At 40.4% G+C, this 139,073-nt stretch overlaps 1 protein-coding gene, 3 long non-coding RNA genes and 2 other non-coding genes across 6 annotated transcripts; 3 read left to right on the top strand and 3 right to left on the bottom strand.

The window, feature by feature from the left end:
• Positions 1-10,103: 10,103 nt before the first annotated feature.
• On the bottom strand, positions 10,104-11,108 carry LOC143178358 (uncharacterized). Its single transcript, XM_076376959.1, has 3 exons — positions 11,028-11,108; positions 10,402-10,773; positions 10,104-10,311 (listed from the first exon to the last, which is right to left on the bottom strand). The coding sequence occupies exons 2-3, from the start codon at positions 10,617-10,619 to the stop codon at positions 10,218-10,220; spliced, it is 312 nt and encodes a 103-aa protein (XP_076233074.1). The 5' UTR covers positions 10,620-10,773; positions 11,028-11,108; the 3' UTR covers positions 10,104-10,217.
• Positions 11,109-21,960: 10,852 nt separating this feature from the next.
• Positions 21,961-22,033, top strand: Trnav-aac (transfer RNA valine (anticodon AAC)). Its single transcript has one exon. It is a non-coding gene; the product is annotated as a tRNA-Val (tRNA).
• Positions 22,034-22,800: 767 nt separating this feature from the next.
• On the top strand, positions 22,801-22,873 carry Trnav-aac (transfer RNA valine (anticodon AAC)). The gene has a single exon. It is a non-coding gene; the product is annotated as a tRNA-Val (tRNA).
• Positions 22,874-33,796: 10,923 nt separating this feature from the next.
• On the top strand, positions 33,797-106,103 carry LOC143178512 (uncharacterized). Its single transcript, XR_013001798.1, has 2 exons — positions 33,797-33,912; positions 105,541-106,103. It is a non-coding gene; the product is annotated as an uncharacterized LOC143178512 (long non-coding RNA).
• LOC143178218 (uncharacterized) lies at positions 99,301-138,697 on the bottom strand. Its single transcript, XR_013001740.1, has 3 exons — positions 138,636-138,697; positions 99,353-99,870; positions 99,301-99,307 (listed from the first exon to the last, which is right to left on the bottom strand). It is a non-coding gene; the product is annotated as an uncharacterized LOC143178218 (long non-coding RNA).
• LOC143177811 (uncharacterized) lies at positions 106,611-107,179 on the bottom strand. Its single transcript, XR_013001658.1, has 2 exons — positions 106,885-107,179; positions 106,611-106,781 (listed from the first exon to the last, which is right to left on the bottom strand). It is a non-coding gene; the product is annotated as an uncharacterized LOC143177811 (long non-coding RNA).
• Positions 138,698-139,073: the final 376 nt, after the last annotated feature.

The following is a 139,073-nucleotide window of genomic DNA, read 5'->3' as shown; positions in this document are numbered from 1 at the left end:
CTATCGTTATCCATACATATTCCATTGGGTTTTATAATACTAGATACTGTATAACAAGATGTTGCGATAATTCCAGACACCCAATTGCACAGTTTCAATTCCAGGCAAATACTTTTAAAACACTTAAAAGTTAAATTATATACAGCCAAATATCTACTAGAATAATAATAATAATCTATTAATTCTACAAGAATACTTCAATTTAAAAACCACGTACATAAACTATATTCTATCTAGCCCCTGTATAAGTATATAAAAGCTTGATGAAATTTAAACTGTATTTATATCTACAAAACATCCCTTGTAATCTAATTTAATCCTAAAACAAAAGCTTTACAGAAGAATGACATCCACATAAAACCTCGAAGACTTTCCATAACACCCTCCACAGTATCAAGAACAAATCCCCTATACCCTGCAGACTACTTCAACGAAGTATCAAATTAAATAAAACTCGAACCACCCCAATTTCCCTCCCCCAAGCGAGCAGTGCCACCACGATTCGCGTGATTTTCCGCAAGTTGCTGGTTATTTCGCCGCCAGCCGATAAAATCGCAACCCCCAGGCCAGAATTACCAACCCCTCGGCAGGGAAGCTGGGGAGGAAAAAGCTCGTCGTCGCGAGAACAACGCGGTGGTTCCACGCACTCGAAGGGGTGGTGGTCGTCCAGTGAATAGAGGTGAATTGGGGAGCGACTGCGCACTGAGGGGGAAGCTTTTCCTACCGAGGTTCGAAAGCTCGCCACAGGATGGCGACGCTTCTCGAGGAAGCGAGAACCCGCGTTCGACCCCTGCGAAAGCCAAGGGCGAATCGGCCAATCGGGGATGGAGCGAGAGTCCGTAGTTTCTGCAATTCGGCGAGGAGACCGCCATTTTCGGCCCGGCCCTCCTCGATCGCCGACCCTGCTGCCGATGATTAATGACCCCTGAGTTCCCTTCGATCCTCCTCAGCGGGAGATCGCGCGTGAATCTTGGGAAGAGGGTTGATTTAAACGAAAGATGGTTTTCAAAATTGACTGGGTTCTTCGAGATGTTAGGTACTCAAACGAGGAGTTGGTTTATTGGGTGGTGATGCGAGCTTGGACGTGGAGGCACAAATTTTGTGACTTTGGATATTGCGGAGCTATTTTAGATTTCAGGGAAAGGTGTTTGTAGGATTCACTGTGTTTTTTTAGATGTTACTTGAGAGATGAATCGGGTCATTGATTGACAATGAAAGCTTTAAAGTAGAGACTTAAGTTTTGAGATATTAGAAATCTAAAAGAATCCTACAGTACCTGTTTTTCGAATCTACAGTGGATTTTGAGATGAGACTTAAGTAGGGAGTTAGAGTTCTTGCTTAGTGATAAAGATGAATATGGGGATCAAAATTTCTGAATATTGTAGATACACTTAGATTTTATTTTATCTTATTTTCAGTTTAAAAATGACCATTTAGAGCACAGAATCTTCTTACACAATTTTACAAAAGTTTCCGAAATAAAGTACAGTATTATGTACCTAATATCTCTCAAAAACATCGTAGGCACTATACCTATTCAATGCCTACCATACAAATTACCACGAACACAGTGATTATACTTGAGACTCTCACACATAGAGAAAAAATGTATTCCATGCTAAAACGAATATAAAAAACTTACTTATCAATATCCAGGGAGAACATTTCTTATTACAAACTCATCCCATACTGTATCTCTGTCACAAAATGCTTTCATAAAAACCAGTAAAAAATTCTCCTCAAATTTACATGTTCCAATTTTGTGCAACCCCTCCCAGCGACCTCTATCTTCACAGTACCTGCGTACATCAGTATTCCCAATACTCCCGAAGTCCATGTAGTTTTTCGAGAAAACGCCGACGGTGGAACGCCTCTCATTAAGAAATCAAATTACACCCGAATTACCGGCATTATAACGTCGTACATCATAAAAACTTAACAGCTTTGCCGTAAAACGTGCTCAAACATGCAGATCTCCTGCCAATTTTATCGTGGCAGGACAACTCGAACCATCCTCGCTATAATTGTCCGCTGAAAGTATCACGCGGGCCGGACACTACACTGCAACATGTTAATTATCGGTCGTGTCAGTAGCAAATTATTACTTGCCGCAACGTCGCGCTGCTTTCCTGCGAAGATTTCGCAAGCAACATCTGCCAGCGTCGATGTCTTTCGTTGAACGATGAAAAGATAGGTATCGATTGCTGGAGTTATCAGTTTATCGAGATCATCGATTTGAATTTTCGAATCAAATCGTCCATTAGGGGAAATTAAGTGTTTCGTTATTTTTGATATTATTATGGAGGAGCATCTGGCAAATGGAGCAGGTTCTGGGTCCAGTAGGTTAATAGAGGTGTATTTGGTCGAATTTGTAGCACAGGTAATTTTGGTATCGGAAGTGAGTTTGGAAATGTGGTTTTGATAAAGGATTACAAATTTCGTAATAATTGTTACTTGTAGCGTGGGTTTGATCTTAACTTGTATTTTATACAATACTAAACCTTATTATAATTCAGTAGGTATTACAGAAAATTTGAAATATCAACTGTGGCTAAAAAGTTCCAATTTGAAATTTCACTCTGAAGTTCCCAAATATTAATCGATTTGAATAGCTAGCTTTCTTTCCTATATAGAAAGTTTACATTGTTCTTCTGAAATAACTTATTATCAACTCTATCAAAGTATTTACAGAGCAAGCCAATTATAGCAACAATATCTGTCACAAACTCCCCTTTCTTACCCCTGTTACAGAATCTTACTTTCATTCACATAGCTTCTAGTCTAAAATCAGATATATCAAATTGCTATTTTTCGTATTGCTTCATAATCCAGTCGTTTAGAAGATATTTATCTAGACAATAACCAAGGGTTAAGAGAAATCCTCAATCGAAGCCTCCCCCAGCATCCCCTCGTTCCTCTTCCGCGCGCCCCAGCGTCTCAACGACATCAATGAATCGAAGCACCGTCAGCGTACGCTGCTCGCTGGAAAAGACGCGACGCCAATTACATCGTTGCACGGTTCCGCCGTTCCAATTATGCAAATCGCGTCTGGTGGTCGACGAAGTCGCGACGCGAGAGACGGTCGTTTGCATACCCGGCGATATTCATACGTACTTGAGAAATGTAAATGCAGCGGCGAAAACGGGCGACCCCGACCCGCCAACGCCACGGACTCGCGAGCCAGAAACCGTGAACGGGAACAAAGGAAACGTTTGTTTTAACGGAGGACGTGAAGGAGGGCGAGCCACGACTCTGGCGGCGTGGGGGGGAAGCATTGGAGAAAAATGAAACGGGAAATTCGCGAGGGCCGTTAAAGCCTGAAGAATCACCAATTAAAGCGTTTAAGCGCGGCGATGCAGTTCCTCGCGAAACCGGGACTAAAATCGAGCCGCGGTTTTGTGCGGGCCCTTCGAGGTTCGTAATTGCAAGGTTAAGTCCATTGATCTTAAGGAGAATGGCGGAATATGGCTGTTCGTTTATCCGTGGCAATGCAAGAGATTCTCTGAACGCGTTTGTTGGCGAAGTTGAATCGACCATGGACTTGTTAACCTTTTTAGAGGGAAGGTGAGGGGTTATTGTGGAGCATCATGGGCGCAACTTGTGATTCTGTCGGTTTAGTAAGTAATCTCGTGTGTTCTTCGAATATATTCGATGATCAGAAATGAATAGAATGGCTGTTTTTGTTGAGTTTCTGATTCTCTTTGCTAATTGATTGGTAGAAGAGAACTTGTTACGTAAAGACATAGATAGAGCTTTCCAAAATAGGTTTATGAAGGATATTCAAAGTGCAAGCCTTAAAACACTAGTATAGAGAGCTAAATCTACTTTGCAAAAAGCTACATTGAGTTTACCTATTTCTATTCCAAAATCATATTTACGATATAAAAAATTTGCACATTTTTACCCATACAATAGTAACAATTTTTAATCAATTACATGCATCACCAAATTAAAAAGTAGATATTATTTTACTAATCCTAAGCCAATAGAGAAAGGCGAACCAATTTGCTCTAAAAATTCAATAAGAGAATCAAGAGAAATAGAATCCAGATTACTTTTGAAGGTTTAACGACAAATAAAGGAAGAAAAATGTTCCATGTACGAGAAAAATTTCATACTGCGAGTAACAATAAGCGTCTTTTTTCCGCGACAAAGGGCGCGTTCCGTTGCAGCGCGACTCAAAGGGACGCAGAATTTGCGCACAGTGCAAGCTGGCATTCATCGGCTGAATCGCCAGCAAATCAGCTTTGCAGTCTGCGTTAATCCGTTCGCGTAATCACGCAGCGATTCAACCGCGGCGAAACAATCAGCAATATCAGCGCTGCGTTGTCATTATCATCACCGGCCGGCATTCAATTCGCGCTGTTGCACGTCCGTTGGTTATTTTTAGCGACGCTCGATATGTTATCAAGAAGTCAACCAATGATGATTTACGCGTTGAAGCAGCTGAAACAGGAAAAGGAATTGAATTCGCAAAAATGGGAGGAATTGGCAAGAGTATATTTATCATTTTATTGACGATATTCATAAATATACGCTGTAGTATCTATGTCTATTTAAGTAGATACTTTGACAAGTTTGTTATCTTGTAAGGGAAACTTGAATCGTTTGCGTAATAGGGTGGCTATTGCGAAAATTGTTTTGAAGAATTAAGTTAATTGTAAGCTTATCCCTTATGCGTTGTTCAAATAAGGAAGCTCTTCTTCCATTACCATCTGCGACTTGGAACAAAGCTACTGTTACACTTCTATGTGGACACCTTGTTGCTAGTAACATCTGTTGCCTTGACATTAAAACAAAATCCAAATTTCCCTAGGATTATATTTAATGCTTCAGTCTGGACGAAATATTTCAACAAGTTAATACTTGATGGACACCTTCTATAGCAACAACAGGAAACAAAAAGTTCCTCATTGCATCGTAAAAACAGAACTTGAGACCTATCTCAAGTGGAGTGGATATTAACGCAATTTTGTGAGCGAGTTTAAAAAACAATCTAACAGAAATACAGTATCTCTTATATCGACTTTATGATTAGTACATCCATAACTACAAGGCAGAACTATACAAACATCATTCTCAAGAAACTGAGCCTCCTTCTCGGTCAAAGTGTACAAGATATAATGCACGCTTCTCACGCGTGCACATTGAATCAAAGAAGTCTCCTCCAAGCTTGCAATAGGCTGCAAGTCCACGCGGAACCAAAATCCAAGCCTCCAGTATCTCGAAAACAGAAATACGACCGTGACTCGTATCGCAAAGTCGGCGACACGCGTCCGCCTCCGCACCTCGACGCACCTCCGCGCACACACGCATGTCGCATGCGATCCTGTTTCCGCGTCGGCCGCCAGCGACGACGGCGTCTGCGTAGCGACAGCTGGGCGTGCCATCTTGCACGTCTGCGTCCGGCTGCCCATGGTATCAGGCCAGTATCAGGAGTCAGGAGGTCTGGCGACCCGAGTCGCGGGAACGGGACAGCGAGCGACGGGAACAGGAGCAAGGGAAGGGCGAGAGAGGGCTTCTCGCGCGACACCGTCGGCCGAGAGCGCGAACGAGGAACGCCAGACGAGGGAGGAGGTGGTCTGGAATGCGGGACGGAGAAGGAGGTGGCTGGGAACGCGAAACCGAGCAAGAGGTGGCCGAGGACTACGGAACGAAGGGGTGGAAATGGGGATTCGAGGGGGAGATCGGAGCTGAATCAGCGGTTCGGCGGGACCAGACCGGTGCTGCCGCGACGAGGAGAGAGCCACGCTCTCTTTGCTGCGCCGCGTCGCGCTGTGGAAGAAACGAGGAGAGGGTCGCGATTCTAGCAAGGCGACAGGAACGCCAAGAAGTGGCAGCTGATGCTGGGGGGACGAACGAAACGTTGGGAGCTCTTTTCGGGTCGCTACTGGGAGACTGGGCTTGGGAAACTGGAGAGGAGGTGGCACTGGGATCATAGATCGGGGGATATGTATTGGTTGTACGTATGGAGCAGAGTTGGAAAAATGAGTGGAATGACACAGGGACAAGAGGGCACTCCGTGATTCTGCGTGGCCCTGTTTGTCTTTTGTCTACGAATTAATGACGAGTACCTGCATAATTTCGTGCAGTCTTTACTGTTGTGATTTTAGGGAGTAAGTGTCCTGTTGGATAAATGTTCCCGACGTTTCGCCAATATTGCAGTTAGCTTCCTCAGTGGATTGAATGATCATTGAATTTCCAACAGGACACGGCTTACTTCCTAAAACCACAATAGGGAAAACTGTGTGTCTTTGAGCCGTGAAAGCGTCAAATCCCTAATTTCGGAGTACTGACACTCGCTTGGCTGTCAGAACAAAAGAACATGCTGCAGTAGCCGATGCCAGGAAAGGTGGATTATAGATCTGGACTAAATTTCTATCATTCTCGCAAGCTGATAGACTACATGCTCCATTATGAACTGCTGAGGTTAAATTTTGCTTCGAAGAATTGACTTCTGAATGGTTTCAACCCATCTTGGATAACCACTGTAACCGCTGTCAGTTAAGGGCTAAAAGGAAAAGCATCTCGATTCCAACGTCCCCTTGCTCGCAACGTCCAGCGGACAGCAGCCGTCTCAATTAAGGCGGAATCAATCCACGAAGTTCGTCGAAACCAATAGCGTGCAAGGAAGGCAGCAGAAACTAGGTCAGCACAATTTCATAAAACCCCTTCCTGAAACAGCAAACAACGCTACATAGTCACTTTCATAACGTAGCATCGACCCGCGTCCTATCGCTTTTTTCGCGCGGCTGCGCCAAAAACGCGCGATTGTGAACCAGAAAAGAACACCTGAAGGTTTCGACATAATCAAGAAGAATGGGATCAAGTTCCATATGTATATCTACCTAAACCTTGATTGGCTCTATTTCTTTACTATTTCAGATTAAGTTAATCAGTATACACTGAAGTAATACGCTTCATCCCATCTCTACCAATCAAAAGACTCAAGAAATCTAAGAAACCATAAAGACCCAATAAGCTCCTCAATAGTGTTATCAAACAAACTTCCAAGAACACCTCTGCCATTTCCTCATCATCAAATGGGTTTCAAAAGACCTCAAGATCTGATGATTTCTCAACTCTAGCATCTCTGAAATCCCATCCCCAAAAGCTACCACACAGAGATAGAGTCATTAGTCCTTCGAAGACCATCAGCTTCGATACCATCGATCCCTTCTTCGATCCATCTAACACGACAACGATCAACCATCGCAGGCGCAGTGGTTTCAGTACTGTTCCCTGAAAAATCTCCGACAGGCACGAAGCCGAAGCTCGCTGTTTCATCAGACAACGACACGAGGGGGTGTCAGTGACCCTGCGGTCGAGGCTGCTGCTGCAGCAGCAGGAAAACGTTGGAACCGCTGCGCGCGAGTAGATATCGATTTGTCTGTGTTCGCTAGGAAAAAAGTTGGCCGGCCTTCTGACGTTCACCGCCGATATTGCCCGCAGTCCACGCTGACGTGCCATTTACTCGCCTCGGCGACTCGCTCCTGACTCGCTCCTTCCGCCTCCTGCAGTTCCACGCACGAGGCGGTCGAGGGCGCAGCTTTTCGAAGGGCTTTTGGATCCCTCGATTCAATTATGACCCCCTGCGCTGATTAATCGAGGCTCGCGTGGGACATATGTGTCACGTTGCCTTTGATTTAAATTAAGTAGTAGGTACTGAAATTGGTATTCCGTCAGGTCCTTAATTTAAGAAAGCAATTATTCTTCCTTAAAAAGGATTCATTTTTAAAACTGAAGAAGTAATAAGAAACATTGTGGATCTTCTAGGTGACCTAGTGCCATTTTTTATCCTCCTTCCCAAGTACTGAAATCTGAATACAGACTCAACACACGTGTCCCGAGGTGACTACCCAAGTTGTCAATCTAAAACAGAAACATCAGAATCCTAGATAAAACTGAAATAATAAGGAACATTGTGGATCTTCTAGGTGACCTAGTGCCATTTTTTATCCTCCTTCCCAAGTACTGAAATCTGAATATAGACTCAACACACGTGTCCCGAGGTGACTACCCAAGTTGTCAACCTAAATCAGAAACATCAGAATCCTAGATAGCAACGTGTACCCTCGTGCAACGCACCAAGAAGGCTCCAACCTCAGTCTCATTATCAGTTATCAATTTTCTCAGAATCCTATCCCTTCGAAAAGGTGTTGCAATATGCTGCAAACAGCCACACGCGTTCAGTGGCCACGTTAAGCAAATGGGACGACGATCGCGCCGCGTGGAGTGCCCGGGACGTTCCGTCCCAGCTCCAAAGGGTCAGGATGAATGAGAGGTGGAGGATGAGCGGGCGGCGCGGTGCAAAGGGACGATGGAAAAAAGAGGAGTCTTCGGTGGCAGCCGGTCCAGCGAGTTTTTGACCGTCTGGCGCTAACTGTTGGCCCCCGTACCACCTTGTCGGGTACCACGGTGCCGTCCCACACGCGGTCCCACTCCAACCGCGGGGCCCTTCCGACAGAGAACCCTTCCTCCCGAGCACACTGGACGCCCACAACTCGCAACCACGGCCCTCGTGATTTATGGGTCGCGCGCGTCTCCTCGCCAGGCGGAACCTGGCGATGTTAGTCGCTCTCTATTGGAAAAATGGTAACGGGGGAGCTGGGATGATTGGTGCTTTGAGGATTTCGCTGATTTTGGGAAGTAAATGGTTATACAGGTCTTGCAAACGTCTCCTAAGTAGATTTAAAGACGATATACGTTTGTAAGATTTGTTATAGATTTTTGTAACATTAACGAAGACAGCTTGACTACAGTGAGAGACAATAGTAAGAACATTGTTAAACCTAGGTCTACTATTACTGATTCTATTAAATTCGGGCCTGTTAAAGTATTGTTGTAAATTCTGCAGGAGACTTCAATAACTTCGGCTGAACATTTGTTCGGTGTGGGGTATAGGAATTGATGTCTTTTAATGTATTATGAATGGGGATTTAGTCTGAGGAAAAACATCATTCCTGGTCAAAAGGAAGTGGTCATAATTTTCGCCAGAGACAAACTATTCAGCTTATCAATCCAACTTTATAACTCATTGCTGTCACTCGTTATAGTAACTAAAAAGAAAATGATGAAACTAGTGAGAATCTTTAAAAGTAGAAAACCTGCTACACGGAAAAAAATGATCATACAGATTTTGCAAAAGTCTCTTAAATAGATTTAAACAGATTAGACTTTTATAGGATCTGAAATAAACCCTTATAAAATTAACAGAGGTAACCTGACTACAGTAATAACAGCTCCTTCAAATCTACAAAATTCACTCTTACTGATTCCATTAAACTCAGACCAGTTAGAGTTCTTTTGTAAATTGTAAAAGAGACTTCAATAACATTAGCTTAACATCTTGTTCCTGTAATCTTAGAGAAGAAGATTGAATTGACCCAAGTCATAAGCTTCTAACGAGACAATACTGTCCTCCAACCACCCATCGAGACATCGTCTGCTCGATGACCTTGCTCCCATCCTCTGTTCGCCGACGCGCGAGGGAAGACGATCCGTGAAAAAGGAGGCGAAAGAAGGAAGCCGGGAGCGAGGGGTGGCGATAAAAGGCGACGCGACAGGAAGAAAGAAGCAGGGCTGTCCTTCCTCCCATGATTCCCTCGAATTTGCATGCGAGCCGCCTTGGACCGGTCGCGATATCGATTCGCAGGTGGCTACCCAAGGGGATTGCTTACAATACGATTTATTACGGGGGACCACCTGCTCGCAGAAATCTCAATCGTGCCGACTCGATGCCGCCATAGACAGGAATGATGGAAGCGCTTCCGCCGCGCTTCCCACGGATCTTCATTAGGATCTCTCTCTCTCGACCGACTGTTCGGGCATCAAGCTTGCCCCTTGCTCCCCTCTCGCCTCGATTACCCGTCGATTGTCAGAGCTTTAAGCAGCGGACCTTTGGGGACGCTGCTACCGCGAAATCCAGTTTTGAGAGGCGAGTCTGCTTTTTGGGAGAACGTTTGGTAAGTGATGCTGATTCAATTAACTGAGTCCTGGTTCGAGCTGTCTTTAAAGTGTAGGTGTTTATTGAGGATTGTACATTTTTATAGACGTAGTGATTAGAGGAGTGAAACCTAAGTAAGGGTTGAGGTATTGCACGTTGTATTAGGATCATGTGCTGTGCAATGATTGTAAGCTGAGACCTGGGACGGCACAGGGCCAAGAAGGGCACACGCGATGATACAGGCAGGGATTAGTAGTTGTGGCCAATTCGGCTAATAGCGAAAATGTGTGTGACCCTGTTCAAGGATTTGATCAGACCCACATTCCTTCCAAATATCAACGTTTACAGTACATTGTTTTAGGTAGCTGTGGGGTGGATGTCATTAAGCGTTTTCTGTGCTTTCTGAATTCTACTTAAAGTTCAGAATTTATTATTTCTCAGAGTATGTAACTTACTAGGAAAGAAGGTAAATTCGCGCAAAGGTACATTGAACAGTTGCTAATGGATGAATCGAAGTTATAGATAGTCTAAGTAACAGTCGTCTATGTTTTTCCCTCTCTCCATTCAATCCAGGCGTCGCGTCGTTCCACTTGTTGATATTAGGCTTCGTGCACATTTGGAAGCTAGCTGTGAGAACATTAGCGACTCCATTTAATTGTGTTGCCATTAGCATTATGCTTAAAATGGAAGCTACTGTTCACGATAATTCTAATTTGAAGAAATCCTTTTGCTACAACATTTTACTGTACGTTACTGAAAATATGGCAAGGCAGAATATTCCTTGAAAACACTGTTCCATTAACTACCGTGATTTGTTTCTTTCCATCCTAAAAAATGGTAAGAAATAGTGATCAATGAAAGGCTGATCAGACCTCTGAATTATTAAAAAAATTAGAAGCTCATTAGACTGTCTACTGTATGTATATATTTCTATCAAAACAGACATTCGCAATGCAGGCAATCATTTCTTTTCATTCCTCTCCGCGTGCACAAGGCTCTCATGGCGATCAGTATCCCATAACAATTTTACTAACATCATTATCAATATTACTACATAATGTTTCGTGTTTACAATACCTACACAAGTGTTTCTCGATCCCCCTCACAAGACATAGCAACACTCTACCAAAGAACCACGACCTTATCACAATCCACACAGCCGAAGAGCCCAAGCCTCCGCGTACCCACCCAATTACCAGCAACACGTCTCACCCTGATTACCAGCGCAGCAAGAACTTCTTTCAACCGAAGACTCGATTCCCGACCGTATTAATAGCCGCGCGTTAATCGAGCATGCATCACGCCCGCAAATTGCCCCCGCCGCCTCGACGCGGCCGAAGCGATACGATCGCATTAAGGCGTAATTTCTATACAATTAATCGTTGATTAACCATCAATCGAACTCCCACGAGGCGGCCGGTTCGCCTACGCGGCCGACACCGCAATTAATTACCAATAAACGCGTCGGTGCGCGTGCATAAGCTCGGCCAGTTGATTACACCTGCGAACGGAAATTGATTCCTAACGGCGGGACCTCGATTACTTTTATCGCGACAAATTGCTCGTCAGTGGCGAGGGGAGGGGGACAGACTCGAGGAATTTCAGATTGCCACATGAACGCCGCGGTTCCAGCATCGCGGCGATCCTCTCGTTTGCGCGACCGTCCTCGCGGTATTAAAAGTCAAAGCGACCAGTGAATTATCGTTATATAGATGGCTGCGGGGGAATCGCGACTCGGGCTATTAACGGAGCACCAGCGAAAGAACGCGGACTTAAAAATAACGTGTGAGGTGTCGTGCGTGGGGCTATTCTCGTCTGTCCCCCTGCGTGACCCCTCAACATTTTCGTCGAATTTGTGGGAGGTACGCTCGATGAAGATTGGAGAGGGCTCTGCCGCGTTTGCACGTGAGCGATCGATGGGATCTAGGAGGAAGGGATTTAGGGGGAGGATTATTTCTGTGGTTGTAAGGCGGAATTACTTGAATCGTATGTTTTGGTTTTCTAGATATCGAATACTGTGTTATGGACTTCTGCCTTCTTGAACATCAAGCGAAAAAATTGTTTTAATATCCTGTCTTTTTTCTATAGATATAAATTGTGTATTTTAGATCTCAATTAAGGCTTTAGCTTAAATTTTTTGAAAATGTGACGTGAGTTGTTTTACCTTACTGCTACAGATTTGTGTGGTGGACAGACGTGGATGAAGTTTCTCCATAGTTGAGCAGTATAGGTCCCCATTTAATATACCTGCGTATATATTTACTTGGTAGTTATATATTCTCACAGAAATAATTGAATAACCAAGAAACGAAACTATTAACACTTTCTCGCATTATCGAGAAGGTAACTCGCATTTTCACGATTTTTCCCCTCATTACAAATCCAAATAAGTTGCCAAATGGCAAAGGCGACGGCCAGAATCAATGAATCGATACCTAGGCCACGGCGAGGAGGCATGCGATGCGACTCGCCGATTCATTATTTAAGCAGAAGACGGAGTTTCGGAACGGCGACGACTGAATTATTAGGTTTATCGGAAAATTTCATCGGGATGTTTTAATCGAAAGTCGATTTCGTAATATTTACAGTGAATGTAGTTTTAATGTGTTGCTCACGGTTTTCCCATGACCGTCAGACAGTCGTGCATTTTTAACTTCTGTAGTAAAAATTGATTATTTTAATTTTTCAATATTACATGCTATTGTATGATACATATATTGAGTAATATTCTTTTTAATATCTTTTTTCCCCGTGTTTTAAGTCGCATCTATTTCTTGGTCATTAGTGGTTAAACTGATTTAGACTACTTTGAATAATAATTTGACTTGTTTTAAAAACTTGATGAGAATTTCTGTGTTCTCTTTTTGTAGATTGCCCTTCAGTCGTGATTAAATTTTCCTTTCAATATTATAATATCTATTATTACGTTATATTATATCGCACATATAATATTAGAAAAATGATACAACTCGAAGAAATATGTTTTTGAGGGGAAGCAAAGAACTATTTATGAGCTTAAGAGAAAATTATTTATTAAATACATAATACTGGCATAAAAAGTAGTTTGAAAATTTTTAATGAAAGTTATCTTACTTGAATAACTAATCTAAAAAATACTTATGTGTTACTTGCATTCAATAATTTTCTTCTTATTTAAATAATTTATAATTTACATTCGAAGAGTTCTTTGAATAAATTCTACAATTTCGATCGTTAACCAGTAAACTTTTTATAACCAACAGAGATGCATTTACCCAATGATTTATAGCTATAATTCAGAAATCGCGTTTTTTGAGCTGTACTTATTACTTTTGAAGCACCTTCATATGCTGGGATATATTTCATACAGTATTACTAATGATGTCCGCCAAATGAGGCCCCATAATTCCATTTCGGTAACTTCCTTAGGCTCATTACTGCGCCCGCCATTATCGAAGGGACGAATTAACATTGAACCTCGCTCGAGAGCCTCGGGAATCGCTCTCGCGTCTTCGTGCCCATAGAAATATTCATTTCCACTGTCGTCGCGCGACAACACAATGCGCATTCAGGCCTCGGATAGCCTCCTCGTGTGCTATTGCGATCGTTTCCTTGCGGTCCCGTGAAATTATGCGCTCGATCACAGAATTATGGGGTCCGCTCGACGATAAATCAGTCCCATATGCGGCACGCACGTGGGCAACGCGAAACGAACGGGTGGCTGCCTGTTAGAAGAGGCCACTTGAGCCTTTCTCGTCCGATTCGATCGGTTCTCCTGTTTTATGGAGAACCGCGTCGTTACTGCCTCTTCTGATCACTGTAATCGCTCGACGACGAGTGTTCCTTGCTGTGAGAGGCCCGAGACGCGAGGGTTTAAATTCACTGAATCTGTACTGATGGAGGGAACGAGAATTTGTTCAGAAATTACGAGCTTCGAGGCAATCACTTTTGGATTCGTGCAAAGTGATTCGAGTTTCTTAGTTTTAGGGTGTATGATCGTGAAATAACTGTTGCAATCATTTTAGTGGGTTTAATCATTTTTCGAGTTTCTGAGCAATAAGCGACATCCCTCGATTTTCATTCGATTCGACTCTTTTAAGTACGGAATTGTAGAGAAGAAAAATTCATGTTTCACGGAAGCTTTATTCCTATAAAATTTGACGAAGTAGATTTACTTTAATTATTAGGAAATTGCTGCGCTTCAAGTACTGGTATAAAAACTGTCACTCTATGTACATTTAGGTATCAAAAAGGTGGGACACTTGTGACTCTACCATGCTTCAAAGAGTTAAGATATCCACTGTCTATTTTATCCTATCGAAATTATAACTGAAAGCAAAATAATATTCTTTTTTCTCTTCTTGTGTGATGACCAAAAAGATGTCTGACCCTTTGGGACTTTCTTTAAGGTTCATCCTAAACTGTAAACTGATCATGAAACTTCAGGGATTTCATAGAATTTGCTACTTGATTTCTCTGGCACTTTCCTCGCTCTCCAACAAACAGGAAATTACATTCCTGGATCAGAAAAATATGTACCCATTCAGAGACTCTCGTGACTGATCGATATAACAGCTCCATACACGGAACACTCGCGGCTAGGGGCGCATTTGCATACCACAAATACTAGTGTATCCTTATCATATTACTGCTTCCAGGTTGGACTTCATACAAAGGTAGAATATCATTGGCAAGGAGTCTGCTGTAAACCAAAAATATTGATTCACATAAAATTTTCTTGCCATCTTTTGCGCATAAAGAAGAGTTACTGACTTAAATATTGATTGCTGGACTAGGATATCTATGCACATTCCGATTTTCATAAATAGAATTAACCTGGTTAGAGATTTGTTTCTCCCTCCAAATACTACATAGATTTAACCTTCAATACTTGGTAGAATTTTATACACTATTTGAATTCTGTACGTTTTTCATATTGAAATTGGCCACAAATGCATAAAAATACACAGTCTACTGAATACAAATTTTCGTGACAAGTCTCCCCAGAGTGTCAATTATGCTACATTCCAACAATCATAGCATTGAACTCGTTAGACACGATAATCAATGATCCATGTTGAATCACAAGTGTTCAGGGTGACGCGTGAACGGCGTCAAGTCAGCGATGCATGGGTGCGCTGCTTAACAGGATTTAGCGGACCCTCGCGAAATAAATCTCGGTTATTTCGGTCCTGCTACGACCCCGTCGCCTTTCTGCTTAGGGAAACTCGCATAAATTCCCTCGTTAGCTCTCCAGCGACGTGCCGTTCTCGCTCGTCACTATCACTTTTGGATCAACCTGATTCTGAATTATGAATTGTTTGTACCGAAGCGAGCAGCTACTCTTACATTCATTTTAAGTAATGAGATGGCTTCTATCCAGGAATGATAGAATAAAGTTCAAAGGAAATTGTTTTTTCTTAAATTCGTTAATTGTATTTTTTGAGGAATTTTTTTAGGAATTTAATTCTTGAAACTAGTAGATAATAGATGGTAGGTGTTGGAGTAAGCAATTTAATGTAAATCATTAGTAATCAAAATATTAGGTAATTAAATTTCGTTCATTAAACAGAAAAACAATTTAATACTCGATTATTGATGTCCTTCTTTAGGATTATTCCTCTGTATAATTCTCATTATTAGACACCAGCTCTAACACAAAGTTTTCGATCAAACGCAACAATACGCAGTTGTTAAAATATATTGTACTTTTTGGAATGTAAAATGTTATTATATGAATATAGGACCTAAGTTGCTGATTACCCAGGTGTAAAAACTTCTGTCGCCGTTCCTATTCATTTAATATTATTCAATTAAGGCAAGAGTTTAATTTGATTAAATTCTGTTTGTCTGAAAAATTAATAATTATAAATGTAGTTATTATTATATTGTTACTTTTGCTAATAAAAATTTTAAAATTAATAATAAAATTTTAATATGCTAATAAAATTTAAAATGATTGTATTTGATCGCGAACTTTCTTGCCAGGGGTAATATTAAGTATTAGAACCATTTTTCAACATCTAATAATTTAGTTAGCATCAATTAAAAAAAGGTTCCTCAAGTCTTTCAAAGCAGTTCAAATTCAAAATTTAAAAAAGCATATTACGTGTCTATGTAAAGTATATTCGTCCTCCGCAGCAGACATTCATACTTCAGGGATATCATAGGGGCTGTCATTATAGACAGACAGGATCATCAATAATTTCTACTCACTGTGCGCGCACGAACACGAGCAGATTAGGGAAACGAGAAAGAGCAAAGGCATGAGCGACCTGTGGCAGAGCAAAGTGGAAACGCAGAGGCCTTAGATGGCAGAACGAACGATTCAGGTGGAAGAGGCTAAGGCAATTGTGCCGCGTATACAGCGAACACGGCAGCCAAATTGCTCGGTTTACTGGCGAGCATGCTTTGAATCTTAAATGAATGCTCCTCTAATCGAAATGTGAGGCATACGCGTTTTGCCAGTCGTTAGCGCGCTGTATCGTTAACGCTGGTCGAATTAGGTCTGTCGTTGAATTCGGTGGTCCCTTGGACATTAGCGATATTGGCTAATTGATAAATAAGTATCTGCTGAATTTATTAATATTATAATGTTCTTTTTTCAAGTTAAAATTGCCATAGTAGCATTTTTGTGTAGTCAACCAGTATTACTGTTGATCATTTTTCAGCAGTAGGAATTGCTAGCGTGACACCAGCTCCCATTGCAGAGGGTTATGAATATAGCGCAGCGGATGTTAGGTCAAAGGGGACACCATTCCTCATCGTAGAATTAAATTATGTCATTCAATTTAATATTCGCGTGCGCGTTGATCTCGTATCGTTAAATAAAATTTAGCCTACATATTGCAGTTAGATATTACAGCTTCTCTTTACATTTCAAATTTTCAAGTATTCAAAAATTCAAAAATTCAAAATATTCAAATATTTAAAAATCCAAGTTTTCAAATATATATTGAATTTTAAGAATGTTTGAATTATCAAACATACAGATTGTTCAACTTTCACTTCAGAAACTTTGATAATAGTAAGATACATGATTGACAATTTGCATGGAGCATAAAAAGATTCTCAGTTCAATCACCAATCCAAAGTTGCGCGATTTAAACACTTCCAGAAGACGAAGTCAGGTCCCAAAGGTGCCAAGAGTCCAAGTTCCGCATTCGATCCCGATAATTAAGGAATTCCCCGAAAATTAAGGGTTAACGAGCTGCTAACGAGCAACCACTCATCACCGTCGTCAGGATTAATACCTCCACTCCTGCAATCGCTCAAAATCAATCCTCATCCTGCAATCTTCGGGAAAGCTGAAAGGTTTAAATAATCAAAAGCAACTAATAATAAGTATATCAATCGTAGGAGAAAGTATCGTCACAAATATGTCTTGATTTAATGATTAGCTGGGATGCAGCTATTCTTCTTCTCAGAGTTCCTTATATTCTTCCTTCTCTCGTTTTTATCCTCCTCGAGTGCAGATCTTCCTTAGTTCACCGACCACGTCTTTCCTTTTGCCTTGTTTTCTCTCCTTTTTTTGTGAGATGCGCCTCGGTGTATTCGGTTTTAATGAGTCGTCTTGCAACCTCGCCCTTCAGACAGTGACGCGACACTTCCGACGACCGTGACTTTTCCGACTTCGGCCTCTGGCTATCCTGTTTCAGGTCCTTCTGATCTCTGCACGCGATTCTACCGCTGATAATTAAATCTTTCTGCAATGCACAGCAATATTCGAGCGTAAGCGTATATTCTTTTTTCTTTGTTTAGAAACTGAAATTGAGTCTTCTGGTCTGTGGAACAGTGTTGTGAAGGTGGTTTAAATTCAGTGCTAGAATTTTTTAAGGTACTAAAACAGTGATAGATCTGTAAGTTAGAGGTTGGGTCCATAATGCATTATACAAAGGATATAATATTTGTGATGTATTTATAGACTCTAGATTTTTATGCATTTATGGAAATTTGAAGCATGTAAAAATTATAGAATATATATAATATTAAAAATGTCACTTACACTACCGGTTAAAAGTATTTGATCACACATTTAGAGGAACATGTATTTCGTATAACTTAATAGTAATACACATACGCGTAAATTAAAATTACAAAACTGAAAATATAATAAAAAAAAAATGTGTTAAATCAATATAGACAAGAAAAAATTAACTATGTATTTTGTGCTGTACTATATTTTTTGTTTCATCGAGCCCACATGTGATAGGTGATCGAATACTTTTTAATAATAGTGTATGTAAGCAGACAAGCGAATGAGGAATAAGTTTGATAGAGTACATCATCACAACTGTACTCTGTATTCCCCATGTTTTCTATTGTCAACCCACTCCCACCTCCCTCGAGCTTTCAATATTTACGTAGACCCCCCAGTCCCGAAGAAAGACTACGGTCACGCAAGAACAAAGTAGCTTCGTTAGATGCAAATCACTTCTGGAACCGATCCAAGGAGAGGCGTATAAAGGGAGGATGAACGCGGGAACAAAAGGCCCCGCCGTTCGCGTTGGTATTTCTGCTTGACAAATTCGAGCGACTGGCGCGCGGAATCGACGAATGCCAGGAACGTTTGGTCGATACCTCCTGTGGATCTTGATCTCTTGGATCATTTGGAAGCTTACATTTAAGCACGACGTTTATATTCATTTCTGTCTTTCTTTTAATTGTCGATGATATTTTAATGTTTGAGTTAAATCAATTCTATTTAAAGCCTGGTGATGATCTTAAATCCTTTCTTTGAATCTTGATCTCTTAGATCGTTTAATATTCAGGGAGCTTGGAGTTGAATACATGGACACTGTTTACTTTGAGTTATTGTTAATGATCATAAAGTCCTGTGAATCTTGACTTCTCAAAAGATTCTAAGAGATTTTATTAGATCATTCATGATCACTTTTCAACGCTCAAATATTTTCTCCCTAATTTGAGCTCATAGTTTCCACAAGTTTTAGATTCTTATCATTTATTCTATTACCTCGAATCGACCAAACTCAGACTCGTTCAAACGTGGGAAGCTTCCACATCGCGAGCAATTTTCATCGTAAAATTTTGCAATTACATAAAGCTGTACCTCCGCGAGACATCGATGTAATAACGAGACGTAGCACACGTTTCACAATTACTTGATTGCGGTCGGAGTTTCAAAGGCAATGCAGTGGAAAGAGCAAGGGTGCAGGGAAATGAAAAAGCGCGAGCAGCGGGGGTGGAATAAGCGCCGGCGCCAAACGACTCAGTCGATAAACACCCTGACGGACCACCCTCTCGGCCACCGTGAAACACCCGTAAAGCCCAATGACATAAAACGCAACAGGGGTGGCGAGCTAGAGCTGTGGGGGTTGGATGCACGGGATTTCATTAGCAAAATCGAAAATCGTATTTATATACGCTCCAAATAACAATATCAATTTGAGAACTTATTGGATTGTTGGGAGATTTAACGATTTTTTATGAAAACTAATTATGTTTTGGTCTTCTATATTGTAGATAAGGGTAGGTACACATTACAGTATTCTCTTATGATTAATTATAGGCGAGAGACATGCTTTAGCAATTTCATAAAAAATAATTCAAAAATAATTCATACCATTTCCATGCAACCAAATGAAAATTAAAAATCTTTGACTAGATGGAACTTTTTTCACAAGAATGTGATACATTACTTATATAATACATATATGAAAAATTAGCAATAAACACTGCTCTCTGTGGCTCACTTTTTTTCAAGAATTGAAAACTTTGATATTTCATAAATTTGAAATTTTTTAATTCAAAAATCCTAAAATTCTATTGAAAATTATATTTAATCTCTCTGATAAGTTGAAGCCTCCACTTGGAAATCGTCCTAAGTGGCAAGTCAAGAACTAAAGTAACATTGGAAGATTTCCCTAGCAAAATCGAAAGTCGTATTTAAATACACTCCAAAGATTTAACGTTTCCATAAAAAGCAATTTTTTTCTTAGTCTTCATTAATATGAAAGTAAACCTTCTTTAAATACTCTAAATAATTCGAAGACTTAATGAATGCAGCAATAATTTTATAATGAAAGAATACTATGAAGGCACTCCTAAATAAATAATAAAATTCTGAAGTCCTCAGATTTCAAGACCTCCAAATTTCGAGTTCCCAAAACTGAGCAGACTCACTAACCCATTTGCATCACGAAGCGGAATATTCCGCAAAAACTGTGTGGTCTGTATTACTAAACACAGAATAACCCGCGTATAGGCACCTAAAGAAATTGTCGTCAGTGATAAGGGTCAGGTCGTGCAATAAGAGCTGCGATACAAATGGGCTAAACAGCCAGCGTTATACTCTGGAAATGTTCCTCGCGCGTACTGAAACCTAAAACTAGACCAACAAAAGCAAACATCCAGGTGCACATAATCCCTCTTATCGACCATGATAGATCTCTCTCTCGAGCGCATCGAGATTCTTCCGGCTGGTCGAGCAATATCGATCCCCCGCGTAGACGAGCATCCTCGCAGAGGATGATTCCCCCACCCAGAGGAAACCCCATCGTGTCCTCGACCTTCCCATCGAGCCTCTCGCGGTTGGGAGTCTCAGGTCGTCGGGGCACGAGCCAATATTTACCAGGAGAGCACGAGCCAGGAAACTTCTGCTCGAGCGAGAGATCCTTTCTCGCCGTGAAGGATCCCGAGGTTCGCGAGCGTGGAGGGGCGAAAGGAGCGGAGGGGGCAGAGGATAGGGTTTTCGGGACGAAGGCGTGGGAGTCGAGGAGCGTCAAGGACAATAGACGGCTCGTGAAAGGATCAGAGAAGCAGGACCAGACTGCTGGTCCACCGACTGGCGATTTCGTGGCGCGACGCTGATTGGTCGACCGGCGGGTGGATCTTCGATTTACGATGCTGCCGTGCCGCGAATGACACGCGGCTTCCTCGCCACGCGGAGGATTTAATTAATTGCCCCACGCGTCGGGTCACGGAGTACTCGACGCTTTTTCGTGATGGTACGCCGCTGGCGGAGAGAAAGTTTAACGCGTTCCTGGGTCCGATTGCTTTCGAGAGAGATTGGGAAAGGGTAATCTGATTAATGGGGAAAGATTGTGGCTGAGGTGAAATGGAGCAGGTGATCGTGATTAATGAATAATCTGTTTTAGAAAATGGTATATGATATGAGTATGTGTTAACTTTTAGGTGGTATTCATGAAGAAGATTTAATGACGCGAATGGTGTTTCAAAGTGTTGAACGACGACTTCTTCATAACTTTTATGTAGATAATTTGTGCAAGCAAAGTTGCTACTCAAGCATTAGTATTGTAAAGATAACAAATTTGTAAAAGTAAATCGGTGTGTGTAAAAATATGGAACCAACATCAGTTCTCAAAAGCTTCTAAATGATTACATATCTCAGAAATCTATAGTCTTTCTTCACTAAACTTTTTTCTAAGTATTGAGTCTACTATTTAGATTACTAAGATCCTCAAATAGAGACCCATACATGCTTCAATCGCAATATGACAACTGTAAGCATAGGTTCCTACATAAATTCCTAAAATCAACTGTCTCACATATTAAGAAACCTTAACATCCTTGTGGTACCTCTATCAATATCGCAATAATAATTTACAAAATTAAGTAGAGAACTAATTTAGACTCTTACATCCCAAATTTTGAAATATCTTTGAAACTTTAGTCACTGTGACATTCAGCTCATATCGATGGCTTAATGCGCAAACGTTGTCCACTTTTAGTGAAATTTCAAATTATGTTACAAATAGACTTTATATTATAAAATCTTAAACTTGAGCAAAACTGGACAACGTTTATGCATTAAGCCATCGATATATGAAAGATTGACCCTTTTAGTGCCAACGGAAGTACTTTACCTTTGCCTTAAAAAAACGACGATGTATCGTTGTTCGATACTAAAAGGGTTAAGATACAAGTGAAAAATTGGCCAGGTATAGTTAAAAGAAATGTCTGATCGTTTATTGGAGAGTATCATAATCATGATAATTACATCAGCCTACGTAGTTACTGGGCCCGAGACACTGTTAGGAAACTGCAATCACTGCGTTTCCGTGGTGTAGTGGTTATCACATCCGCCTAACACGCGGAAGGTCCCCGGTTCGATCCCGGGCGGAAACATTTATTTTTCCCTTTCGATTTATTTTTGTCTTCTAGCGTATGCAAACATCAAAAACAAAATAAGAAATCATCGACGAGTCGATTTTACAAGACACTATTTTTATTCTTGCCTCCATATGACATTCTTTTTCTTCAGTTTCAGATAGATGCACATATTGCGTTCATATTAGGTCATTCTATAAACAGTCACGTCCTGTGTTTCAGATCTGGGATAAAAAAATTGACCTGAACCTTACCTGAATATTAAAACTCGTATGAAGCATAAGGGCCAATGCACACGAGCAATATTTTAATGCACGATCTCGTTGCGATCGTGTGTCTGTCTTCGTTGTTTGTAATTAGGAAAATAAAGAGAAACATATGATCGCAGCGAGATCGTGTGTAAAAATATCGTTCATGTGCATTGGCCCTTATACTTGAGGCATCAGTAATTAAAATTTAATTACGAATATTAATGTCCTTATAAGTAAAATAACATTGAGAGCCAGTGCTTATAAGACAATCTAATATTTTTCCACATATTGGAGGTTTCAGTTAAAGAAACAGAAATATATTTTACGATGTCATGGTGCATTTTTGGAGTAATACTTGAAGATTTGAATTTCCCAAAAATCATACTTCATTTTTTTTAATTTTCCTTACTTTTACGAGATGAATCTTCTAGTATTTATCCTTTAATTTAGAAACTATATTGAAAATACAATGTATGTATATTTATCTCATTATCGTGATCCAATTACTATATCTAGAATTTAACCTTTCACCACGTTTCCGTGGTGTAGTGGTTATCACATCCGCCTAACACGCGGAAGGTCCCCGGTTCGATCCCGGGCGGAAACATTCTTTTTTACCTTCAGTTTTTTCGCAAACATAACATTGAAGCCTTTCAAAGTTCATCAACAATAATTTTTTAACACAAAAAACTGAAATCCACCGAGTAAGAATCGAATACATATTTTTAACTCTGACTTTATCGAGCCTTCTCGTTTTCTATTGTCCCAAAAATGACTGCAAAATGGAATTCTGAACATTCTGAAACAAAAGCTGCAGCAAGCCCTTCAATAAAATAATTAAAAAAGCCTAAGTAGGTATCTTTAAAAAATAATACCAAATTAAAAGAAAAAGTTAGCTACCCTAATAATCTCTTAGCTAATCTAGCTAACTCCTTTAGCTAATCTCTATATTCTAAGTATATAATATGTATAAAACTATCGTCCAGTTAGCACCAAAATTCACGACTCACGAGTCTCCTCTGATAAACGAAGATTTGGCAGTGATTCCCCTCTCGCGACAATGAATTCCACACAAACGCTCGAGAGACTGGGCTACGTGAAACGCGAGGTGCAAGTGGGTTAATTATCGCGCCGTTTCATTGCAGCCCGTTGTCTTTTCGCAACTTCGCTCCCTTGTTCCTCTTTTTTCGGTTACGGTTAATCATCGCGGCTCTGTATCGTCGGCAACGAGGCGAAAGAGGCCTCGGAATACATAACGCGATGACCTCGATATGCCAGCCAGTCGTGGCCCGTTGATTCGCTGGTTGGCTCGCGGCCCGATTTTTCTTTCCGATATCTTCCTGCTGCACCCTCGAAAACCCACCCTCTCTATGCATTCATCAAAAAATGAAGACTCGCGATTTTAACTTCTATGGTGGGTACGCAAAATTGTCGACGTCGATTATGACGATTTCACTAATAACAGAATTGAATAAGAAAATTTGAAATGAAGTAGAATACTTACTTAGGTAGGCTTGCTTAGACACCTAGACAGAAAATGGACCAAATAATGACAGTCTGAAGGGATTTTACTCCTCAGTGATGAGATTCGTAGGGGCTCGTATTTTTCCTAAATCATTTTCATACTAGGCGTCCATCTTGTATATTTGGTTAAAATTACGTAAACTACATGCATGTAATATACTGAAAGAGTACACTCGTTATATTAATTAAATTAAATTAAATTCTCCAAGAAACTTCAATAATAACTTCAGCTTAAGTGTGAGCCTACACTATATATTATATAACACAGTTAGAAAAGAAGTTTCATATATAACAAACACAGAAAACAGAGATATTACACATATGTCTTTTTCTGTTTTCTAAAAAGTTATATAACTTTGTTACATAATATGTAATATAGATCCACCTTAACATTTTCCCTCAAAACAATCGCAAGAATAACAGGAAAGGGTAACCCAAGCGGCGCACAATGAAAGCCTAAATCATTTTCAAATACATATAAAATGCATTATGCTAGGCGTCCATCTTGTATATTTGGTTAAAATTACGTAAACTACATGCATGTAATATACTGAAAGGGTATACTCGTTATATTAATTAAATTAAATTAAATTCTCCAAGAATCTTCAACAATAACTTCAGCTTAAGGGTGGGTCTACACTGTATATTATATAACACAGTTAGAAAAGAAGTTTCATATATAACAAACACAGAAAACAGATATTACACATATGTCTTTTTTCTGTTTTCTAAAAAGTTATATAACTTTGTTACATAACATGTAGCATAGACCATTAACATTTTCCCTCAAAATAATCGCAAGAATAACAGGAAAGGGTAACCCAAGCGGCGCACAATGAAAGCAAGATGCACCCATCGCCTATCGATTTTCTCGCCGCAGAAACCTCGTGGTTTCTTCCCTTATTCGAGAAGTAACGCGCTCCTCGGCGAGACGCGATTACGAAGGGATCGAAAAGCGCGGAAGAGGCGAAGAAGGCGAGAAACGGTGCACAGGGTGGATGCGATCGATATCATCCCCCCTTGACGTGTCCTGGCCCACGCGTGAAATCAATGCCCGTTGGCGCCGCGAAGGGCCGGTCACCATATTGCAGCCGCTCGACACGAGCCCCAAGGAGCTCTGATAATAAAAGAGGCTGGTAGGCGCGGCTGCTCTGAACCGGTAGTCGCTGCTCAGGGCGAGGATTAGGATTAGGCCTCCCTTTCGGCGAGATCATTCGTCGAGGCGACGAGGTCCTGACGTTTGACGAGTCGACGAGAGGTAAATGTCCCAATACCTAAATGCTTAGGATGTCGAATGTCCCAGTGAGTAAACAGTCTACTATTGTACGTCGTGATATTTTAACTATGGGGTTCCAAAAACTGTAGATTTACTTTGACAGGTTGGAATTGCTTAAATAACATCTGAAAATAGCTGAAAAATATGTTACAAGAGTAATATTTGTTACCATTATGGAGAATTATGGGCAGAGTAGTAACGTTGGAAGTCGAGGCGCAAACACCAGGCGTAGACCGATTTCCTTGGACGGCCGCCAGAGCATAATGTATTCCTTCTTTTGATGTTGTCGACGTCTTTTCTGATCTTCATGCATCAAGCAAACGAGGAATGGGAAAAAATCCGCGATTCGAATACCCACGAAAGGACTAAATGATTCCTACGCAAGCTTGTTGTTGAAAGGGAGCAAGTGAGGAAGGAGAGCTCCATTTTGGAGATTGAAGTTAACCCTTCCCACGAAATCTAATTCTCTGATCGAAATAATCTTTTGCAATAGATTCCTCGTTTTATTACTTAAATAAAGCAGCCAGGAGGCAACGAAATTAAGAACAATACTTAAGAAGCAAAGTTACTAAGAGTTCTCTGTTCTCTGACGAATAGACCGACTTAAGTTCACAAAAATGGAAGATTTCTCATAGAAATAAATTATACTTACAAATTGATAAATGAATATTTCGGAATACTTAATACTCTGTCATCAAAGTTGCTTCTTTTCTATTTTGCAACGAAATTTATTCACTTAGCTGGATATAGATAAAATTTATAGGACACAGACTGGAGATTAATCACTCGATTTACAGAATTCTATTCTTTGGTAGCTCAATAGGATCGCAATAGAAAACTGCAGGAAGCTACATTGCAATGTACCTACTATATTTTATACATTAACTTGTTGGGTCTCAGATATATATCAGCAAGCAGAGAGAGAATCTCAAAGCTATGTGAAAATACTCATCGTCAGTGAATGGGCCAACGAAACCGAGTGTCGGTGGTTCACTCGGCCGCGTTCTACAGTCGCCATGTTGACGGAATGCGGCCGAGATTCCTGCATAAATTTTCGAACATCCTCCGACAGCTATCAAACGATTCATCGCTGCGTCGATGCAATGAGACAATCTGAATATTCTCCTTGCATTACATACTTGAATACATAAAATCGAACTGTATCTAGTAAAGAAAAGACTTGAAACCTTTAGCTAGCATTTCTATCGTACAAATCTCAATACAGTGAGTCTCGAAAAAATTCACTGTTAATGTCAGTTGTTACATGAGATATTTAATTAACTGATCTCGAATTTTATTAGCAGCTAAAAGCAAATATTAAAAGGGGAGGAAATTGAGGAAGAATAATAGTGCTCCGAAATGAAACGTAATGGGTACATAGTGAAATTAAATAATGAAGTATTCTTAATGCTCTACTGCCACTAAAATAAATGTTGATTTTAGCATAGAAAAAAGTATTTTCTTTTACAGTGTCTATAGGTTGGTGATATCTATTAAGAGTAAAATTATTAATATTAGAGCAAACTTTAACCCTCTGACAGTTTATCCCGAGCGAGACTCGAGCATAAGACGCTGACAAAACTAAAATAAAAAGCAAACCACGTTTGCTTTCCCATTTGTTTCAATCTATAGAAGTATTTACCCTATTTTGTCCCAAAATTTGCAATTTTAATAAACTGTTACAAGGTTACAAACACTTGAAGTGATCAACTCTTAGAGTTTTCATTTCACAATCAGAAATAGTGGATTCAACCTGTACACATAGTATAAGTCTGTCTCAAAATACAATACAAAATCATTAGTTATTAACTGTGCAACAAAATTATAAATTCTACTATTTAAACTCGCGTTGCTTATTCCAAAACAAAGTAAGCCATAACCTCGAGATATCACAGTATTCCCAAAACCGTCGAGAAATCCCGTGGACCCGAGGGAACGAAACACGCGGGCAGAATCGAGGGAATCGCTTCGAAGCGCGAGGATCAACGACGGGTACGCGTATCTCGAATCGCCGATATTTTTCACGGCGCGGCTCTGACTTTCGAGCCACGCTGGAACCGGTTTTTTATCCGCTCTAAAGGCGCGCGAGAGGACGAGCAGAGACGCTGGAAATTCTCGGCGTAATGGCGAACGCGCGTCGCGTGACGAGATACGGCTGGCCGCGCGCGGAATCGCGTCTCTCGGGCAAGGACACCGCGCGTAATCGCGATTACGTAAACGACGAGGCGTCGAGGCTCGCGGAATCGCCGCGCGATAGGGGCCCATACGTGACTTTGTTAAGCCACGTTCACACGTGACGAAGTCGCTGCGGGGACGTTGTATTATGTAGACTGCAGATGTTTATGCAAAGTCGTATGAAGATCCATTTAGGCAACGAACCGAGCCAAATGGTTACAGCGACGAAATATGTATTGATAGTGGTTTATCATTTCTAGTTGTGTGTTTGTGATTTTTTGATAGGATTTATGATATTTGATTGACTTGTGCTCAGCTCGTTGGTTGCATAAATGGGCTGAGCATGGGCAGAGCTGATCGCTTACAGCGATGAAATATGTATTGATAGTGTTTTATCATTTGTAGTTGTGTGTTTGTGATTTTTTGATAGGATGTATGATATTTGATTGACTTGTGCTCGACCCTCTGGTTGCATAAATGGACCTTAAGCCCATTTTATACTACCGACGAGCCGAGGACGAGCAGAGCTGATCGCTGACAGCGACGAAATGTGTATTGATAGTGCTTTATCATTTGTAATTATGTGTTTGTGATTTTTCGCTAGTATTTATATTTGATCGGCTCGTGTTCGATTCTTTGGTTGCATAAATGGACCTTAAAGCCCATTTTATACTACCGATGAGCCGAGCACGAGCAGAGCTGATCGCTGACAGCGATGAGATATGTATGGATAGTGTTTTATTATTTCTAGTTGTGTGTTTGTGATTTTTTGATAGTATGTATATTTGATCGGCTTGTTAGTTGCATAAATGGACCTTAAAGCCCATTTTATACTACCGACGAGCTGAGCACGAGCAGAGTTGGTCGCTTAGAGCGACGAAATGTGTATTGATAGTGTTTTATCATTTGTAATTGTGTATTTGTGATTTTTTGATAGTATGTAATTTGATTGACTTGTGCTCGACTCGTTGGTTGCATAAATGGACCTTAAAGACGATTTTATACTACCGACGAGCCGAGCACGAGCAGAGCTGATCTCTGACAGCGACGAAACGCGTATTGATAGTGTTTTATCATTTATAATTGTGTATTTGTGATTGTTCGCTAGTATGTATATTTGATTGGCTCGTGCTCGGTTCTTTGGTTGCATAAATGAAGATTGAATCGTACTAGAACTCCATTTATCTGAACTCCGTTATACCTGTTGCAGCACCCGATTTATTGAATATGTTCTGCAAAATCCAGTTATGTGAAACTTAGCTGTAATTATATGAGCGAATAAAGAGCGTGGTAGGAGATCCGTGGACTCCTATTATCCGACAAATCCAGTTATTCGAACAGCCATGTCTTCCGATCATGTCGGATAAATGGAGTTCTAGTGTATATTACATGTCAACAAATACTGTAAAGCAATTGACTTATTTAGTTGCGAGTCTAGTTGCAGATGTAACATTCTTAATGTCCTCTCTAGCTAGTAATTTGTATTTTTAATTTGTTATTATATACTAAGAGGACATACCCGAAAATAAAGAAGTAATAATAAGAAAAAGAAATTCTGATTTTCGTAAATGGAATTGGAGAAGTACAATCTAATTAGAGATTTGTTTCTGTCTCTAAATACTATAAAGTTTATTCAACTTTCGATATTTGGTGGAACATTATATGACTCTAATGTAATTATGATTATCATATTTACATTATGGTGATGGTACATTATATGGATTGTGTATGTTTTCGCATATGTAATGAAATTTACCATGAATGCATGAAGATGTGCAGTCTATTATGAGTATTATGCAAAGTTCCAGGTAGCAGCTGTATCTTTTAGAATCTTGTATTCAAGGTTTCGCTAACATTGCAGCTAACGATCCATTTGGGTCCTTGAGCAAACTTGAAAGTTTTTAATTGACCAGCTGGCCAATTAAAATTAGAATGATCGATGGCCACTGAACTACGATCTAGACACAGATAACGTACACATTAGTAGACTACGAATCTTCATGCATTTATGGCAAATTTCGATATGCAAAAACTTCTAAAATCAATATAATATCAAAAGCTAATATCCTAAGCTAAATAGAAAAGTTAAATCTTAAGGCAAAGTTAAATAGAATTCATAGTAGTTATTTGCAGGATGAAACAAATCTCTAAGCCCACTTAGATGTCTTAAGCCTACTTAGATTAACCTATTTACATATCTACTTAGAGAAGTACAGCCTACTGTACTTCTAATTGCATTTAGAATTATGGAAATTTGCATAAACATCTACAATCTACTTATAAGCACCAACACTGGAGGTTCTACAAACATCATTAGTAGGTCTATGAACCCGTGATGAAAATAGCTGCAATGTTAGTGAAATATAGGACACAAATTCTTGAAAAACACGGCTTACACTTCGAAACTTTCAAAAATAGCAAACCAGGTCTTAAAATTCTCAAATGCATTACTATTACGAGTAATTGATCTAGAACACTTAGTCACCACAGAATTTTCTTATTTCCTAAACTTCTATATAGGTTCAATTTCATTGGTAGAGTTTCTGAAACTATGACTGTGCATAAACTTCTGTAACCTAGTTACATACGTTGCCATGGGAGTAAAATTTCAGGCTGCTCCAATAATGGCATCGCAGACATATCACCTTAATTTTATCACATAGAAGTGTCCCCATTAAATTCTCGACTTAGACTAGGAAAACGAGGAAAGACGTACGATCGTTCGTCAAAAGTCCCTAGCTAGCTTAGATTAAATATCTTAATGTATATGTATACATAGATAGCATAGGACTTCCAAAAAGCTGACATTCAGTTTGACTAAGTGATCTGCTAAGTTCCGTATTTATCACGTAGCCTAAGTTCAGAGGACTTTCTTATGGTCACTGTATAGTAACTGTAGTATTACAGTAACTAGCATTTCAAGAAGAATTGCAGTTTTTGCATATCCCTCCAAATATGCTTTTTTTAATTATAGCTTATTTCATGTTAACCCTATTTAGAATTTTTACATTTTTCGTATTAGGTGTTGTACCTCTTTTTATTTATGGGTGTTCATTATTATGTGAACATTTCTCGCTTCACATATCTTTTACGAGCGTTCAAGACTGTAAAACGGAGCGTGGTTAGTGAGACGTTGCGTAGGTTGTAAAAGGTCTATAATCCAGAAGATATCTTATGACGACCCTCCTAATTTCAGGGGCCAAATATTCTGCCTATGATAAAGCGTCACCATAATCGGTTCCATCTATTTCACGTCGACCTACGTCTTCATCGACCAATGGCACCGATACCGATTCCTCTAGAACCAATTAAGTCGCAACTCCTCGGCATTATATAAAGGAACTCGAAAGAAATTCGATCGTCTCGAAGGGGATTCGACTATCTCGAATCTTATCGCATCTACAGCGCATCTGGGAGCCATTCAACGTCGCTCACCGTTGAATTCCAGCGCAATTGAGGACAGCTGAATAAATTCCGCGACGATACAGCCGTTCGCACGCCCACTTGCCGACGATGCGTCGACTGTGCCGATTATCTTTCACCAGTCGATAACAGTATCGACGTGGACATGAGAACGTGGATCTACTGGGTGACCCACGGCCACCGTGTGACACGACGAAACGAACGATCGGGTCGCGGGCACGAGCGAAATAATGGCCCTCGTGCCGCTCCCGCGATCTTCCTCAAGGTTTCACGACCGCTGGGACCTCTCGGTCTGCAGAAGGCGAGAACTCCGATGACCAGCTCGCCTCGATTCAATTGAACGCGAGCAGAACGCGGTGGAGGCTCGTTTCGTTCAATTAAGCCGAGTGGTTCGGCTTTTGAGTCTGTTTCGATGTACACTCGTGGCGAGAATTTGGACACGTTTCATGTGGAGCGTGGCTGTGGAGTTGTGAGCAGAGGTGGGCATTGTTTAAACGGTTTTGGGTGAATATTTGTCTGAAATGGTTACTGGGGTATAATTCATTTTAGTTACATGTTGCTTCTCTATACTAGGATTGTTCATTAATAACACGTTATGGCGCGTTGAAGCCAAGTGAACGAGTGCTCGTTCATCCTCCAGTTTAAAAAAATTCAAGGGACACAAGCATTCTTTCCCTCAATAAAATCACTATTGTAATCTACAGCAAATGTAGGTTTTATTAGATTCTAAGAATTAGGACTTCCAACAGGTTCTGACATCTTGCTTCTAGAGTACCATTTTTCTAAATCAGGAACAGATTCGAGCCTCTGTAATAAAATTTTAAAAAAGCACGCGTGTCAGTCGACTCCCCCGTCTCGAAATCACGTCGATCGACGCCCGAACACTAGTCATTCTAAATGGCAATGCCACCAACCCTCGGGACACCCTCGACGCCGACAAATAAATACAAACTGTGGAAAGTACCCGCCCTCATTCTGCCATTATCAGCCGACAGTCTGTAACCAGACCGTGAACCGTAAACGAGAATTCAGGACGAGAGTTTCCCCCTGTTAATCCCATCAATTAGATCGTCGTTACGAAAATTTGTATCGAGATCAAGCAGATAATTCTCTTTTTGCAATTTATGTCCAGGGTTTTTGAAATCTTTTTGGAGAACACTGAGGGAGATCGTTCTTTTTGTTTATCTATCCTTCTTTTTGGTACGATATGAAGACAGTGTTTAGTTTCCAATGAGTAATCTATACTTCTATATAAAGAGTAAAGGGATAAAGTTGCTTTTAATAGGTATTTATACTCTACACTAATATATAAAGAGGTAAACTTGCTTTGGTTTTTCAGGGCAAACTCTGAAACTACTAAACCGATTTGGAAAATTCTTTCACTGTTTGAAAGGTTATTTCTTCCTGAGTAGTATAGGCTATATTTTATATTGTTTCAATATTCTGTATCTTGGTATAGTTTCAATCAATATACAACATCCACGAAAGCAAAGCTACAAGCAAAGACTGGTCTTTAATCATTGGTCTTTAAAACACATTTATTTCAATCATATTGTAGATCTTAGAAGAGAATTATATCCTCTTTTAAACATATACATTTTAGTTAACAAATCCACAATGAAATAAGTATAAATGAGTGGTACGTAAGTATTTCAAAGCTAACTTTGAACTCTCTACTGTCCATCGTGGTGTTCCTAAACACTATTCCAAGTGTTTACAAATACATGTTCCTTTCGTGAGAAACTAAAGAAACAACTGCATAGAAAAATTCACCTACCCCTTATCTCTGGAACCAGTTGCCCAATGATTCGCTAAATTCGCCTGTGACTGACATGTGTCACAAGGTGTGTCGAACCCTTATTCAGAGACACGTCAAAAGTTAGCTACGTTCCAGTCGCGCACGACCGTATAAGTAACAGCAGACACCCTTCTCTCCATTGTAGTCTTCTAATACGGAAGCGCGTTACGATCGAATTTTTTTGCCCTTCGTTCTTCCTCTTCTTTTACTTTTCCTTTTTTTTTTTTTCTCTTCGGCGCTCTGAAAACGGGAACGAAGAGGATTCCGTGGACACAATGCGACGTAATTGGAAGTCGCCGGATGCTGAGAATTGGCCGTTTCCCATGATTCTGTGGATTTATAGGGCGAGCGATGTCGAGGGACGACTTCCTGTTCGTGATCACTTCATGACTTTAGCACGCGAAAATTAATTTATGGGAATATTTCTTCTTTTTTAATCTTCTCGCGAATCTTTGGGAAAATCAGGCTCTGTTATAAAGACGTCGATCATTTCTTAATTTCTTTTTCTTACGAATTGTAGTTTCTCGGTATAAGCTCATGGGTTACTGATGAGAGGAATGTTCGCTTAGAAAAGGGACATGTCTTTGAAATTGCTTCATGTGTTGCAAGCTTTGTTTGGAGTTGGATTAGTTAAGTTGGATTCACATTTGTTTATTTTTTCAAGATACTGTGATTATATAGAACATATTTCTATATGTATATATTAATTTTATTCAGATTATGGAATTTCGGTTGAGATCCTACTGTACTTATTTTCTTCGCTAAAATAATTCACAACTTCACAATATTTAGGCTATTGACTAAAGTAAGTGCCTGCCCAGATACTCGATAAATGTGGACTAACAGTGTATTTAAGAGTTATGGTTACTGAAAAGAATTTTCATCCACATTTTCCTGACATTCTAAGAGATTAAATTAAATCCTGAATACTGGAGTCATTGAAGTATTTTTAGAGGCTTGCAATAGGAGAATGTTCAGGCTACTATTATAAATGACGATGGGTACATTATTGTGTGAAAGTGTACTGTGTACAATGTCATTAGGAATATGTAGGTATTGCATTTATTACAGAAATGCAATAAGAACACTAAAGGCCAAACACATTCACTCGATATTAATGCAACATAAGCACAAAAAATTGAAATATTGATGAAAGGATTTTCTTACCTTCTTTTATAACTCATCATCTTCTTATGCATAATCACTAGATACGTAAGAAATTGCATCTAAAAATACCTACATACTTTCTTCACTCACAAATTATCATTATTCTTACTTTGTTTTCTTATTGCAGAATACCTACCAAGTTTCTTAGATAAGAACATTATCCTGTAATGCAAGACTTCATTCAAACGACGCAGTCTCTTAATAGGGTTAATACCCTAGAACTCCTAACGGAGGGGTTTCTCGAACTCACCAATCGAAAAACATTAAAACAGACTTTTTCCAAGTAAGTCAAAAATTCTCTAAAATCTATTTATTATCGTGTACACATTTTGAGTACAATACTCTGAAGTCCACGTTGTCATGTGTTAAAAACACTGTGCACAGAAACAAAAAACATTCTCCGTGTTAACAGCTCAGAAGTTCTAAGATTAATTTACTTTCTACTCTTCTATTATTACATGTAACCAGTGTGTACAACAAATATCTGTGATTACAAGGCAAAATGACCTAAGTCACGTATTTATGTTATCGACAAATTGACGTTTGAAGTTTTCAACTTCAATATTGTCTCATGGACCAGGATACTTGTCCATATGTCTGTACTTATACCTATTTCTGTGCTTTCGGAATGAAATCACTTTCAAACAAAATTTTTATTGAAAGTATAGTACTTTTTTTTAATCTTACATGTTAGTAAGTAAACTTGAATAAAAGTACAAAATTGGGTATGAGAACAGAAATATAGATAAGTACCCTAGGGTCTTCTCAAACCCTTGATTTAGGTGAAAAAATCTTTTAATGATAATTGTTTCTAAAAACATAAATTCCATATTCTAAATGGAAATTAAGGCCTTAACTCGTATTTTTTGAAAATATGACATAGGTCGTTTTGCCTTATAATCATACTATTAAAGCCTCAACTGAAATTTCTTAAAAACGTCAGTGACACAGGTCGTTTCAGCTCGCATTTATATTTTACAAATATATATTCATATTATCTAAAAATACAAATTCTATATTCTAGATGTGAATTCGAAATTTCCGAAAAACGTCACCTCGTGACACAAGTCGTTTCAGCTCGCATTTATATTTTACAAATATATATTCATATTACCTAAAAATACAAATTCTATATTCTAGATGTGAATTCGAAATTTCCGAAAAACGTCAGCTCGCGACACAGGTCGTCTCAGGTTGCAGCCGCAGATATTTCCTCGACTCGCGGTATTTCTGTCTCCTCACGAAGGAAACCATAAAACAATCGCTATGCTCGGAGCGCACGTGAACGGAGGTCGATATCTCTGAGCCGTGGCGACGTCCACGCGCGTCAGGCTCCTACCATTAAAATTACCAGGGACGTTAATGAACCGATCGGGCAAAAGCAAACGACGCCGGCCGTTTCGCGCGCCCTTCGTGTGCGGCGAGCGACGGTCAAGCCTCGCCGCGCTCGTTTCTTCCTCCCGAGTTGCTCCTTTTTCTCTGGACGTCCTCTCCTCCTCGCCGTGGCGGCTCTCTCGGCGAGATTTATTAACGCGCGGTGCTCGCCTCGCGGGGCTACACACGCGTTGCGAATTACGGACGTCTCTCGCTCGAGCGAGCGCCGCCTAGCGAGAACCCGTCACCCAGATCGCCTATTTGCACACAATGCGACTTATGAAAAATATCTGTATTAAATAACCGCGGTTTCGACGGGGCGCGTCTCATTGTTCGCCAACCTGGCCGCGTTAAATCAACCGAGCGATGGCTAGTGACGGCGACCGAGTCGCTTCGAATTTGTACTGTACGGAGCTGGTGACGTTGCAGCTGGAGAAAACGTGGATCCATGTGGTCACTGAAGGTTGGATCGCCTGATTTCACGTGTACTTTCAGATTTAACGTATTATTGGTCTAACTAATGGTTACTAATGCCGAGTCGACACTTGTTGGTGAACAGCTCGTGAATAGCTCGTGAACAGCTCGCGAACAGCTCGCGAACAGCTCGCGAACAGCTCGCGAACAGCTCGCGAACTGTGTTCATCAGTAGTATAGACGTTTTTGCAACCAGCGAACAGTAAAAGGACCTCTTCCTGAGCTCACAGTCTGCAACTGTTCGAAACCAGCTCACAAGCTGTTCACGAGCTTCAAACTGGTCACCCTGCAGTTTTCGTTCGTAAACTGCTTGCGAGCTGCTCGCGAACTGCGTTCGTCAGTAGTATAGACATTTTTGCGACCAGTGAACAGTAAATAGCGAGCTCCTCAGCAAACAGCGAGCACTGTTCGCTCAGGAAGCGGAACATCAAAGGACCTCTTCCTGAGCTCACAGTCTGCAACTGTTCGAAAACAGCTCACGAGCTTTAAACTGGTCACTCTGCTGTTTTCGTTCGTAAACTGCTTGCGAGCTGCTCGCGAACTGCGTTCGTCAGTAGCATAGACATTTTTGCGACCAGCGAACAGTAAATAGCGAGCTCCTCAGCAAACAGCGAGCACTGTTCGCTCAGGAAGCGGAACATCAAAGGACCTCTTCCTGAGCTCACAGTCTGCAACTGTTCGAAAACAGCTCACGAGCTTTAAACTGGTCACTCTGCTGTTTTCGTTCGTAAACTGCTTGCGAGCTGCTCGCGAGGAGTTTGCGAACAGTTCTCTGCGATATGGACCCAGCATAACTGAATCTACGTATCCTCTATAGAGACAGAGTCAAAATTAAAATTCTCATCAGACGCCTGCATAGTGAATTTCTGAACGAAACAGCCTTAATTCTATAGCTACACCATGGACAAACGTTCCTAAGTAGCTTCTCCAGCTCCTAGAACGAGATGGCCCCTTTCATTGTGGTTGGGACATTGTCGCGCAATTAGAAATTCCCACAGCAGAAATGGGGCTGGGTTCTCCCCTTGTCACTCTCTCGATCTCCTTTCGATTTCCTTCAATGGGAGCATCCTCTCATTTTCCCCTCCAAAGTAGACACTTCTTTTCAGTGTTGCGATAAAAAGGAGGGTCCACGAGGGACAGGCTTGTTAAGCGCTTTTAAAGATTGTTAATATTGATGAGCGCATTTTGATGCACTACGATGCCCTGAAATCTTTAAAACAAAAGATTCAAGATTTCGAGGAAAATGAAGCAGAATCTTAAAAAATCTGAAGGGATAGAAAAAAATGAAAACACAATTTTTCTATAGTTTCATTTTTATTAGTAACCCCTCTTTTCCCTTTTTTTAAATCAAATTTAATATCTGGAATTCGCTAGCTCCTCGATGAATTATGAGCTTATAGTTAGAGAATACAGTGACTTAAACTTCGTGACTTGAATTCACTCACACTTAGAACCCTAGAAAATATAAGACACTTCGAGATCAATCTTTGCACCCATGACTTCGATTTAAATCCTCAAAAGACAAGGACCACGTAAAATAAAAGAATTCCTAAAAAAGTCCCAAGGAAACCCAACTTTACTATCGAGCTTTTATTGAGATTACAGGATGACACTGCATCTAACAATATTCACTAACGACTCAATGCTCAATCTCGAATCTCCTCTCCGTATTTCTATAAACAGTCTCGCCTCGAGCCTGCTTCGCGATTCTCCCAGCGTTCAATTCCAGTTTGCGAGAACATCAACGCGACGAGCGACGGGGAAACGTGTCGGTTGTGCATTTAGCGCGGTGAAACCTCCAGCGGCGAACACCGTTAAACGTTCATCCTCGTCTGGCGAACGCCAGAGTTCCGTTAGCTTCTTTTGTGATAGGCTTCTTTCGCCTTTTTGTCAGCGAAAGACGGATTCCAGGATTCTCCACGGTGCAGTTCGATTCCTGGACTCGCGTGGAGAAACGCCAGCGCGTCTGGCGTTCGCGGAAACGACGTTTCCACATTTGCAAGCAGAGCAAACACCGAGCCTCTCTGCGGGCACCGTTTACGACGAGGCGTTATTAAAAAATTAGGAAAAAGAAGTGGCTGGGGTTAATGAAGGGGTTCAGGTAACGCGGACACCGACTCGGGGGCCCGTCAATAAAACTCCTTTTAATTTAGTAGCGGGGCCGCTTTAATTGAGCGCATTCGTTTTAATTCGACGTAAAAGCCGCTGTTTAATTCGATTTTTCTGCGTCCACGCCGGGATCCCAGACGCTGCACGCGATCGCGTCCCTCTTAATTCACTTGGCCTTGATTTGCCTGAGCAATTCAGCGGTGGCGTTCGCTGTCATCCCTGCGTTAAAAGGGGAGGAGAGGTACGCGAGTGGTGGATTTTTTGACGCATGTTTGCGAAACGTTGGAATCAAGTTTTAATAAAGCAGTGTCTTGCTAATGGGAGATGGTTAATTGAATTCGAAGGCCACGGAGGGATTAAGCTGCTTAGTGGGCTGAAGAGGGAGGTTCCTTGGGCAAAATTAATGGACATCTCTATGTCGAATATTTTGGAAGTGAATTTAGTTTTAACGATGGATTTGCACTAATTGCATTGAATTATTACAAAAAAAACAAGTATTCCGATTAAATAATGAGTAATATAAAGGTATCGAAATGGTCTTTTCACATTGGACGTAAAAAAAGCGAATCTAAATTTTCTGTGTACCTAATCAGTCATCGGTTCTCTTTTCTCTTTCTTATATTCTTCGTCATCACCATCAACCTCCATCGTGGCTCAGTCCTGTGCAGAATTAATAGTATCAGAAATGGCGTGAAATAGAGACTGCGCCATCGAATTATGAAATTCTTTTTACAATATTTGTGTATCTATATGAAGAAGGTTTAAAAAAAAAAATGAAAAAGCTGCGTGGCAGTAAACGTGTCGGAAGTGTATTTCAAGTTCCATGTATCTGTGCGTCTATACATAAAATTTATTTAACAACTGACATGGTCAGGTACTTTTACGATCAGCAGTATATGGTATCTCATCGCGTGGAGTTATTCAGCAAATGATTCGCGAACCGACGAGCGCGCAAATATTTGCAAGTCGCGCGGCGCACGAACTTCACCGTCGAACGCTCGTAAATTCAGAATTAATGCGGGAAAGTGGAGCAGCGGTGAAAAAGTACAGCGGCGCGAAGTAGAACGCTTTGGGTGAAAAATTCGCGACTACGGGTAGTAAACGCGAACGCTCGAGCAGAATGTTGCAATATGGAGACAAAGGAATGCTTGAAATAATTATCGAAAAAGTCCGTTGCGAAGGCAAAAGGCGGAAAAGTTGCGGGGAAAACGTTGACTGAAGTTTTTAAAGGAATAGAAATATTGAATCCCCTGGATGGAAGGTGAGAGAAAAGGTGGAAGAATCTGAGGGGAGCAACAAGTTTGTGATTTTTAAATCGCTGCAAAGGGGAATTCTAATTTTGGGAATTTAATTTTCTTCCACTGTCGAAGTTTCAACTATTCGCTACATTTCATTACATTTCTGAAGATATTATATATTATATATTATATATCAATTTTGACTCAAGAAAAACTGAAAACAGTAGCTAAAATTGAAGACCCAAAAATAAAGACTTCCCCATAATTCATAATATTAATATCCTCCCTAAAAATAGAGGAAAATTCTAAGTATCAAATTTCAAAACTTTTAAGCCCTCCTCTTTCTCCCCAGAAATTTCACAGACTTCACCACCCAAATTCGATCACTTACACCCCAATTTACGATCGATCCCCCCCAACGGGATCCAGTAGAAAAATTCCACTAGAAGAAGACTCGGATAATCCCCCTAATGAGAGAAGGGATTAAAAGAAATCCAGAAAAGTATACAGTGGATAATAGCAGAAGGGTAAAGGGGGGGGATGAAAGGAGGCACGAAGCGAGCAGAAGCAAACGATAGAAGAGGCAAACGAGCGAAAAAAGAGTAAAAAGACGGGAAAGGCTGGCAGGAAGAAAGGAAGGAAGGTAAAACGAGAGAAAGCGAGGGGAGAGAAGGGAAAACGGGAAGAAAAGCTATGGGGGAATGTAGAAGAGAGAGGGAAGTTCCAGTTAGAGCGAGAGGGGGAGACAAATAGAAGAGGAAAGCTAGAGAAGACACGAAGGGGGATAGGAGAGAGAGAAATCACGGTCTCTCCCACTTTAACACGTGGTCCTTATGAATCGAGGGGAGGGCGTAACCCAGATTACTGCTCACCGGACTATAATATTACGCGAACAGATCGGTCTGAGCGTATAACGGGTGATTCACGAGAAACTGTTTCATTTCATCCTTTGTGACTGATCTTAGGGATTCTTTGTTTCACGATTGACTGGTGATTTAAAATGAAGAAACCTGGAACGAAATTCGAGAGAAAATTTTGAGAATTTACATAGGGGTACTCTCCCTATGAGCTTATTGCTATATTGTGTCTTGAAAGTAAGGGGTATCGAAATTAATGGGTTTGTTTGTTATATATTTCTATTTCTGTTCTGTTCTTGTTGATGAACCTTTAGCAAAGAAACATTGTAGGTATTTTCTTGCTATGGGATCATGATACATTGGCAACTAGCTTATAGCGTGGAACATGTTTCTGAGATTCCATGGGTTACTGATTTATTATATAGGCACTTTACTTTTAACTAATTTTAAGAGATGAGAAGATCTATAGTAGTCTCTAGGTATTATAATTAAATTTAACCCCCTGCTTTGCAACTTTTCTTACGATTAGATTATACACAAGGGAGATTATTTACACAACATGAAAATAAGTACATAAATTGCCTAATTAGCAGGTAAATCATTATTACTAGATACTGTAGATAAATGAACCCTTAGTTTCTCAAAGTTTCCATAACTTCACCTTCTTGGCAAACTTTAGCAAAATAGCAATACCTGCTTCAATATTTGCAGCCTAATTCACATTACAAGTAGATTATGAATCTTTCTACATTTATAGGAAATTACAATACGTAAAAGAGTGCAAAAATGTGCAAAATATGAAAAATCAAATACACTTTGTAATATTAAGTAGTTCTGCTGAAAAGTTTAATTAAAGACAGTATGCAGAAATCAGATAGACCTTTTTAGTTAGACCTAATGCATATTTTGAGGGTGAAATGAATCCTCAAATAGGCTCTATTTCTATCTAGTTCTATTTATGAATGTACATAGTAGTTTGCATAAACATCGGCAATCTAATTATTATAACATTGAAAATGGAATAAGCTGGATGAGGTTGTAATGAGCTTCTCGCGAGGGGTTGAAAATAAGAAACGAATAAAAATGTATACCCATTACGTACATGTACCAAACATGGTAATGGGTATACATAGAATTTTGGTAATTCTAAAAACACAAAGCTCACAGTTCATGCCATCTTTCCGTCGCGGAAGGTAGACAAGCGATGAAAAAAACGAGATAACAAGAAACGAGTTCCACAGAGAGAACCCCCGAACCGATTCCCTCGGCTTACCCGGTAGGTATTCCCGAAGGATACCTCGGATTGAAACGAGACGTTCCCCCTCTCATTTTCTCCCTCTCGGCCTCCCACCATCCCTCTCTCTCCAACTCCCTCTGTTTCGGTGGCTGGCAGTGAACTGTGTGCGCGGTTCAGGTAGTGTCAGAATTCTGGTGCAGTACGAAGGGGTGGGAACCCTTGGCAGTCCGAATTCCCAACCCCGAAACACGACCTTGCGCGCCTGCACATGCCTCCACGCATACCCACACAAACGAACACGCACACAGCGTAAGTAAGCGCTTAACCAGCTACACTCGTGCATAGTTCTCGCGCGGGATCCTGGCTCCTGTCTCCTGATAGCGTGTCCCTCCGTCAGGGAAGGATGCGCGTGCGCGTGTGCCCGTGTACACACACATCGAGGCGCGTATGCACCGCTGAGTATGCACCGAGCTACGTGGGGCATTCCAGCGTGCACTTACGCGCGCGTTCGTGCCGGATACACCGCCACAATTTCTGTTCTCCGTCTGCTCGTCGACTCCAACTCGCCATACGATCGCTGTCCCCTGAGCTGAATGTGATATGGCTAGGAGTTTGAGCCTGAGGCCTGCGTTGCGCCTCTGGACTCTTGGATTCGAATGGAACAATTGGAGGAGTTTAGGACCTAGGACTAAGAGTTTGGTTGTTCTTAGATAGCTGAGGGGTTTTTTGTGGGTTTGGGGCTGGGAGAGTTGACTTGTTTAGTGGAAGATGCGGTTTGTGGGCAGAGGTACATTGAAGAGGATTGAATTTTGTGAGAGTAGGTAAAAGAAATACAGTATTGTCTCGATACAAGTTCACTACTCATAATTAGTTATTAGTAGAGGAATAGTCTACATCAGGGAACACTTCGCGAACACTATTCGTAAATGATGTTTGCAAACTGTTCGCAAACTTTCTATCAGCATTATTCGATTGCTTTGAGAGAGTCAAGAACAGTATTGGAGTAGATACGCGAACAGACGATTTCTAGGAAATTTCATTTCATATTGGTCACGAATTGTTGGCGAACTTTGGTGTATTCGTATTTTAACACACTCGAGTACGATAACCCATCTATTGGATCAAAAGGTAACTCTCCTTATTAGCCAAGGACACAATAGTGAGTCATTTTTGTGCTGAAAAGAGTGTCGCTGATCGCTGAGGACAGTTTTGACAAAATACAGTGGTCTCGAATGTGTTAAGAAATTCATTTCTAAAATAAGTTTACTTCATATCAGCTAGAATTTGACTTCTCAAAGTGGAGGAAAAGGTAAATTGAAAGAATAATTCCAGAGGATCTCGAGTGTTGTTTTGAGACAGTACTGTAATACTTATTTTTGCAGGAATTTTTATCTGTTTGTGGGACTTTGGGGATGAAATACATACGTTAATATCTACCCCATTTTGGAGGCGTTTAGACAATACCTTTTAACAGATATCAATAATCAAAATTTCTCTGTGGCTCTTATCTTCTTGAAAGATTTACTGATTTCGAAATCTCTAGATTTTCAAGTATTCAAATTTCCAAATTTCAAAATCTATAAACTTTCATGTTACTGAATATTCGAATTTTCAGAATCTGAGATTCTCAGGCTTCTACTTCAAAAATTGTTACATATCTCAAATCTTAAATTTTCTAATTTTTCAATTTTCAAATTATTGGGTATATAGTGAAATTTTCAGATTCTCAAACTTTCAAAGCTTTAAATATTCTCTCAAATTTTTACATTTTTAAATAGACAGACACTCTTATCTTCTTACTGAATCCAATAAGTGCCAATAATTGAGTCTTCTACCTACCATTTGCGAAAAACAGAGCCCGAAAGTCGAAAACTTTCACAGCGTTCAGCGTTCCAAAAAAAACTACAGCAAAAAATCTACTTCAGCTCGAAGCTCCACAACAGAAGCCCCCTTCGAAATAAAAACAAAACTGTCCTTCACAGAAAGTATGCAGGAAGGAAATGATAAGCTCTCAGTGTGTCGCGATTTTTCGCCCGATACGGTTTTCCGCGGTGAATTGGTTCGTCCATTGACGACACGGGGGAATGATAAACCGGGCGAAATCTAGAGCGGCTCTTTCAATCGCGTCTCGGTACGTACGACGGCGACGCTGAGCGTCTATCTGGGTCAGCCGTGCGACCTAACTTGTGCACCCGTGTGTACGTTCCCACTTACACGAGGCGACGAATAACACGGGAACGTGAGCGTGCATGTCCGCGTTTCGATCGGAGCTAGGCTGGTCAGGTGTGCGAACGATCGCGCGAATCAACGTGGGTGCCTGTTTCACGGTCAACGAGGTTCGCGTATCTGGTCAAACTTTCGATATTTCTCGACCTGGCGTGTGTGCAGACACTGGCTTCGGTAGTGCTCGCTGTGTGGGTGTCTGGGCGATGGAGTCTTTTTCTGTAGTTGATGCGCGAGAAATGTGCAGTTTAGTTTGTGTACAAAGTCTTAAAGAGCTATCTCAGTCTTTATGTGATGGAGGATGATTCGTCTTGGAGTACAGTAAGAGCTGAGCTATCTGGAATACAGTAGAAGCTCGATTAATTGGCTTACCATGAGTGTCAAACTTAAAGGATTACATAGATTGCAAATTTGATCGGCTTTTAATAGGTTTTTATTATTAAATTATAGATTAAGTTGTAATTAATGCTCTACTGTACTCTGAATAAAAGAAACTAGGGATAATTGAGATACTATTAATCGAGTTTATTGACCGCGAAATTCAAGTCTGGAGTATCTTTTTATGGGTACTTTTATTGTCTTAGAAGTATAATAATCCTGGGATTACTGCTTAAGTCTTCTTGCTGCTTAACTATTATTAGATACTTTGAATGTGCGCAATATTGAGTAACAGAAGCTCTGAATAGTCGATGTTCTAGTGTATTTATTATCGTTTAAGAATAATTAAATGTAGCGGAGGATACTTTTTTTGACAGACATTAAGAAATGCTGACAACAGGTCAAGTCCAAGAGAAGTTATATCTTCAGCTCTTTGCGACCAAAGAGCAAGGTAAATGTCTCAGTAGCCGATCATGTCCCGTTACCTGAGCAATAACATTAATTTTATCTAAGTTTAAGCTTCAGTTCTAATGTACCTAATAAAAAACTTGTAAAATAGTATAATAAAATAGCCATGAAATACTACAGGGTGATTATTTCGCCAGTGAACTCAGAAACGGTACCGCCGCCTAAACATCATAGCAGAGACCCTGTCCCTCTACCCAATAAGCTATTAAATGTGTCATCGACGACGAAGTTTGTGACCTGTAACCTGTAAACATTTCACAATGATTTCGTCCATTTCTTGGATACTTAGCATTTGAAACTTTATACACTCAATAGCTTATAGGGTAGAAGAACAGAGTCTTTATGATGTTTACGCAACTGCTTTTGAGTCCACTAGCGAAAATATCACCCTATATATCCAGGTACAGGGACGCAATTCAAGTATCGAGATTTCAAGTATCGTATTTTTCTATTGTCCACTTACTGAGACATTCAATATGTTAAACTTTGAAGCATTGAGAAATTGAATATCTTAAACTTCCAGACATTGAGACATTTAACATTTTAAGCTTTGAAGTATTGAGAAATTTAATATCTTGAACTTCCAGGCATTGAGACACTTTAAGCTTCCAAATACTGAGAGACTCAACATCTTAAACTTCCAGGCATTGAGACATTTAACATTTAAGCTTTGAAGTATTGAGAAATTGAATATCTTAAACTTCCAGGCATTGAGACACTTAACACTTTAAGCTTCCAAATACTGAGAGACTCAGCATCTTAAACTTCCAGGCATTGAGACATTTAACATTTTAAGCTTTGAAGTATTGAGAAATTGAATATCTTAAACTTCCAGGCATTGAGACACTTAACACTTTAAGCTTCCAAATACTGAGAGACTCAACATCTTAAATTTCCAGATATTGAGGCGTCCATCTTTCCACCTAATTTAATCTAAAGTATTCTCCAAGCAAACGAAATTTCCCTCTTTTTGAAAAAAGTATCTTCAACGTCAAGTGTCTCTGGGACACCCTCCCCCCAGCGACAAGTGTCGAACGTCATTGGTCGATCAGGAACGATGCAAAACAAAGTCGAACGGAGCGCAAGATTGATCACCAGTGGCAGGAGCGCGTGGAGAGGGCGCAGAGACAAAACAGATCGAAACACCGTCGGGGTCCGGGACGGGTTTCTATTTGAGCACCCTCAGGCACGCTTGAGTGCCTTGCTAATTCGATTAAACGTCCCGTGCCCCGAGCTTCCGCGCCTGCGACACGTGATAGTCTAATTAGCGTGCGATTATTTCTGTAATGTAGACGACGCGATGCTGGGACCCTTTGGAATAATATTTGATTCGAGGTATCGTCGATGGAAGCCCTTGGCTCTCCTTTTCAGGACGCGCGGAAACGTGAGCAAGCCTGTAGATTAAATATTTACTGTGGTTGCTGGAATTGAAATGAGGGTACGCCTTTTGGCGGACGCGGAGTTAATGAGTGCTGCGTTGGAGGGATTAGGTGAATCGTGTAATTAACTCTGCAGGTGGATCCACGTTAAATGGTACGCCTGGAATGAGGCATGGGATATTTATGTTAGTGTTATCTGTAAAAAATGTGGATCGATAAGTAGTTTGATCGTGACTGGGCCCTCGACTGCGGTGGATCTGTTTTGCATGTGCACTGCGCGGGAACTCTACTGTCTTGTGTATTGAGCGTATTCGTGTGCTGGAGAATTTCGAGGTGAATTGATTATGGTAATGATTTTATAACGAAGAAACTATTTAGCTACTTAGACACCAATAGTAGTCAAAGGGTAATATGAGTAACTTCCATCAGGCACAGTGTTCTATGTTACATCGTTAAATTTTATAGTGGTTTGTTAAGAGTACCCATAAGGCATACATTCTTTAGATAAGTAGATTAAACCCCAGCACATTTTTAGGAGAGAAGTATATCTTCAATTTACCAAAGTGGTGGAAAATTATCGTGAATAATTGGTATTTGTGATTGATTAGATAGTTAATGATACAAATTTGGATTCACATATGTGTTCAACTATGGAATAATCGATTACTTATGGGTATTCTTAATGTATCGAGGTGAGGTCTGACCTTGTGTTGTGACTACTATTTTCTACAACTAATCATTAAATCTTGACGATACTCCTTTATACTAGTATTTTATACATATACTCAAAAACACAGTTTTGTACTCACACGCTATAAGCAACAAGAGGCGACAAAATGTTCCTCGTTGTTGCATCAGCGTAGACACAACTCGATAGTTTCATCTATTAAATGAAACAGTGGAACAAAGTCGAAGCAAATGGCATAAAACATGCAGTTCAGCTTAGCAACGTCATAGCATCAACTGCGGAAAAGTTCGCTCGCGCGATGTAACCCGTACGTCATGTGCACCGCGCCAAGGTCGATGTGCATGACGCACTGGCGCATTATAACCACTTTACCAGTTAACCCTGCATAACCCGATGTAACTTTCAGGTAACGTGTTCGTATTGCTTCATTATTCAAAGTTCCATTACACGGTTGCGCGTCTCATCTTGGGTGGAGCAGACGAAGCTCTGCAGAGTGTTAATCCTTTACTGTCCTGATTCTTTTGGAGCAGTGGGTTATACTAAGCAGATCTGCATTGCAGAGGTCGAGAAGATTTGGTAAATTTAAAAGGAATTGACTGTTGCTCTTTTGATAGACCTTGGAGCTAGCGGAGAGTCTGAAGTTATGGTGAGAATTGGGTGGATGTTTGCTCAAAGTAACTATATGTATCGAGAATGGGGTCACTGCTTATGGTGAATAGTCGTGTGCAAAGTAGAAGGGAAGTGGAGTTCGAAACTTTGACCTAAATTGATTTCACCTACATATCTGTCACTACAACGCAAAATGGCGTAAGTCGTATTCTGGAACAATTTGAGTTTCTGTTTTAATTGAAGTGTACGAGATAGAGTTTGTTACTGTTTGGAGAGGAGTTTGAGATAGAAGAACTTCTTCATTGGAAAACGAGAATGTAATAGAAGGTATAATACAGAACCATGGTTCAAAATTTCTAATATTAGTATTGCGAAAATAAAAATCTAGGTATATTTGCTGTTTTCGATTAGAATCATAGATATGTGATAGAAGTTCTTAGTCTATTGGATTTTTAATTTAGTAAGTACATAAGTATACTACGTTTCTCTAAGTCAGTGGTCTCTTAGATCCTTCATTAAATCTCAAATGATTAAAATCCTCAAGCTCGTAAAAGCCTCACTTACTGTGCAGTCTAACTTTATACTACCAAATCTTCTGGCTACCTGACTCTCAGATCTAGCTTACTTAAATCCCTCGATTCTTAAATTACTGTTTCTCAATATCTAGACCCTCGAATTATTCCAATTTCAAATCGCTAGGTTCTTATGTCTAGACCCTCAAAATACTAGATCATCCAACACCTAGATCTTCATTTACATATCAAATCGTCAGACCACCAAAACATCAGAGGTCAGGTAGTCACTTAAATCTCTTTCTTTGCACCTTTCCATTTAGCTCAAATTCCCTCAAAAGTTGATCAACAGATTTTTGTTCCAAATGAATCACCCTCTATCAACAACTTAAAAAATTCTAATAAATTGTCTCATCAACTTTGGTTAACGATACATAGTTTTAGGTGAAAAAATCGCATGTTTTCTTGCCCTGGTCCTCAATGAATTAAATCCTCTACCATCATCTACCCAAGTTCCTCATCACTGACACTGTCAAATTGCTTTCTACCAAGCATCTTTCAATGTCCCCTTACCAGGACCACTTTGTTTCTTCTTACCTTCTCCAATGACGTCAAATCTTGTCCACCTCGCATAATAACATACTAATCGCCAGCATATCGCGCGCAATTAGCCGCGCGTGTAAACATCGCATGCAAATAGGGATAACACGGTTAATCGTCGACGCGTGTTCCTCGAACGATGGATCACGCCGATGGAGCTGTTGCGCAACGCGTCTGCCTCGAACAGTCGATCCTCTGTTCTTTTAGTGGCTGTTTTTCCGCTTCTCCTTGATTTTTATATCAACCTAGCGTGTTACGATTCGTTGATTTCATCTCTCGTGGCATTTGTGGTTCATCTGGCAGACATCGCTTAGAATGAGTCAGGGAATATAGATGAGGGACATTCGAGACGTACTTCACAGATGAAGTAGAAAATTACGAAGTTTGGTAATCTATCTCTAATCTTCTGGTCTTTGAAAGCTTAAAATCCAGATCTAATGGATATTAAATGTAGAATTTTGGGAATATGTCGTTATTGATAAAGATAGTCTAAAAATAAAAAATGTATAAAAGTTGAATTTTTCAGTTATTTTGTGATGTGAATCAATGCAACGCCAGATGAGCGATAAAGTCAGTAGTCGTATACTTCTATATATAGCTTCTTTAAATTTTGATTAATAACTGACGAAAAGAGTGTCTCGACAATCCAACAAAATTCAGTCTTGAGTTTAACAGAAGTGGGACACGATACATATTATATTGCACTTGCGCGTTCCAAAAAAGGGAGTTAGGACGATGCACAAATACTGTCCACGAGATGTTAATAAATTTAGGAGGTTTCGCTAATTTTATTACTATGGGAACCTAAAAACGAAATCAGTTTCAGTGTGATATCTCGGTCATGATTACCGTCAGAAGCTGAGTTTAATGTTGTTAACAGTTTCGATTCAAAAATTAAATTGAAACGTCACTGTGGGGCGAAGAGGATTATTAAGGATTATTTTGGAGCAAAATTTTCCCTGCCAAATTTCATTTTTTTTACCCATTTCAACTTTTCGTTTTGGCATTCATGCAAGTGTTTGAATATAACACAGAACCACAGAAACATCTTCCATAAACCACCAGAATAACTGGTGTTTATGAGTTCACGTACAAATGGCCGCCACGGTGGTTCTGCTGCTGAGCATGCCATTTTGTCCCTTAATGATTATTTACTCGTTAGCCGTGTTCATTTATTTGTTGTGTCAGACCACAGAGAATTTGTAGTGTCATTAACGTAACGATCATTGTTATTCAGACGCTTATGAAGATAGAATAAATCATTGCGGTCAGACGAAGTTCCACACTTGTTACAGTTGAGCTCTGAGAATTCTCTGAACAATCTTTCATTACCATAGTTAGTTTGCATAAAAATATGTAGTCTAAATAAAAAAGCAAATTTCTATTTTCATAAACATAATTGAAGAAATTCATGACGAACTGAAAAATTTATTTCACCCTTTAAATTGCTATTAGATATAAAGTGTAACTGTATGTTTATTTAATTTTGGATATTTTGTATGATTTTGCATATTACTAAAATTTCCTATAAGTGTTCAAAGATTCGCAATCTATTCATAATCATATCATTCAAAGAAAAGAACTGAATTAAAATTTACATTAAAAATAACCTACATCCTCCAAAAAAAAATTCAAATTCATTTCTTAATTCATCTCATTTAATTCGTTTTAAGTAACCCCTCTTTTTAAAGATCTCACGCAGAAACAAGTAATTTCCCAAAACAATACTTACCTGAATTATCTTCCGCCAGTTGACAGGGAGTGTTATAAAATCGGATTCGAAGATATGCCATTAGTGTTGCTTTTAATCCCATTGCGCCACCCTTCAACAAAGTGAACCACTAACACCCTTACCTCGCGCAAAAACACCCCTAGTCTCTTTACCAGCTTTCGGCTGATCCCATCAAGCCGATCCTGATCGCGAATAAGGATACGCTGCAAGAAGAATACGACTTTAACGATAGCCTTAATGATGACCCATTACGAGAATTACCATTGCGCAATAAATAATAGTGATTACAGAAATCACTATAATTAACCGCGATCCCTGGCCGCGCGGACTACCGACGCGCGAACTTCTAATTTTCTGCAAGTATGGACTGGAACAGAGATTTCATTTTCCACTTAATCTGCGTGCTTTCCTCTCGTGAAACCTTCTGTACGCTTTTATTAACTTCATGGTGTTTGGTACTTCAATTTTATTTTTAATGAAAGCCAATTTTTTTATTACCCTCTTGCTTTCTAATTTTATTTCTCATTTCCTACTAGCTATACGAACTTCTTCTGTTCCTGTTACTCTTATAAGATAAGATTGAAAAGATATTACAGTTAAAAGGCTTTCTATTTAACTATATCAACATTAGTACATCTTCTCAATCACGTGCAGTGTTCCTGAACACTCATCAAGTTAGTGAATCAAGTTTACTAATTCAATGTAGGTAGGATAGATAAGTGTTTTATCCTCTTTGGTGTCTTTTCGCTTTCTAGAAGTAATTGATATCTGTCATAGTAAATTTTGACCAGTCGATTCAAGAAATATTAAAAATTGAGGAAGTTACTATTAAAATTCACAACATTGCCCATATTCATAATAAAACTTTGAATTTGGCGCCAATCGAACAATTAGAACTTGACATATCATGGCAACCATTTGGAGGAATCTAGTTTCCAGAAAATCGCGTTTAAAGTGTACCTAATACCATACAGTAACGCTGTGTCGTAAGTTCCAGACAAACGCTTCTAACTTCATTAATTTTGCGAATCCAGCAATATCCATTAGCATAAATATTATCCAGGGCATATACTTTCAGAAAATGAGTTTAAAAAGAAATCAATTGTTTGAAGTTTCTAGACGAAAATATCCCCTTAATACATTATATCTATGCTACAAACTATACCCAGTTTTGTCCCAAAAACAATTTCCATGCCAGTGGGGTCTTCGCGGTAAACTCTTAAAATTTGAAAATTGGGTGAATCTGAAGCTCCCCGCGGATCCAACCGCGTTCCCACGCTCGCCCTTTAAGACCAGAGGTCCTCATCGTCCGACGGATTAGCACAGCAGTTCCCCATTTACCATTTCATCCGCGACTCGGCCGAAATACCGGGTGGAAAAGGGTCGAGGCAGCGATTCGGAGTAGCAAGGCGATCTTTATTACCGGGAGGCAAGTACACGATGACGATGCGGACGGTGGCTGGCGTCGAGCCAGCGAGAGATCCCGCTGAGCCTCTTCATCCTCTTCCTCGTACGTATTCACCAGCCTCCCCCTGCCCCGATTTCCCCATTCTTTCGACGGCCATTCTTCCACCGCGAGTCGATATCGAGAAGTCGGTGCAAGCTCGCGGTGACCTAGCGCTCCCCTTTCTGACGTGGCTTTTCGGTAATTTCGATTAACATCCGGTTCTTCTGTGACTGTTTCGGGGGAACATGAAGGGAAATTGGAGAGGAAATAAGTGTAGGTCGAGGAGATAAATTAGTTAGCCGTTTTTTGAGAGGTTTTTTCGAACTTTTTTTTATTAGATCCAGCGGCTGTAGGTATCTATATGAGTTTTCAAAATGAATTGGTAGTGCTGCAACAGAGATTCTAGAGACGCCATTTTTTTTCGTATTTATAGATAGACATATAAAATACTTAAGCGTCGTTTGAATTAATCAAGTTACTTGAATTCAAGTAACTTGATTAATTCAAGTTTATGTTCAGATATATGAAATCGAAAGATTAAACTTCCACTACAGTAGAATAAACTTCCTTGCAGACAGGAAGTCAAGTGAAGTCTTCTGGATCATCCTCAGTGATTCCTTTTTGGATAAGGACGAATTTGTTCTTTGTTTGATCACTGAGGAGTCTAGACTGCTGTGAGTAAATCTTTTTGCAGTATCCCTGATAAATTCTAAATTCAGAAAGGTGTGAAGTCTTTTGCATCTCTGCCATGCTTACTCAATGTACATTAAACGCAGATAGACTTCAGTAGTAGGTAGGTAGTTGCAGTTGCTAAAGTTCAGCAAATTCCTTACAATTAACTTCTTATGCCAAAAAAGCATTAACTCTGCGATCCACGTACTTTCAGCTGTTTTTACCGAGACAGGATATCCACGTTCATTTAGTCGCTCTCGGTTTAGTCGAGTCAATCTAGTAGGTATCAGCAGGAACAAAATGCGACGCGAAAGCAGATTTATAGTTGGACTAGAAACATATGTCAGTCGTAAAATGAATCAAACGACAAATAAACATGTTTGAGACACTAGACAAGTGAAGTGACAGGAGTATTGGAAAATGAGGGCTTCAGTTTCTCGTAAAACCAAGATTTATTGTTATTACTTGTTTATATTCGTTGCCACTTCCACTTGATGCCTCAATTTGTCGCGCTATATCTGTAGCTATAAAACAAAATCACCTAAGTAACACGTATCTGCTTTCAAGACATCAACGTCGAAAATTCTCAACTTCAATACTACCTCATGAACCTCAAGACTTCTCAACCCTCATTTCTAACCAAGAAAATTCTCCCTACCCCTTCTTCCCCTAAACACAAACTCTACATTCAACATCCCCATAAAGCCCTCAGCTCCAATTTCTAAAAACATAACATAGATATCTTTGCCTTCCACCTACAACTATTCCTACTCCAGCTGCACCTAGATACAAAATCCCAAAGGCAGAAAACCCAAACCCAAAGCCAAGCTTCATCTCCAACCCAACCACCCTACACGTATCTGCTTTCAATACATCAACATCCAAAATTCTCTACTTCAATACTACCTCATGAACCTCAAGACTTCTCAACCCTCATTTCTAACCAAGAAAATTCTCCCTACCCCTTCTTCTTCCCCTAAACACAAGCTCTACATTCAACATCCCCATAAAGCCCTCAGCTCCAATTTCTGAAAACATAACATAGATATCTTTGCCTTTCACCTACAGATATTCCTCCTCCAACTGCATCTAGGTACAAAATCCCAAAGGCTGAAAACCCAAACCCAAACCCAAGCTTCATCTCCACCCTACAATAATTAAATCACCCAAGCTGAGCTCATCCAACAACGAAAATCCAGCGCCTCAGAAAATGACGAAGCCATAGAACCCCGACCGATTAAACCGTCCAATCCCACGTACCGATTAAATAGTACAAATGGCGGTTCTTGGACGCAAGGGAAGAGCGTCGTATGGGTACGGGCAGATAGGCCCCGAGGGAATGTCGTTTATCTCGAGATTCCAGTTAGTCTCGTCGCTGGCAGGCGGGCTAAATAGCGAGCTGGCTGTTCCACGTTGCAGCGGATACCGGGGTAGACGTGTATACATACGCGACCATTAAACGGGGTCGTCGCGGCGCGCTCGTGCGCGCTCGCCTCGATGCAACGCTGCACTCCGCGCGTCGTATGCGCGGACGATCGCGTGCGGACGCAGCGCGCGCTGCACCGACAATCCGGCCGACATTCACGGACATCCGCATAACCGGCCAGTCTCGCGTTCATCGCGAGAAATATGCTTGGTAATGCTGCTGCCCCGCGCAGAGCGCTTTGAACTCCAACACGTCGGATGCCGCGGCGGGTCGGTGACGGTGAACGATGAATTTTTCGCTGGAGGGGTATTGTTGTGTAGATCGTCGTTCCTGCGAGTTGTGAATTTTTGGATTAGGATAGGTAGGTTGCTTTGTGTTGAGATTTTGCAGGTATTTATTCGTGATATAAGTGTGTACTGTGTTTCTTTTTAGGTAATGATGTTAAAAATTGTGGGAGTTATCATTTTTCTTTTAATGGCTCTTTTAGAAATGGAGCTTCATTGGATTCTATTTCAGGTGATCTGCTAATCTGAAACTGAGAGAGGAAAAGTGTCTTCATTAGGAAGGATGTAGTTATAAGGAGACCTAGGGGGAAGTCAAAATCTTGATAAATGAAAAATAAAAAATGGCAACACCTTGAATTTAGGATTAGTATTTTTTAGAGTTGTTTTTGTTTATAAAATAGTTTTAAAAATAGGAAAAGACTATAGTTTTTAAATTCTCTAGTTCCAGCAATAAAGGCATGTCTGCTGAAGATTCTCTCCAAATTTGAAGTCAATTCGTCAACTGGATCTTGAGATATTATTAAAGCCAGTGAAGCACCTTTATTAATTTTTGAGGCCTTCGTAATTTAACACAGTTGAAAAAAATTGAATTCTATTTTTCTTTTACTAATATAATTGTCAAACATATCTACAGTAAATATATCTACAGTGTATGTCTACATATACTTTAGAGGATGATTCTACACACAGAAGACAAGTTCTGATTAAAATTCATAGTCCCAGAAATATTTTCTTAGAAAAAATATTGTATAAATAAAAGTTTAAAATTTAGAATACTAAAGAGAAAATGGCTTTTGAGTTATTCGTTAATCTAATATCAGAATATATCTATCTGTTAACAATTTGTAAACCTTTAGTACAGTATCAAAGAATCAGAAATGCAGATATTAACAATTCTTTAACAATTCTTTCTTAATTTTGAGAAAACTAACGCTGGTAAATGAAACTAGAACCACAACTGGGTCAATAAAATACTCTCAGTACTAAAATACACCCCTTATGCATCTATAATACTAAATTCAAAATTTTAACGAGATATACTGTACCCATCGAAATCTAATTCAAATTAAATAACTCGAACTTAAATTCCTTAAATAAATTGTCCACGACAATTTAATCCACTGACACGACGAGCTGCCTCCGTTATCATCTACGTCAACAACAAAGGCATTATGCATAGAAGCGCAAGGAAAAGATGAAAAAGACAAATGAATATAGTATGCAAATAAGAAAACAAGGTACGAAAAACGAGTAAGGGACGATACGATACGCAGAACGCATTTCCCCAGCGAGTTTTCCTCTGTTTTCACATCACGCTCGATCCAGGATCGCGGAGTAGCCAGAAATCGCGTAAGTCCTGTCAGGACGAGGGAGAAGGGAGCGATTCGAGAGAGAATTATACTTGCATGAGCCAGCCCTCCCTCTGGCCCTCCGGCTTGAATGGTAATTAAAGCGTGCGAGACTTTCGTACGGGGAAAGAGAAGCCTCTTAATTCCCTGGACGCGAGGAGCGATTCGTCGACGAATTTGTAACTCGTTTTGAGAGAAAGGAAAAAGGATCAATAGGTGATTCTTACTTTCAGCAGTTTGAGGCAAGGAAGCATAAGTCAAGGTAAATGTCCTGGTAGTTGGCCATGTCCTGATACTTGAACACAGTGTTAATTTCATTCAATTTTAGGCTTACAGCTAATGTATTCAACCTTGTTCAGATTAGTCGAGTTACCTGAATACAAGGGGCTTGAATTCGAGTAAATTGACTAATCTGAAGAAGGCTTTAGCTATACCTAATTAAAAATAAAAGCTAGTGTCGTAAAATAGGATCCTTAGTTACTGAGATCAGTATTTAAGTATTGGGACATACAGTTTTAGATTCTTCACATACTGGGACATTTGACATCCTAAGTATTAAGACGTTTATCTTATATATTCTTATTTTTAAGATATCGACGTTCCAAGCTATGATTCTCAATTCTGTAATACAGAATTTCGTCTCATTATATTGCACTCTCTTTCTTCTTCTTCAAGATAAATGTCCCTCTCACTCCATGCCATTCTGACTCCCTCGTCATAAACTCATTACCACATTCGCTATGCCTTGAAAAGCTAAAACTATTGAGAGCGAAAAATTTCATAAATTCTATCATTTCCATGCACTGGAATTCCCATCCCTGGTAAAACCAAAATGCGTGACCATGATCAGTTGGCCACAGAAACACGTGCCCCTCTCTATAAATTCATCAGATACGTCACACGACTCATCCAACTCACCTGCGACGCTTTCATTTCTCAGCAATTTACAATTCATTTCTCTGCCGTCTTTCCTGAACAATTCCAAACCGTTTCTGCTGGCAACGGGGACGATAATCGTATCCACGGCGCATTTGCATAATAAAGGTCCAATTAGATGGTTGAGTCGTGTCAGAAGAGAAGAGGGATAGGGCGAGTTCGACGGTAGGACCGGTCCTGCAACCGGAAACGTCGAATTTGTTTTTGCTTCCGGCGTGCTGCGAAGTCGTAGCGGCGCGATCAACAGGTGACCAGTTGAATATCGGGGCGAAACGACGTTCGGGACGAGGCGGGGGGACACAATAACGCGAAAAAAAGGCTGGACATCTTGATCAGATCGTCTGCCTCTGAGACGCTCAAGAGCCTTCGATGGAGATAATCTACCAGTTGTTTTAATTAATGTTTCCGAGGTTCTTTCGGGAGGATCTGGGAGATTCGGTGGGAAGCTAGGTTCAGTATTAGCTGGGAAGCATTGTGGAATTGTAGTAGATAGGATTCATTGAGATTTCGATCGTAGGTAGGATGGAGGAGAGCTGTTTTTAGATTAAGTTAGGTCTGGGTGGCCTCATTAATTATGAATGATATTCTCCTTACTTTTCTCGGGGAGGTCTCAGAGCATGCAACTTGTACTTTTGAAATTTTGGAATCTTCGAGTAAGGTACTTCAATTTCTAAATTTTTGAATACTGGAGTTTTTTGTTTTACATATTTTTAAGTAGTCAAGTACTCGATTATGGAAACTTTCAAATAAGTACTTCAGTATCTAAATTTAGAAATTTTCAAATGTTTGAACATTTAAGTATCCAAATTTTTAAAAACACAAATATTACAATACTGTAGTATCACATTTTCAAATATTCGAACATTAAATTACCAAATAACTAAATGTTTAAATTTCTAGATTTTCAAATTGCTAAATCCTCAAATTAACAAATCTTCATATATTTAAGTCATTGAAATCTCGAAACCTTAAAATCTTCAAATTTTCAAATTCTTCTTTATCAAAATTCTCAAACCACCAACTCTTCAAATCTTCATACAGATTACAGTAGGACCTCAATTATTCGAAATAGGTATGAACCACAAGATTCAAACCTGAAGCATCCTTTTGATAACTAATTATATCCTCTCCATCAAACTACTGATTAAGTCTTAATCGATATTCTACTCTAGTAAAAATTCAAAAATCGACCAATTAATACTCCCATTCAAAGCTAGGTCCACGGTACAAGTTACACAACAAACTTACATAACTTTGTTATTTAACATGTAACATAGATCCAGCTCAAGAGGGTGCCTAATTAGAGGACCCAAGCTTTTCACCACGCCAAGGGGACGCACACCACGTTACGATAAATTCCCCCATATCCTCCAGCGCGAATATTGTTCCGTTTTGTCGACGTATTCCGGTCGATCGACTTCCCTCAGCGGATCGGCCACCAGAAATTCCAAGGGACCTCGGAGCGGCTCGAGTCGTCGACGAGGATAAATCATGCCCGCCACCGCGCGAAAGGCTACCTCCCTTTTTAGCTCTCTTTCAGCCCGTCTCTGTCCACGTGTCCTCGCGTGCTCGCGTGTGTCCGTGCACACCGATAGCGGTATCCACCGCGAGCATCGCGAACCTCCGACACCAGAGAGCAACAGACTGTGAAGAGCTACGCGCCGCGTACTTGTTGATTTATTGGCAGATACACCCGCGCCGCGGAAATAACGGGACCCTCCGTGTCGAGCTGTCGCGATCCCCATTTTCTTCCTGCATGCTGCGAAGGCGTGCTGAGGGACTCAATTTAGGAGAGGTTTTTGGATAACTTTTCATACTAACTTATGAGGAACACAGTGTTAGTAGAATTTTTGTGGATATTAAACTCTGAAAATCTGTTGATATTTGTTCATTGTTCAGTGGCTTTAAGCATCAGGCTCTTGGTTCATTATTCTTTCTCCTCTGATTTTAGATATGTTAGTTTCTATTTCTTTGTATGAATCTCCTGCTAATTACTAATTATCATGTATCTGTGATAAAGGTCTCATCAGTTAGTCTTTCAGGTACCCAATTTTATCTCAATTTCAGTTCATGTTGAAGCATGACGATTAAGACTAATAGCTACATCTACTGTCTTATGTAAATAAGCCACCATTGTATGCATGCATCTGTGTTATGGATGCCTTTCGTGGAATCGGCTAAAGGTACTCGCTTCTTGTTCCTTCGAGTATAGCGATAACACTTGCATAAGGTGAAGAATTCTGTCTCCTATTTATTTTCACCCTACAGCCTCCAGGAGTTCAAAATAAACTCCCTGGTTCCAAACGTCCCATCAAGCTTCTGCCCATCGCGACAGCACTATCTCAAGAATCAGTCCCACCCACCAAAACCGCTTCTCCCATCGCCAGAATCCCGACCACGTCCCTCGATTGCGTAACCCTCCCGCCGCAACGCATCGGGCATTCCAAGCAGCGCTCTAATTGATCGAAATTCATCGCGGCTCTAATTAGATGCGCGCGGCTGGGCCAGCGTCTGGCGAGAGCAGCTGGTGGGGGGAGCTCGAATCGTGCGAGAAAACGGCCGTGCCGCACGATTGCACGCGGAACCCGAAGCGTTGCGCTCGAACAACGTCCCGTCGTGGCTCACTCGGTCGCGATCGTCGGTACGTGCGAGGCCCCGCGATCCTAGGGCCCGATAAACCGATCCCCCTGCCCCTCGCGAAGGCCCCTCCCGACAGACCGATCCCTCACGCGTTCGTCGTGTCTCCTTCTTGGCCTCGCAGCGCCTCGCGCCCGTGAAACGCTGGAGACTTGTTCTCTCCTGCTTTGGGCACCGGTGGACCTCTTTTTGTTGTGTGACGGATCGAAATGGGGAAAGATAGATGGAAGGTTGAAGATTGATTGTGGATAATGGATATTGTTGGTACAGAGTAATTTTGATTTTTTTGGGGGTGATGTATTGAGGATGAATATACATACAGAGGTTTTTGTTGAGTATTTTAGTTTGTTTTTGGTCAGTCTTTTTAATAGTTTTGAAGTGAATAGTTAGGGGCTTTAGTATTTCTGGTTACACGAGTCTAGGCTTGTGGAGCTCAGTATCAGTTGGTCGATGATCTGAAGGAAAGCATAATGGGTACATAGTTGAATAATATTGCAGAGACCACACTAAAGTGTTTGTAACTGGAGAAGCAATGAAAAACATGTGATCACAGCGTCAAAATATCGATTGGACCTAAAAGGGAGATTCCCTAGAAGTGTCTGACGCTGCAGTTGCGTCTACATCCAAAAACACACAACAGTTTTCAATATACGTATGATGTACTGTATTTATTTTTGCATTATTTTCAGGATGTGTATGTTGGACACAGACAGACAGAAAACGAGGCAAATTCGGTAGAGGCGGTCCTAGCAGTTAACTATCGACTTACATACACACTAGAAAGAGACTGCAGATGAAGGATAGAGAAACCTGCGTACGAATGGAAGATAAATTCCCATGAGGACTTTTCAAACAACTTCATACCCACATTTCTCTATTCCTCACATGCAGTCTCCTAATGTGCATATAGTTCAACAATCGACTATTAGAAACGTCTCCAAATCTGCCTCACTTTTCTAACGACCACTAGCAACATCCCTACTCATCTCTAATCAGACACTTATAGGAAATCCCACCTTAAAACATACCCAAAAACTAAATATACAGTTACCTTTTCGTCATGAAGAGTCAGTAAAATATTCCAAAAAAAGACTACAAATTTTAAAAGAAAGTACTATAAAGCAAGAAAACAGGTTCCAGTACGCGAGGCAGAGCGTCCCAAAGCGCTCCATACTGCCCATGTTAAGCAGCTCTCGCAATTACCAGCGCAGTAGTCAATAATCCAGGTTCTATTGTATTCCCAAGCTCGATAGACCGCCACCTTGGGCTCACGGCTCGTTCCGTGTTCCTGTCCCTCCGTTCCCAGTGTTGCTCCCGCCCCCGCCCAGGCGCGAGCGTCACCTCGACACCCTCGCAGACCCGCTGCCACCGGCTATCCTCGTTCCGTTCAGGAAACGAGGGTCGTACCGTGGGCTTCCACTCCCGTCCAGCCGGTTCCCTCCTTCTACAGAATCGGGCACCCTCTGTCCTCCTCGCTCCACAGCCTCAGCTCGCCCTCGTCCTCAGACAGTCGCCCCTTTCCTCGTCCCACGACGTGACTCCTTCCTCGGGACTGTTCCTTTTTTTGTCCCCCTTTTTCCCACCCCGATCCTCGCGACTCTATGGACGCGACCCGGTTCTTGTTCTGTTGTCGCGCTTTTTGCCCTTCCTCTGGCCTTTCTTCCGTGTTCATTCATGGGACTAATGCTGGATGCTGGATCGAGCCTGGTGTCTGCGAGGAGTTCACTAGTCGGATTGCTTCTTTTTTGGTTTGATAATGTAGACTCGACTGTATAAGATATGTGCACTTGGATATTGTTGGCTGTGGTGGCTGTGATTTGGGGCTCTGGAGAAGGAGAGTCTGTGGGATCATGGTTTGTGGTTTTAATTGTCCAGCTGAGTAGTTAATATGGTCAGTATGGGGCGTTTTCGAGAGTTCTACTCGGTGTTCTGGAATCTTTTCTTTCTCTCTGTTCTCCTTTGGCCTGTGATGTCTTAAGACATCGTCTGTGTTTGATGTTTTGTGACATTATCGATACTGAATGTGTTCAGCAGGATTTTTGAGTGATTAATTATATTAATAATCGCAGCTAACTGGAATGCTTGTGGAAGGTTGGGAAATTTTTTCCGAAGAAACAGAGCTTCCACTCGAAAATCTTAATCTATTATATTCTTCAACATGTGTTGATGATTATAAAAGTGATCTAACAAAGCCAAAAATCTTAAAAAACTGAATTTTTCACATATTTGTTGGTGTTTCGATTAAAACTACAAGATAAGTAATAAGTTCAATGTTTACTGTCTGACTCTTCAGTCTTCACAAACTCCATTATAACAGCGATTTTCCCCTTAAATTCCACTGCAGTTCACCTTATCCATTTTTCAAGGAGTAAAATATTAACCCTTTGTACTTGGCTGTCCCCTCTAAGAGACCAAATGTATGGAAAATCAAGATCTCTAATTTTAGAAAATAATCATTGAATGTGCTACTTGCTCTTTCATAATTCATAACTATTCAAATGTAAAAAGAAGTAGGACGTATACCATCAAGCATTCCACGCGTTTCAACTTCCTCAGGCTTGTCGCCTCGCTCTAACATGCGTGAATACTATAAAGAAATACATATGCACATAGTGTCAAGCCAAAGGTGACACACAATCGATAAGGGGTGATATCGTTCTTCTTCGACTTCTCTTGACCACAGAAGTCAACAAAACGTTACATAATCCTCCCAAAATTGATAAACGATTTTAAGAACCATAGTCTTAATCTATTGTTCCAAAATAAACTGCACAACATCAGTCCTGCCAATTTATTAAAATTAAATTTGTACGCCTGTGAAGAGAAACCTTACTTTTCCTGCTGTCGTCAGTTCATAAAATGCATTTCATTTTAATAGTTGAGTATAGTCTGCAAACAATAAATAAGATTAACGCGACAACTTCCTGGAACTCTCAATAAACCGCCATATTGGTCTCACATAAATGTTCCCCAAGAGCAATTACAAATACTCCCTCCATATCTTTCTTTTCTCTAAGATCCCAGTGTTCGCCTAAGAAAAAAAGTACATTGTAAAATCCCCACTCCAGAAAAGCCTGCAGCGTTAAAGCCCGTTCGGAATCCCGAGCACGCAGTTTCACGGTCGAATCGTTGGCCAAGAGCACGCGTTCCGAAAATACATACCAGCGTGCCTTTTATTATTCGTAAACCCATCGGTCTGGCGCGAGCATTTTCAAGAAGTTCGCGAGCCGTCACGAGAATTGTCACGTACGTGGCGACACGTACGTTTCGTGTCCCTCTTCCACTCCCTAAACATTCGGAGCTAAATACGTGTACCGTAGTGGCCATAGAAATTGTGATGCTCGTTGTTTCCATTAATTTTTGTGAGACAATGAAAAATGGTCGATTCGAAAAAAAGCAAGGACATTTGCTTAACGTATAATGCGAATTCATGTCATTTCAAATTTCAAAACTCGGTGCAAATCAATGCTGTGTACAGAAGTGTCTTCAAAAGAGGTGGCCAAACTTTGGTATCGTGTTCCACTCCCACTGAGGATGAAAAAAGGTCATGTGAATATAAGTTCAGGGACTCTTCCTCTTCGAGGAATGAATGCTTTTTGTTTGTAACAGAATATTTTAAAAAGGCTTGTAGTTTACCCTAAATAAACTGATTTCTGAAAGTAATTTCTTTGTACAATGATATAATGAATAATATATGCTGAATGTTCAAAAAGTTTCAGTGTATTTCAAATTCCACAGTGCAAATTGCATGTAAATGCAGCATCTCGAAAAGGAAGAGTTCCTGGATCTATCTTTATATAACTCTTTTTCATCTTCAGGCTGTGTCTGCACTGAGCCAGCAAGGAGGAACATTCTGTCACCTCTTGTTGCTTGTACCATGTAACTAAAACGCTATACGTTTGGACATACGTGTATTTGAACATCGTCTTTGGATTCAGAACCCATCCTCCAAAAGTGTCCTGCATTTTTCTTATTTTTTCCACAAGAGACAACAGAATGTTCCTCGCTGTTGCATCGGTGTATGCATAGCTTTAGGAAGAGGTAGAATACGATGCCAAAGCTCGATCTCCTATTTCTGGAGCAATCTGCGCTGTATTTCTATTTAATACTCGTTTTACGACCAATCTAATTTCTTTCTGTTGAATTTCGCTCTGCGATTACTCATTATGGGACTTTTATGGCACGTGTTCCCCAGTTAGAAACGCGATTTAGCAGCGATTCGATAACGCCGGATTCGCAACGCACGGATCGATCGAAGTACCGTTTCTAGAACCGATAGTTCCCGAGCCTGTCGCGCTCTCGAGGATTGTGATTTATCGTCGGCGAACTGTTGCTCGCCACGGTGTCGCCGACGCTTCCAGGGCTCCACGATCGTTACCGTGTCATTTTCATGGGGAAAAGTCGTGAGAAGTTCCCATTGCTCGCTGCCTCCGGCAACTTGCAGTTCCTGTTCAATTACACGCTTCGAAGCTCGATAAATTGTGACTTGACTGATACAGCTGAGAACTGACGTTCTCAAAAACAGTTGGAGTTTAGGGAATTAATTCTGGGGAAATGAAAAACGTGGTTTTATTTATTTTGGGGTATTTAATATGTACACCTTTGGATCCTAGTGAATATAAATTTAGAATTCTATAAACAAATATTAATATTCTTTTGAGTTATGTGTCTTCAACGACGTTCTTCAGGCGTGGCTGAAGGTTTTGTCTGACTTTGACCAGCTGGTTTGATCTGAAACAAAAAAGAAACTTTAGTACCTATACTTTCTCTGACGTGATTAATCTTTTATTTCTTATCTTCAATAAAATAATTCATAAAATCTATATATAATATAATATTCGTAAAAAATATGTCTGAATATTTTTCGCGATTTCTGTCTCAAGAATTTGCATTAGTGCCTACTACTCATATTTCATAGACAGAAAAGTCGACAATTATTTAATTCTCAAAATCGCCACTGCTTTTTGTGGCCTCTTACGAATCATCGCGCAAGTACCAAGAAGCTTTATCACACTCCACCCCTTTTCTCCACGCGCGAATCCACTTTATCTCGTTCCTATGAATCAGGGTCAACCAATTGCCCGATATTCGCGAACTCTCCTGCACCGTGTCTGATTAAAAGTTTTCCCTTGTACATACCGCTGCGACGTGCACGCATGCACCAGCGAGCTGGGCATTTTATTCGCCGAAAGATCAAAGATAAGCGACTAAACAGCGCGCCTCGTGTTCGAGCACGTGAAGTATCTCGGCGCGCGTCGTTTCCACGTGCGCTCATGCGAATCAACCTGATAGTGTCATCTGGCCGATTCCTGGACGCTCGAACAAGGGATTGGCATGCGTGTCGAAGGTTCCTGGGGAATTTTTTCGGTACTGGGGGACTCGATAAAGGGCCTGCCTTCGTGTTGACAGAGAAACGAGCTGGAAGTTCTGAGAGGTGGATCGGTTTCTGATAAGTAGACGAGTAGATAAGTAGATTTTTGGACAGACTCATATTTTTGTGAATGTGAGTGAAGAAATGGCACCTGGATATAAATCTTGTCTACCCACAAATGTAATAGTATAACGTGTGTTTTAGGTAGTTTGTATATTTTTGTGAATTGTGTGTGGTCTGTATTATTTTTCATATTTAAATTTCTCGTAAATGTGTACACATCTGCAGTCTATCGATAAAACAAGAGTCTTAAAGGCGAGTTTTGAATTGTCACCTAAAACATGCCCAGTGGAACTTCTGTTAGCACTTTTAATTCCTAAAAGGTGAAACTGTACCTAAATTCGCTTCAAGGAAACGATATTCAGAAGATCCATTTCAAATATAGTTTCAGATAGAACATCGTTTCGCTTTATAACCACAGAAATAATCGCCCAGAAATCCCACAATAATCCTCCACATCACCTCTCCCCGCGAGCAAACTGCCCAGCACTGGAAGCAAAAGAGAAAAGAAAAACAGAAAGAGGCACACAAACCCGAGAAGACTCATCTCCCGACCGCCAGACAACGGTCCAAGAGTGGCGAGAAAAACACGTGAAAATGGTCAGGGGTGAGACGTAGGGTGGACAGCGTCCCGTAACGCGGTCGGCATGGAGAAGTCACAAAGGCCGAACTCGAGGGTGAGATTAGCCGAGATGGACGCGAGGCAGCGGACCAGGGAACCCCGAGGAGCGACCCAGGGAGAGCGGAACTGGACAATGCGCGAGAGAGAAGCGGGACGAGCGTGGGAGGGAGGGAGAAGGGGATCGGTAGGCGCCTCGTTTCGCTTCATAACGACCTTCGGCGTTGTCGGTGTTGCTTTTCCCGACCCTCCGCGGCAGAAGAGAGTCGTCGACTACTTGTCCTACAATGAGGACCGCCGCCACGCCAGGAGGTGGTCCCTGACCGGAATAACGAGCCGAGAAAGACGGAGCGCGGTGTCCTTCGGCCTCTGCCTCGCTTCTGCTGCATTTCGCTGCACCCGCAGACTCGGGGGAACGTAACGACCCTTGAAATCGTTTGCACCCTGACTGGCGGAGGGACAGAGTGGAAGAGAGAGCGTTCCTTTAATTCTAGACACCGCTGTCTGTGTACAGACGGCCGCGATGACGCTACGTGGGTGGGTTCGCGACCTCCCTTTCGATTCGAGCTGCTCGATCAAGGGTATTGTTTGACTGGGTCGTGGTGCAGGGGAGCACGGGTTTGCATTGGGCTGTTGACTTTTGGGATGGTCGACTTTTACGGTGGCTGATGGATTCCTTTACAGGTACAGTAGTCCTTTTTGTTGGAGCCGATTTGTTGTGTTTGCTGTGACTTGAAATTATCTCGTGTGGAAGAGTTTCAGATGCATTGTTGGTCGCGATTTTTGAGTGGAATGAGGTGGACTGAGTGAGCAGTGGTTGATTTTAAAATAGTGGTCCATGCTGTTAACTCAGGAGGAATCGCTGTATTCAAATCTGTTTTTGGAATTATTTTGGTAAAGGTTTAATATTTCTAATATCGATTTCTGAGTGATTGGGGATGAAATCTCTGTGCTGAACAAATTGAATATGCCTTATTAAATAGCCAAGAATATTTAGACTGATTTAGAAATACAACATTGTACTGCAACCATAAGGCATAGGTAGCTCTTCTGCCTATCCTTATCAATTTCGTGTTTCCTTAAAAATCATAAATCAGTTGAACAGAATCGTATCGCTTCCAAACTCATTCTCAGAAATACCTACTGTTAAATAGTTTTAGACTGTGTTAATTCGCTTGTTGATGATTCTAATCCTATGTACGTAATTAGCAAAGTGTTTTTTAAACCTTTTTTCAAATGTGAAACCAACATCGAAGAATATCAGGAACAGAATAGTTTTAAAATTAAACGTTGATTTTTTTTAGAAGGAAAATTGCAAAATTTGATAGTGTAAGTGAATCTCTAATTTAAAAAATGAGAAAAAGATATTGTGCCAATATACCATTAACGTTCAGAGGTGCCAAAATACCAAAATTATTGGCACCACAAGAGGAGAGGCTTTAGGGCAGACATATTCAAACTGGTAAAGCTTTGAGTGCATTTATGGCCACAAATTTATTAAATAGTGGTACAGGAAAGTCAATTAGTAAATGGACACTACGTACATAATAGCTTCACTGTATGTTAATTACAGTAAATTTAATTACAAAATAATTTAAAAGATACATAAATAGAAGTGTAAAATAATTTAAAGCGGCCTTAACAAAAGAATTCAAAATTAGCACATCATTTTCTTTCTCTGCCTTTTAATGGAGATTTCATTATTCAGCACAGTACAATGCACATTACCTAAATTTTTAAATTAACCTAATGAATGAAATCCACGTGCCTAGAAAGTGACTTATTAAAATTAATAGAATGTGAAATCTATGATGCAAACGAAACGGTAGCTGGAAAATAGAGGCAGAGAGGTAGCAAACTCGCGAGTATCGATTTCCCGCGATTTCCAATTACGGGGAAAAAGTGCCGCGAGAAATTTTCCGTGCGACCCAATTGCACTTGTGTTTTCTCGTTCAGAATCGGATACTCGAATTCCAATTACATATTTAAACTGTATGATTTGCGTCATGACAGTTTACTCTTCCTTGCTTCTGCGTTTTCCACTCACGTTTTTGGACCACGAAAATCCGATTTTTGATTAAAAAATTGTTCTTTTCTTTTTGAACGAAAAGGTGGCAAGCCATTCAAATTGATTGCAAAGTTTTATTTGAAATTTTTGTCCATGTATTCTGATGGAACCTTGAAGTACCAATTACATTGAAATAGTATATAACATAAATTGAATAGGTATATTTAAAACTTTTATGGTATTTAAAAATTACAAATATAATTGTCAATTATAAATTATGAGACCAAAGGCCCTTCGCAAAATTCTGACCAGCCTCAAATTTTCTTATTGCCTTTTTTTCGAACATTCAAATCTCAAAGGAGATTCATTAGCTTTACTAATTACAAGTAAAGAAACAGAGAATGCAAATAATAGAAATAACGTATAAATTAAACATTGAGATTACAACTTTTTAAGAAAGAAAAAATACAAGAAAAGGCAATTATATTAGATTTAACTAACAGAGCTTCAGTGCTGATTGGAGGATGAAGTTTCAATTCACGAAACTGTTTATACAAAATGCCTCTTTGATTATCATAGAGAGGACAATACCAAATTACGTAATCAATGTCCTGATCAGCAATGTTACATGAGCATTTGAAATCCTGAATTAATCCAACTCGCAAAAGGAGAACAGCCAGACTATAATAGCTGAACCTGCAGCGGTTGATCGTGACAATAAGATCCTTCTCATTACCTTCTTCATCATCTACTCTATCACTCTATTCTAAACCACCTAATAATTCTCCTTCTTACATGAATTCTATTTACAATACTGTCTCGATACAAGCTCACATTTTCTTAGAACTGATCCCTCCCTTTACTTGTCCCTCTCCTTTGAGAAGACTCTCCTTTACTAAGACTCTCCTTCTCCCCTGAGAAGACTCTCCTTCGATAAGTATACATACTTCTGATTGAAACTCGTACGCTTGTATCGAGACAAGCCAAAATAGCTCCAAAGACACAACTACCCCAGCGATCCTTCATCAAAACAACGCAAAAAGCCATCTTTTTCTCCCATTTATTCAAATTTGAATGACTCTCGCGATGAACAGAGCATCGTCCACTGCGCAAACGCGTCTTTTCCCAAGCACCACGGTTCCTTTCTTCTTCTTCATCGGCCGTCGATCTCGATGGAACGCGAGCACCGCGCGCGGAGAGAAGGCTTCGGCTTCTTTCTGAAAGGACGAGGGCCAAGGACAAGGAACGGGAGAGCATTTAGCTAAGCATGCGACTAGTTTTTGTCGCGTAACTGCGAAAGGAAGAGGAACACGACGGTTCGATGGAGGAGGTAGGGTGGGGAGGGGCAGAGGCGAGGATACTTCGCCGCCAGGTGGCAAGTATGCTCTTGAAACCTGCCGTACGTGCTGAAGATCTTCCCGAGATACGGGTTTAACAAGGTCAGGAGGGCTACGGATTTATAGCATGAAAGGTGTTTTCGACCGTATTTATGCCCCCCTTTCTTTGCCAGCCAGCCCGCCACGAGTTAATCGAGACCAATCACCCGTGGAAATCGAATCGAACGTTCTTAACGCTTTAGCGAGATGCCGAAACAGACGCTGGAGGATTTCGATTCGGTTCTGTTCGGGGGAATCCTAGGAAAATAATCTCTCGTTTTTGTTTCGTGGGTATTTAGAGTACTGAGGAGAGTGTGGAGTCTGTCTCCTGGGGTCACAGGATTGGGTTGAAATTTTAATAGTAGTAACTCCTTAGCTACTGAAATAGAGTAGGTACCTGGTTTCTTGTTTTGCTATCTCTGAAAAGGACTGTTTTCTAAAATATTTTTCATTTAGTATTTTTGTGGGGGATACATGCTACGTCTCACTGTTATAAGTAGCTATAGTAGCTTGGTGTGATATTGGTTTTAGCAATGTTTAATGGCAATTGGTTTTAATTCGAATCTAGTAGACTCCATTCTTAGGTATATTAGTAATCTATCTTGTAATTTTAATTCAATTATTGATATTTTTCTGCCTTGAAATATTCTGATCCTGTATTTGTATAAATATGTACCTGCATAGATATTTTTTTCTACACATTTCATAGATTACACAGTTACAATACTTCCTCGGTACAAAAGAAAGAAAAAGTGTACTGGGTGGTCACCAAGAGTCATTGCAATGCAGAAAGTAGCATTTTCTTGGATCCTTCAAATATTGAACCCCTAGGATTTAGGACACAATCCTCAATCACTACATACAGCTAGTAAATCCCTGGTTAAATGATCATAGGAATCGATATATCTCAGAATTATCTAGATATCTAACAATACACTACCACCTGGCACACAATAGAAACTACCTGAACCTATTCCTCAGATGAGTGATCGTCCAATCACTGTTCACCATTAGCAACCCCCCGTTAAATGCTCGCATAAACTAACAACGATCATCTACAAGTTGTAATCTACAATCAACTAATAGTAGCTATGATAAGCAGAACTTTATCACCTCAGATAAATAATCATCCAATCACCCTGTGCTATTATCAAATCCCCATTTAACTGATCACGTAAACCAATATCGAGTGAATAGAACCAACTAACAACACCTCTCTATGATCAGCAGACCTTTATCGTCTCTGATAAACGATCATCCAATCACCTAATCACCCTCTGTCGTTATCAAACCCCGGTTAAGTGATCGCAGAAATCGATATCGATTATATACAACCAAATGCAACACAGTAGATAGTACAAACGTTATCGCCTGATGTACGTTCAATAGAAACCGAAACCAGATGGAAGTAACGTAGCCAGGTAGCCACCCAGCGAGTGCTAGACTCAGGATCGATACTCGCGCGATTTGCGCCTCCCAGATCGCGGTGATCCTCGCTAGACACGGGCACGAACGCCGACACACACGTTCCCGTCCTCGTGGAACGGCTGACGATATTTCAACGTCGCGGCGGCAACGACGATTAACGTCCCTGCAAAATTGTGACGCAGAACCGCGCGAATTTACGAGGTGAACAACGCGTGCTCCAGGGGACCGTTATTCTGGAAATCGAGCTCTTTGAATCCTGTTTTCACTGCGCGCCATCAACCTTTCTGGACGCGCAAAGTGATATGGGATTTCATGCGTTTAGCGAAATTTCGATTGAAAGGTCTTGGGGAATTCGGGTGATTTTTGGTTGTTAGAGGCGAATTTGTAGAACGTGTTGGAGTCAAGGTAAACAGACACTGATTATAACAAGGTATAAATAGTATAAGAAATGAGTGGAGAACTTGAAACAATCAAATGTACCTAGTGTGCAGAGCTGGTGAAGTTGCATCTAAGATGTTCACATAGTAATTTTCTGTATATAGGGAATACGTCGATTTAATTAGTACTTATGACCACTTTGGCTAATAATATGTGAAATCGAGTGGTCCTATCTACAGATACCACATAGATTTGCATTTCCTTTCCAGATGCAATCTTACTACCTCTGTACAGAGCACAGGTACATACAATTAATCTAGAGTCTAGAGTCTACAACAAGTAGTATCAAACCTGAACAAACTTGACTCAAACAATTTCTAAAGTCCATGTACCCATAAAATACATATACATCTAACTTATCGATTTTGATGAAAGAAGATGACCTCTACTCTTAAGCTACATTTGCATTAAGCAACTTTTAGTCGAGCAACCGAGTTGATCAACCTAAAGTCCATCAAAATTGTCATTTCAACTTAGTTGAACTTGTATTTACACGAACAACTTTGATCAACTCGTTTGCCTGACCACAAGTTGCCTAAACGTAGCTTTAGTAAATAACTACGTGGGTAATTCAGACAGAATTGCGAATTCAAATTTTGTAGGGACTGTGGTTGAGGCTGAACCTTGACCCGCCGACACTTCTTGCGTTTTCTACACACATAGATGCCTCTGTACGTAGAAAATCGACGTGGATGATCACGGTGGTCGCGCGCGATGGCACTCATTTGTCGCGCCTGGTGCACCAGCACCAACGACGAAGGAAACGTAATCGGCGGCTGTGATGCTTGATAGCGCGTGACGGAATGACGTCATAATCCTAGTCGCGACTGGAACGAGCACGATCCACGCGTATCGTGCATCGCGCCTCGCCAGATGGAGGATAACGGTTCGTCGTTCCAGTTTACCCGCGCTCTTTCTTCTTCCTTTCGCATTGTCCCCGTCGAAATTTATTCCGACCTCTCGGCGTCGACGTTCCTCTTATCCTGGAACGATTTTTCGCTGGTTCATTGGAAGCTTCGACATGAATTTTTTCACGGCGACTCGAGTGGCAGGGGGGAACGAGGAATCGAAGCGTCTAAGACTCGACTCGTCGTCATTTGATACATTATCGTCTCCTTGCGATGGTAGAAAGTGTTAAAATTAGTTTGTAATCGATTCAGGATCTATTTAGGGTCATTTATCTATTCGAATGTGGCGAGCTCCAAATTCTAATTTTAAAGATATTGAAAATTAAAATTCATTTCCTTCGTCTGCAAACTGAGTCATTTGCTCCATATATCTTTCATATTTTTATGTTTCAAAAAATCCTAATAATATTTGATACCTGTCAAATTTCTAGAATATTGTCCAATAGCTTCTATTGCTTCACCTGTGATACATATGCCCCTAAATTCCACCTCTTTATTAATATTAGAAGTAATTAATAGTACTTCTAATATTATTCTCATGTAGCCTTAATATATTTCTATATTTCAAACGTCACTATATAGATATATACATTTACTAATAATCCTGTAGAAGATTACAGATCTTAATAAAAGAAAAATAATACAGACAAGCTAGAATTTTTCATTCTCTCATACTTCTGCAAGGCATGCAATCTTATCTGTGCTAAACGACCCAGGTTGCAGACAGAGGATTAAGCTCCAGGTCGTATCGTTCCCAACAAGGAACACAGTTTCCAATAACACCTTAGCAGACCATTCTTCGCTAAGTAGAGTCACGCAGAGGTACGTCTACATGCAAAGGCATTCCCAATCATTTCCCTTCCACTAAGAATCCATTTTCCCCTTTCGAATAACCGAGGACCCTAGCCGATCGCACCTGTCGCCGTAATCGATGGGGTATCGGCAGAACCGCAAATGACTGGCTCGAGAAATGTGATAACGATAATAAGAGGGGATTATGGTCGGATAATGACGATAATGAGAACGAAGTGACATTAGGCTCACATCGAGTCTGTAATTCATGCGGCGAGAACCTCCTCGAACAGTCGTTGCTAGGCGCGGCGAAAAACGTCGCTGATAATTGCATTGCACCTCTTCGCCGAGCCTTTTGCATAATATGATTCTTATAGAGTCACCTTTTCATGAGATTATCGCTGGGAAATTGATTCGCAATTGTCGACTAGCTTTTTCTTCTTGTATCGCGATTGATATTGAATATCCCAGTGCGAGGGAAGATCAGAGGGAGATAGACCAATTCGAGGTTTCATTCTTGCGGAATGGAAAAAGGGAGAAAAGATCTTGGTGAATTGATATAAGAAATTGGGACTGGTTTTTGAGAATTTACTGAGTTACCAAGAATTCAATAGGGATAATTATCTGTTTTTACTCATTTGTGGTGACTGAAAGTTTGTTTCTTAATATCTTAGACTTGAGTAAAGTTTTCATCTTTTCTGATTCCATTAAGCAATTTCTGTTTCCCGAAAATTTACATGTTTAGTAGAAAAGTTTAGTTTAGTTTAGTAGAAAATTATTTCTCTGATATACTTACTAAGGAATTTTATCCTTTTTTGTTCAAGTATTCCTGTATCAATAATTTAAACTCATTTTGAATTATCGTGGTTCTGGTTGCAGATAGAAATTCTTGATTGTATTTAAAGGGGTTTTACAAATGGGTCTTTCCTGACTCTGTTTAAAGAAAAGATTTCGCGGTATTCTCGTTGAAAGCGCAAACTCGCGGCTATTTTTAACACGGCCATCTATTATTGGCCTTAACACGGCAGCCATTTTTACGAGGGTACTTAGAAATCGGACTCTTTCTCGGGGTCTAAATCTGTACGGTATGCAAGTCCCATTGAGCCTTCTGTTACCATTTCACTTGTAAAAACAAGGTACACTGATGGTAACTGATCTCCTATTAAAAAATCTATTTTTCCTTTACAAAATAAAAACACATCACAGGTTTTGAAACACATGTCTAAATTTTTATTAAAAAATGCTATAAACTTTTGCTCCAATCCATTACATAATATACTCAGCTACTTGGACGTCATAATTCAAGTATCCATACATGCATCTTAGCCCTTTAACCGTAAAATATTGTTTTAAAAATGTGTATCTGTAAAATCAAGCGATGACGAGTATATTCGTCAAAAGCAGAATCAATACACTTACTGTAAATTTGAATTAATTATAATACAATGAAAATGCCTACAAACGGTACTTTATTTCTTCACGTGACGAATATACTGGTCGTTACCCTAAAACTGAGCATTTCCTTATGACGAGTATACTCGTCTAACACCGTTAAAGGGTTAGATTGTCCTCTTACTGGGACATTCAACATCTTAAGTCCAATTCATGCTACCGACGAGCCGAGCACGAGCCAAGCGGAACGATTACACCGATGAAACACGTGTTGATAGTGTCCTATCATTTGTACTATTGGAAACCCAGCAGTTGTCAGCGAGATGGTACAAGGGCTAGAGGAGTGCTTGGTTCGCTGCAAGTAGTAGTAATAGGTGTGACCAATTCGACCAATGAGATAAATACATGTGTGCCATCTCTGTCCTTTTCTGCGGAGCCAATCAAATCCAGTGACAACCTCTGAGCTCCCAACAGCAATTAGGTATTTCTGATTTTGTACTAGTAGCTATGTACAGTTATTCAATGTAGGAGGTACTATAAACAAAGCTTCAAGCATCCAGGTACTGTGACATTCACCTTACCAAATCGCGAGCTGAAAACAACGAAAAAAAATCTCTGCCTCAAACACCAAAGCCTCGCACCCCAATAACGACGACCAAACCCAAGGATCCACCACCACAAAAAAGGACAAGCTTAGCACGCAGGACAGGCCAGAAGGCGCACACTTTTGAAAGTCATCCCGAAGGAAATTTCCGCTCCTTCCGTCGCCCATCGCGTCGCTCGTTCCTTTTGTGTCGCGGCCGAAGCGTATCCCGGTGTCAAAATAACGCACACGTGCTCGAGCGTGTAGCGTGCAACGAGCCCCGTGTAACCGAGGCCCGATGGAACGAGGCTGGCGGAAAAGCCCGTTTCGCGTGAGAAGAGGGCACACACGCGAGCTGGCGTCGGTGTGCGCGCGGCATCGGCGCGTGTCGCCAGCTGTCGGCCCCCGTCCAACCATTGTCAAAGGAAAAAGAAGGGAAAACGGTCCCCTCGGGGAGGGTGGCCGCGGGGTTGCCCGGATATATCGCGTATAATGGCCCGAAATGGCCAAATTATAGAGAGAATCTCGAGTACGTCGACCCTATTATGCGTACCAACACGAGCGCGTGCATATGTCGGGATTCGAGTGATCTGTGTGCGCGGAAGTGTGTTTGCGAGTAATTCCTCGTGTTTGGAGCGGTTTCTTGTTTATGGGGATGGAGGAGTTTTCGAGTTGTTGAGGCAAAGCGAGCTCGGAGTTGGAGGAAGCGAGGCTGAATACTGATAGCGGGGATGTGGAGTATTTATTCGGTATTAGCTCGATGATATGTGTTGTTAAATAGTGGAGGGTAGATTGTGGAATTACAAGGTGCTTTTAAAATTGTGATACAGGTGAAGAGGAAGTGATTCTTAATGTGTAAGTGATATGACTCTGGTACAGGTAATTTTGAAAAACAATTGGTATTAAGTTTGAATAATTTATTTAGTTTACTACACTGAATTTCAGCAGTATAAAAGCACTCTAGAGCTTTTCACAGTTTTAGTTTGGAGGTACATAATTCAAATTGAATTAGGGTTTGGTACTTTTTATGGGCCATCGTTTTAGGCTTACTCAAATTTAGTCAACTCAAACTTAACACACTAAATTTATTATCAATAAAAATTCTATTGCATTAGCAAAGATTCCACCTTAAAAACAAAAACATTTGAATGCAGGTAATGCAGGATAATTCGACGTAGTAAGGTAGATCATATATAATTATAGTACAATATAGTAGAGTGAAATAGAGCATAGAAGATTATACTAAAGTGCTGTGGATCATACATCTGTAGTTTTAAGGCAAAATGACCTAAGTCATATATTTTTGTTTTCGAAATGCTGATGTGTAAAGTTTTCAACTTCAATACTGCCTTATGGACTTGTGTCTTTTTCAACCCCCATTTTTATGTGAAAAAATTCTCTGAACGTCCTTTTTTCTTTCTATAAATATAAATTCTAGGTTCTCCAGATTCTTTAGCTCTAGAATCCCTAGATTCTATTTTCTGTCTTCTAGCTTCTATATTCTAAACCTCAAATCCTTAACTCAAATGTTTTGAGCACGCGACACAGGTCCTTCTGCCTCACAATCACAGAAGTCATCACATGTTCCCACACAAAAAGCCACTATAAAGCAACTCGCTACCTTTCAATACCCAAATCCCTGCCATCAAAATTCCACAACACATCTCAATCCTCCCCCACCACCCCTATCCAACCCCATCTCTCGTCAACCACCGCCATCAGGTTCCAAACCAAACAGAGCTATAACAATCACCATTCCGCAAACCCTACGAGCAGTCAGAAGCCCGATGCTTCGATCAGATAGCGTCCACTAAATCCTTCGACCGGTTATCAGCTCGCGGGCACCCCAAAAGAAAGCAGAACGCGCGCGTTCCTTCGCAGAGAAAATCCCCGTGGATCTCGTGGGCAGAGTTGTCCTTGATGGACCTCCTCGAAAAGAGCCAACGTCGATAACCATCGCGACACGCGCGTTACACGCATACACAGGCGCGCAATTATCGCGTTCCTCTTCACAGAAGGCGGTCGTCGAAGCGTGCTCTCGAGTCGCGCGGACTTATCGAGGAGGAAAGGACGCCGAGGGAAAAAAAGGAAGAGCGGAGGCATCTGAAGACTCGAGGGATGCTCTCGCGCGAGAGGATCCGATCTCGAGGATCTACCGTCGAATCAATGACCGGCTGAGAGGCTTGTCTCGGTTAAGGGGCCCCTGGGGGAGGGTTAACTGAAGCGAGTTGCGCAAAAACCGACCGAATGAATCCTCCACGCCGCTCGAGCCTCTCCTCGCCTTCGTTGGGGAGACCGAGGAACGTCAGAAGAACAGATTCCGCCGTGTGCCGTAAATAATTGTTCCAGCGGCCCGTTCTGGGAACTGGGAATGTTTAATGCTGGTCTTTGGTAATGGCTGTGGGTACCTGCTGGGGTAAGTGTGAGGCGGAGGGAAGAAACGAGGTACAGAAGTATAGTTTTGTCTTGGTATAAGCTTATGAATTGGACTCATAATTACAGTCTTTCCTTGTTATAGCCTCTATAGTTTGAAGTTATAAAGAGAGGAAGGATTTTAAAATAAGTTTGATAATATAAATTTGTGCACACTGTCGTGCACCATTTTTTAATTCACTGACAACCACATTTCTACATTTTAGTAATTAGTACGTGTTTAACATACCAGTACTTCATCGGTTGCATTTTAGTAATTAGCGCATACTTCGCATACCAGTACTGTATCGATTGCGAATGATTAAAAGACCAAAGTGGAATTCTATGAACATGAATTGCAAATCATAATGAATCCTACAGTATGAATTTTACAATATAAATTCATCTGTAAATAGAAGACCTAAAATATAAATTTGCAAACATTCTTTGCTGTCATTCACCATTTTTGAAAAGGCCAAAGTAGAATTGTGTGAGCATGAGTGGACCATTATAATGAATACCACGCTATAAATTTTACAATATAAATTCGTAGGTAAGCAATGGGCCAATGTATGAGCTTTAGTATTTTCTTATATCAAGGAAAGACTGTAATTAAGAGGTCAGAACCTAGGGAATTTGTTTGTAAAGTCAATTTTCGTCCTAGTGACTTGAATTCGATTTTTGAAAGTAAGGAATAGATTAAGCGAAGGAAAAATAATTTAAGAAAATAGAAGCCTTCCTTGTAGCTTGCATCGAGAGAACACAATAAGTAATTATAATACTAGTGATTAATCTATGTCTGAGAGTCTGTGGATATTGGCTAATCTGTTTATTTAGTTGGCATTTTTTGGAAAGTACAGGGTTGAAAGAGGACTCAGGAGATTTCAGGGTCCTCCATTCTCGTCTCCACTGTCAGTGAAAGCACGTAATGCTATTTAGTAAATTAATTCCTCAGGGACGAAGGACCTACACCTTAACTTGCCATTTTATAACTACCTACAATATATGTATAATATTTCTCATACATATCTAACAATAACTAATAGCTAGTCCATTTCCTCCTACAATTAGAGTAGGTTCTTGTACCCCAATTCTGTGCCTTCAGATTAAAGAGATTTAAAAGATTTAAAACTGTAATACCTACTCACTATCGTTCAATCTTGCATGTTCATAAATAGCCTTAAACAAAATGAAAAATACCTCAGTTCACGTATGAAAGCTCTTTATCTTTATACCTAAACGATTTCAATCTGAAGGCACAGAAATACGAGCAAGTGTTCTATGAACTAGAAAATTATTACTCTAGCGCGTGCAGTATATAAACAACACAAAAAAAAATGTAAATCAGAGTCATTGCGTCACACATGTAGGACAGTGGTAGCAAACGTGTTCAGAGTGGTCCAGCGAAGGATTTCACTAACCATTTTCACGAGCTCCATTCGAGCCACTCCGTGAAATAAAGGTAAGAAGCGAACGGCGTTAAAGGTAGCGCGGTATTAAAATATATATAACGAGGAACAGTGACCGCTGCTTGCGCTACCGGTCAGGCGACATTATGCTGATGTGTCTGTGGATAGGATTACTCAGCGACACCGGAGACTCGTGAAAACCGAGCATAAGGTCTTTAAATCCGGTATCAAGAAGAACCGTGACGATTGCGTGTCTCGGGGCCTCGCTGAATTGCGCCGGAGTAAACAGTTCCTCGAGGTCAGAATTTGCAATCCCTCTGCCGTTCAGTGGCGACTCCGTTTCACGACAGAATTCACGGTGGAAGTCGCCAATGGCTTTATTCAAAACCGTGCTTATCTCATTTTATTAATTAAGAGAATTTTAAAAAAAGTAGAAGAGGTATTGAGAATATTAGATATGTATTAGGCACGTCTTTTTAAATAAAAATTGTGTAAATAAATGAAAATAAAAATTGGGAAGAGAAATATTGAACAAGAGATGGTAGCATATGTAGAAATTTTTAGGTACTTTAAAATGGAGCAGAGGCTCTACTACTGTGAAGAAATAGATGAAATTTTAATTTTTTATGAAATTATAGTTGAAACTGATATTATTGGTATTTCTGAGGCTTTTAAAGATTCTGTATGATAGAAGGTTCAAATAGAAGGATTATACAAGTTTAACGACACAGGTTGATTATACTTTGATCATTTACGACACATTTCTTAAAATATTCAAACTTATTCAAATCATATTTAAATTACTCCGATGAAAAACTAGTCTTACTGAATGCAAACTCTTGTGTAAGAATAAGTACATTTGGGAGATTCAGAAACGTACAAAGATCCTTCGATATTAGCCTCTTCCCTCAAATTAAATAATTACTAATTTAAGTAGGATAATTTACACCATTTTTTAATTAAAATAGGCACCTGTACCGGTCCTATATTGTATCTATATGTATACGTATATTCCTAACACTATCTTAATACAAAGATTAGATACATGTACCTATGATTGATCAACCAAGTACTAACACTTTAATAATAGACGCATTTTTGCAGAAACTAGTCTGCTGTTTTACACACTCCTCTCTAAAGACCTCTGAATTCATCCACAGGCCAATATCATTCTACTATCAAAAGACAAATTAATACGTCTTCGATCATTAGTGTTAATACGATCCACATTTCTAAGCGCCATTAAATAAAATCTGTCAGTGCAAGCACTTCGACCTCGACCCACTGTACAGCTCCTTCCCCAAGGAACGAGAATCCGAGGGTCACGGGGACAGAGGTCTCGGTTCAAACGCAAAACATCGCGACGCATTTTGGGTTTCTGCGTCGCAATTTCGGGCGAATTAGCCCCAGCCGAGGGCATTCCCCAGCAGAGAGAGAGAGGATCCCCGCGAGCGTCTCGGAGCGTATTCGAAACGCGCGTGACCTCGCTTACGTATACCCGTGGAGCCCACTTAGCCAATCGCTCGATACTTCTTTCCCTCTCGTTCTCTCTCTGCCGTTCGTTTTTGCCCCCTTCTCGCCTCCCCGCGGGGGCGAGGGCGACGAGAAAACCGCGCGCGTCCTTCTTTCACCGCCTGGTCCTGCATTCCGCGGCGAGAGGAGTGCATCGAGGACCGTAAGAGCCGCGACTATTTAGTAAGCCGTAAATCAACGGAGTCGTCTCTTTGACTAACGGCCCCTGCCACGGAACGCGTACTTTTCCCTTCTCCATGGGCTATCCGTGACCCGCTGCGGGCTCCTTCCGTCTTCTACTTTGCCAGCTGCCCCGAGGAGCGCGACCGATTCCTCGATTGCGAGGAGGAATTGCGTGGTATGGGTGTCCTGTGAGGAGTCAGGTGGAAGGGATTAGAAGTGGTGATTTTTAAGGGAGTTCTTGTGGCACCTTTTATGGGGACTTTTATGAGAGTTTTCATGGGACTTTTGTTTTCGTGAGACTTGTGTCTTTTTGAGGCTTTGGTTTTCATGAGACTTCTGGTTTCATGAGACTCCTGGTTTCATGAAACTTCTGTCTTTATGAGACTTCTGTCTTCGTGAGACTTCTGGTTTCATGGGACTTCTGGTTTCACGAGACTTCTGTCTTCATGAGACTTTTGGTGTCATGAGATTTCTAGTTTCATGAGACTTCTGTCTTCGTGAGACTTCTGGTTTCATGAGACTTCTGGTTTCATGAGACTTCTGGTTTCATGAGACTTCTGGTTTCATGAGACTTCTGGTTTCATGAGACTTCTGGTTTCATGAGACTTCTGGTTTCATGAGACTTCTGTCTTCATGAGACTTTTGGTTTCATGGGACTTTTGGTTTCATAGGACTTCTGGTTTCGTGGGACTTCTCTCTTCAAGAGATTTTTGGTTTCATGGGACTTCTGGTTTCATGAGACTTCTGGTTTCATGAGACTTCTGGTTTCATGAGACTTCTGGTTTCATGAGACTTCTGGTTTCATGAGACTTCTGTCTTCATGAGACTTTTGGTTTCATGGGACTTTTGGTTTCATAGGACTTCTGGTTTCGTGGGACTTCTGTCTTCATGAGATTTCCTATCATAAGACATTTGTTTTCATAAGACTTTTCCTAGGAAACCAACAGCACTGTGTACAGCTAATAAATTGACAGTTGAGTTAGCACCTAATTCCACCTTTGCCTTCACAACATGCAATACAGGCACCGATTTATCCATGTAACCAATTCAGCTAAATAACAAGAGTTCATATGGCCCCACTCTATGATTGTGTTCGACTAGATCTGTGCTGGTTTGATTAATAGGTCTGGGTTAACTGACTTATTTCGCTATAATCAGTTAGATCCACGTTCCTTCCGTTTACCAACTCCCCAGCCGTAACGCAGTAGATGCAGAGATAGCGTTGGGACGAGGGGAGTGCTCTGTGCTTGGCTTGGGAGGAGAGGGTATCGATTTGGTGGATAGTTCGGGCTAATTTGGGTTAGAGATGAATTTTTAGAGATCTGGGGTACATATGCTGGTGGCTTTTACTTGGTGAGAGTTTATGGAGTACAAAGTACATATAGTTCGTGGATGCACTTTCCTGAGATGTGTTGAAACGTTGGTACTCGGGGTTATAGATATTCTGGAGATATTGAGATTTAAGAACGCTAAAATTTTTAAAAGTGACATTAAGAGTAGGTTATTGGTGATATACGATATACAGTGACGGAATGAAGGATAGCTTAAATAGGTACTAAGCGAAACATGGTGTTCTTAGGAGGAGCTATGGGATATCTATCCTGCGCCAGAATAGATAAAAGTTACATACAGGGTGAGTCATGAAACTGTATCACCTGAATCTTCTCGCTCCTTTCGATACAGAACAATTTCATTTGAAACATTTTTTCACACAACAAATAGTTCAGAATTTTAGTTTTAATGTTAGAATTAGAAATTTAGGTGATGCACTTGTGTGATTCACCCTGTATAAACCTAATAAAATAGGTGTAGAACAATATTCCCCGACGTAGAGCATATTGCCATGGTGTAGTATCGTCGTAAATACTGACGTAAATACTGTACTCTGCTGACCAAAACGACGCCTGAGACCAACAGATCTGCATTGCTGCCAAGTGCCAGGGATCTTGTTAGTGGAAGCACTATATCTATCTCATGAATAATCCACTTTTCAATTATCAATAGAGATAAACAATTCTGTGAGTGTCAACATTACATCAATTTCTAAAAATCTCGAAAACCTTTGAACCCCATCAACTATCACAAATACCACTTCCAAACTTCCTTTATCCACAACTGCATATTCCATAACCCCATATCCCTAAATACCTACTATTCTAAGCATTCATAAATCCCACACTTTCTTTCCTGGTACTGAGAAGAATTAACCCCGAAAATTCACTTCCTCTTGATCCCCCAAAACAATATGTAAGTACCTAGTACAGGTGACAAGCATGTTAATCAGCACTTAATAAATTTCAGCCCAACGACTCCATCGCCGATTCCAATTGCGCAAATGCGTTGTCCAAGGTTGTCAGGGCTGGCAGAGGGAGGGGTCAGGATTAAAATACGCGCAGAAAGTCGAACCCGTGCGAAGAGGCACGTGCCATCGGCTTCCTCCCTCTCTCTTCCGCCTCTGGTTTCGTCCCTATTCACCTCGGCCAGTCTTCTCTCTCGTTTCGTGCGTCCCTCCGCCAGATTCGAGTGTAATACACTCGAGCAAGGCCGCAGAGCGGCGTGCCGCGCCAGATACGATCGATCGCCCCTGGACCCACGAGCACGGCAATTTCGGCTAAGGTGCGCTCGCCATAGATCGTTTCCTGGAAAATTGCGTCTACCTTCAGCCACGAGTCCGTGATTATCGGCCACGGATAAGCAGGGAATGATACCCTCGCGGAGGATTATCGCGGTGATGTAATGGGGGGATTGCGACATCCTTGGTCGCGGTCACCTGGCCCTTTCTTCGAAAGCTGTTCTTTATGGCGAAGTTCGATCGTAAAGGATTTGGGAGTGGTTCAGGTGCTGAGGGAACATGGGTCAGTGAAAGTGGGACAGTGGAAATTGCCCTTTGCAGTCTATGTTCTTAATGTGAGCTACTATTTCAGATATTTGTTATGGTTTTGTTGGTCACCCTTGTTGGTTGCTGTCAGTTCTTGATACTTTATCAATTGTAGGTCTTGGTATGAAAATTGGTCGACTCGATTTTTTTAAATTTTGTAGTATTAATAAGAGAATTTGGGAGTGCTTCAGGTGCTGCAGGAACATGGAGCAATGGAAGTGGGACAGTAGGGATTGCCCTTTGTATCCTAGGTTCTTAATATGAGCTACTATTTCAGATATGTGTTATGGTTTTCTTGGTCACACTTGTTGGTTGCTGTCAATTATTGATACTTTATCAATTGTAGGTATGAAAATTGGTCGAATGGATTTTTTAAAACTTTGTAGTATTAATAAAAGGATTTGGGAGTGCTTCAGATGCTGCAGGAACATGGAGCAATGGAAGTGGGACAGTAGGGATTGCCCTTTGTATCCTAGGTTCTTAATATGAGCTACAGTTTGAGATATTTGTTACTCTTTTATTGGTCACTCTTGTTGTTATCAATTATTAATACTTTATCAATTGTAGGTCTCTTGTATAAATACTAGTCAGATCGATTTTTGTTAAATTTTGCAGCATTAACAAGAGGCTAATGAATACAGGAGAATTGTAACAGCTCTTGGGTGCTCTTGACCTGAACACCCTACTCATTAGCAGGGGCACATAATTGTCCATGGGTGATCGAGTCATTGGAGCCCAGAAATAAAAATCCGGGTTGAGTGGCACGATAACAGAAGGAACATGACCAAAGATGTTGAGGTGTCAATATACGAAAACAGACTATTCAGTAATGAGTCCTCAAGACGATCGAACCTTCCGTGCACTTTTAAGCTAAAGAAAAATACATTCTTACATACATGAAGAACCTCAGAAAAAATTATTTTAAATTCAAAATTTAAAGTAAAAAAAGGGAATCAGATCAATGACAAATTAGATAGATGAATTCATGAATACTCATGTATGACTTAAATCAAAATTCTTACATATTTTATAGTGCATGAAGAATTGTTTAAAAGAATTTTCCTGAATGAACCCCTAGTATGGTCCATCGTATTCATATTTGAGAATAATGTAGGCAAAGATGAAAGTGCATTCGAAATACGAATCCCGTCAGGATTAACAATAATCCGCTAATACTGGTTACATAAGTTAGTCCTGTCAAGAACAATTGATTTCAATTTTTTATTTACCTCTTATATTAACAATAACGCAATAAACATCAGTGTCCTCACCGCTACCAATGCTCATATAAGTTCCAATAATAGATGTAGTCGCGAAGGGTTAAAAAATCTCAAAAAAGGTTGCACCAGCGCAGCTCTCGCGTGGACCCTATCCCATGGACAGAATATTTTCGTCGCAGCCAGAGCGACAGGAAAAGGAAACGTGGACTTTCGAATGCCGTGTAGAACGAGCCAGGGGCCGAAGGTCGAGCCTCACCACCTGTTGCACAATCGACCAAAAGTCACGCATGAAAGGAGATTAAGGGAGCTCTCTTTTCCCGTGGTACGCCCGCGCGCGCGAATCCCCGTGAGTAATTGTTTCGTTCGCAACGAACCGACGGGGGTACTCGTCGGCCCGTGACTATCGCGCGATTGTCCGCGTGTTTAATGCAATCGGTGTCGCAACGACACGCTGGTTAATTGGTCGCCAGTAACCTCGTCGAGGAACCTGAAACCGAGCTCGAAGCCAAGTCGTGACGATTTCCTTCGAGATATTTTCAATGCGTTCGGCCATGCCGCGAGGTCTGGGTATATTCGATGCACTGGGCGCATTTAGCGCGGCTGTTGTACCTGAGGTATTTCGTTCGGCTATCTGCTGCATCGATTGCACTGGCAGCATCTAGCGTATTGAATGCACCGAGTGCATCGGGTGCATCTGGTGCATGTAACGTGTCGATTGCATCGAGTATTCGAGTGTGTCCAGCGAGTCGTAGAAAGTTTGGAACGGGCCTGGTTCGCGTGCTGCAGTTGCTGCACTCGATTGCACTGGATACGCTAATGCAATTGAAGCAGTTTTTAGTGTCCTCTGAGCTTCTCGATTACTCGAAACCGTGGAGTTATATTTAGACGATAGAGTGTAATAAATCTTCGTGCTTTAATTACGTTGAATTAATATAGTAGTGTATCTGGTGCATTTAATGCAACGCCTGTAGCGAATGCAGCCAGCGTGTCGGTATATATTGAAGTGCATTTAATGTGGTTTATGAATCGAGCGCATTCCTTGCATAGTCAGGGAAGATCTGCTGCATCTTATGTGTCGATTCATCTAATGCATCGACTGCATCCACTGCGCGTATCTAGCGCATCGAATGCACTTGATGCACTCGGTGCAGCAAGTACCTGCATATGTTGCATTCAATGTAATTCGTGTATCTACTTCATCGAACGTATTGAACGCATCGACAGCGTTGAAATTGATGAGAAAAATACGCTTCTCGGAATACGAGAAATCGATTGTAAAAATGCGAAACAAATGTCCCGTGAAGCACTTCCACCCTTGGAGCTCGATAATCGTTACTACACTGTATCTCAAGGCTGGAGCTACAATTGCGTGTCAGCCCTAAATAAGGCTGCTTCCAAGGACTCTCGAAGCTGACTTCCATAATTAGACGTAATTATGGAGAGAAATGTGGTTATTGTGCGTCAGTTTATCGCCATTTTAGCTGAGTAAATTGTGAGGGGAATTAAAAACATTTATGCAACTATTTTGAGCTTCGTTTGGCTCTTGAATAACCACGTGGTGGCCTCGACGTATCCATGAGTAAACAAGTGAAACAGTTGCTAATTTGATGTTATGAAAATTGATCAAATTTTACTATTGAAGATTCAAATTTAATTAACTCGATGTTAATTTGGACTAATTTATTGAAGGTTTACCTAAGGAGCTCTTACAGATAGTCATCGAAAGGTATTTTGTCACTTGTTTATCGTTACGATAAGTAATGATTTATTACCGCTATTGAAGACACATTCGTCGATAACGAGATCCAAAGGTGATGCCAATGTAACGATAATGACTTCGTTATCAATTCCAGGGAACCTATTTGTCGATCGGAATTCCCACATACTTCTCAGTAATCAGGAATCTAAGGCATTCATTTCAGAGATTCAATCTTTGTACAATAGCTTATTTGAAGTGTTTAGAACCAAAAAGATGCAAGTGGCATTTTTTTAATATTGAGAAAGTTGAATTTAAAATTCAAATGTGTTTTCAAAATTCTAGAAACTTAAAAACCCTTGAATTCTCAAACAATTAAATTTCAAACTTTCATACAATTTAAAACTTTAAATGTTCAAATATTCAGCTCTTTAACTTTGTGCTTTCAAAAATTTAAAATTTTAAAATGTCCAAATATTTAAACTATTAATTACAATTTAAATTTAATATTCAAACGTGTTTATACAGCATTTACTTATAAGTATATATCGATTTTGTATACATTTTTGTCACTTTTTAGATTTTGGTTCCTGAAATTGAATACATATTCAAGCTCCAAGTGATTCCCCCTCGTTAAGATAAGGGTTCAGACTTTGCAGCGACAAAGCAAAAAAGAAAGAGATATTCCACAACACAAGGTAGAATTCTCGAAAACTCTGAGCGTGATAAACAATTATTACTGTCCCAGAAGAAACGTGATCGCCAAAGCGAGTCCACAATGGCACCTCGGTTATCGATTTCACGCTCCCCTGAAACGCAGGGTCTCAACAGAGCATGTACATAATATTTCCATCAGAACCATATGCAACCCGTCAAGTCACCTCCGCGCCTCGATCCTCTCGTTTGCATATCACTCCCATTTCCTGCAACGAGAAATGAACAGGCGCGTCGAAGAATTATGCTGGAATTTTGCAGAAAATTCTCAACGAATTACGATTTTCGATTCGTCGACGTCCCCCTCTCTCCCTCTTCCCAACGTTTCCTTTCACTTTCTGCCGATTCCCATTGCCAGTCCGCTTTTCTCGTCTCCGTGGCGCGATAAGACGACCGCGGGATAAGAGAAAATCGCTGGTAACTTATGGCACCCTTCCAGGCCGCGGCGGCCAGCTAACAGGCGGCGCAACAACCGCCAGGGATACACGGCCGCAGGAGAAAATTGTCAGTAACTTATGACATCCTTTCAAGACGCCACTCCTGCGCCGAGGATGCACCGCTGCAGCTGCAGCTCGTCGCGAGTTATGACCGATAGACGTTCCCCTCTGGGCCCTGCGACCTGTTGGTTTCTTGCACGACACTTTGTGCCTCGTTCCTTTTATGCCCCTGACGCGGACGCTTCTTGAGTTACTGTGTGTTTAACATTCTTGCTCGGTGCTTGGGAGAAATTAGTAATACTGAGTGATCGATGGGAGGGAGCGATGATGGGCCAAGTTTCGTGGGAAGAGATCCACTCGCTGTGCAACGCGAGTGTTGGTGGAGAATGAGAAAAGTGAAAAGTGAGTGGCTGGTGTCGAGGGAGCAGTTTGTGGGCTTGGATACGTTGGTTTTGGTTTGATTTCAGTTTATTTGTTTGTTAAGACAAGGAATGAAGTCCCAGTAGAGGACAAAAATATGAAATCTGTAAATAGAGGTAGGTACAAGAGTATCAGTCAGCTTAAGAGATGTGATAGGTAGTTCCGTAATGTTTTAAATAACAAATTTGTACAAAAAGAAATACAATTTAAGGGATCAGAGTTGCCAAGAGGTTTTTTCATTGGTGATGAAAAGGAAAAAGTGGAAAGCAATTATGAATGAAAAGTGAAAGGAATATGAAAGAATCTATAACCAGAATATATCTACCACGCCTGGCAATCAGTTTTCGACCAAACGCAAGAACACAAAGTTATTTAAAAATATTATAGTTTTTGAAAATGCAAAATACTATCACACCAAACCCATCTAATTTCCCCATATATTTCATAGTCATACGATAGCATTTTACATTTCAGAAACTACAATATTTTTAAATAACCTAACGTTGTTGCGTTCCGCCAAAAACTTCTTGTTTATACCAGCAGTACTATTATATTTTAATTATTCTTAATTTGATCTCTGCTGAAATAGTGTATTAATCTGAAAAGTCAGTGTACGTGAAAAATTCTGCAACAATTCATTCTTATTTTGTGTTGTTAAAAGAGTGTACTGAGTACAAATTTTGACGCCAACCTGCTCCAGTATTATCTACGAAATAAATAGCGTAGTGTGTACATTCGCAAAGTGTCTCCAAGAACACCATGGTTGCGCAAGGCTATAACCAACGACGCGACATGTCGCGTGTGCTCTTATCTGGGACAAAATACGAATCGTCGGTGACACGAGTCCGCAGATAAGGTGCATGCCTCTCAAAATGGACGGCTGGCTCGGGTCATGCCCTCGTGAACGGATCCAAGGTACCAGCCAATCGATATGTGTCGCGGATATCGCTGGTATTTTCGCTTTTTTCATACCGGCTCACCTGCCCTCCATTATCGAGGAGATTCTTTCTCGCGATGCAACGGGACGATTTTCAATGAAAATGGGTCGAAAGAAAAGGGAAAAAATGAGGAACTAATGCGTGTCTTTTTATATTTGCCCACTCTTCCGCTCGAAAATTTCATCTTTGGAAGCTTCTTCGATTTTAGGAAAAGACAATGGGATTCTTTATTTGAACCCTCTGAGGCTATTTTTATGCGCAGAAATTATTAAGAAAGGGAAATAGAAATTTTTTATTGAAATTCGAATTTGAATCTGAATTCCAAGATTCAAGTTCTAAAGTTCAAATGGATTAGGAAACTTGTGTTTTCTAAAGTAGATACCTAAATTGGGTTGGTAATTATGAAAATGGTCTGAATCAAAAATCTAAGAAAGCTAAATCGCTACTTTATCACTTATCTTTGATGTTGCGTCGATTATCTTACAGAATAACTAATAAATTCAACTGTTTTAGATTTTCCACTTAGACTACTTTTATAATTACCAACACAATACTGTTCGAACCCATTTCTTAAGATCAAAAATATTAGAGGAATTTTTTACGAACAATGACACAGTGTCCACTGTCTCATATTACTAGTTGCTCCATTTTTCCCTAATTTAGAAAAAATAAAAGACTCAAAGTGCTCTATTCTATAGAATTCACAGTACTCATTCAAATATCGCCCAATTTATGCAACAATGTGGCCCCATAGACAAAACAATCTCCTGTCACATGTGGCCAACGTGGCAGTCAACGTATTAATATACACAGCGACGTGTGTGTCGCTAATAGCATCGTTTGGGGTTCAATAGCGTAAATAAAAAATAAAGAAAAATAGACTAATAAACAGAGCTTAACATTTTCTCCTCTGCACCGAGCCTACAACAAGGAAATATCGTAACTGGCACCGCGAGAGGCTGAGAGCGAAAGGGGCAAGCCTCCTTTCGCGTAATTACGAATTCGTCGGCTTAATGAATCGAGCGTTACACAAACTGGTCTCCGCGAACAGCGTAATTACACGCTCTGTCACCGTCCAGTTTCGTTCGAGCGACAGAAGAGGAATGGCAGGGACAGAGGAGGAAGGAGGTGAGGCGATTAAGTGAAAAAGGCAACGAAGGAGGGCGATCGTATCTGAGGACTTGAAGGCAAGGCCGCCTTAAAAGTTGCGTCGCTTCGCCTGCCTTGTTGCAAATAGAATTTCAGATGCGACCGCAGCTGCCCGCGAAAATTGATAATAAGCATGAATAACTTGTCGTTGGTCGAACTTAATGGCGCCCCTGGGCAGGCTTTTATTCCCCAACACGTCCCTTTTTCGATTCGCGGTCCCCTTCGCAATCTGGAATCGTTAATTAGAGGGTTATCGTGTCTGTTTGAAGTATTCGTGTTTCGTTTATTTTCCAGATATGCCAGTATCGATTAGCCACTGAAATTTCAGAAGTGTTCACGCTTCAGAGATATTTATCGATTCACTGATTATACTTCCTGGATCCTGCGTGACAATTAATGCAAATTAATTGGTTCCTGATGACATGGTTACTGATGAATGGAGATAGGGATACGTGAAGAAATGTCGGGGAGTTTTGGAGTAATCTGTTAAGTTTGAGGATTTAATGAGACATAATTCAATATCTTGAGTACTTGAAAAGGATTTCCAATTCGTCTTGCCTTATTACGTATATTTTTCTAGCATTTGAAATTAATTACAGAAGATATTATACGTACGTCTCATTTGTATTTTCTAAAAAGTTACATAACTTTGTTACATAACATACAGTATGGACCCACCACTAAAAAGATGGAACACTCTTAACCCTCTATGGGCCGAATTTTTGTTTTAAATATAGACAGTTAGCACAGACAGTTTATTTTGGTATTTCTTTATTTTTAGTCCTAGCGATCGTCATGAATATTGGTATTGGTTGTCTCGGAGAAATTATAGAATTTTTCCGAAATTCTCATGAAAAGAACTAAAATTATTTGATAAAATGTTGATAAGTTAACATGTGACCTGAAAGTTACACTAGCCCATAGAGGATTAATTCCCTAATCCTTCAAAACCTTAAAATCACTCATAGAAAAAGGTCTAACAGACTAAGTTAGTCTTACAGACTAAGCAACTAATTTTTCTTATTTCCCTTTACTCATCCACACCTAAGATTAAAAAGACCCCCACACTCTTAACAAAAAAATTCTTCTCCTAAAACCGACTCGAATGCAAAGGCGCAGAGATATGGACAAGTGCCCCACCATAATAAATCACCTCTGCGTGAACGCGAAACACTTTGCACCCACGTGCAAGGTACGCCAACCTAAGTGCACCGAAACTCGCTAAACGCTAGGGCGACGCTGTACAGCGTGTTGCATAGCTCGACGTTACACAGGGCGACGTTATCGTCGATCGCTGTTAGAGAAGATCAGCGACGATCGGGGTAGGAAAGGGTGCGCGAGGCGAGCGTGCAAGGGTTGGGGGAGAGACAGAGAGGGAAGAAGGGTCTGTAGTTATAGGAGTCGCTCTGTGGAGTGGAGTAAGCATTGTAAATCAATACCCTGACGGCTGCCGGCGCTTCGAGCGCGCCCCGTATTTCAGCGTGCCGATACACTCGGGGACTATCCTCCATCGCTGCTGGATAGCGGGATACAGCGCTCAGTAGACGTCGCAAACGGGGGCGAAACGTGTGTCAGGGGGCGAAGGATCGTTGCACGTGGTCTCGAGATCGCCTGCATAGAAATTTACAGGCGTAATTGGGTCGCGAGGCATGTGCGCTTCTTTGCTGCGCTGGAGGGCTGAAAGGGGTTTTTCTGTTTGTGCATTAGGCGATCTTGGGGGGATTGGGGATTATAACTATACAGAATGTCCTAGATTTTAGTAGCCAAACTTTGTCAGTGGATTCTGTGGGCCTATATAAAGAAAAAATATTACATAAACATATATGTAGATCGTTTGGAGCTTTATTCGGAAGTTATAACAGGAAAACTATGTATGGAAGAAATAGTAACTTGTGGTCACATTTAAGTTTGTCTATCTTTATTTAAAGTAGGATTTAATCTATTTTTAGTCAGTTTTCAGGATTGAGTGACGTAGTGATGTTGAGTGATCAACATGCCTGCTCGATGAGGTCTAACAAGTGATTAGTAGTACAGAGTTCAGAGAGTAAATACAGCTTCCTGTTTTGACTGATGAAAATAACATTTGATAGTAGTTAGTGTAAATAAAACAGCGCAGGTGTGTCATGAACTTCTGATTACGTAAGAGTGTCCAAATACTTATGCACGATGGTATATGTACTTACAGCGGGCTCTAGGAGGTTTCTAATTTTTAAATTGAGTTAAATACTTATGAACCAATTTAGCGCATTATTCTTCAGGAATGAATTACATACAGATTTTCCATTGACGCAATATTTCCAATACAAAAATAATATTTTTTCGTTCCTAGTGATGACAACTGAAACATTTGGAATCGCTTCGAATCTATATAAATATTACATATGATAAAAATTCGATTCACTTCGAACATGTTTCGAAGCTTAGAACTCCTAAAAGTCTTGACAAATCTTAAATCTTCAATTTTGATAAATCTTGAGTTATGGAAGTCTTGAAAGCTTTGGTATCTTGAAACTCTCAAAGCTTCCAAAGATGCAATAAATCTCGAGAGCTGATTAATACTTTAATATCTTAACATTCCCAATATATATTTTATCTAAGCAGTACCAACATAAAGAATGAAAGAAACTTTGAAAAATTCGACTTGTCCATCAAGGCTTCCAAGAATCTTAAGATGCCACTGCACTAAGCCTACAAAACCCAAACGTTCCTCACATTACGTTTCTCCAATACGCACAAAACCTTTCCCCAAGTTAAAATTAGTTTAAAACCTCTTAAAACATGCAGCAACAGGAAGCAGCAAAACCTCGCTCCTTACTGCCTCAGTAGAACCGCACCTTTAGCTATCGATTTATATTCGACGTTCGAAGTGATTCGAATCTTTCGTCACATCAATGATCATAAAGATCGAAGTGTATCAGTTGGCATGACCAGCTATCCTTTCCTCCCCAATCCTCTCAAGAGGAAGACCGCTTCCGGGGCCAGGTGCTCGCCTCTTCCTCCCTGGCTCCAGCGTTCGGTCCACGATCGCTCGAGGAAGCCACGGGGTCAAAAAGCGGCCGGGATGAGCAGAGCGTTGGCATCGCGAGGGCAGGTGGAGCTATTTGGAGAACAGCCCACTCGAGAGGCCACCGTTTTCCTCTCTCCTTCGCCTCGATCCCTTCCTTCGTTCTTCGTCTTCCTCCGTCCGCTTCCTCCTTTCTTCGTCGCTCCAAGCGGCTCCTTGGCCAGCCTCGGAACCCGCAACGTTCGCAATCTCGCGACCGAGGAACGACCAGATGGTCCTATATATCCTTGCGGCAGCTGCGATGGTCCCCGTCAGCCGAAGACGCTGCGGTATCGAGGCGGAAGGCGAGGACCGTGAACGCGATTGTGGATCTTGCTCCTTGGGGATGATAGATCTCGTGTCGGTGGGTATGTTGAGGTTTGGGGTGGAGGGCCCTCCTTGGCATTTATTGGCGGGCTCGGGGAGATTAACGATGGCAGGATTCGAGGGCGAAGTGACACGTTCAGAGATCGGGAAGAGTGGAAACTGGTACTGGTATGTGGACTGTGGATACTTGGGCAGATTGAATGGATTTTGTTGTATAATTGACAGGATAAATTAGATATTTAGAAAAAATTATAAATAAAATAAATTAGATATTTATTTCCTTTAAATTTGATATTTAGATTATATGCACATTTGGGTTTGTCTTATAATTCTCGGTATTCTGGGTCACTCGTAGGTATGTGTACTAGAGGTACTATGGGTATACCTATATAGGTACTCGATCAGTGCCTAATAGTCGACCAATTCAATAAATAATAAGATTGCATTACTTGAACTTTCTTGTATGAAAACAGCTTGAAGTGTTCAATTCACAAGTAGATTTGAGAAAAAGTTAAGAATGAGAAATATCAGAATCTTAAATTATTAAAATACCACTACGTAGTATATCTATAATTTAATATAATTACATTCTTAAGATACAAGAAATAAAAGTTCAAAGTAATAACAAGGAAACATACATTAATTTTATCTCACTCTATCTGAAATATTACATAAAAAAATCGAATAATAAACAAGTTATTCCATCATCCGTAGATCCGCTTATTCGAGCTCTTTAATCTTCTCATTAAATTCGGATAACGAAGGTTCTACTGTAGCTGCATGTGCATATAAAACCCTCCTTTTTTGTGTTATCAAGCTCCGCTACAAATTCATTCTGGAATGGCACACTGGGCTCTTTCATGGCCCCAGGAAAATACTGGTTCTTGTTATTATACTGCAAAATAATTGAAAATGAAAATGTTCTTTAATTCTTTTTTAATATTTCAATTTTATTACCTTAAATTATACAAATGAATCTTTGCAGAATTTTTGCTTAAGTATACAAAATGTGTGAAAATGGGGCTCAACCTGGAAGACTCAGTACGCCGTGTAGCAGTTCGAAAAATCAGTGTGAAATTGAACTATTCCAGGGTCAATAAACTGGCAAAATCCTCGCCACGATCCCTTAAGAAAATTCAACACCTGCAGCGGCGTATCATTTATAGCCCCTATTCCAATTGAGTAGTGAGAGGCACTCACTCTAATAAAGCACTCCAAATTACCGAAAAGCTAGTAATGCAGCTTGAAATGGCATCGTAACCTCCTCGTAAGAGATTCTGGAAACTACAGATGTTTTAATCTTTTTTTCTTCTTTTAATTTTATGGCACCCATTTTGAATCCTCCATCTTAAATTTTATTATTATTAGTATTAAATTTACGGCCAGTAGAGACCTTTATGATTACATTCAAGAAGGGGTGAAAGTGAACACGATGAACTCAAGAATATACAACCAGATCAATAAAAAACTAAAATAAATAAAATATCAAGCAAATATAAATATAGAATAAAATATAAAGCAAGAAAATTACAATTAACTACTTCTTAGAACTTTTATTTTTGATGTCAAATTCACCATGACTAACTTCGACAAGCATTAAATATCAAGTTTCAAAGAAGCTCGTCTTACCTGGCCCACAGTGCAATGCAAACATCGATACAAACTAATATCACTTGAAAAACAAAACCCTCTCGATTTTCACTTGCAAACGCAAAAACACTCGAAACGCCAGGATCAAATGCAGAATCCCTGTCCCAATAATACGCGAGCAAACGCATGAAATATGTATAGATGTGCAACAACCCTGACAAAAAATCTGGCACAGATCGTTGAGCGGAATTTCAGTTTCGATCGAGCGCTCGACGATTGCGCGTCGTGTAATCGAAACCTGCCCGTGAATATCGCGTGGATTTGCGTAATCGTGACATCAGAGAACGTCTGACGCGGATGGAACGATCGAGGGGGCCGTATTCCTATGCATGAACACGAAATGAATATTTAAGAGGGATTCTGTATCCTTTTTTTCCAAACGGTCCGTTTGTCTTTAATATCCGCGCAGGTTGTATTGATGCCCTGGTTTACGTGGTCGTTTTCGAGGGCCATCGGACGAGGACACGCTGAAAATTGCGCGCAAGGAATGGTACAAATGGAACCATTTGATTATATCGAATGACATTGTACGAGTGTTTCATTAGTGCTCCATTTTTCTGCGCAATTATCTTTCAAGCAGTTTGCCATTTAAATGAAAATGTTACTGTTACTGGTTTATTTTTTTAACTGGAGGTATAATTTACTTTGGAATTTCATTATGTCGGAATTTCAGGATCATTGAATGATCATTGCAATAGGTATGCGTAACTAATTTATGTGGCTAAGAATTGAAACCTAATAACGAGCAATTTGAAAATTTTAGTAGGCACTTATTCGAATATTTTAATTAGAATATTTGGGAATTGAAATGTGTAGATACTTGAAGATTTGATTATCTAATATTCGAGAATAATATCAAACTAAAACTGGAAATATTAGTGTATGATTATTCAATATATATGATTATGTATGATTATAAATGTTTAAAGCTGAGTGATTGAATATTTGAATATTTGCAATTTAAATAGAGGTAGTCTTTTCAACCTTGTTTTGTATAATTCAGAAACCAAAATTTCTTTGCATACACTTCCATATTTCCATATTCAATATTCAATATTTAGTATATACCTAAGTGATTATTATTATAACACACACTCAATACTAAAATCCTAATAATAGCTTTGTCGAAGATTATCATTTACATTTCACGAAAAGCAAAATATGGAGCCCCATTATTTCAGATTCCCGCTGAAAAAAGATGCTCATGCATATCTGGGCCGCGATTTCATCGTCGATTCACGTCCAAGCCCTCCCTATTTCTAAGTAATAACTCCATTTCACCTGGACGATTAAGAGCTCTATTGTCGGCGGTGATTCGATCGTGCTGGAAAAAAAACGAGGTCGAAGAGGGTTTCAAAGATGGCTCTATTCTTATGTTCGGAATCGTCCTTTCACGGCTCTGGTCGTTCTGCGTCATCGGTGCAGCTACCTGGCCGCAGGATGATAATGAGCGCACAAATAACGTGCTTGCTCGTGGTGACTAACGCGGGATCTCGTGGTAAACTTGTTTGTCACTTTTCGTCCCCCTGGAAAGATGAATCTCCTTGTTTCAGTTCAGAAAATATTATCGTATGACAGTTATTTTGTCATCTACAAAATTCCTATTGGTTCTACCTACCTGGTAGACCTATTCTATTTACCTCTGTTTACTGTCTATTCTACTTTCCATTTACCTAATATTGCTTTTGATAATCGTTTTATGAGACGTGTTTGTGGACTAAAATAGACTGCATCAAATTTCATTGCAGCAAAATCGAACTGCATAAAATTAAATTAAGGAGTTTGGAACTGGGATGAAGCTAAATGCAGGACGAGTTAAAGTTAAAATTTGATATTTGGTTTCTCTTGACTGGAAATTTTGCAGAAATAAATGGTGACAAATTTTAAGTAGAATATCAGGTATTGATTTAGACAGATGCTTATTTAAGTTGGTAATTAAAAGCCCTCGTTCTAGTCATTCACAAATTTCAGATCCTTTTAGAACATTTATCACTCACTGATCCCGAAGAGTAACTTGTTGCATCTTATTTCGTACTTTATTTCTCAAAACAAAAAAGGGCGTATGTAAAACAGCTGTTCCTTCACCTGCATAGAATGACCAACGATATATCTTTCTCTCCTCCAAAATTCATGAAATGCAACACACGCCATTCCAGCCACCTATACAATCATACTCCCACTCAAGAGCCAAAAAACAAAAAGAAAATTCTTCCCAAAAAAATAGGTGCATTCACGACTTGAAACCTCTTCCCAAGGAAAACCCATGGGTCATAAATTATTGTCACGCGTCCTTCAACCCCGACCATCGCCCAAACATTCCCCCAGCGAGGAAGGAGGAAGGAAGACGACCCTCTCCCCCCAGGATCACTCGCCAGAGGATTTCCAGCGGGCGAGACACGCTGACCCTCTTCGTACCTGCCAAACGAGCACACAAGCCCGAAGGTGGTGGTCGTAATAAATATATTTACACCGACGTCGTCGCCGTAATACCGCAACTCGGCCCGACCCACGTGGCCGCCCACGCAAGCGGGGGGGCCCTGACCGGAAGTTTATTGCCCGATTATCCGGACCGTAACTCATTTTACGCGGTGCCATAAAATCTTGGCCACGGACCAGTCGACCGAGTCCTGACTGCATCGGGGCCACCTTGGTTGTTCCTGCGTCAATTTTTCCTGTACGTGTCGTGGACAGAGTTCAGTTCAGCTTTGACGAGCGAAGACGTGGAGTGTGTGCCTGTGGTGCTTGGGTGAAACGATCGGGGATTATGCGTCTGTGTGAGGTTACGGAGGCAAATGTTCTGTGGAGAGAAATTGTTTAATGTGTATGGTACTGTGGTAGAGTGGAAATGTTTGTTTATTGGGTGAGATAAGTGACCAGGATTTCGTCACTGATTTTGCAGTCGCTAGCCATGGGGAACGCGTGAATTAGTAATTTACTTAAGGAGGGGTAGGAAAAAGTGTATAGCTTGTTAAAAAGCAGGTTTATGTTGTAGAATGTCGGTCAGAAAGGAGAAAGAAGTATAACTAAATAGTCTTTGGAATCCCCTTTCGTAATAGTGACATGCAAAAATAGAATTTGTGTAAATTTATTGTTAAGAAAGACAGGGAATGAAATGAAACTTAATGGGCTAAAATCGCAAAATAACATTTCTGTTCGAGGCGTCAGTTAAAACTCTAGTCTTTAGGACATCATTAATAATTTCACAAATAGGTATTTAGAAATCTTGCAAAATACTTTAAACTTTAAATATTAGCTACTATATGTTTTACTTTTCTTGTTTTTATACAAAGAAACTGAGCTTTTATAAAAATGGACTACAGTAGGATCTTAATTAATCGACTTGATCAAAAGACTTTCACGAAGTAGGAAAGAGCGAGTCTATCTCGTTTTCAAGAAATTAGTTATTGAAAGTGTGAAAATTTTCATGAATGAAGGGTGATTATAGGAATATTCTAGTTTCCCTTATCGAACTCAATATTCTTACGGCCGATTTCTTCATCTTCAGTTAAAGTTAACTAGAGGTTCAGGTACAGTGAGTCTCATCGGTTCACGATGATCTGTGACGATCACCCAAAGTAAAAAGTCCAAATTCGACTTTAGTCTACTGGTAAGCTCTAAACATCTTCAACGTCATTAATCTCTTCGTAAGCTCTTAACACTTTCAACATCCTTAACCTCCTTGTAAGCTCTCAACACTCACACTACCCTCAGTACCCTCAATACTCCCAGTATCCTCAGCCCCTCAACATTCTACAACATCCCTCAAATTTCCCCAAATGATTTCTCTATCTCAGAAACACCGACACCCAACAAACATCCCTCGTTTGCAATACATATACATTCCCTTGCGAGTTCCTCGTGAACCACACAAAGTAATCGAGACACGGCGACACATTGCATGGTCGTCTACTGGACCATTTATCTCATTCTCATTTTAAGCAATTTAACGTAACTATCCTAACATACTTGTTAGGATATTATGTTAACAATTATAATACTTTATAATTGCGAATTGATGAGACTCACTGTACCTGAACCTCCAGTGAACTTGAACTAAAAGGTACCTAGAAGTGAAGGAATCCACTGCGACACATTGCATGGTCGTCTACTGGACCATTTATCTCATTCTCATTTTAAGCAATTTAACCTAACTATTCTAACAAGTATTATAATTGCGAATTGATGAGACTCACTGTACCTGAACCTCCAGTGAACTTGAACTAAAAGGTACCTAGAAGTGAAGGAATCCACTGTTCCCCTCTTTATAAGCTCTAAACACCTTCAACATCCCTCTAAATTTCCCCAAATGACTTGGCGATCCAAGAAGCACCGACACCCAAGCAAACATCCCTCGTTCGCAGTATGTACACGTCTCCTCGGGACTTTCTCATAAAGCAGGCAAAGTAAACGGGACACGGCGACACGTCGGCCCATAAAGTTAGCCAGGAAGAGACGGACGATCGCGAAAGGCCATCGTCCAGGCGGAAAAGATGATTCGAGCAGGGACGTAAATCCAGCGCGGCTACCTGCGCCAGCAGGCCGACCGGAAGCAATCAATATAAGACGGTTTAAATTACGGAGAGAGAGGATTGTCGTTGACTCGAGGAACAGTGGGGCGAGCGCTAATAACCCAGATGCAAATTGATAGTACTCATTATCATAGTAACAACGAGCGTCTGTACACGATGGCAGAGAGAGGGAGAGGAGGGGGAGACTCGTGTCTCGGAGGCTCGTAAAACCTCTGTGGCGCGAGCGCGCGAAACGGGGCTGCAAGATTTATTTCGCTCGTTTAAATTCCCTCCTGCTTCTGCCACGCGACGAAAAGTCCCTGGGTAGAAAGTGTCGTCGGCTGTTCGCGGCCAACAATTGAGGAGCCCCTCGGCCTCGGGGGCGGCGAAAACAGAAAATTAATCGACGACGAATGGCTGCGTCGTGACTCGCGTTCCTATCGTTCTCGATGGGACCTTTCTTATTCATTGCCTATCGTTTTGTCGCTCAGGCTGCTTTAGAGTTGGGATTGGTATCTGTGAGGCTGATCATATCAGAGTTTTGTGAGAGAAGTGTTATAAAGGGGTGGAAACAGGCTTCATTTTGTACCTCTGCTTATGAACTAAGTAAATGTTATATTAGCAGAATTATTCACAAACAAAAATACTTGTATCTTTTTTCCCATTTAAAAACCATGGGAGAAAAACTGAACAGTGTTATATATCTCAGGTAACTCACAGGTGAAAAAACTACGGTCAAAGCTCATTTTTTGTTCTTTTTAGTACCCACTGTTTTTAAACTGTTAGCTTTATTTATTAAGGTAGCTCTACATTACATATTGTATAAGAAAGTTGTATATCTTTTCAGAAAACAGGACACAGATATACATTTGTCTCTTTTCTCTTTTCTAAAAAGGTATATAACATGTAGTGTAGACCCATCTTTAAGCATTTTATGTTTTGTCACGCTGAAAAGAACACACTAAAATTGTTTATTTAAAAAAAATGGTAACAAATTTAACAACGCAAGCCTCATGATAGGCAACTGCACTTAGGTGATCGGCATTCCCCCATTCTCTTTTATTAAATAGATACTTAGAGGCTCTAATTAAACCTCCAATGCACGGTTTGGGTCTGAGGGATTCATGAGGATTATCATTTTTAATTTGTTTCGTTAAATATCTATTTAAATGTTAATAAATATATATTTTACATGTAAACACAGTACCTAATGAAACTGTATTTATTAGTAAAAATTTAGTCAAAACGATAGATCATTGATATCTTCTCTGTGCAGGAAGGGTTAAACCCATGCACTGAAGGGTTAAAATAGTTTCCATGTGTCCATAGTCTTTGTCTCGCCAAAAGTAAGAGAAAAAAGGCCAAACACTAATCCAAAGAAATAGTCGAAATTAGTAGAAGATTAGTAGACTACAAATAGATGACTTAATAATGAAATAAACACTGTACTACAACTACAAATATTGTTCGTGAACATTAAAACTTCAATTCTCACGTACTGGTGTCCATTATAAATTTTATCAAGACTTGTAAAATGCTTCTAATTTTATGCACTACATGTACAGTCAGTATCATAAACTTTTAAATTTATTTTACAGTGCCACTGCTTAGTAACCTCTCTACAAAATTTGCATACAAATCCAATCACTGTTTGCATGAATACAGATATTATTTTTGAGCTGTAGGTACTCTATTTCATAAATACCTACTTTATTTTCCACTCTATCGATTCCGCTAGTCCCACTGACATCCGCTAACAGAACACTTGTTGCCACCATGGGCCACATTTCACCTGAAACAGTATAGGTTTTTCTATTCGATACTCTATCGACACGTTGCACCAACTCCATTATTCCACACGCGGTTCTCGTTCGATACAAATTGTTCCATTCGATTGCTCGTAGCATTAAGAAGCTCTGCTTTCAATGGTACGTGGGTACTATAGTCGTTGCCTCGTCGTTGGCTGTTCCCCTCGATTCCTGCCCACCGTTTTCATCGCGACACATGTAATTCCCAGGGAAACGCGCGCGTAGCGTGTTTCGCGAGCCGGCTGAATTCAACAGGTGACGCGCCTCTTCTGCACGCTGCTCCGCGGACAGATTCTGTGCAATTTCCACGATTTTCCGACGAACAATTCATCTCTGAAATTAAAAGTTGAGCGCGTATACGAAGCACGCTTTGATAATTGTTATCGCCACTTCCTTTCCATGGCTACTGGCTGTGCTTCCGGAAATACTGTGCGAGGCGAGGTCAGTCGTGTACCATAGTTGTTATTAGTAAGTATTATAGTAGATATTATATCTGCAGGTATTATCTATTTGATAAAATATGGGATCTTTGAAAATTCAAAATTTTAAAGTCAATGTGGGAAAATTTTAAATTTTGCAAATTTGAACTGTAAAGACTTTCCAAAAGGAAGAAATTTCCCCACATTTTGCAAATATTGGAGATATAGATACAGTTTCATGGTTTCATCAAGGGATTAAATGACACACTGATAGTATATGTAGAATACTAGGTCCTGAAAACCTCAAATCTCTGATAAACTCATTATTTAGGTATATCACGTATAAACAAAAATTTCTAAAAATTTTTTTATTTTCTTTTTGTGATCATCCATCACATTCTCGAATGACAGTATCTGCCTACCCTCATTAACGTCAGAATCATGCTATTTCCACATGATTTTTCACTAAGGGAGTATGAATGGGTTACGTTCTTGTAGCTTTCTCATATGAAATGATCGAAACAGCCTGAGTAGGATGTCCATAGACCATTAATTCGACGACCTTTGATCACCATCAAATGCATAGGTACAGGTACTAGGAATTGAGAAGAGTCTAGAACTAGATGATAGTAAAACAAGATGGTTCTAGTACCTAGTAGGGAGTTTTTGTTTCCTTACTCAAAGGTTAACTTAGAGAACGCAATCTTCTTAAAGATACCTAATAATTTTCCTTGAATCTCAGGCAATTTGAGTTCAATCAATTCATCTTGACGCAGTAACCACTCAAAATACCCACGAAGAAATCCAGATAAGTTGCTTTTCACGTAAGTCTTCAAAACATCCATGTAGCGTGTCTTTAAGACGTTTCATGGACGTAAATTTCTCGAGTCTTTAAGACGTACGCTGTTGGATATTTATCAGACATCAAAATTATATCGTAAGACGTTCAAGATTAAATGGACTACAAAATAGACGTCTTTAAAACGTCCAAAAGCATAAATCTTCAAGACGTCCATGTACTGTGTCTTTAACACGTCTCATAGTCGTAACTTTTACAAGACTCTAAGACGCGCGCTGCTGGACGTTCCTCAGGCGTCCAAATTATATCATAAGACATTCAGGCATAAAATCGCCACAAAACAGACGTCTTCAAGACGTCCTGTATTATCTGAGATGCGCCAAAACACCCCAGATAGCACACGATGTCTTAAAGACGTCTATTTTATGTTAATTTTCTGCCTGAACGACTTACGACACAATTTAGACGTCTTAAAAACATCCAAGAGCGTACATCTTAAAGACTTGAGACTAAAGTCCTAAGACTAAAGACTAAAAGTCCTAGACTAAAGTCCTAAGACTAAGACTAAAATCCTAAAGACTTACGCTTTTGGACGTCTTAAAAACATCTAATTTTTGTCTGAACGTCTTACATACATAATTTGGACGTCCCTAAAAGGTCTTACAAATGTTTCTTAAGACGTCCCAAAGACATACTGATTTGTAACATCAGACATCTCAGAGACGTCTTTTGGACATTTTTAGCACTTTACTGGATGTTTTTAACACGTTTTTAAGATGTCTCTGTGCTATTTGGGTTGTTGAATGTTATTCAAACGTTCAAATTATGTCATAAAACGTTCAAGCTTAAATAGACAACAAAATAGACGTCTTTAAAACGTCCAAAAGCATAAATCTTCAAGACGTCCATGTAATATATCTTTAACACGTCTCATGGACGTCAATTTTACAAGACTCTAAAATATACGCTACTGGACGTTCCTCAGGCGTCCAAATTATATCATAAGACATTCAGGCATAAAATCGCCACAAAACAGACGTCTTCAAGACATCCTATATTATCTGAGATGCGTCCAAACCACACATTCATCCAACTCGCAAGCAGCGCACAGAAAATCCCTCCTTTAACGACCCCGTATCGCGAAGCTATCGCGCGTAGAAACGCGCCCGTGGGTCCGCGACAGTCACTTAACTCCGTGCACCATCTGTACCAGAGAGTCGTGCCATTACGGTAATTAGGGTGTAATTGGGCATAAATTGTCCGTCACGCTGGCATCGGGACCCGCGGCCGTCGGGCTCGAGCGACGCGCGGAGGAGGCGGAGACAAGAGGGGGAAAACGACGAGCGTGGAGGGGAACTGAATGGGCGGGGAAGGGGGAAAACGAGGGCGAGCGTGAGCGAGAGGGATGAAGGGAGAGCGACGTCGAGCGCGAGCGAACGTCGGAGTGGGACAGCGCGAGTCGATACGATCGAGAGAGGGGGCGGAGGAGTGGGTAGCCGTGGACAGGGGAGGGGAGGAAGCGTAGCGTGAACAGCGACCGTGCGTGCCTCACGGTGCGTATACATGTCGGGGCACGCGTGCACGCTGACCTCTTCTTGCGAGCCTTCGTCAGCGGGACCGCGGCTCTTGGCTGCCCTTTGTTCATGGGCGCCAGGAGGGGGTGCAAGGGGGTGCAAGGGGGAGCAAGGGGTGCGTTTGCACCCCCTGGCTTTGAAGATACACAGAAAAAAATATTAAGTATTTTTACAGTTGTCACTGTTAAGTTTTCGGGTGTATTTCGGGTTAAGTTTTCGCCGTGTCCATTTGGAATTATTTTCCTAGCGTTTCTACGTTCTACGTTTCTGTTACTGATACAGTATCAGTGTGTGTGTCTTGAGCCCCCCTGATGAAGCTAGTTGCAATACTAGTGAAACGTTGGGAAAATAATTCCAAATGGACACGACGTACACGAAAAAACTTAACAGTGATAACTGTATGATGCCGAGGCGTGAAAGTCTCAGATCTTTGATTAAGTATTTTTTTTAAATTAATTTTTTATTCATTACTAGACATCGCAAACCGAATTGTTTTAAATGCACCCCTCTGAAAATAATCCTGCAGGCGCCCATGCCTTTGTTCGAGGGTTTCTTTGATTAGGGAGTTTCGAGGAATCGGTGAAGCCTTGGTCTGATTAGACAGGTTGCTTCGATTCGAGCGGCTTGAATGAAAGTTAGTTGAGGCAATTTGATGGATGGGAATGTGGTATCTTATTTGACTTGAAATGTGTGGTATTTTATTTGGCTTTCAAGCGTTGAGCCTTGTTCAGATTAGTCATGTTACTGGGATTTGAACTGAATGGAAAGAGTTTGAGCGATTTGACTAATGTGAATGTGTTATTTTAGTTGATCTGAAGCGTCCCTTCGGGGTTCTATTTCGTCTGGACATGTTCAGGTTAGTTAAGTTACTTGCATTCAAATGGATTAACTGTGTAATAATACTCCTTTTTCTGTTTATTGCGACAGTGACCAAATCGTGGTTCGGAGCTGCTTGTGGTTCTTCTAGATACCTACTATGGCTCTTAGATTTTAATTGTTAGTATTAAAATTAATAGGTATAAGGTTTAGTGAAGCTATCCTTTCAAACAAATATTTTTTGCATATTTTTTAGAACCTTTCATCGCTGTGCAGGCTAATACAAAAACGTCTGCGAGACATTTCAATCCACCAGTGAGAAAGCAGAGATTTTACCCTTTAAAATGAGCCTAGAAGAACTACTGTGCGCCTTTTTTCGCAAAAGTAAAGCAGCTCAAAAATTTCCTCGCAGTCCACAAAAATTCTGTCCTGAAATCGTTAGTCAAGATCCCACTATGATTCTATTTTTATTTCCCCGCCTTTAAACCCCTCTTACCCTCTCACCTCCCTCACACAAAACAAGCCCCTTTCCTCAAATTAAGTCTCTCATTATCCAAATCGATTAACTCCACAGAACAAATATACCTGCTTCTACTTATTTCAAATATAAAAGTCCAAGCACCAGTGAAGTATACAGGCACCAAAATGAAAAAAAAATTTGAGAAAGCAGAATTAATCACTGTCCTGTGAGCAGTTCAATTACCCCTCGATCCCCCACAGAATCGAGTCGCAGTTGCACGAAACGGGGGAAAAATGAACGCGATAGGTCCCCAGGAAAATTGCTAAACGACTTTCCATCCTTTATCACTCGAGGGACATAAGGGTCGCGTCGTTCGGTCATTATCGGAGATCCCTGTCTCATGGCCACGTCAGTGAGACACCTTCAACGAACGGTTCTGTTTCCTGGAAAATTGTCCCGAGTGATCGGCAGAAGGTCAGACGAAGTTGCACGCGGGTGTGGCATGTGGAAAACACGTGCTCCCAGCGCGGCCTCACCTTTCGAACCTGGACGCTGCTGGTCGCTTGGGCCTCTCGTTTAAATCGAAAAGGTGGACGTCCAAGGACGTTCTCTGACGCTGGAAAATATGTGGACCTGGAAAAGTGAAAGGAGCGAGGGAGTGTGGAGGAGATAGGGGAGGTTCTGTGTGTAAACACGTGGCAGCGCGCGAAGTAGTTTGCAGTCGGGAAGTTGATTTAGTGTTGGCAGCGGTTTTAAGCTGAAGGGTGCCATCGGAAGAGACGCTTTGTGATTTTAGTGGAAGTTCTTCTGTGAGAGTTAGCGGATCGCAGTTATTACTATAGGTATAATTTGTGTGTGTGATGTTTGGTAACGCATTAGCTTATTAGTGCTTCTGTTTTCTGGGGTTTGTGTTTTGGTTAATCTTCAACTGGTTACATTTTGTAGTCGTCGTATTGTGTTTGTAGATGACCATATATGGATTTGATATCAAATGCAAAATACATTAATTTAGAATTATAGTATTGTAAGCATGGCTGCGTTACCAGTTGAAGATTAATAGAAATAGATCAAAATTGAGCTGTTTCTGCCCAACTATGAAGGAAGGTAGTGACTATGGAAAAATGTAAAATTGAGTTTTTTCCATCTTTGGATAATTTTGAAATTTTATAAAATAGAAATAACATTTTTAAATTCATTGTTACATTTTTAAAATACAAATAATGTTTTTAAAATAGAAATAAAATGTTTCCAGTAGATACTACTTTCTTACATAGTTGGATAGTACCTATAATGTTTACTAGAAATATTATGAATGCAGAGATACTGTAATGTTACGAGAAAGTAGATGTTCAGAGCAAGTAGAAATTCCTCAAAGAATGACTTAGAATTAGCACTGTTACAGTAGGTAACCTGTTGTTTCGATATAGACTCAGGACTTAATATCAATTAGAAGCGTAGAGAATATCAGAAAGTTGTTTTTAAGCTCTGTTTATGTACTCAACATTGCCTACTGTTACCCAAACTTTGGTGATTCACAGAATAATAAACTATGATAAAGCGATCCGATTTAACCCCAGAAACACGGTTTCTTGGAGTTAAGACATTATCGAGCTCCAGGAAAATCAGTGTCGAAAGCAGCCAGAGGGGTCGCAGTCTCGATGGCAAGTGGTATCGTCGACCCCTAGACATCCGCCCTTCGACACTCGTCGATATTTAATGAGACAATCAAGAAACGGGGGAAAACCTAGTGAACTGGTAGAAAATTCAGTTTCCCGCTACTTGCTCGACAGAGATTTTCCTTCTATAGGTATACGGTATCAAACTGTTACTGAAACTGACTGGTTATACAACTTTTTCTTCGAAGGATATTGAATACAGATTTCTCAATTTATCTACATTCTTCCACGTAGTGACTTTGGAGATTTTTTGTTGCAGGTGCTGTGGCCAAAGCGTGACTGGAGTCTTCAAGGAGAAACAAGTGATGTCAGGGAAGAAAGGGAAGGAAACTATGGAACTACTTAAAAGTGATAAATAGAAAACTGATCTATAGCTTTACTTTTTAAGACTTTTGCAACGAAGGGATTAGGTCTGCTAGATATAATTTGTAGTCAATCTTTAATATTTTCTATATTTCTAAATATTATAGATATTTGTGGCTGTAAAGTAAAACGACCTATGTGACATTTTCAAAAACTTCGAGTTAATGCCTTAATTGAGATTTAGAATTTTTTCTCGAAAGAAGACAGAGCATTAATAAAACCTTTTCTCTTAAAAATAAGGGTTGAAGAAGACCTAAATCCATAAGACAGTGCCTACAAAATTTCAAAACTGTGAACCTCAATATCTCGAAAACAAGAACACTGACTTAGGTAATTTAGATAATTTTGTCTTATAACCTCAGATATGTATTCTATAACTTTGTACACATTTAAAATTTTCATAAGCGGTCTCCTAACAACTTAACATTGCAAAATGTGAGCTATGTATGTCTGCACTGAGGCAACAACGAGGAAGTTTCTGATGCTGTTCCGTGTACCTCGTAAAGTCTCCACTTGTTGCTGAATGTATCTCTAGTTTCTTCATGTGTCTGTTGCCAGCAATAAATATTGCCGCGTGTTTCCTGTTTCCATTCAGAGCAGCAACATCTATTCTTCAAATTACATTGCTCCAGTGTGAACAAAATGTTTCTATAAGTTGCTGTTCCTGGGAATCATTCTTGAAAACATTCCTCGTTGTTGCTTCAGTGTACATAAACGAAAGAAATAATTCTACAGACTCAGCAAAAACTCTCCTAAGTAAGTTTAAACAGCGTTGACTTTCGTAGGATCTGTTACAGACCTTTGTAAGCTTACCAAAGGTAGCTTAACTAAAATAAGAGCAGCATTGTAAAACTACAAATTCAACTGTTACCTATTTTGCTAAACTCAGATCTATTAGAGCATTTCTGTAAATCCTACAAGAGACTTCAACAACTTCAGCTCAACATATTTCTCCTTGGGTAGACACCTTTATAGTCACTTAATTATCAGAGCAAACGTGATATGCAGAGCCTCAGCAACCAAACCATCGACTCTGACATCCCATAGAGTTAATCTCAGTGAAAATCTCACGTGTCAGCTTTCATTTGATCTCCTCCACTCTGGAGCATGTGTACGTAGCAGTGGCCAGAGTCGTCCCTGGAAGGAAACGCGGAACCGTGAAAACGAGTCCCATGGGGGAGTAGCGGCAGTCGTTATCGAGCCGCGTTATACGCCGAATTAAAGGGGTATGGTGAAATACCATGGGGTCGCGGTCGAAGCCACGCCTCGTTCCCTGCTGCTCCTCTCTCCTTCTCTCTTCCTCTCTACCCCCTGGCCAGCACAAAAAACACGACGAACTCTAAGCGATTTGTCTCTGACGCTGGATCCCCGCGAAACTTTCGCAACAGGCTTCATCCCCTCGCTGCTCTTCCGTGGGATTCACTTTCCTGGGGCACCTGTTTGTCACCAGCCAGATTCCAGGACGCAGGATAATGGGATAGAGGATGCTGACCTGGAGAGATTCTTTAATCCTTGCGTACTGTTCGGGGCTAAAGTCTGTATAGCGAAAGATTTTGAACTCGGAATTTGGTTTCAATTTTTGGTGGTAATTATTGATCGATAAGTTAAATATCAGGTTTTCTCGTACCAAGATAGCACACGATGTCTTGAAGACGTCTGTTTTATGTTCATTTTATGTCTGAACGTCTTACGGCATAGTTTAAACGTGTTAAAACATCCAAGAGCGTAGATCTTAAAAACTTGCAAAGTTTATGTCTATAAAACGTCTTAAAGATACATTACATGGACGTCTTAAAGACTTACGCTTTTAGACGTCTTAAAAACGTCTAATTTTTGTCTGAACGTCTTATATACGTAATTTGGACGTCCTTAAAACGTCTAATTTTTTTCTGAACGTCTTATATACGTAATTTGGACGTCCTTGAAACGTCTTATAAATGTTTCTTAAGGCGTCCTAAAGACATCAGTCTCAGAGACGTCTCTTGGACATTTTTAAGACTTTACTGGATGTTTTTAAGACGTTTTTAAGATGTCTCTGTGCTATTTGGGTAGCGAAAGTTTTTGAACTCGGAATTTGGTTTCAATTTTTAGTGATAATTTTATTGATCGATAAGTTCAATATTAGGTTTTCTCATAAGTACCCATAAAACATAGAGATGTCTTAGAAACGTCTTAAAGGCATCCAGTAATGTCATATAAATGTTCAAAATACGTCTTTGAAACGATCGAACTTACAAATCGATATGTCTTTAGGACATCTTAAAAGACATTCATGAGACTTAAGGTGGGTCTATACTACATGTTACATAACAAAGTTATATAACAAAGTTATATAACATGTAGTGTAGATCCATCTTTAAAGACGTCAAAATTACGTGTACCTATAAGGTGTTCAGAAAATAGACAGAAAATAGACGTTTTTAAGACATCCAAAAGCGTAAGTCTTAAAAACGTCAATGTCTTGTGTCTTTAAAACATCTTATGGATGTAAATTTCGAAAGCCTCTAACAGCTAACACACTATTGGATGCTTTTAAGACGTCCAAATTATGTCGTAAGACGTTCAGACATAAAATGGACATAAAATAAACGTCGAGATACAGAAGCAAGGTTTTAAAAAATGTTTTTATTTTTTAATCGATAATATAACAGCCATTATTATCTATAACAGCTTGCCATCGTATCTAAAGATTCAACGCCTCGCTCGCCATTAATGGCAAATTTGCTCCTGCTTGCTCGTCTTGGTTCTCCTATGTCATTATTTATGGGAAAATCTGATATCTCATATGTGTAATATAACATACTAAAATCGATTTGATTAGTTTAGATCTTCGTCGACAACTAAGATTTTACTACAGAGGCTATTGACGATGCTTGGAATCCAATTTCATTAATGGATTCGTAATTTCATCAGGATTCTATGTGCTCCATTATGAATATGAAAAGCCTTTTTCGTGGCTGGCGTAACAGAGAACTGAGTTCCTTTAATTCAGAGTATGCTGCCTTGAATCTGTAGCTCTGCATATGACCTTAAAATTCTATTCAAACGTTACTGCATATCTAAGTAATGAATTAATTTCATCTACTGAAAGTAGCTTCATGATCTTCAATCGTTCAAAATTCTGTAGAATCCTTATCGTTCACGTCCAAAGCACTTATCATACATATTAAAAGAATAGTTCAGGAACAACAATTGAACTTAACCATTTCATAAATTGAATTTGTTAAAAGTCACAGGGAAGAATTGCCACAAAGGACACTTACTCATATTCATCAAATTCAATGCCTCTGAAACCTCAGCTTCGTTAGATCTAAAGTCCAAATACTCATGTGTTTTTACCCTAATACGTCAAATAATCGAAGTTGTTCGAAATTGAAGTTGTTGGATTTACCATTCAGTGTTCCAATTCTGAAAAGATTAACAATCTTTGTCAAATTATGAGTTTCATTTGCAGGACCTCGTGAAGGTTACAGAAGCTCCGTGGAACCAATAGTTGGAACCAACAGAAATGGGAACCAACATAGGTGGAACCAACATAGATGGAACCAATAGAGATGGAACCAATAGAGATGGAACCAATAGAGATGGAACCAATAGAGATGGAACCAACATAAATGGAACCAACATAAATGGAACCAACATAAATGGAACCAACATAAATGGAACCAACATAAATGGAACCAACATGGAACCCTCTCAAATCAATCACCCAAAATTAGACCTTCCATCCTCAGACCCACAGCTCCCACGAGTCCCCAGTTCCCATCGATCCCTAATCGCAAAATATCCAAAATATCCATCCTCAGCAAGCACTGACCGATCGATAACCTTCGAAGGGTCCGTTGATTAAACACGATGAAGTCGATATTTAAGATGATTGAGATATAACTGCTCCCATACCATGGGCCCTTCATTAAACGGTGAGCCGTGCAAGAAACAAGATCGCCAGCTAAACGTTCGGTTTCGTTCTCTTATTAATCGGCCCCTGTCGACGCTGGCTGACGATCGTAATTACATAATTACGCGCCGCGATGCGAGATAATGGTACGCCGAGGCGAAACACGTTCCCTGCCTCCTCGTTATTCGTTCGATGTTTAAGATCTGGCTTGTGCCAACGGGGAGCGAGAAAGAGAGAAGAAAGACGAGAGGTGGATTGTTAGCTCTCGCTCCGCGTCGCAGTATCAGGAACTCGTCGGATTCTGATAAAGGATGTATGTATACCTTTGAATTTTTCTGCGCGACCACCGTCTGGAGCGCTGCCAAAAATACTTTGCTGGCTCGCTGAACAGCATGTACATAATGGGGAAAATATGGTCTCTTTTTTTCAATTGTCTTTTTTCAAGCCTTGATATTCTAAGGATTCCTTAAAGTACCAGTTATATTGGAACGCTGTTATTAGAGATCCTATTTCCTTGCAGTAATTTATGAAACATTAATATCTATTATAGATTACAGTAGTAATTAATATCTGGGCTATAAATCTAGTCTAGTTCTCGATTCTGTTTATTAGGAATATCAGAAATGCTGAATGGGTGTTTAACTCTTTGATGCATTATGGAATTGAGAGTGTCTCATCTTTTTAATACCTAAATATGCATGGTGGGATTGTTTACATCACCTTGATAAATTTAAATTATTTGAAACACTCTAATGATTCCCTGCTAATTAAAATAAACGTACTTTGTTAAATTTTATAAAAATAAAATTTCTGTGCAACATGGATTGTTTAATTTTCTAAAATTATGTGCATCAAAGAATTCAAAAAGTAGTGAATTAAAAAATGGATGGTGGCATATAAAGCAACTGGTATCTGGCCCTACTAATAATTATTTAGTAAGTAATACTTGATATAATTATGAGGTTTTTTGAAGGTTACAATTTAAAAGAAGCATCAAATAGTATTACATGTTTCTTAGTATCACATGTTTCTATTTTTGAGATATTAGTGTAGAAAGTTTTCAGCTTCAGTACTATCTTATAAACTTCTGTCTTCTTGAACCCTTACTTTTAGGTAAAAATTTCTTTTAACTCTCTTTTTTCTTTCTGAAAACATAGATTCTATTTTCTCCACGCCAACTAAGACTTTAACTCGAATTTTTTGAACCCGTGACATAGATCGTTTTGCCTCACAACCACAGATATTACAGTAGAAAAATTGAATTTCAGCCCATAAATACCTACACTTTTACACCGCTCAGCGTTACCAAAATAGTTGCATACGCTCATCTCAGCGCAGAACCGAATTTCTCCAGCTATTAAAGAAATCAATTCTGCCTCTCGGGGAATTTTCCCCCTAACTAAATAATAAGAGAGCAGCAATTCGATCAATTCGCCTTCATCCTACCGCGTTTTCAGTCTCTCGCTCGTTACGAGCCAGAACTCGATACGATTAAACTCGATGACCTTCTTTTTTACGCATTTCTCCTTTTTCTTCTTTCAATTCCCCGCGGTTATATTAATTGGACAGCGCGGTTAACCGGCGGCCAAGCGAGCAGTAGCACGCTCACTTAGGTCCCGCTGGCCCAATGGCTAATGGATAAAGCAGACGAGTTATGCTAATAAGCGTGCAAACGCTCCGGCCAGAACGCATGCGCCCCGGCTCATGAATATTCATCGCGCTATCTGATTACGTCACTGATTGCCGGTATTCGAAAGTGTTTGCTCGCCAAAGTCCAGCCCGAGTCGGTATCGCGCGAGACGATCGTCCACGGCTGCCTTCGACTTCTCCTTTGTCCAGAGGAGATACGGGAAATTTCGTGGACGCGACGATTGGCAATTCGTCAGCGAGGAAAGCCATCTTTGCGGATTATTTGGGGAGGAACGAAGGAATTAGTGATTGTGGGTGGAGGATTTTTTTGTTATTTGTTGAGATTGAGGACTAGAAGTTAGAGGAAAGGAAGATGTAGAAGGAACATTTCCTTGTTTCGATGTATTTCTTTTTTTTAAAGGATAATTTGTGCAAGATTAGTTCTACCAACTTTATCAACCCTTAACTACTATTGTCGATTTGTTAGAACGTTACTAGTTACTTATTTAGGTCTATTGTACTTCCTGCTTGACTTATGAGTCAGTTAAAAACAACTGATTTTGATTTTTCATTTGCTGCTTTTGTGTTAACTCCTCAACGATGGTGCATTTTTGCTTGGAAAAACAGTGTGTAAATGGGAATGAAAATTAAACCATTAGAAAGCATGCGTTTTTTGTTCATGTTTTATAATGCATGAAGAATTGATTAAAAGAATTTTCTTGAGTAGACCCCTAGTATGATACATTTTATATATATTTGAAATGATGTAGAGCAAGATGGAAGTTCGTACGAAATACGGATCCTATCGGTGAGGGGTTAATAATAACGCAATAAACATTAGCGATCTCACAGAATGGAATAGTGGTTACGTAAGTTTTAATAGGTGTAGTAGTTAAGGGTTAATACTATTACAATTGCTAGGTTCGATAATCGCTTTAGAATGACGCCAATGTGCTGTAAGCAGACATGAAAGTGTTAAAATAAAATTTGTGCAATATTAGTATGTGTACATATAAACAACGCTGAAATTTTGAACAAATCCCTATGTTAATTTTGCACAAATTTTTCTCAGAACAAATTACCAGGGTGCCAAAATTGCAGGGTTTTTAGCCAAAATAAATACATTATTCACGGAAATAATATTAATATAGATATTTAAGAAGATTCACAGAAATTAATAATTTTCACTAATTGCAAGTTCAAACTCAACTCAATTTTCCTTACACAAACAGAAAACCAAATACACAAAATTTAAAATTTCATTCACTAAAACCTGCCACAGGTACTTACAAAAACAAAAAAAATTCTTCTTAGTAATATAACAGAATCAATTTTCTTGTTGAAAGGAACAAAAATTGTATCCCTAATCTTAACATCTTTCACCCAATAAAACATCTTAACAACCAAGATCCAAAAAATCCCCCATCACCAAATCCTAAATCCTCGAACACCCTAAGCAAAGCATTAATTACTCCAGAAGAGTCTCCCAAAAATCCCTCCACCTCCATCCCCCACAAGTAAAACAAAAGGAGCCCAGCAACTCCCCCGAAAAGGAAGAAAAAAAAATCGACCATCCGATCGATGGAAGTAGCAAAGGAGGCCTGGCTGGATATTCCGCGGGACAGCGAAAAGCTCGATGGATAAATGATCGTCTCTAGAAATGAGCGGCAGGGTGCGAAAATAGAAAATCCGATTGGCCGGTGCGAAAGAGAGCGGAACAAAAGCATCATGCAGAATTCAGTGTCGGCCGCTCCTCTATAATCGGAGCGGAGTATCGATCGCCTACCACCAGATACACCTGCCCGCGCGGGAGACTTTCCCCGTGGCTCTCCCTTTCTCTCTCTCCCCCTTTTCAGCGCCCCCTCTCTGTCCCCTTTCATCCAGGCACGTTGTCCCTCTGTCTCGCTCCCCCCTCGTCGGCGAGGTCTCTGTCTCTTCCCTGGAGGAATTTCGCCCAGGGCTACCTTGTTAATCTCGCCCACCGACATCGCCATCTTTACGGCGGCCAGCCGACCAGATCGTGGTCGATACCAGGAAGCCCGCGATAACGACCGATTACTGGGCATACGAGCGTGCGTGGAGAAAAATGATCACGGATGTTGGGAGAGACTGCTGAGGAGATTTAAACGGGGGAGACTTTTCGAGGATGTGCTGGGAACCTTTGGAGAATTAAGGAAGGTAGCTTGAGTATAGTGAAGACGAGTTTTATTACTGAGTCTACGGGGTGAGGAGTTTAACTGGAGGTCCGACGGGTTGGGAGGATTTGTTGTGAATGTTGGAGCATTGTAAGTGCTGCTAACATTTATTAGAGTCCTTTTTTTAGAGGTTTCCAGTTGAACTGATCATCCTGTGTTAACCTCGGGGCTGTTAGAGTATTTTGTAAGTTCTAGAAGAGACTGGTAACTTTAGCTTAACATTTGTTTTGGGGTATAACTGGAGAGTGATGGTGGTGAAGAGTTTGGGTATTTGTGGAGTTTGATACTTGGTGGAGTGGAAATTTGGTGATCTTTTGATGCTTCTTGGAAAGCTGGAAGACATGGATCTAGATAAAGTTGACGCCCATAGTGGACAGATTTGTGAGTTTAAGTGGACCAAGTGGGATATTGTTGTTGAGGGAGTTGGGGAGAAATTATTTGAATTCTTAAACACTTGCAATGGAATGTACATGTCACGCATGTTCAGAGTTTTTTGTCTCAGAATTAGAAATGACGTTCCATGTACGTTGATGCAGACTGTTATCCTGAGAATAAGTATGTTTCTTTTGCGGAAGAGTTACCAGGGCAAGGTGATTAAAACTGTGATTAAAAGAGTTGTAAAACGTGTGTTCAATCCTTTCAGACCTGGTGCACATTACAGTGTAGATACTGCTTTACTACTCCAGTATCTGACAGAATCTTAAAACTGTGACTACAATCATGTATACGCCTTTCTTGTAAGTTTCTTGCGTTTGAAAAATGAGATCTGAAAGGGTTAATTTGGGGCACTGACTGCAAGAGTGGACTAAGGCACCTTCTTTCCGAAATTGGGATAGTAGCATTAATTTATTACGAAGCAATCCTATATTTTAGATCTCCTTTCCGATTTTTTCAAGCAGGGGGTTAGTTCGTTGTTACTTTCCCACGAAAACTGTTTCAAATAGAACAATATAGGTGTATGTTCTCGTCACTTTTATAGTCTGATTGTCTAATGAAACAAGGAGCATGGATACGTTCCCTCAAATTTGTTTCTAATTCTTTTAGACTCTTGAGCGTGTACACCTGAGATTCATTTTACATCTTGGGCCTAAACACGTAAAAGAGAATAGTGTAAACAGAGACGTGTAAAAATTGATGTGCAAATTGTAGAATGATAAGTTGCAACTCGCCAATTAATTTTTCACATGACTTTCTTTACACAATTCTTTTTTACCTAGTTTCGATCCAGCAAATGAGTATCAGGTGTATTAAGATATCAACGCAAGTTTGTAGCAAGATCAGTTCATAGCTCCATTGTCTATTCTTTGTACTCTCTGATTCCTATTGACATATATACGCAAAGTAGTAAGATCGAGTTATATTCCCATTGTTTGCACCCTTTAAGTACCATTGATGCATATATGCATTTAGTTACTTAATCGATGCAAATTGTACATTAAACATCTATTGACGAGGAGTTGATCACTGCACATAGATACAAAATTTCTGCAGAAAATACCTAGGTATTAAAGATCTTTACTCTCCTTATTCAAAGAATCAACTACGCAAACAATTCTTATTCTTATCTTTATCTCATTCATCCCTCTATCATATCTAATTAGAGATCTCTCATCAAAATCAATCCATGTCCACTTCTGTCTTCCTATAAGAAACCAAAAGAGGTACCCACTCTAGCGTCTTCCATTTCTGTTCAATCCCTTCAACAATGTATACATTCACCATATTGCATATACCAATTGCATTCTGAATAGAATAAGTTCCATTACGTCCTTTCTTCTCAAACCTCTAAAATGTGTTCTAAAAATCACAAAATTCGTCACGTGCTGTTCCAGTTACCTCATCAACTTCCCAAACGCACCCCACCCTAGTCTGCCCAATAAACCGCCATCTTCGCTACCACCGATCCCCAACGAATCACCCAGAAGCGCTCCGAGTTCGGCCGCTCGAAAATCGTGGTTCAAATAGGAAAATGAGTCCTCCGATCGACACCACGTTCAGTACAAGAATACTTCATTATTCTCGGAGGCGGTGCGTGCGTGGAACGTGGCGTTCCCGAATTAGCGTCCGTTTTTTATCCGCTGTTCGAGGGTCCGCGGTGGAGCCCGCACCTGGAGACGTTCCAAAAGTCATTCGTTCCCGCGCCAAAATCGCCCCTGACGCTGTCAACGCCGAGGTGAGGGGGGAAAAAAAGCGCAGACGGCTCGAACCGAGCTTCTATTTGGCCAACGACGCTCGGTTCGTGCTGACGAGCCGTTCGGAACGTTCAGAGACCGTGGCCAGGAATTTCGGGGCTTTTTTTTTTGGCTCGCGTTCGCGCCAATTCGATGATCCGCGAGCGCTGTCGCGGCTCTGCTGGGTATACAAAAATGTGAGCGTTAAGTTCACCCTTTCAGCGGGCGCCTCAGAGCAGATACGTAACTATAGTCGAGTCAACGAGACGAGCCAGCAGGTGGAAACAAATGCAAGAGCTTAGGGCGGCAGAGGAGGACTAAATTTATAGTTTTCAGTGTGAGTGGACCTAGTGAAGACTAATAATTTGATGAGATGAAAATATAGTTAAGGTGGTATTCTAGTCTATGCCGCGAGTTTTCAAGTGTTTTTTGATATAATAATATTTGTTTTTGTGCGGTAAATCATTTTCGTATATTTTTCGCCTATGTCTGAGGAGTATACACAATTTTTTTAATGTAAAAATATTGAAAATTGTGAGAGATACAGCTGCTTTAGTTATAGCCTCTTCTCTTGAGAGTGCCTTCATGGTTGCCATGATTCCGGCCGATCTGCTTAACTAAAATGAACGAATCGAGAATAATCTTGTTCAATATGAAGGCAGTTATAGTTGGCACTAGAATTGTGCAAAAATACTAAAATAAAAAAATTGTGACAAAACATTGAAGTTAAATTATATCTACTTTACCTGAAGAATTTGTGTAATATGGCCGTAATATTCTATATTCCTATATACTTACTAAAGAAACTTAGTTCTACGTTAACTAAAACAATATTTAAAACTCATTATGTATACAAATATTTGAAACTTGGATAAAAATCTCCCAAAAAAACAAACAAAAAAAGCGCGAAATTCCTCTTCATGTTCTACAATCACTAGGTCTCATAAACCGCTATGAATGTTTCATCCTATTTAAATGAAATTACACCACATACCAGAGGAGCAGAGATTGAATTAACAAACTATAATCTACTTTAATACCACGCTCATTAAACGTGAATACAGTTAATTTACGAGCACGTTAATCGACAAGTACTCACGCAACAAGGCGTTAAGGATTAATGAGTATTAAATACACAAGCACAGCCGTCGTTCACTTACAATCGATACGAACGAGTCGAGCGATATTACGACACGATGCGCTTTGTTTCGTTTCTAGGAATGCGTGAGTCGATCGGATTAAAATCGTTCCAGAGGCGACAATGAATCGCAGGCGCGCAGGTTGTCGCGCATGGGTGTTTTTTCGTGGAATAATATGTCGAGATCTCGATGATCCCGAGTCATTGTGACAATTCACAATCGGCATGCATACGCTTTCAGGGAAACGCTGATGATTTCATCGCAATACCATTTCGTTGTCTCGATCGAGGTGGAACGAGGTGTGCCTTCGCGATGAGCTGCACATTTTGCAATTTTAAAAAGCAGAGACACGATTCTTATTGTTTCATTACAATCCAAAGAAATAGTTTCAGTTTTGACTTCACTTTTTATTACAAAATCTGACATGCATTAATGTCTCTGAAAATGTTTCTTCTCTTAATTGAGTTGGATTTATTTCTTATTTTTTGCTTGTTTTAGAAATACTTAGTATTATCGATAACTTTTTGTCGCTAAGTATTTGACGCATATTTCTGAGACAATTTCTTTAATCAAGCCCTTGTTTCAGTTCCTTCGATTCTGTTCAAATTTATCTCGCTACGATTCACAGCCGAGAGTCGAGGTACTAATAATCGCAATTACTCGTAAAAAAAGTAAAGAGGAAACGAGCGAAGTTAATTAAAGAGGGTCGGAGTTCTGTGAGACGGGGAACAAATAACTGCCATCGGCTCGATTACTTATTAACACGGCGATATTCATCGTCGTGTATGTCGACGCTTTTATCCCGACGCGATAAAAATAGGTGCCTTCGATTAAGCCGTGACGGATCGTCGCTTATTTTCGTGCTTTAGTAATATGGATAAAGCGATTCCGTATCTGGGATCGAAATCTCGATCACGTTGATATTAATTAATACCATTTTCGAGAAAAACGCGATAGGAATTCGATGAGTAACTGTAACAAAAACTAGCTGTAACTCTTTTAAGGCCAAGATTAAGATTCCATTGGTCATGTTCAGTCGTCGTAAACTAGGGACTCAGTAACTACATATGTACAAGTAACGAGTTTATGCAAAATAGGAAACCTCTTACTGAAGTCAATTTATGCGTTCATAACTCATGACTGGCTTATCGAATATATTAGTAAAAGAAATTTATGTCTAGTAATAAGATAAGTATCTAGTTCCTTTATAATAAGGAAATATTATGCAGAACTATTACATCTGTGAAAAATAAAATCATTTATTTTGAGTTATTCTAATATTATTACTATTAGGTAAAAAGAAAACGCTTTTGCTTGTCTTTCTCATGCTTTTCATAATACTTTACGCGTAATCTATTTTATTTAGATTATTTCAAATTGCAAGACATTCCTAAGAAACTCAATTTTGGCTTTACAGTGCACAAATGGTAAGGTTGCACCTAAGACACATGTTGAAATAGCAATAATATTTTGTGTATTCGTAAGGAATACGTCAATTTAATTAGTAGCTATGATCATTTTGATCCATAACCCTATAAATTTATATTTTGTTCTTGATACAACCTTACCAGCTCTGTTAATATATAGGTACATACAATTAGCATAGAATCTAGAGTCTAGAGCAAGTAGTACCAAATCTAAAGAAACTTGGCTGAAGGGATTTTTAAAATCTATGTACCTCTAAAGTACATAAACATGTAACTTATTAATTCTGGTGGAACAAGATGACCTTTTCCCTTAAGCTACACTTGCATTAGGCAAGTCTTAATCGAGCACCCGAGTTGATCAACCCAAAGTCGATAAAAATTGTCATTTCAACTTGTATTTCTTTATATTAAACTCGTATTTACACGAACAACTTCAACCAACTCGTTTGACCACAAGTTGCCTAATGTAAACCTAGCTTTAATAGGTAACTAAGTAGGTAATTATAAGAAATCTGTGAATTCGAATTTTGAAGGGACACTCAGCGCAGCGATGAGTAATATCTCCTCAAGCATAACACCTAAACAGGCTAATCCTCACGAAATTACAGTGATTCACCTAGCAAACAATTACTCACCAAGCATTACACTGAAATTCGCGGGACCTTTAGGTTACCATCGCCCGCCAAAAGAAGCGAAATCGAACAGCTACCAAATGTCTCCAACAGATCTCTACCTCCTGTCCCCGCTGTCGAGGAACAGCCGATCCTGCCGAAGGGCAGAACAGTGGAAGCCTGTAATTCGCGAACTGGCGAGCAGCAACGTGGAGGCGAGCCTCTCGTTGGCCTTTGTTCGCGAAAATCGTCATCCGGTCGTGTCGAACGGGGACGCCTCGTAGTTTCCATTCCTGAGCCGACTTTTTCGGGTGTCTTGTCGCCTGGACGAGCAGAGGCGAGGAGAAAGGGACGGGAATCCTGCGAGAGAACGAAGCGTCGTGGCGTGCGAGAGCGGAAGTCGGGAATGTGGGGCGGTGATGGGCCGCTTCCGGTGGTCCCGGTACACGGGCTCGTGAGCCAAGTCAGTCGGACTGTGACCGCGACCGTCTCTCTGCCTGTCGGCGAAACCGCAGACACGACCGTCTGTCTCATCATTCCATTAAATGGACACTGTGCACGGTGACAGCCGATCCTCTTGCAACGCTTGGAAAGTGGGCTCGGGTATTGGGTGTTGAGTATGTGCAGTGGTTCGTTTTGAGAGAGGATCACTGTTCCATTTCTTATGGTGTTTTCTGGATTTGAGATCACTGTTACACTTGCTACAGTGTTTTTTTAATATTGGCTCATTGCTTCACTTGCTACAGTGTTTCCTGTAATATAGGCAGATTGTTCCATTTCTTACAGTGTTTTCTTTGATATAGTCTCATTCCTCCACTTGCTAGAGTGTTTTCTCTAATATAGGCCCATTGTTACATGTTCTACAGTGGTTTCTTGATGTAGTCTCACTCCTACAGTTGCTACAATGTTTCCTCGATATGGGCCCACTGTTTCACTTACTATAGAATTTCTTTGGTGTAGTCTCACTCTTCTACTTACTACAGTGTTTCCTAGATATAGTCTCACTCTTCTACTTACTACAATGCTTCCTAGATATAGTCTCACTCTTCTACTTACTACAATGCCTCCTAGATATAGTCTCACTCTTCCACTTACTACAATGTTTCCTAGATATAGTCTCACTCTTCCACTTACTACAATGTTTCCTAGATATAGTCTCACTCTTCTACTTACTACAGTGTTTCCTAGATATAGTCTCACTCCTCCACTTGCTACAGTGTTTCCTGTAATATAGGCCCATCACTCCACTTGCTACAGTGTTTCCTTTGATATAGTCTCATTCCTCTACTTCCTACAGCGTTTCCTCTAATATAGTCCCATTGTTCCATATTCTACAGTGGTTCCTTGATATAGTCTCACTCCTCTACTTGCTACTATATTTCCTCCTATAGGCCCACTGTTTCACTTGCTATAGAATTTCTTCGATATAGTGTCACTCTTCTACTTACTACAGTGTTTCTTAGATATAGCCTCACTTCTCCACTTGCTACAGTGTTTTCTCTAATATAGTCCCATTGTTCCATATTCTACAGTGGTTCCTTGATATAGTCTCACTCCTCCACTTGCTACAATATTTCTTCCTATAGGCCCACTGTTTCACTTGCCATAGAATTTCTTCGATATAGTGTCACTCTTCTACTTACTACAGTGTTTCCTAGATATAGCCTCATTCCTCTACTTCCTACAGCGTTTCCTTTAATATAGGCCCATTGTTCCATATTCTACAGTGTTTCCTCGATATAGTCTCACTCCTCCAGTTGCTACAATGTTTCCTCGATATAGGCCCACTGTTTCACTTGCTATAGAATTTCTTCAATATAGTCTCACTGTGCCACTTGCTACAGTGTTGCCTCGATATAGGTTCATTGTTCTACTTACTACAATGTTTCCTCAATAGAGGCTAACCGCTCCACTTGCTACCGTGTTGTCTCGAAACAAGATCAATGGACACTCAAGATTCGTGATGGCAACTGACACGTTTCGAATCGCTTTCCACGTCATTATTCTACATAAAACGACGACAAGTTGAACCATAGTGTCTATAATATTTTTGATCACGTAGAGATTGTATACTGTACACTATTACCTCATTATAAGTTCTCATAATTATACAACAACGTCTGTGTTTTATTTCAGAGCCGTATTTAAAAGAATTTTAATATTTACAAGTCCGCGTCGTAATAGATATTAGGAAAGTGCATTTAAAGCTTCTATAAATACTGTAGAATATTTAAGAATGAAACATTTAGAATATTTCGACCCTTTTAACAGACTTCTTCACCCCCTAAATCCAAACTCCACAAACCAAAGCTTAAAAGAACTCGAAGTCTCCTCCAAGTCGCCTGTCACCCAAACTCCAGTAGAGCGACTTCTTGGCAACCGCTTGATCCCAGCTTGGCACTATATCACGAAAAAAAACGCTGGACTAGCTAAAATTCCAATTACCTCTCTAAACGACTATTCCCTCTCTCTCTCTCACCATCCACTACAAACACAAATAAACTAAAACCTAGAAACTACAAAGCACACACTAAACCACTTAAAACCAAAAAGATCAGTAAAGACCTCCACAAACAGTTCACAAGAATCCACAAACAGAGATTCCAAAAAACGCAAATTTAATTAACAAAACGGGGCTCCAATCAAAAGGTTCATACCCAGCCGAATAAAGGGTAAAAGTAAAACAATCGATGAATAGGAGGCAAAAGAGAGGGAGACAAGGTGAGAGAAAGAAACGGTCTCTTGTCGTTAACACGAAAGGGTAATTATAATCGTCCCTCTCCCTCCCTCCCTCCCTCCCCAGGGCCTTCCTCTTCCCCTCTGTCGTCCCTCTCTTCTCTCGCTCGGTCTCTCCCTCTCTCTCGCTCCCGCGGTGGATTGATGGTGGCGCCACGGGCGGAAGAGAGAGATAGCGAGTGCCACTCATAGGAGCGTAACAATGGCTTTCCATGCTGGCTCAACCAACCAGACGACCGACTGACGATCATGACGAATCGTTCCCCGTGGGATTAGCGGGATCCAGCAACCGGGGGTTGCTCTCGATCTTTCTCGAACTCCTTTTAAACAAAACATGCTCCACGCAAGTCGAAGACTTGGCGATCTTACCCTCAAGGTAGATACACAGGACAGTCCTGATAGCACATGACGTCTTCAAGACGTCTATTTTATGTTCATGTTATGTTTGAACGTCTTATGACATAATTTATACGTCTTGAAAACATCCAAGAGCGTACATCTTAAAGACTTGCAAAGTTTACATCTATAAAATGTCTTAAAGACACACTACATGGATGTTCTAAAGACTTGCGCTTTTGGACGTCTTAAAAACGTCTAATTTTTGTCTGAACGTCTTATATACGTAATTTGGACGTCCTTAGAACGTCTTATAAATGTTTCTTAAGACGTCCTAAAGACATACTGATTTGTAACATCGTACATCTCAGAGACGTCTTTTGGACATTTTTAGGACTTTACTGGATGTTTTTAATACGTTTTTAAGATGTCTCTGTGCTATTTGGGAATGTCCTGATAGCACATGATGTCTTGAAGACGTCTATTTTATGTTCGTTTTACGCCTGAACGTCTTACGACATAATTTAGATGTCTTGAAAATATCCAAGAGCGTACATCTTAAGACTTGCAAAGTTTACATCTATAAAACGTCTTAAAGACACACTACATGGACGTCTTAAAGACTTACGCTTTTGGACGTCTTAAAAACGTCTAAGTTTTGTCTGCACGTCTTATATACGTAATTTGGACGTCCTTAAAACGTCTTATAAATGTTTTTTAAGACGTCCTAAAGACATACTGATTTGTAACATCGGACATCTTTAGGATTTTTTAGGATTTGATTTTTTTTTCGATAGACATTTTTAGGATTTTACTGGATGTCTTTAAGACGTTTTTAACGCATCTCTGTGCTAGATGGGTGAACACCTCCCCAGTGAATGAACGTTACTCCACATTATATGAAAAATTAAGATTTATCAAGCTCTGTTAACGTTGAAATTTACACAGTACTTAGTTCTAATGAAACTCCATAGATATCTCACATCAGCGTTCTCTGTTATGCTTAAAATCTGCACGCCATTACACTTCATGCATTCAACAGTTATCTTGATGGCATGTAACAAGTTCACGGTAGATCTTGTTACTTGACATCCATAATTGATATTTGGAGATGCGCTTAATGGTCTTATGATAAGTTAGCGTTTATAATTACATTGCTTAGGCATTTCTTTACGGAAATATAATAAGTCTATCGTAGAAAGTCTGTTTTAATACTATCTGGATAATTCAAACACGCTGTATCTGTATCGAAATTTGCAATAGAGTCGAGACGCCGCTGCTCTAATCGAGTGAAATTAAATAAGAAAAAAGAAAGGCCAAGAAGAAAAGAAAAGGTCTCATTAATAGAAAGCAGTCTTGAAAAAAAGGTGTAAACTACCTACTTAGTCTTATGGTTAGTATCTAAGTACTTACAAAATGTTCTATTAAGACTCTCTATTACTAAAATTGTTTATCGTTTTCACTATCGTCAAGAAGTTCTAGTTTTCAAATTTTCATATACTTCACGCTTGTATCGTTCATTCTACAAAGCACAACATCTTTAATGACATCTACAATATTTATTTGCACGATAGGTATCAACTTCTACAGACCAAATGCCACGTCCTCGAAAAATTAACTGTATTAGATAAGTACTTACCCATTTCATGCTTCCACTTTTCTCCAACTTTATTTCTCGACTTGTCTTCACCTTAAAACCCAAAGGAAAGAAGGTGGCTTTGAAGGAACAGAACTATACTAGTAATTACATATAGCATATAATTGCCAAGTTACATAATTACAGAAGGCCATCGCATGCGAGACAGAGGACTCGAGAAAATGAGAACACAGATCGACGAGATCCCACGAGCAGAGATTCAGGATCGTTTGAGAAAAGCGAAACGCTGGTTTCCTTAATAAAGCAATCCTTAATGAAAACCAAGACGGTCGTATTGTGCATCGCGGTTAAGCAGCCGTGACGAACAGCGTTTATCGTCAGACGGACGGGGGAGTGCATTTTAAGCGAGCATCAAGCGGGGATACCGACAGGAACGATAGAAAGGCAAAGAGGCGAGGAAAAATGCAGCCGTGGAAGCCACGGCCTCGGAAGATAGTTATCGCGGAAGGAGCCACCTCGAAGTCAGTAGGAAGCCGTATTTTATGGCGATAATAACGACTGGTAACGCAGCGAGCTGTACCCCTGATAAATGTTAATGGCGGGGAACTGTCGGCGTGCAATTAGCGATCGAAGAACGCATCGAAATTTTTCGCGATTTTTCATTTCTCCTCGATGAGAGCAAGGGTATGGATCTTGAGAATTGAATTTAGCTTCCAATCGGGGGTAAATTAGCGAGATATTTTTGAGTGAAGTTTAAATGGATTGCAAGGGATTGACAATATCTGTGTGAGGAAGAACATTTGTTTTATCAGATCACTAGCTTCTATATTTAGGTACAATAATGTTCAAAATTACGTAGAATTAATTTCTGTAAACCTTTATATCTTACAGTTTCCAAAAAGTGATCACTCGAGGTATGTACCTAATTCTTTGCACTTAATTTGAGACCAGTGGAATTATTTAGATATTTTCTCTAACTGCAAAAAAGGAATCTTTATGCAACCAGACGAATTTGTAGAGTAGAGAAATATTTTCGACGCGTTCGATACCAAGAGAAAATTATAAGCTACCTGAATAACTTCGCCTTCCTTTCGCTTGCATCTTGTTTCAATTTCAAATGCCAGAATATGTTTATCCCCTCGGCAGGCATCGTGTGGCACTTGTGACTCACGAAAGATCGAAAATCCTCGCAAAGAGAAATAGATACAGCACATTCTGTCACAATCTTATTCTACTCATCTTATTATATCTTATAGTGTTAAGTGTTTCACTACAATAACACCTACTTTGCGTAGATCCCAATAATATAACAAATGATCTAATTCTAAGTAAAAAAAATCTAAACTCATTTTGCAACACAAAATAATACAGATCTGATTTCTTTAGAAAAAGATACGAGACGAAAGACTCAGTCAATAAGGTTAGTACGTGTTTAAATCGAGTAATCTAAACGTGGAATCTCTACAATTCACAGTAGAACCTAAAAAGAAATTAATGTAGGCTTCTAACTTATTTCCAAGGTTGAATATTCTGAAAATTGGATCATTAACTAAACCGCCACCTATTTCAACGAAACACCTCGTCCTTCAATGCAACTTGGTATCACAGGCATTCAACTGAACTGAACTTCGAACTGAATTCAATTCAATAATTGAATTAAACGCAACGCAGTTCGAAGTTTGTGTCAACAAGTTAGAAGCTACCCATATAGGAAGAAAAACAGATGGCATAATGTTCATTCAGCCAATTTACGCTGCGTTTCCACAATACGATGAAGTCTCGGTGCATCTCTCGGCGTCAGCGAAATCCTAAGCGGGCGACTTCGAGAGAAAAAAAGTGCAAGTCAGCAAGAACCGATCGTCGCTGGCCACGCGACGGTCTGTCGATGGTGAAAGAAAGAGTCAGGCCGATGCTTTGTCTCGCTCCAACCTCGCGTACGCGCGTGAACCTGTTTTTTCTACTAGACCGTCTTCCGCGAAGTAAAAACAACTTCTTCAGCCTTTTCTTTGGTCTCGTCGACAGGGACAAGCACACGCGTGCGGGGAGACAGAGAGAGATGGACGATCTACGCTTCATCCTTTTTTCTATGAATGAGAGCGCCGCGTAAAAGGGCATCGTCGACTTTCATTCTATCGAGAGATTTGAATGAATCTCTCACTCGAGTGTTTGTATTGATTTTTGAGAGTGTTTGCGTTGGGAGAGAGATCGTTTTTTCTGGGTGTAAATTCGCTTTTTCGTGGAAGATGTAAGGTGCTTATGTTTATGGAAAATGAGTTTCAGAGATCGATTTAAATTGTGGTAAGTTACTTTCGTTTTATGGAGTTTTTGAATATTTCCATCTTGGGATAGAGTACCTACGTAAAGTCTATGCATTTTTTGTACATTTTTGTATTTCAATACGTTGAGTGCCATGTGAGCCATATGTGGATGATAATTCATAAGTTACACAATTATGAATGATAGTAATATAAAGAATCTCAGCGATAGTTAATAGAAAAGGCAAAACACTTTAAAATAATTACGAAACTGAATTAAAAACCACTTTTCACAAGTGAAATCCCTGCCAGAGTGATGAGATTTTTAACAAACTCAAAGTAACAGTCAACATATTAAAAAGTTCAAAAAAATTTCCACATCATCCAACAATTTTTATTCCTGCATAACCCACTAACAAGCTAAAGTAACAACCTCCACTTTTTGAGTACCTTTAAAATGTTAGTACCAAAGCACTTAATGCCCAGTTCTTTCAATTCAAAATAAATCTGAACATTGTTACTTCATGAAGTTAATCAATTTGGCAAATGGATTTCTTTAATTTCTCCAAACAACCCAGGAGAAAATTCACAAACGAAAACAGTCCAGGTCACAAACGACCCAGATTCGAGCCAGAGGGTTAACAGATCGCCTCCTCGCTGCCCCTAGCCACGAGGTTCCCAATCCCAGGTTCCCAATCCTAGGTTCCCAATCCTGGGTTCCCAATCCTAGGTTCCCAATTCTAAGTTCCCAATCCTAGGTTCCCAATGGAACCAGAATCGTTCACGCGTCTGAATCGCGCGTGCAACAAGCCGCTGCACGTCGGCGCCGTGGATCCCGCGGCAGAAACAGGGCAGATCGCGCTCGTTATCTCGCTCGCTTTCACCGCGCGCGGCCGATAAAGCGGGACGAAGACAGCGGTTTCTTTATCGCGGCCACGCGAAGGCGTCGAGGGAGGGGGGAGCAGAGAAGGACGCGCGACGCGAGAGACAGAGACAGGCCGCGGCGAGATAATCCCTCGTGGCAGACGGAGGGGCCAGGCAGGCTGGCTACGATCGAGTCGAGAGTCGCGCTACTCGAGCGCTGCGCGTTGGGGAGAAAGAGAGAGGCGGCGGGGAGAGAGCGGAGGCGATCAAAGTGAAACAGAAGAGAAAAGGGCTGGCAAAAGAGCCGCTCTCTCGATGCCTCGCGTTTCAAACTCTCCGCGAGGTTCGAGAACGTGGAACTTCGACCCAGAACCCTTTCGATGGTGGAACTGAACGCGGGCCTCGGCGGAGGAGATCCAGGTGCGATTGTTGGGCACGGTCGATGGACGCCCATGAGCGGTTTACGCGCGGAGGAATAATTAGACGCGTGGAGGGAGTGAGAAATGATTGAATAAGTGGAATGTAGGTGCAGTAGGTTCTTGAAACTTTTTGAAGTATGGTGGGACTCGGTGTCCTACGTTTTTTATACGTGCCATTTTTATACCATCTTGAAAAACTGAAATTACTGGAAGCACCCTAATGATTATATAATAATTACCTAATAATTAAAATAAATCTACTAAGTTAAATTTTACATGAACAAAGTTGGGCCTTTTCTGTGCAAGTTGGGCCTTTTTATTTCCTAAAATTCCGTGCTTCGAAGAGCTAACTCTTAAGTGATATGGTGTGGGTCATAGCATTGGTATTAAATATTAATTGTACCTTCAATTCTTAGTACGAAAAATATTCGAGAATAATTTATAGATTACACAAGCTAAATGGACCTCAAAGTTGCGAATTTTTTGTATTTATTGTGTATTTATTAGTGTATTTATTATTACTCAAGTTAGTTAAGGGTTGAATCTAAGATTCTCCTATTACATTATAAAATATTTGTTATTCACTATATCTTGATATTTAGACTCTACCTTATTTAGAGCTGGGATTAAAGAGTTTTAATTCGATCATGTTGTCATAGACTTCTTGGGAAAGACTATAATGAGCTATCAGTTTATAAGTTGATTTTAGATACATGTCCCTGCTTATAAACTCGCCAGTGAGCCGTGGGTCTATAGCGAGGAAACACTGTACCTATAACTATAAATAAGCGAGATTCTGTATTTTTATCTGACAGAAGTTGTATACATGTTTGTATGGTGTATCTGATTCACGTAAAATTCTATTATCTCATAGATACAGTGCTGTCAGTTATATTTAGGTGATAGAATCCTATTATCTATACTATCCTATTTTGCATCTTATTCAATCTTTTATCTAGGATAAAATTACCCACATATCTTACTTAATATTTTCCATCTTTTGGAATCTACTATTTAGCCACCTATCCAGCACTTTCGTTCAACCACAATTAAAATCTGTGTCACTTCCACCTATTAAAAAGGTGAGCTTGTAAACTCAACAATATCTCAAGAGGCAAACATGTATCTCAATAAAAAGAAATTGACTGACAAAAATATCCAAGGCAAAGATACAACAAACCACAAATTCAAAATAAAGAACAATAGACCTGAACAGTACCCAAGGTATATTATTATCAATAAATAAAAAAGGATAAAGAATACTCAAAACTCGCGAGGACAATAATTTAACACTAGAGTCCATAGAAGAGCTGAAAATTGAACTCATAGTAAAAAATCCATTTTTTTCAGAAGCTCCTACTCCTCCCCCCTCGCTGCATGATCTATCCCATCGATCATCGAGCAACACGATTCGTCGCGACGAGAGAGGTCTCCCATATTCAAACGCCAGAAGCAACGACGAGAACGACCGTGTTAGAATCCCGCTACTCGGGTAAAGATAGAAAGAGGAACGGAAAGAGAGTAATCAGAAGGGGGCACCAGGCGGGGATCGAGGCGGGGGAAGAGGGAAAACCGAGAGGTAGGGGTTAGATCTTGTTACGCGCGGCGGGTCGCCGCGTGGCTTTCCACCTAGACCTACGCTGGTAAACAACGTTGTTCCCGAGGACTCCTAATTCCATCCTCGACCCTTCTTTCCTCGTCGATACACTTGTCCTACACGCGATTGCCGTGTGGGCTCGAGAACGAGGCCTCCTGGACCACCAGAGAGTTTAATAGTTGCTGTTTTTATTGGGAGGTTTGTTGATTCGCGTTGCTGAGTGAAAGAAGAGTTGGGTATGTGGATATTGCTGATATTACAGAGTTTTGGACAGGTAACTGTTAAACTGGATGTTTAACTATACTTGAGACTTGAGTTTTTAGGATGCAGAGACTCAAATTGGAGCAGATTTTGGGTAAATATTTACCTGTGAAAGTTTGTGAACTTTTAAAGATATTCACTGCTGTGTAAAATTAAGGCATGTGTATTAGATGCAAATTTTCTGTGGGAAATAGATATTTTATAAGTTAAGAGAACAATTTGTGGTAATAACCTAGCAATGATAAGAAAAGTATCACATGGAGTCTATTAAATTAGGTATAAATATAGGTATATTTTAATAGTTAAGAGTAAAAATAGATTTATAATTAAATTAATGTACCAAGTCTCCTATTTCACCTTTATAGCCTTTTTATTGCGTGTAAACCAGTAATCTAGACAGTTTACGTAGTACATAAAAATGCTCTTTTACAGCAATTTATTCTCTCAGTTTCTTCCTCTGACATCAGAAAGACACTTCTTAATTCTCTATAAATAAACTCGTTACATGATCCAAATTGTGAATTTACACCAAGTGAATACAGTGTTCATATCTAGATCTATATTTTGGCTAGTCGTTCCTAATCATTGCCAACAGATCAATCTTATCGCTACATAGAATCGCTAATATCTTATTTTGATTAAATTAGCTAGCTTAAAATAGCAAGCTCTTTATAGCTTAAATCTTCCATTTGGTAGATTATAGAAATTCAGCCACTATGCAAAGTATTACGAGAAATTCAACATTCTACAGGTTTACGATACTTGTTCAAGAAAAAGTACTCAGACGCGTGAAGTAACGTGTTCCTAAGATACAGAGTATAGTCAGTGGAAAGGACATAAGGGAGTCGTAAATTGGGCAGTAAAAGTGTTAGTACGAAGTAAGTCCAGGGCCTTCTAGTGTCCCATTTTGGGGTTCAGTGCAATAAAAAAGTGAGAAAGATAGTTTTTACTGGTCACACCATAAGCCTGCAATATTTATAACGCCATATGGTGCAATGAGATTAGTAGGAAGTAAGTCAGTCCTGTATCATTAAAAAGAGAATAGAGATAGACTCAGCACTTCAGACTCGTAAAAGTTTAGTAAAGATTACTTGATATAATAAACGTAAAACATGTTGGATTAGCTAGTTCTTCATTCCTCGGGGAATTCCTCGAAATCCTGAAGACTAGTTCTACTAACAGTAAAAAGAGGAACTCTAAAAATACTTACTTCGAAGTACCGTTTGCCCTATCAATCGAACCGATAAAGCAATTAGAGTGATTGGATTCAATGACTTCGCGCAGTAATTTCTTTCTGGGTTCTTCGTAAATACTAGAAATTTGAAGAAGCGACTGTTTAATGGCAGCTACAAAAATCCTTCAAGGTTTTTAAGAAGATCTAAAATACTCCTATGTTAAGCAATCATTCTCAGAGAACACCAATAACCTCAAAACCTATACTCTCGTGAGACATCAACCTTCACAATCATTTCTACAGCAACAATGAATATTCCTGCGAAACTCAGATTTTCCTGTGACTCTAATCATTCTCTGCCCTTGTCAAACACTGAAGAATTCTTCGAAGATCCCAAGAAGGGATTATCATATTCTAATTCTGAAAAATAATCTATCCTTTTAGACTCCTGACTTTAAAAACACTTCTGCATACTAATGCATCCACTCGTTTCATTGCTCTCAACAGATAGGTATAAACAGTTCAATCAGTAATGGAACCAATAATAAACACAACCCAAACACTCGTAACAGAAGACACTCATCTCCTTCAGCTCTAGGTAAAGAGTGAAGACTCTTATCTCTCAAATACTTCAAACAATTTACTCTTAAATGCAAGGTACCTATCCATGAAAACCTTGAACTCTTAAAAACGATCAATCCCCCCAAAACTCTACTAAACATCCATGTTCACCACTCTCAAACAAAATCAAATCCCACCTCAATCCCTCAAAAATACTTCAGCCATCACTCTCACCAACAATCTGAAACCCCCCAAAAATCAGCACACATACCAAGCAACCCTAACACCAACTACCAAAAGACTCCCAACTCTGAACCTCAACCTCTCTCTGCACATGACCTCCTGTCCCTCCCTCAAAATCCCCAAGGCTCCCCATCCTCCAGAACCCCCAGAAGCACCCTGTCCTCCGAGTCCTCGAAAGGCTCCTGGAGCATCCATTCATCGTCCTCGAAAGGCACGAAGAGGCGTCCTCGCGTATCGAATCAGCGATCCTCGATCCTCTCGATCCTCAGCGTCGAAGACAGAGTCGAGGGACAGATCGGGATCCAATAACGCGCGATTCCTGATAGCGAGCGGAGGGGGATCGCTGGAAGGGAGCTTTGGTTCTCGTTTCCCGTGGAAGGGGTTGGCGACGCGAGGGGTGGCAGCGGAGAGAGCGAAAGCGGACGATCCTGTTGTCAGTAACACTCCCCGTGGAAACACGTAGGACCTCGAACTCGTCCGCGGATCGATACCGAGTTCCTGGTGGACTCGCGAAACGGGGGGCTTCAGGAGGGGGCTGCGCGGGGAGACGGTCGAGGGGGCGAGGGAGGGCTGCTGGTGGTCGTGGGGTGCGGGGGTGGACTGGCACAGGGACGCCTCGGGGGTGTTTCCATGGCGACGAGAATTATCGGGGTGGGTGTAGAGTCTACCACCCTCTCTCTCTACCCCTTGAACGTTTCGCCCTCGATGCTCTAGCACAGCACGGTGCCCTTTCTCCCTTTTCTTCCTAGCCGACTTGTGATTTCGCGACGCTCCCTCTTGGAAGGGTTGATTTTTTTTCAGGGAGACCCAGGGAAGGATAGGTCCCTGAGACACCTATGGTGAACGTGGCCTGGAGTGTTTGAAATCTCGGACGAGAATCTAGAGCCTGGACTCTAGACTGAGTCATTGTGAATTAGGGGTCTCTGGGGCTGGAGACGAGGAGTATAGACTTCAAGGCTCGTTATAGTCTTGTGGTTTGGTATCTTCAGCGAGGTTGCGGAATGAAAGAGATGTAGTGAGGAAGAATGCTGGTTTATGTGGTGATCCACATCTGTGTTTGGGGATTGATGGAAACGTTGAAGAGAAGCAGAGGAAGTAGACAAAGGTGGTTAGGTTGTAGCGAGTGAATATTGTATATCGAAGGGATTTCTAAGGAGAGATTCGACTGAGGTGTTCGAAACGGGTTCTCCTGGAAAAAGAGAAGAAAACGATGGGAATCATCGAACGTGGAATGCAAGAGTAGATTGATGCGCTCTCTAAAGAGTGGAGTATTCACTCCCTAGAAGTTCAGTATTGTATTCACTGTCCTCTAGAATCACTGTCTCATTTTCCTAGAATTGTAACTTTTATAGTAAACGCAAGAATCCCTAAATTACTCATAGTTGAACACAAAGAACGCGAATCTTACGCTCTGTAAACTCGTTGCTAAGCTCATGATCATAGCGAGTAGAGACTGAAGTTCCTTCTAATCTTTCAAATTATCCTGTAATTTCAATCAGCATTTCAGTCCTCCATCAGCTAATCCAAGAATCGAAGTTGTTGATCATTCCTCCCGTAAAACAGGAAAGAAAACAGGTACCTAGTATCCAGAAAGCCCTAAATAACTAGATTCCTCTTCATTTACATAAACCTAAGACCAAGTGTCTAACTCCTTTAATATCAACCCAAAGAAATCGGCCGTTTTTACATCAAAAGCTCTAGAAAGAGTTCCTCACAGCAGAGTAGTAAAATTTCCTAGATATCTGTAAAGGACGAACAGGTCGAATTATTAATTCCATGGGAATTTCGTGAAAAATCGGAGGAAAATCGGGCGGTGCCGTGAAAGGCTCCGATGATCTCACCTCGAGATATCGATACTACCGTCGAGGTCGTCGGGTCTTGAGCCGTGGAAAGTTCCACTTGGCTCGAGAGAGGCAGGCTACCTGCGCAGACGAGCACGCGATTTCATGCCTCTCCGCGCAGACCAAATAGCAGCAATTTATATCTCGGCTCTTAAATAAGATATCGACACAATTCCTTCTGTATTCGATTATATACCATTTCGCCGCATTATGTTTCAAATTTCATCGAAATCTGCCGCAAAATAGCGGCGCTAGATCGATTTTCTGGAAAGCCATTCTGCGAACTATATTATCGCTGTGTATGGACTTTCTTTGGAAAGTATGAATATAATCGCTTTCTGAATAGTTTGGTATTGACCCAGGAAACTGTTTACTCAGGATATTTTTGGAAAAACGGGATTCTTTGGGATGAAATATCGTTTATGCAGCGGAGGAGTTCTTAGCTTGCGATGCGTCACTGATTTCAGAAAATTATCGGTATGATCGTCTTTTGGATTGATTCTTAGTAATACACAGAAGAAATTAGTCGAGACATCAGTGTATATAGGATTATAATAATGAGAAATATCCTCTAGTAAATATTTCCCTAAACGCACAGTGTTCTCTCTCCATCAGTGCCACTATGGCGAATGGCGAATGTTTCTAAAACTGTTTCAGTTTAAGTTGCAATACTATAAAGAAAAACAGAATAGGTTCTTATTTCTCAGATATTAGTGATAGAAATGGTTACTAAAGATATTCACCAAACTGAAAACTTGTTACCTACTCATAAGAATATTCTCGCGAAGTTTACAAGATATCAACTCATTCATTTTCATTGAAAGCTTCATAGATAATCGAAACAGAGATCCATTGATATCCAAAGGCTACTATTTTAAGAGGTACTCGCAAATAGTTAGGTATAGGCAACATTTGAATCACAAAACTTGGACACTAGCGATCGACATAGGTATTTCAACAAAGATTATTGCCTTCGGAATTGCAATTCAGAATTCTTATTGCCTCAAAAATGGAACACTAACTCTTACTGTGTTAAACAGGCGTCTTTCTTGATCCGCCATTTTTTAAAAAACCACATATCTCCTAAACAAATGGATTTAAAACGTTTGAAGATGTTACCTACACGAATTATTTCAGACTTTTCCAAAAAGTTTTACTCGCTCAAAACGTGTTAAATCTAAATAACCCCTGCTACAACAATGAAGTAACCGAAGAAACGTTCACAGAGGGTTAAAGGTTGCGACGAGCAGATCAAGTATTAATCGCTCTTAACGGCCCTCTGATATTTTAAGGAGGATGTAAATCAACAGTGCGCCACAGGTTTTTGCCCGCGAACAAAGAAAGGGTGTGACAGATTTACGCGGGTTTTATGGCTCGAAATCGAAAATAGAACGACCAGTAAAGGCTGGCACGACTGCCAGGACACGTGAAATTTAACACGTTGAAAAGACGCCAGTCATCGAACGATTACTCGCGCCGACTTCGATGCCACCTCGATAGAAACTCATATACTGAGGACAGGAACAGCAGAAAACCGAATCCCTGGGACGCTACAACGCGTTTAAGGAACTATACACAGCTACTCCGCCTTCTCTGATATCATAACTTCGAAAAATGATAGAAGACGCAGAGGAAAGGAGTCTCGTTTCGACGATCCATCGCCACGAGTCTTCGAGGCAGGGTCTGTGACGATTCATTGTTCCAGTAATTTGTAAGTGACCCTGCCAGGGGCCGAAGGATGCAGGGGCAACAGAATGGGGGGTGGAGAATAGAAGAGACCGAGGCAACGAGAAAAGCGGCTACAGCTGAAAGCTGGCCGCATTCGTGCTGGGACGAGTTTCGAGGGAAGGCCCCAGGAACCCAGCGAGCTAACAAAATGGTAGGACCCGCCGGCCTGGACCCCGAAAACGAGCAACAAGTCGTTAGCCGCCTCTGGCTCCTACAGGGTGTACTTAAAATAAGCCGACGCTTTCGTTTTTTTTTTTTTTTTTATTTGCGCGCGCAGCCTGGGAGAAATCGTGAGGATAAGGCACGCCATGCCTGCCGGAAATGGTGCTTTTATTTCTTTTTGCATTCGAATAAGTGAAAGGGCATGGACATCGGAGAATCGCGAGGCAGTCGACCTATTAAGGCTGAGGTTACAATGGATGCGTTTTCTGGCGAATAGGTCTGACTATTTGTCGTACGAGAGAGATAATGTTCAGACATAGTCGTCAGAATATCAATTCATCAGTGTAATCACAGCCTAACGCAATGTCAAGCTATGTCTACACTGTGGAAACAACGAGCAACATTCTGTCGCCTTTCGTGTAAAAATATGAGGAGATCGTAGGGCACTTTTAGGGTGCAGGTTTTCAGCACAAGAGTAATTTATTTATTTATATATAAGGGATACAGGGTACAATATAGAATACTGAGTATTTTATACAAGGTAGCAGGACATACATAGCGGGAGTGTTTTCGTAAAACATTGACTTATAAATTAGAGTGGGTTACATAACCTTAATCCATCTGCATCATCGCTCTTATTGCCAATAGCTTGGCCCTCATCATCGACAGCAATTTGTTTCTGTACCTACACGCAGATTATTCCGCGTTTAGTAATAGAGACCATACATTTCTTCGAAAAATTCTGCATCGTGATAGAAATGGATTAAGATAGATTGCATCTGATAACAGAGTTAAAGAAAAGCTCCACACTGTTTGCAATACCATTCACATAATTACAAATCTGATGGAGTCACAATATCTCATGTCCCTTTTAAAAGTGTCAATATGGAAGACTATGACGCTAAGCACGAGAACGCAAAGTTCAACTGCGTATATGCTAAAAAACACAGTTTTTTACTTGTACGTTATTAGCAACAAGAGGCGACAAAATGTTGCTCGCTATTTCAGTGTAGCGTAGCTTAACCGTTTGAGTGCCAAGGAGCGATTTTGCGCTTCTTCTCTGTCGCTCGAACAGTGCCAGCGCTCTGGGCTGCGAATCCGACGATCACAACACGCCCGATTTTTGTCGATACGTGACTTACTGTTACCATTCAATTTTAGATAATTTAAAACAAAATTGGAGTAATATTACAGTCTGTAGACGTACTTGTTTTTTTCTTATGAACAATCATGACTATAATAATATAATAAATTTAGTAATGTAAAATAGAGTATAACAGAATATGACACGCGTTATCGCGTCGTGTGGCAATTATCGATTGGGAAATAATAATGACTAGTTGCACTCAAACGGTTAAAATAACGAACGTTCTCTGTTAGCGATGGAAGCCTCGGCAGGCTTCTATCAAGTAGAACCCCACGGTCCTGCGTTCTAATTATGCAACATGCGATTTCGTCATAAACTGGGGCTTCTAACGGCACTGACAGTTTCTCGCGCAGTGGCAACGTTCCCTAGATCATTCCGCGGGCTCGTTGCTCGCGGGTACTCGCGGTCAGCCCTAGTTTCGTCTGCGAGGCGAAAACGCCTGGTTCCCCACCCCGCCAATGGGAGAAAGCGTACTCCAAAATCGGACGAGTGTCGACAGACAGCGATAGGATCGAACGGTATTTATCGGTGCACGCTGTCTTCCTTTTATCATGCACAGGCACGTAGAACAGGCTGTTACACGATAGAGAAACAAGGCTCGGTTATTATGGAAGGATAATCGAGGGAATTATGAAAGATTTCGAGAGTAGCCTCTTGGTACAAGTGTGTTGCTATATTTACTGGATCTTGTAGTGTTCTGTTTGTTGCTCGCTGTCATTCTTTGATAAGACCGAATTCAGATATCGATACGTGAGCTGTCCCGCGTTACAATCTCGTCGGGGAATCGTGAGCCTATGGCAAGGAAATATGGCAAACTCGTTATCAGAGTACTATTACTTTCTGCGTTATTTTCTTTCTTCATTTTGGGGGCGTGAAGAACTATTTATAACGTGAAATGAGATTGAACACTTGTGTTATAATTGAACTGACAATGAAAAGAAAAGCATCTGTGGAACTGAGCATCGCCGTACTGCTTTTGCATCCAAGTTCAATATTAAATCTAAGCTCACATTTCTGTGCCTATTCAGTTTCTCAAATAAATTTGCATTCTTTATCCACAGAACAACACTTAAACTAGCTGATATCACATGCAGCAAGTAGTTCTTATAGAGAATTGTGATGCAATTCGAGAGGACTTGGAAGTTACCTACATCCACACCATCTGCGTTTAGATTTGCATTTAGAATTGAGTCTCCCAGATAAAATAATATTTAGTAAAACAGTGTTTCCTCGAGGAATAATTGCAAACGGGGACCGACGACAATATCTCATCGTAATTCTTGAATATCTACCATTTTTGAGACCCATGGGCCGCTAGTCGCTGCGTTTATCGCGGAAACCGAGCGTTCAACGAGGGACCAGCGTACTGTTAACTGAACAAGTGGAAGCGTAAAGTGCGCGACACTGTACGCACGACGAAAAAGAACGTCCTCGACGCCTTCCCACGCGTTATCGCGCGTACCAGGCTAGGCTGCCCGCCAGCAGCCGTTTTCGACGTTCGTAAATTTCGGCTGGCAAGCGTTTGCCAAATAGAAAGCCTCAGACCGTTATGAAACGGTTGCTCCACGAAAGTCGTTTACGATTACCGAAACGACTTAAAATTGAACCCACCCACTCCTGGGCCAGTGGCTGGGAATTTTGGTTGAAGTGCTTCGAAGCGAATTGTCGTCGGTTCGTAAATAGGTGAGGACAGGAGACTTCGCAGACTGCAAAAGAAGGCTTCACTATTCCTGGTAACAGTTCAGTTAATACCTAGATAGTATTTATTGTAAGTATATAAGAGACGCTATGAAGCTTCGAGAATGATCCAGTTACGAATTTTGCTTTGAGAATTAAACAGACAAAGGATCATAGTTTTCAAAATACATAGTCTCTTTTGGAAGACTGAGATCTAAGAAGATGAAGTAATTTACAGTCTAGGGGCTAGAAGACATTTAATCGCAACGTGTTTGATACTTTGATAGTTGTTTCTTGGTATCTTTCTTAACTATACTTAGGAACATTGAGTAGATAGGTAGGTACTTTGAATATCAGAAATTGCGTTCGTTGGAACCCTTCCTTTATTTGAGGAAATGAAATATAGTACAAGGGAGCAAATCAAGAGAATTAATTTTTATTTAAAGTTCTTTCATCGTAGATTCTGCATTGTAGCATTATTTCCATACATTCGACGACTCTAGAAAAGGAATTTTTAACACTCTTGTTACACTAAGTTTGCTTATAACATACATAATTTTAAAAGAATATCCATAAAAATCTATCAAAGTAGCGCGAAAATAAGGTCCAGTAATTTCGTATTTTATCTATTCATCTCAAGTAGCACACAACGTCTTGTAGACATCTATTTTCTGTCTGAACATCTTATACACTTAATTCTAACATCTTTAAGACGCTTCATGGATGTCTTTTGAGACACCTCGAAGACATCTTGATTTCCAAATTCGATCATTTCAAATACGTCTTCAAATACATCTATAGAACTTTACTAGATATCTACAAAACGTTTTTAAGACATCTCTGTGCTACATGGGTGAATGAATATATCCAGTATATCACTGAATACACACCTTCAAATAATAACATTCGCCAATTACTCTACCCAGTCACCAAAGCATTGAAATGCAACATCGACGACAGAAAACTGCTCCAAGCAGTCCCAGTCCCCTTCCCCCCGAGCCCTCAAACAAGCGCAACCATTCGCCACGGGATAATCACAGCAAGCCCTCGACAAGTCGCGAGGTTTTTCAATCATCCTCGTACGTGGGAGTCGCGGAGGTCGCTCGAGCTGCCGCGAGAGGAGTTCGCGCGATAACGCGGGCCCGATAACGCGTATACGCTGTGTGCTCGTGACGCAGAGCGCGCGGCCGCGAGCACACGTCCACTGGGCGATAGTGTGTGCCTGCGTGCGTGTGCACGTAGCCGTTCCGCATAAAGAGCGGTGCATTGCGCCAAGCCTCTGTGCCGCCGAAGCGCTGCCGCTGAATTAATAATCGAACTTACGTGGGCTAGGTGCTCGTCTACCGGGTGTCTGCAAGCGTTCTTGACGAAATTACGTGCAAGGCCGTTCCATTGGGCCTGTGGGTCCTGGGCAGAGGCAGGGAAGCGACCTGGGAAGAGAAGGGGAATTTTATTAATTGGAATGAGGAGAGATTTATGTGCAAGGTTCATTGATGCAATCGAAAAATCGGAAATATATAATTGCAAATGGTAAAAGACTATCAGTACGTGTTTCGTTGGTGTAGGAGAGTAGGTGATCGACTTGTCTCGTGCTTGGGTCGTTGGTAGTATAAATTGGGCTTGAAGGTCCATTTGTGCAACTGACTAATCGAGCACGAGTCGAGCAAATGTTATATATATTACTGAAAAATCAGAAATACACAATTACAAATGGTAAAACACTATGAATACGTGTTTCGTTGGTGTAAACGATCGTCTAGC

The sequence above is a fragment of the Calliopsis andreniformis genome, chromosome 4 (genome assembly GCF_051401765.1).
Source record: "Calliopsis andreniformis isolate RMS-2024a chromosome 4, iyCalAndr_principal, whole genome shotgun sequence".
In the NCBI taxonomy this organism is placed as follows: Eukaryota; Metazoa; Arthropoda; class Insecta; order Hymenoptera; family Andrenidae; genus Calliopsis; species Calliopsis andreniformis.
This window is presented reverse-complemented; position numbering and strand designations above follow the sequence as displayed.

Excerpts from the sequence above, each read along its gene's own strand:
- LOC143178358 (XM_076376959.1), bottom strand. The coding sequence starts at position 10,619 with ATGCTAATGGCAACACAATTAAATGGAGTCGCTAATGTTCTCACAGCT. Across the intron at positions 10,312-10,401 it reads CGAATTTACCTTCTTTCCTA|CTACCTAAAACAATGTACTG; the intron begins GTAAGTTACATA and ends TCCACCCCACAG.